The sequence below is a fragment of the Eurytemora carolleeae genome, unplaced genomic scaffold (assembly GCF_000591075.1).
Source record: "Eurytemora carolleeae unplaced genomic scaffold, Eaff_2.0 scaffold188, whole genome shotgun sequence".
NCBI lineage: Eukaryota > Metazoa > Arthropoda > Copepoda > Calanoida > Temoridae > Eurytemora > Eurytemora carolleeae.
Genome location: NW_019396140.1, coordinates 204,394 through 348,572, shown reverse-complemented (window position 1 = coordinate 348,572; position 144,179 = coordinate 204,394). Strand labels below are relative to the sequence as shown.

At 33.8% G+C, this 144,179-nt stretch overlaps 8 protein-coding genes across 11 annotated transcripts in view; 4 read left to right on the top strand and 4 right to left on the bottom strand.

Moving 5' to 3' along the window:
* The window catches only part of LOC111696131 (ATP-dependent RNA helicase dbp2), a 4,042-nt gene extending 3,369 nt beyond the window's left edge, over positions 1 to 673 (top strand). For both annotated transcript variants that reach the window (XM_023465681.1, XM_023465682.1), the window contains 2 exons: positions 1 to 53; positions 363 to 673. The exon at positions 1 to 53 is cut by the window's left edge and continues 72 nt beyond it. In XM_023465681.1, the coding sequence (XP_023321449.1) occupies positions 1 to 53; positions 363 to 613 (304 nt within the window). In that variant the 3' untranslated portion in view covers positions 614 to 673. The remainder of the gene's footprint in view (positions 54 to 362) is intronic.
* Positions 674 to 14,026: 13,353 nt separating this feature from the next.
* On the bottom strand, positions 14,027 to 27,619 carry LOC111696126 (myb-like protein A). The gene is made up of 12 exons (XM_023465676.1): positions 27,521 to 27,619; positions 25,684 to 25,755; positions 21,537 to 21,595; positions 18,648 to 18,675; positions 18,062 to 18,256; positions 16,812 to 16,851; positions 15,677 to 16,065; positions 15,486 to 15,511; positions 15,236 to 15,320; positions 14,494 to 14,695; positions 14,206 to 14,259; positions 14,027 to 14,150 (listed from the first exon to the last, which is right to left on the bottom strand). The coding sequence occupies exons 1-12, from the start codon at positions 27,616 to 27,618 to the stop codon at positions 14,067 to 14,069; spliced, it is 1,332 nt and encodes a 443-aa protein (XP_023321444.1). The 5' UTR covers position 27,619; the 3' UTR covers positions 14,027 to 14,066.
* Positions 27,620 to 35,406: 7,787 nt separating this feature from the next.
* On the top strand, positions 35,407 to 51,519 carry LOC111696140 (probable low-specificity L-threonine aldolase 2). The gene is made up of 11 exons (XM_023465695.1): positions 35,407 to 35,587; positions 36,691 to 36,802; positions 38,808 to 38,951; positions 40,815 to 40,904; positions 44,820 to 44,941; positions 45,673 to 45,793; positions 47,172 to 47,253; positions 47,521 to 47,656; positions 48,643 to 48,721; positions 50,426 to 50,488; positions 50,938 to 51,519. The coding sequence occupies exons 1-11, from the start codon at positions 35,520 to 35,522 to the stop codon at positions 51,028 to 51,030; spliced, it is 1,110 nt and encodes a 369-aa protein (XP_023321463.1). The 5' UTR covers positions 35,407 to 35,519; the 3' UTR covers positions 51,031 to 51,519.
* A 4,506-nt stretch (positions 51,520 to 56,025) lies between these two features.
* Positions 56,026 to 68,912, bottom strand: LOC111696130 (uncharacterized). Its single transcript, XM_023465680.1, has 14 exons — positions 68,716 to 68,912; positions 68,251 to 68,358; positions 67,722 to 67,864; positions 66,841 to 67,096; positions 66,477 to 66,697; positions 65,807 to 65,909; positions 63,681 to 64,133; positions 62,703 to 62,938; positions 61,748 to 62,077; positions 60,331 to 61,612; positions 59,579 to 60,124; positions 58,125 to 58,208; positions 57,666 to 57,736; positions 56,026 to 56,618 (listed from the first exon to the last, which is right to left on the bottom strand). Exons 1-14 carry the CDS (start codon positions 68,905 to 68,907, stop codon positions 56,141 to 56,143), a joined length of 4,503 nt encoding a protein of 1,500 aa, XP_023321448.1. The 5' UTR covers positions 68,908 to 68,912; the 3' UTR covers positions 56,026 to 56,140.
* A 6,627-nt stretch (positions 68,913 to 75,539) lies between these two features.
* Positions 75,540 to 80,592, top strand: LOC111696142 (neuronal acetylcholine receptor subunit alpha-2). The gene is made up of 10 exons (XM_023465697.1): positions 75,540 to 75,635; positions 75,939 to 75,992; positions 76,550 to 76,650; positions 76,717 to 76,782; positions 77,743 to 77,794; positions 78,016 to 78,120; positions 78,381 to 78,500; positions 78,749 to 78,828; positions 78,893 to 78,940; positions 79,979 to 80,592. The coding sequence occupies exons 1-10, from the start codon at positions 75,546 to 75,548 to the stop codon at positions 80,052 to 80,054; spliced, it is 792 nt and encodes a 263-aa protein (XP_023321465.1). The 5' UTR covers positions 75,540 to 75,545; the 3' UTR covers positions 80,055 to 80,592.
* A 1,316-nt stretch (positions 80,593 to 81,908) lies between these two features.
* LOC111696132 (GRIP and coiled-coil domain-containing protein 2) lies at positions 81,909 to 102,419 on the bottom strand. 3 transcript variants are annotated; one of them, XM_023465683.1, is made up of 14 exons: positions 101,385 to 102,419; positions 100,351 to 100,380; positions 99,556 to 99,673; positions 98,484 to 98,652; positions 94,542 to 97,515; positions 93,918 to 94,033; positions 92,811 to 92,892; positions 91,872 to 92,162; positions 90,703 to 90,860; positions 90,118 to 90,214; positions 89,584 to 89,764; positions 83,630 to 83,778; positions 82,455 to 82,653; positions 81,909 to 82,395 (listed from the first exon to the last, which is right to left on the bottom strand). In XM_023465683.1, the coding sequence occupies exons 1-14, from the start codon at positions 101,388 to 101,390 to the stop codon at positions 82,313 to 82,315; spliced, it is 4,653 nt and encodes a 1,550-aa protein (XP_023321451.1). In that variant the 5' UTR covers positions 101,391 to 102,419; the 3' UTR covers positions 81,909 to 82,312. The 3 variants fall into 3 exon arrangements, with proteins under 3 accessions (XP_023321451.1, XP_023321452.1, XP_023321453.1); XM_023465684.1 differs by lacking the exon at positions 100,351 to 100,380; XM_023465685.1 differs by lacking the exons at positions 100,351 to 100,380; positions 101,385 to 102,419 and adding an exon at positions 98,931 to 98,993 and having other exon boundaries at positions 99,556 to 99,641.
* On the top strand, positions 85,403 to 89,027 carry LOC111696133 (uracil phosphoribosyltransferase). The gene is made up of 6 exons (XM_023465687.1): positions 85,403 to 86,043; positions 86,200 to 86,327; positions 87,057 to 87,198; positions 87,543 to 87,669; positions 88,035 to 88,140; positions 88,636 to 89,027. Exons 1-6 carry the CDS (start codon positions 85,967 to 85,969, stop codon positions 88,719 to 88,721), a joined length of 666 nt encoding a protein of 221 aa, XP_023321455.1. The 5' UTR covers positions 85,403 to 85,966; the 3' UTR covers positions 88,722 to 89,027.
* Positions 102,420 to 102,601: 182 nt separating the features above from the next.
* Positions 102,602 to 120,122, bottom strand: LOC111696128 (rho-associated protein kinase 1). The gene is made up of 20 exons (XM_023465679.1): positions 119,973 to 120,122; positions 119,111 to 119,192; positions 115,938 to 115,987; positions 115,274 to 115,886; positions 114,735 to 114,891; positions 114,248 to 114,415; positions 113,557 to 113,971; positions 112,827 to 113,483; positions 112,055 to 112,108; positions 110,802 to 110,929; positions 109,932 to 110,075; positions 109,579 to 109,790; positions 109,005 to 109,115; positions 108,278 to 108,588; positions 107,642 to 107,732; positions 107,035 to 107,145; positions 105,416 to 105,565; positions 105,207 to 105,251; positions 104,756 to 104,822; positions 102,602 to 103,279 (listed from the first exon to the last, which is right to left on the bottom strand). The coding sequence occupies exons 1-20, from the start codon at positions 120,055 to 120,057 to the stop codon at positions 103,208 to 103,210; spliced, it is 3,723 nt and encodes a 1,240-aa protein (XP_023321447.1). The 5' UTR covers positions 120,058 to 120,122; the 3' UTR covers positions 102,602 to 103,207.
* Positions 120,123 to 144,179: the final 24,057 nt, after the last annotated feature.

Below are 144,179 nucleotides of genomic sequence, written 5' to 3'. Positions count from 1 at the left end.
CGTTATTAACTACGATTACCCCAACAACAGCGAAGACTACATTCACAGAATAGGTAAAAATATATGAATCATGTTAACAGAATATAGTGGGGCCCATAAACTGGAATATAAAAACATTGGAAGTATTGATGAACCTTCATACCGTTAAATTAATAGACTCGCATCCAAAAGATGTTTTTTTCAGTTTCTGCTTTAATCTTTGTCTTTTTTCATGGGTCCCTCTACATACATTTATGATGATAAAACGGATATTATCGGAATTTAATGAAGAATTTATCTGGCTGTTCACACACTGATAACTATTTTAAGTTCTATAATACTCGCTATGTGTTTTGTTCAGATCTTATTTTATTTTTGTTCAGGACGTACCGGCAGGAAAGGAAACACCGGAACCTCTTACACCTTGTTCACTCCAACCAATGGATCTAAAGCTAGAGATCTAATCAGCGTACTAACCGAAGCCAAGCAGGTTGTAAACCCACGACTTCAAGAATTAGTCGGAGCTGGAGGATTCAGAGGTAGAGACAGATATGGTGGAGGAGGTCGTGGTGGCGGACGAGGCGGTGGAGGTGGCCGATATGGTGGTGGCGGAGGAGGAGGTGGAAGATGGTAACTTACTGAAATAGATATTGTGCATTTTCTGACCAAATATATTGTTTGTAAATTGTTCTAATCCAATAATCCTGCTTAACGTAATAAAATGTTCAAATTTTCACCAATTTTCTCATTACGATGTCTTAGAGCTTTTTTATTTTTTTCGAGAGTCATCGAAACCTTTAAATTTGTTACGACATTATTAAAGACTAAACACATCAGTAAGAAAGATAAGTGTTAATTTTAATTCAAAACTATGAGAGCAAACTCGCCTGATGCAGAAAGTATCTTTAACTTAGGAATAACTATAACATTTGCCTAATTTTTCTACCTATCCAACTCAGCTTTCACTCCACTACTACTTAACATCCAGCTTACTAGTACGTGATGTTACATCTGCCATATAGACTTGAGGCTGCAGCGCTTGGCCCAGAAATTTTCTAAGCCTAACCCTCAAACAAAACTGAAATAAACAGCCGGCGTAGGTTCGATTTTGCTGTAGGTCAGAAATTCAGAGGGGGGGGGGATGATTCGTATAGACAAAGTAACATAACCTAATTTTCCGGGATTATTTTGTAGTAGCATAGTAATAGCTTTCCAATAGGGCTGACATTAAGTCACATTCAAAAATGACGAATTAGGAAATTTCATTAGATTCCAGTTTTAATATCGACGAAATACGATCAAAATATTTTTATAGAAAGAAACAATGTAGACCATTTATATAAAGCTCGTCATAGCAGACATGGCATTTAACAATTATAGGGAAAAGACAATATCCAAGTCGTGTTAATTCCTATGTATATTGGGACACCCTATACAAAGGATCTTCTAACTAGACCTCAATATTCTAAATAAAATGGCTCTGAGGAGGCTTAAGTTTTTCCCAACAATATTCTAGAATAATGGATTCAGAGAATTGAAAATTCATGTAAATGCCACATATTTGGAAACAAGGGTATATATTATTTACGAGTCTGACAGGGCGCTACATGTGACTATTTTCTCTTTGAATAAATTGTAAAACAAAAAACTAAGTTGAAATCTTCAAAGTTCCTTCATTGTATCTAAACCGTAAATCCGTAGGACATAATTACAGGACAACCACAATTAAAATTTTCAAAATTAAAGGATGATATGTTAATTATTAAAATAGACCGAGGAAGGGAGTGCACGACCGCCTTGAGCCCCACAATTAAAATTTTCAAAATTAAAGGATGATATGTTAATTATTAAAATAGACCGAGGGAGGGAGTGCACGACCGCCTTGAGCCCCGCGAAAGGACCCCCTGAAATGTAGAATGCCCTGTAAGCCCCGCTCGCCTCGCCTCTCGCTACTTTTCCAATTCTCCGCCATTCTGTCTCCATGCCCCTTATTATGATCTCCAATAAATCATATAGGCTTATACATCCACAAATCTTTTTAGTTTCAAAACATCTCAACAAAATAAATTAGTTTTTAATGGTAATTACTGGAAAATGGAGATGGAATACAGAAAGAAAATATATAGATTATGAACATAAGAAAGAAAGTAATAAAGTACTTAAAGGAACTACTTACTGCAGACACAAACCAACACTAAAGGGACTAAGTAGTGGACTTTAAAAAGGACTAACATAGTGGATGAATAACAAAAAATTGGAAACAAAGTGAAAATTATTAAACCAGGGACTAAATGACGCTAAGATACATATAAAAAGATATAATATTAAATATGGGGAAAATAAGGTTTTGGGTCAATTCATAGAAAGACATTTCATAGATGGACATTTTATAAATAAGACATATATCATAGACAGGACATTCCATAGATAGAACATTTTATAGAAAGGACATTTCATAGATAACAAAATCATAGGTAGGACTTTCCATTATCCCTAGACAGTGTAAATTTTTCATAGACAGAGAAGAATTTTCATAGATAGGTAATCTCTAAGACAAAAGCAATTTTTTCAGAGACAATTTAAGGTTTTGGGTATGTAAAATGTGTCACAATTTTATAAAATGTGATCAGTTTGACTAATAAGAAATCAACAATGTAATACAGGGTGTCCCAAAAAACATGGAAATTCAGTGACGAATTGTATATCGTCTTTGCTATGAATTAGCATTGTAATACCTAATTTCAAAAGCCATAATATTATTATGTCTGCTTGAGTTTATTTTATAAAAAGGGTAAACGACTGTAAAGATGTGTTTGTAATGTCTCCACTAGATGAACAGTGAAGACGGACAAGTTTACTCTTTTCGTATACTGTAATTTTCTTGTTTTACTAAGTACAAAACATAAACAAACAAAATGTAAACATAGCAGACGAAACTCTTACAGATTAAAGCTTTCTCAGTGGGTATCACTATACTATATCAAAGAATTATTTAAAAAGACGATATCGAATTCGTCACTGAATTCCCATGTTTTTGGGACACCCTGTATGTTATCAGTTTAAAGCAAAAAATTAAATATATGTGAAGTAAAAATCAGAGAGATCGTAGAAAAAACAGCGGATGATTTATTGGAAAAAATTACTTGGAAGAAAAGACTAATTTATCTGTAAAAGATGTTTTTTTATTTTACTGAATAAATCAATGAAAATTTGGAATTCTGAAAACCGGTGACATTGTGGAGTGATCCTGAAGGAAGAAATTATAAATTATAATATTTTTCTAAAGATTAAAGAGATGGATTAGATTCAGGCCCAACAATATGGATTATGTCAGGCAGAGGGGGAAATTGATCCTAGGAGAGATAGGGGGAATATGGTTCTACGAGGGGGGGGGGGATTATAAACGATACACATATTTGTGTATGTAGCACTAAAAAGGAACCGTAGAACAGAAAATAAATGGATGACTACTGTAGAGGCCTATAAGGGATGTATCTATGTATTTATATATTTATATCCTATATGACTCATTAGTATGGCGGAATTTTTATCTTTTTTGTTTATTTTTGCCTATATACAAGTTTACTCATAAAGGATGAGACTGTAAAGACGACCTGAATCTCTTCAAATATGACGTAATATGGAGGCCTATAAATATATATATTTATATATATACAGGTTTAATCACAAAGGATGAGACTGTAAAGACGACCTGAAACACTTCAAATATGACGTGATATGGTGGTCTTTAAATATATATGTATATATAGATATAGGTCTACTCACAAAGGCTAAGACTGTAAAGACGACCTGGAACTCAGATAATTAGACAATTCCAAGTTTAAATTAGGTCTTCTGCCTTGAATGTTGTCTTTAAATATTTAAAAAAATTCAGCAAGGAAAGAAATAAGTCTATATAATTGCAGAGAATTATGATTATAAGGAAACAGACAAGATAAATTCCATACAGTCGTCTCTGAAGTCTAAACTGTTGTGGGTAACCCTGTATATATATATATATATTTGTGCAATGTAGTTATTGTACATACAGTCGTCTCTGAAGTCTAAACTGTTGTGGGTAACCCTGTATATATTTGTGCAATGTACTTATTGTACAAAACAATATTCGGGAAAGGTTTTAATTTCATAGATTGAAAAGAATCATTAGGGAGTTTAGATGGTATGGTACCCATCGACATGACATAAGCATAGGAATTTTGTAAGTCATTGTAATAACATTGTTTGTTAGTTCGGGAACCAATATGTTGTCAACTTGGAACACAGAACTTCCAGAGAAAATAAGAAAGTTAAGAAAAACATTCAAAAGTCAACAACTTTTCTTGTAGAATGCAGTTTCCACAAAAAAATCTTTCTTAACAAAAACTTTCGACCATGATCCATTCCCCCCACCCCCAAAAAAAATTTACCGCATAAGTTTTATTTAAAATTTTTAAGAAAAGGAAATCACATTTTTTGAATAAGTTTTTCCAGCTTTTCGCCTGAAGAAATATTTATTTTTAATCATCACTTTCGTTCAGCCGAGCTCAATGAAATAGAATGTTGAGCACATTATGCAAAATATAAAAGATAAAGGGTGTCCCAATATAATTGAAATAGAGTTTCAACATTCAAACAGCTTTATATTATATCTTAATCAGTTATTGATTGAAAAATTTAGCATGAAAAAAACTCCACCATACCCTTCAATCTATATCGAAGAGAAAAAGCTAAAAGATTGAGCAACAATCAAAAGTTTAAGTAGAAGAAAGCCTAGTTATATAAAAGTACAGGCCAACAGTGTACCTTTACTTTGTACTTCATATTAACTTAGACTCTCTATAACAGGCCAACAGTGTACCTTTACCTTGTACTTCATAATAGAGTTTAACTTACACTCTCTACAGGCCAACAGTGTACCTTTACCTTGTACTTTTGAACTTACACTCTCTACAGGCCAACAGTGTACCTTTACATTGTACTTCATAATAGAGTTGAACTTACACTCTCTATAACAGGCCAACAGTGTACCTTTACCTTGTACTTTATAATAGAGCTGAACTTACACTCTCTACAGGCCAACAGTGTACCTTTACCTTGTACTTCATATTAGAGTTGAACTTACACTCTCTATAACAGGCCAACAGTGTACCTTTACCTTGCACTTCATAAAAGAGTTGAACTTACACTCTCTATAATAGGCCAACAGTGTACCTTTACCTTGTACTTCATATTAGAGTTGAACTTACACTCTCTATAACAGGCCAACAGTGTACCTTTACCTTGTACTTCATAATAGAGTTGAACTTACACTCTCTAAAGGCCAACAGTGTACCTTAACCTTGTACTTCATAATAGAGTTGAACTTACACTCTCTATAATAGGCCAACAGTGTACCTTTACTTTGTACTTTATAATAGAGTTGAACTTACTCTCTCTACAAGCCAACAGTGTACCTTTACCTTGTACTTCATAATAGAGTTTAACTTACACTCTCTATAACAGGCCAACAGTGTACCTTTACCTTGTACTTTATAATAGAGTTGAACTTACACTCTCTATAATCAGGCCAACAGTGTACCTTTACCTTGTACTTCATAATAGAGTTGAACTTACACTCTCTACAGGCCAACAGTGTACCTTTACCTTGTACTTCATAATAGAGTTGAACTTACACTCTCTACAGGCCAACAGTGTACCTTTACCTTGTACTTTATAATAGAGTTGAACTTACACTCTCTATAACAGGCCAACAGTGTACCTTTACCTTGTACTTCATATTAGAGTTGAACTTACACTCTCTACAGGGTTTAAATTCAAAGCTTGCATCAAACTATTAAAGTTTAAATCCTGTTACAGGGTTAGCCATAAAGGATGTTACTACAAGACGACTGTGCGAAGTTTATTCTTGATTTCCTGCAACTTAAAACTTGCTAAATCGTAAAGTGTATCACTTTCAGGCTATATTTCAGGCAACATATCAAATGCAACCTTCAAATAAATATAATTTATGATTAAAAGGTCGTCGTTAAAGTTTCATCCTTTGTTGATAAACCTGTTTATAAAGAGGAGAGGAGAGAAGTTTACATAAAACCACAATAAAACGATTTATGGTTTTTTTTCAAGCTTGAACCTCAGGAAACCAGAAACCAGATTCATTGCTGTACAAGCAGTACAGGGCATACAGTACAATATGTACAGTTTAAGGGATATACAGTACAAATTACAGAATATATGTACAGTACAGTATACAATTTTAGGATGTGCAGAACACTGTACAGTTTACAGAATATGCAGTAAGCTGTACAGTTTGCAGGCTGAGCAGAACACTGTACAGTTTACAGGATATACAGTAAACTGTACAGTTTACACTATATGCAGTACACTTTACATTTTTAAGATATACAGTACACTGTATAGGTTATGGGATATACAGTGCACTTTATTCTGTAAATATTATATATACAGTACACCGAATACTGTACAGGTCATACAATATTATACCGTGCACTGTTCAGGGTTTACAGTACACTCAATACTGTACAGCCTTTTGTCTTTCCAGGAGGGGCAATAATTTTCCAAAAAAAAGGTCCAGGGGCGGAGCCTGAGGGAAGAAGTTCCAACGTTCCCTATGGTGGCCAGGACAAAAATACTTCATCAAGGTAAGCCTTTAAAATGTTAAAATTTCTCTCAAGAATCATGTTTTCATGCTTTATGCTTTATGCTCAAACTAAACTTGTTAACACAAATTCGAAAATATAAGGAAGACGATTTTTCCGACTCAAATGCCGTAGCCTTTTCTCAAGATGTGTGTGTACACAAGATCCATTTCCGCCATGAAGCCCACACATGTAACCCTCGCTCCTTCTTTCCCCGCCTCACCCCTCTATAACACATCCCAGCTCAGTCAGGTTTAGAGAGTTGTGCCGGTAACAGCTCCGACACAGGGAGCCTCTTGACTCCTTTATGATGATGACGCAGATACTCAGCGCAACGCACCTGTTGATCTGCTCCACCAACATGAAGCTCTACATCACCCCATGACTCCTTTATGATGATGACGCAGATACTCAGCGCAACGCACCTGTTGATCTGCTCCACCAACATGAAGCTCTACATCACCCCCATGACTCCTTTATGATGATGACGCAGATACTCAGCGCAACGCACCTGTTGATCTGCTCCACCAACATGAAGCTCTACATCACTCCCATGAAGTACCATCAAATATCCATCATTAATTCCTTTGTTAATTTCTAAATCAACCAATTTTAACTCCGCCTTAAATGCAAATATTTCAAAACTCTTGTTTTAAATAAATGTTAGAAATATCCATTTTAGATCTCTTTATTTTACTATAGTGACTTTTAAAGTCAACAAAACTTCATTTTATTTTGAATTGTTAAAAAGAAAAAACTTTAGAATTCAGGAGATTCAGGACACTCACTCTTTTATGAGATACCATAAACAAGATGAGTCACAGTTCACAAAGTAGCATAAGTAATTCCACGTTAATCAAATTTCAGATTGTAGTTTACTGTGTATACTGCATGATTAAATGTATGTTTATTTTTCTCTGCTTACTTAGTTCTAAGTTGTTAAAACAGAATATTTAATTCTTTTCAAGTAAAGTTCTGTTTGAAGGGACTGTAAGGGGCCCCCCCCATGCTTAATTTTTACAACGGTACCATCGACACCTTCTAATCAATTTAAACGGTATTGCCGTTTTTATTGTTTTAAAAGTGTTTAATTCTGATAATTCCTTTATGTTTACCAATGAAAAATAAATACTTTTCAAAAGTATAAAAATAGACATACATACTTGATTCAACAAAGCTTTTAAAGGTTTCGTTGCGGATCAAGCTTTGCCATCTTCGAACAGAGGAGAGTCACTTGAAATTTCGCTTACAGTCCCTATAAGAATTCTTGGTGAACTTGTTAGTTTTCATTATAAAATAAACTTGTTTACATATTAGTATACTTCCGTTCAACTTTTGTTTTCAGATTTCAACTTTTAAAAGTCAGAAAATGTAATATTCAGCAACTTGAATACTCGGAATTCTAAATGTTAAAGGAGGACACTGATCAGTTTGTTATAAAGAAGTTATATATATTTGTCCATGTTTGTTTGTGTCCAATAAACGTCAAAACGGCTAAATCCATCGGGCCTAATACCTTTGTGTGGGATCTCACATGACCACAGAAAAGGTTTAATTATGAACGATAAAAATTTTAAAAATGAGCCTCCAACAAAATTCGATTTTCATTAAATTTATAAAATCCACAAAATTTTGTTATAAAATCCGTAAACTTTGTTTTTTGTTTTAAACGTTCACAAAGAGAAAATGTTCACCGGCCGTTGAAATAGAAGATGGGCGCGAAGCGTCTTGAAAGCCTAGTTTCTTTTAAAAATATCCAGTTTGAAGACGATACTCTATGTCTGAATAATAAAGGTATCCATGTTTTTCTACCTTGAAATTGATTATGTGTTTGTGGTATCTCTGTAAAAGTGACACGGATTTATGCCTTTATAGAGACAAAAACTGCATTAGGACAAATTGTTGTACAACAGGACAAACAAAAATCAAACAAATTAATATTAGATATAGGACAGATCGGGGACAAACTAGTGTTCAAAAAGTAAGTGTATATTATGACGTACGTAGGATAGGACAAATAATTTTTAGAATTTTAAACTGCTCCTACATAATTACAATTTTACAGTTTTATAATAGAATAATATTATCAAGGTTGACTGCTGACAATTCAATTAATTGTAAAACTTGAAAATAGTCTCAAGTCTGAAAACAACTAAGGTTTAGTTAAAGGAACTGCAAGATGTAATTTTAGGGCAACTCTCCATTTATAAAGTGACAGTTACGATTTAATAACAATAGTACACAATTAAAAGCTTTGTAGGATTAAGAATGATTAAAGTGACTGTAAAAGAAAAATGAAAGCGGGTATAGGATGAAACCTCGGAATCTCAGGAGTTGAACGATACCTATAAGACACCTATCCGATGTTCTTGTCTCGAGAAATTGATATAAAACTGTGTCAAATTTATACGAAAATTCATAAATATACAATTTTGTATAAAAGTTGTAGTATTAAACAGATAATTTTCAACAAATACGCAACCAATCTGAAAAAGACGATATCCCAACAGGAGCCTGAGAATCTCAGGTTTGTTCCTATTATAATTTTTTTATTTTTCATTTTTAATAGATATAACTGATAGTCCGTATTACGTCACCAGAACTTCAGCCAATGGTCGTCACGCGTTTTCCGTTTGAATCACGTGACATTGATACTGCACTTCCATTGGCTGAAGTTCTGGTGACGTAATACAGACTATGGACTATATTTAACTATATTATCAATTATATCTATCAAAAATGAAAAATAAAAATATATGATCTGTTTAATTCTAAAACTTTTATACAAAATTGCATAAATATGAATTTTCGTATAAATTTGACAAAGTTTTATATCAATTTATCGAGACAGGAACACCAGATAGGTGTTTTATATGTATCGTTTAATGCCTGAGATTCTCAGGTTTCATCCTATATTCCCTTTACAGTCCCTTTAAGATGTTCATGATTTCTGTCTAAAAATTGAGTATTTTCAATTCATGGTTTCTCTACATAAGTAACTTACAATTGTAAGGTTTAAAGGGTACCAAGTGTGAATCGGGCGTGTCCCTCTTTTTTTATTAGATTGAGGGTTACTTGATATTTCTTTAAATACCAACTATTTTTTCTAATCCAATATCAAAAAATTTATTAATATTTCTAGGAAAATTATTGTTTTATTAAAGTTATAATGATGTCTCGCAGTTTTCAAATACTTCCAACTTTTCGACAGAAACTCTCCGAAAACTAAAATGAAACATTTAAAAGTTAAGAAACAGTTTCTGAAAGGAAATCACAAGGAATTTTATTTTTTGACGCAAGAAAGAGATTTCCGATAAACATTAAATCGTCTTTTTTTACACAGAAATAGTTTCGAAATAGCTATTTTTTTCAAACGCAACTAAATTATTTTGATATTAGGCGTAGGGTTACCCACAAAGGATGAGACTTCAAGGCAACTGGACATAATCTAATTAGTCATTTATGGCCACAGAGCTGGACACCTTCTCACTTTTTTAAGGGTTTCGTTCACGGATAGTTAAAACTGTAAATATTTTTTTCAGGTACCCGTTTTTTATTTATAGCTTTGAACAGAACGTTCGCTTTGTTAACGGTATTTTCTGTTATTTTTGAAAGCTACCGTTCGTTAACGATCTTAATATTATTAACGGCGTTAACGAAAGATTTTTATTTAAAATACAAAGAGCTGGGAAATAGTTTATAGACAACATTGAAAAACATCAAAACACGTAAAAAATACATCAAGACACATAAATTTTAAAATTTAACAAATAAGCGGGGGAAGGGGACATAAGACCGCATTAAAAACATCAAAATATATAAAAAAAAATAATTTTCATTTTCTACAAGATTTGTGCAATTTTAAGTAGAAAAAAGATAAAAACTAAAAGATATATTCAATATGTCAATAATTCTTTTTCGTTTCTTATAGCTTTTCAATCCATATGAAGCTATATGAAGACTTGCTTATATCATGCTTTATATGCAGGGTGACATACAGGATTTTTTCCAGGGTAGAGGGCTAAATGGGGGGGGGGAGGGTCTCAGCTTGAAATTACAGTTTTTTTCTTCTCCAAGGGATGAACTTAGCCCCCATAACCCCCCCCCCCCATACTACTCTCTGTTTATTGTTTTAATAGTAACGTTAGACAAATCTTCAGTATGTCCGTTTTGATAAAAAGAATTTAAGGAACTGAGATTTTTTACTTTAAATTTAAAGGAACTGTAGATTGTGGACTAAATATTTAAAGGAACTGTAGATTGTGGACTGTAAATTTTAAAGAACTGAAGATTGTAAACTATAAATTTTCAGGAACTGTAGATTGTGGACTGCAAATTTAAAGGAACTGTAGATTCTGGACTGTAAAATTTAAGGAACTGTAGATTGTGTTCTGTAAATTTATCGGAACTGTAGATTGTGGACTATAAATTTAAAGGTACTGTAGATTGTGGACTATAAATTTAAAGGTACTGTAGATTGTGGACTATCAATTTAAAGGAATTGTAGATTGTAAACTATAAATTTTCAGGAACTGTAGATTGTGGACTGCAGATTTAAAGGAACTGTAGAAAGTGGACTATAAATTCAAAGGAACTGTTGATTGTGCTTTGTAAATTTTAAGGAACTGTAGATTGTGGACTTTAAATTTAAAGAACTGTAGATTGTGGACTATAAATTTAAAGGAACTTTAGATTGTGGACTATAAATTTAAAGGCATTGTAGACTGCGGACTGTAAATTTTAAGGAACTGTAGATTGTGGACTACAAATTTAAAGGAACTGTAGATTGTGGACTACGAATTTAAAGAAACTAGATTGTGGACTGTAAATTTTAAGGAACTGTAGATTGTGGACTACAAATTTAAAGGAACTGTAGATTGTGGACTACGAATTTAAAGAAACTAGATTGTGGACTTTAAATTTTAAGGAACTGTAGATTGTGGACTGTAAATTTTAAGGAACTGTAGATTGTGGACTATAAATTTTAAGGAACTGTAGATTATGTGAATGGTTAAACTGCAACAACATGAAGAAATATGGAATTCACAGGTTAAATTATGAGTAGAAAGTGGTCATGCACCAAGCACATAAATATCCCCCTTCCTTCCCTCCTTACTGGGCTTCTTTAGGAGTCCATGAGAGTAAAACTAAGGAAAGAATGAAAGGGTTTGTTAACGTTTTACCATGACGTATTCGGACATCTCAGGAATTAGTATTATCAGAACAACTAGCTAAGAGAACCAGCTTTGCCGGAGAACTAAACTTTCTTAAGAAAAATTAACCTACTTAAATAAGAAGCTCTAAACCAAAGTAAGAACATTTGAGACAAATCGTCAATGGATTCATGAGTTATGATCGCACATACAAACAAGCAAAAATAATTACTACTAATTATGTTTATATACAGGGTTATCCACAAAGGATGAGAGTGTAAAGACGACCCAAAACTCTTAAAATATAATGATTAGAAGTGTTTTTTTGGTTTATTATAAATGATTAAGCACAGAAATAAACCAGTTTTGGCCGACAAGGAACCCTGAAAACAACAAAACGGACTTAAAGATTTCCTTACAATTGTCTCTGAAGTCTCATTCTTTGTGGGTAACCCTGTAGATAACAAAGATTGTAAACAAAGCTCTGTATTCCTAAACACGCAAAGTTATTGTGCACTAAAAGAGTAGTTCTTGAGCTGTAAACAGTCTCTCTCTCCTTAGTTCCATATATCCTTGATGCAAGTAAACTATTTAATATTCTCTGTGCACTGTGTACTGTGTATACCCAGAAATGTCTCCTTAGGTAGCTTAAAGAATAAATAAGAAATATTTTCACAACTAAATTAAAGGGACTGTAAACTTAATTTCAGAAAACTCTCCATGCAAGATGGAAATCCCCCATTTACAACGGCAACCTTGAAAGCTGTGTCTGATTAAGAATGAATTACAGTGATAACCAGAAAACTCTGAAATTGTAAGACGACTTTGAGAATCATGTTTTAACTCTTAAAAGTTCAATGACAATGAAACACAGCAATTGATCAATGCAAACAGACCCATTTCACAATATAAGTGATTAATTAAGTGTCTGGTAGAACTATTTTCTTTGTAAAAACATCAAATACACTGTAGTATTGTTGTAATGTAGTCTTCCTATTCCATTGTTTTCTGGTTAGCACTGTAGATATTAAAGTTTTTGTTTCTTAACTGTTCATTTTTATTTACGATTTCTTTGCGAAAGTGACTTCTATGGAGAAACCACAAATAATCAATTTTTAATGAGGGAAAACATGGATAACTCCTAGCTTGAGAAAAAATAAGAATATTATCTATTTACTTTAAATATTTTCAGCAAAATAAAAACAAATGAACTGTCCTCGTAAATTCAAGTTACCCTCAATTTAAAAATGGCGGCAGGCCTGATTAACAACAGTACTCTTGAAAACCTTTATTTAATCAATGTGGAAGATTTTGTCATTTATCTGAACCAATCAAATTATTTCTGAAGTTACTTCTACGGAGAAAATACAACTAAAAATAATCAATTCTTAAAGTGGAAAACATATATAACTCTTTTAATTCTTGATAATTTTTTATAAGAACAAGGATATCGTTTAAATCAATTATTTGGTCCCTTTAACAATAATAAGCTATTATCATTATTTTTATCATGCATAAGTGTCAAAGTTCTTAAATTCTTCTCCCAAAAGCACTGTATCTATGCTTGTGCATTTTTTGGCCTTGCCTTGTCTGTTAACAACATAATGACTGAACTGATCGGGAAGATATTTTTTGCTTCACATGACCCCAGAGGGAAGGCTTATGGCTGGATAGTTTAAGAATAACTAGGGAATAGGAATAAAGGGAAAAGAAAATGGCGCTGGTCTGGCATGAGAAAGCCAGTTCGATATTCCTTACACACACTCTTTTGGTACAGACACACAACATGACTACAGTCAAGGAAATTGCAGAACAATGTCGTCAATTATAGTTAAGCTTGAATAACGAGTAGTTTATTCTAAACTTTAATCAAATTATATTCTTTGCATGAAAATTTGGCTTATAGTTTTGACTTAAATGTAGAAATAATATATTACATGTATATTAAACTTATTTTTAAGTAAACAATTAACAAGAAACAAATGTACCCTCCTAGTCTGTACTAATACCGAGATTCGTATGTACTGTATATACCTACAGTACACACCTTCGGTTCGGTATTCCTTACACACACTCTTTTGGTACAGACACACACACATAACGTTTCCACCCCCTGAGAAGAACCTAAAGAATTAAATTTTGCAAGTCGCAAATATAAACAGAAAAATCTGCTAAATATTCTATAGTTTTATAATGTAAGAAGAAGAAAAAAACAAAATAATCGAAAATTAAACAATAATAACTAAATTTCTATTTAACCTTATTATTTTGAAATAGTTTACAAATTACAGTCTAACTTAACACCAAGTATCTTCTCCAACCCTTGAGATAGTTTCCGAGTAACCATCTTACTCCAGGTACCCTGGAACATACAGAGTGAAAACATTTTAAAAAATGTATGTGTCTTTCGTCCTTACCAAGTCTGCTATTTGTTTTATCTTGGCACAGTGATCATCCATTAAAATATCGTCCTAAAACATTCTGTATTAAGAATTGTATAAAAATTGAAAGAATTTCACTAAGAATGAAGTCTGACGAGAAAAGAAATAATTAAATCATTTCATTGAAAATATAGATGAAATTATTATTTTTTGTGGTTAATTTTACGTTTAAAAACATTAGGTTTAGAGGGTTTGTCACAAATTGTTCAGGAACACTCTTATAATGATGAAATCAGTCCCTTAAAAAATATTTTGAAAGTTTACTTGTTGATGCGTCTTGATGAATAGATTGATGAATATATTTGATGAAAGAATTGTCTCGACGATCATTCTCTCCTGTACGGAGAGATCGCTGAGATCCTCTCTTGTAACGAAAGACGTATCTTTGTCCTGTCTGGGAATATCCTTAATGCTCCTGGTTTTCGTGAATCTGCTACTCCTACTCCACCTCCTCCTTATACTCCTCCTACTCATCAGACCGTGATTTTAAAATTTATTCTAGAGAGTCTCTACTATAAGTAAGGAATTACACAAGGGGGTTGCAAGGGGCAGATCTGTAAAGGGAGGGCGTACGCCCCCCCCCCCTAGAACTTAGAGCTATAACACTTTTCAAATCTGAAACTGAAGAGTGAAGAGCATAACAAATTAGTTTTCTGTCTTTTTTTGCCAGTTTTGTTTGAAGTAGAGATCAAGTAGTACTTGGAAGGTAATTGGACTGTATGTATTATGTGTACTTTTAAAGTATCCAAGAAGAAGTCAAATGTTTTGAATTTACAGTTGAAATTTTGCACCGCCCCCCCCCCCCAGGAGCCCCTAGGGATGGTGGGGGCAAACACGTTTTTGGGGCCCCCGCCCCTAGATTTATATCTGTGTACGCCCTTGACTATAAACCATCAAAGTTACACCTGAATTGTTAAGATTTGGTAAAGTCATTTACTGGTTTAATAAGACTTAATTCTCGAGACTTTTTTCCGCGAATTATGAACATCACGGTCTCATTCAGTTCCTGCTGCTGATGCTGCTCTCACCGCTGCTCCAATCATTAAGCAGCTTAGTCGTCCAATCTTTAACAGTTTTAACCCACCAAATTTCTTCATTACATTTAGAAATATGTAATTATGGGTTTTATAAAGTTTTGTTTGGTTGATTGCGGGAAAAAACACTCTTGATATCTTATTAAAACAAACTTTCCTTTTTACTCATTTTGTTTCACTTTCTCTCATAACTTTCAAGTTCTTATTTTATTTCTAATTTTCCTGATTCGTGGGAATTTGTAGAAATCCTAAATTTGGTTAAAAATCAAATTTTATGCATTTGCAACATTGTTTCATCTAATTTTTTTATTCTCGAAGAAAATCTCTATACTTATTTTTAAATGTTAGAAATATAAAATGTATTAATTTATAATTTATAATGGTTTGCAATATTCGTTGTAGGAAAATTCCACCTGTTAGCCTTTGAAGAGCCCTGAGCAAACGGGACGGTTTGAGCACTGTTCTTAAATGCACCCAGATCATCTAGGACGGATTGAGAAGCGTTCTTTGAAGCATCCAGAGCTGGGACGGTGCGATCACCGTTCTTTAAAACATCCTGACTACCTCGGACAGATTGAGAAGTGTTCTTTAATGCTCCCTGAGCTGGGACGGTGTGATCACCAATCTTTAAAGCATCCTGACTACTTCGGACGGATTGAGAATTGTTTATTGATGCTCCCTGAGCTGGGACGGTTTGATCACCGTTCTTTAAAACATCCTGACTACCTCGGACAGATTGAGAAGTGTTCTGTCCTGAGTTAAAATCTTTCCACTGTAAGCTCAACACAGTTCCGTTTCCCGTCTTATCATTTGATAGTTTATGCATTCTATTATTTAGTTTAGAGTTGAGATTATTAAATTCTAGATTTGATAAGTTTGGAAAGTATTCTTTATCTGGGAGGGGGGAGGGGGGGGGGGCTAAGTTTTGAAAGAGAAAAAGTGGCGGAGAATGTAAACAACACAGAAGGAGAAGGTCAATTTTATTTGTTATTACTGCTCCGACTTTGCGATCTCGTGGCTCCTCTTATTTTTAGTTAACTCGCAAGTATAAGAAATGCAAATTTATCCGGTTACACTTACATAGAAGAAATTTAAAATATTTTTTAGCTCTTCAATTACAGGAGTTATGATTGAAAACAAATAAGATTTCTATCATATGTCTAATTTAACTTAGTTATACGTGCGGAGATGGTACGTTTAAAAGTAATTAGGTTTTGAAGTTTTGAAAAAATGATATCTTCATATTTTTGCTTAGAGGAAGATTTCAATGCTACCTTTGAGAATCGGGCATGGTCCCTTAATTTTTAAATAGAGGGTCACTTGAAATTACGTGGACAGTCCCTTTAATCTGTTAAAGATAAGAGAACATGGTTTCGTAAAACTTTTCCTTTGAGAATTGTTCCTAGGTCTCTACTCTTCTATACATACTTCTGAACAATAATTAAAAACCTAATTAAACTTTTAGTCCCTGTTTTAAATCAACTTTATAAAGTCAAGAATAAAAATGTAGGTTTTATAAATAAAATTTTTTTAAATCTCAAATGATCCCTGGGTGGTATGGTAATGTCTCGACAGGGTTTCCTCAATCCTAGAAATAAATGATTAAACTTCTGACAGGTGGTTTCTATCTACATATTCAGCAGTCTGATAGTATATATAATACTAGCTTGGGATCTACAGCCCTATAAAAGTCAACCCGCTCAACTAAGATTTTTTTTAACCATCCCAAGAACATGTTCGTGGTTCTAAAATGGAAAAATTTGAGGCAAATCGGTCAAGGGGTTCAATCAAGAGTTATGATCGGACATACAAACAGTCAAACAGAGATTAGTACTTTATATTTGTAAAAACGTCAAAACTGCAGTTTATTTTTTAATCAGTGCTTTCATTTTAACCTAATGCTAAAATATTTTTAAGTTTTTACAATGAGACTCAAAAACTGAGGAGAAGACTACAGCCAAACAATCCTATATGCGTGCATTAGATGTTATTAAACGCAAATACCTTGATCTGTATTTTCTCATCAACCTATTAAGTAAAATGGGTCTGAGTACACTGCACTTTACCATGCTTTATGTTTATTACACTGTTAAAAATTATAACTTGAGTCTCGCAATAGCCTTCCTATTCCACAGTTTTATGGGTCACACTTTAAAAAAAGAATCTGTACAAAATGTTTTGCATAAACCTTTTTTACGGTGATTTTTCATCAGAAACTAAGCTTTTTTGTTCATCAAGGAAGTTTTCTGTTAAATGTTAAGCATTCTCCCAAATATTATCTAATCCATTTCTACAGCAGTCATGTAGGTTTTATTTGTTTTGTAATCTAATATTCAATCTTCTTCTTCCTTCGTCCAATCTTTATAATCCAAACATTCAATCTTGAACCATCATACAATCAAGGAAAAAGGAAGAAAAAAGTATGAACGAATCTAATAAAAAGATGTTATGTTCACCCAATTTGAGTGCACAAAAGCCGAGGGTTTGTGTACGCATTTATTGTGACGTACTTGAAAAAATATACGCAAAACCTATCCCCCCTTCCTTTCCTTCCAAAGATATTAGAAATATCTTATTAAGTCTAGGTACAATGTACACGTACACTGTTTCTACAGTTTTTTTTGGGTCTACCTGTAAATATTATAAAAAAACAGATTTTCTGTAAGCTGAATATTTTCATAAAGTTTTACGTACTAGCCCCCCTTTTTCAAATTATAAAAGTTTTGCTGAATATTTTTAATAAATTTCCTTAGTCAACATTCGACAAGACTTTTTTATTTTCAAACTTTTCAAATTACCTTCGGATATTCTCTATATTCAATCTCCTTCCCACCATCAGCATGTTGTTGTTGTTCTGATTGTTGTTGCTGTTTTGAATATTCACGTTGTTGTTGTTATTGTTGTTGTTGTTATCATTGTTGTTGTTATTGTTGTTGTTGTTGTTGATGTTGTTTGCGGCATTAACCACGGAGTTCACCACGGAAAGAATAAAACTTGAAAATTATGAAATGAAAACAAAAAAGTATTTAAAATTGATCAGAAGTGGCAAGGGCGTATTCAAGATTTGAAAAATTTGTCTCTGCTGTATAAAACCGTAATTGAAAACTCTATTAATCTTATGGCAATAAAACAGGTTTTCAGGGGTACCTTTTTGAAACGAGCGTAACTTTTTAAATGATAATTCACTTAAAGTAACGATAGTCTGTTAACGGAAAATTTTCTTTAAGAAATCAATAAGGAAAACATATTTGTGACCCCCCCACCCTCCTCCCTCCTCCACGCTATTTGGTTATCCAGACATATTAACTCTTAATCAAAAACTGTTCTTGACAGACTCCGGAAGAAAAATAAAAACAAAATGTGTTTTCTATGTTTCCAAGTTTCCTGAGATAACCAAATGTTGACATCTGGCCTGAAAACCCAGATTTATATAGAATAAAAATTGATTAGATCGGAGCTAGAGGGAGCTAGAGGGAGTAGAGGGAGTAAAGAGAGGGAGCTAAAGGAAACTAGAGGGAGCTAGAGGGAGTAGAAGGAGCTAGAACTAGAGGGAACTAGAAGGGACTAGAGGAATTAGAGGGAACTAGAGGGAACAAGATGGAACTAGAGGGAGCTAGAGGGAACAAGATGGAACAAGAGGTGGCTAGAGGGAACAAGATGGAACTAGAGGTAGCTAGAGGGAACTAGAGGTAGCTAGAGGGAACTATAGGGAGCTAGAGGGAGCTAGAGGGAACTAGAGGGAGCCAGACTGAGCTAGAGGAACAAGAGGGAACTATAAGGAGCTAGATAGAGTGAACTAGAGGGAGCTAGAGGGAACTAGAGGGAACTAGAGGAAACTATAGGGAGCTAGAGGGAGGGAACTAGAGGGGGCTAGAGGGGGCTAGAGGGAACTAGAGGGAACAAATGTGAACTAGAGGGAACGAAAGGTAGCTAGAGGGAGCTAGAAGAAACTAGAGGGAGGCAGAGGGAACTCTAGGGATCTAGAGGGAGCTAGAGGTAACTAAAGGTGGCTAGAGGGAACTATACGGAACTAGAGGGAAGAAAAGGGAACTAGAGGGAACTATACGGAACTAGAGGGAAGAAAAGGGAACTAGAGGGAATTATACGGAACTATAGAGAGCTAGATAGAGGGAACTAGAGGGACCTAACGGACCTATAGAGAGCTAGATAGAGGGAAGAATAGGAGCTAACGGGAGCTAAATGGAACTAGAGGGAGCTAGATGGAGCTAGAGGGAACTAGAGGGAGCTAGACGGAACTAGATGGAGCTAGAGAGAGCTTGATGGGAGCTTGGGGAAATAGAGGAAGCCAGAGGGAGCTAGATTGTGACAACTGACATAATTCAATCTGTGAGTGTATATATATACATATAATATATATAGTGTAGACGTATGGTTTGTATCCCTGGTACTTCAATCCATCTTCTAGAATGAGAACTGAGAGCTAAGAGCTGAGAAGTGAAGGGAAACTAAGTTGAACCAAACTATTCAGAGCTATAACATACTTCTACACTCACAAACCAAACACATGGTGTCCTTCAATATTGTCTTTCAAGTTCTACATTTCCGGACAAAAGGGCAATTTTCGGAAAGATAAACTACAGAGTGAGAAATCACCGGAATATCCTGAATAATATCTTCCTGGAAAAGACAAATGTCAGAGGGAAATTTTAGGGGAAAATACAATTTCCAGAAAACTGTCAAAAAAAATTCCTTGTCAAGCTTTAAAAACATCTCCCCAAAAAATACCGGGTTCCCTCAAAAATGAGCACTGCTCCCCTTACACTATTTTTTGGAGGTTGACACCCCACAATATCGATTATCTTTTTCTCCTTAATTAGGTAAGATATGAAGTATCATGGACGATCTCTTAGTCGTCTCTCAACCGTCATTGTCAACTCTGCTCAGTTGAAACAATATTTTCAGAATTAAAGATTTTTAAGCAGTTGAACGGAAGGGCACAGACAATTCTTTAAACAGAACCTCCGGATTTTTTCCCTAAAAGGTTTTAGTAACGCGTCGGATTTGATGATTGAACTCAAACAAACTTTATCTCTGATGAACCTTGTCAGAGGAGTCGAGCAAATTTCCCCAAATTTGCAAAGAAAATATCTGAAAAATGGCGACTTATATTGAAGAACCGACCCGACTTTCAAATAGCTAAAAGCAAGTTGTAAACAGTGCATGCATACACAGTCTATAGACGTTAAAACGGGACTGTTTACTCCGCCCTCGAACCTACGACAGAGTATCTATGGCGGAGATATATGGAGTTTATACTATGGTGGTATGTAATTACTCCGCTCTCGCACCTACAACAGAGTATCTACAGCGGATATATATGGAGTTTATACTTTGGTGGTATGTAATTACTCCGCCCTCGCACCTACAACAGAGTATCTACAGCGGAGATATATGGAGTTTATACTATGGTGGTATGTAATTACTCCGCCCTCGCACTTACGACAGAGTATCTACGGCGGAGATATATGGATTATATATATGGTGGTACGAAATTACTTCGCCATCGCACCTACGAAAGAGGAGATATAACGGAAATCTGGTGTACATACTATGGCGGTGTAGTAATTTCTTCGCCATAGCACTTACGACGGAGGGGACATACTATGGAGGTATAGGACCCTCTCCGCTATCGCATATACGACATGGTGGTGACCAAAACACGGCGAAGATCCAAAGTTATCTGTGTGTATCAAACGAATCATCACCTTCTACTGAGATCATTGTATGACACGGCAAGAGGAAGAGGGTAAGAGGGAAGGCGTCAAACCTTATAGAAATCCAACGTATGGACCCGTTACGTATAGCAACATGGCGTATTTTCCCGTAGAACATTTTTTATATTTTTGAAAAATTAAATTATCAGTGTAAAGTATATATAATTTTCATAAAATCCTTTTATTTAAATGGCAAATGAAATTTTATGAAATCATATTAGCATTACTGGAGAAACTTTTTTTTTCCAAACCTAAAATGTACGTATTAAACTATTTTGCTCCTTTAATGTCTAGGTTATGTTTAAAAAATAGAAATAAGCTACAATATTTTACAAAAACGTTTAATTTTTCAAAAATATAAAAAAATGTTCTCCCGGAAAATACGCCATGTTGCTATCTATAGCGGGTCCATACGTTGGATTTCTATAAGGTTTGACGCCAAGAGGGAAGATTATGATTTTGGCGCATCTAACAAATTTTCAAATAAAAAACTTATATAATTTTTAAAAACTTAATATTTCTGCAAATCTATACTTTCCTGAAGGTTTACAAGGTTTGCTGCTCCCGTCAGGCAGAAACACTACAGGGTGCTTCTGTCTAAAAAAAATATTAAAAAATGTTACATTTTTCAAAATCTGAATTAGAGGGAGCTGGACATTTTTTATTGAGATGTAGTTAAACTAAGCCTTTCTTTTTGGCCGAAATTTTGAATTCTGTCATAAACCTTCTAAAAATGGTTGGTAGTTTTTAGCTAGAAAACCGTTGTGTGTTCAAGGGATAAAGCATTTAAATTAATGAAACTGTTAAATGTTTTAATCTGTTTAAATTTAAAATTTTTATTATTAACTTTTGTTTCAATTTTAAAGAAAAACTAAAAGAATTATTATTTTCTGAAAGGAATAACTATTCAAAAGTCTCATAACATATCTATGAAAATAAGAATATAACAAATAAATATGTTTGATGTCTGAAAGATTGAGTCAAATTAATTTTTGACTACATAGCACAAAGTACATATAGTACAACGTACATAAATCACATATATTGCATAGTAATATAGTGAATAGTACATAGGACATAGTCATAGTACATACTAAACAGTACATAGTTTATAGTAAATAGTATATAGTACATAGTAAATATTACATAGTACATAGTAAACAGTACACAGTAAACATTGCATAGTGCATAGTTCATAGAACATAGTAAACAGAACATAGTAAACAGTAGATAGTACATATTAAACAGTACATAATACATAGTAAACAGTACATAGTACTTAGTAAACAGTGCAAGTACATAGTAAGCAGTACATAGTAAACAGTACATAGTAAGCACAAAAACATAAAACATAAACATAAAACACAAAAGTCACAACAACAAAAAATTGTGTTGCTTTAAATAAATAATTTTCCAATCTAAATGTTTTTCTTTTTCTTCATGATGGATAGTTCAATTCTGGAAGAATTGTATTCTTTTGAAATAATTTTTTTTAAAAAAAGAACATTAAAGATTAAACAAATTAAAAAATAATTCCCGAGTATTTTTAGTATTCTTCAAAGTTACAGTCTGGTGAAATATCTTTTTTTATTAAAATAACTTGATACTTGCCTCCCGTCCGACTCTTATTTTTTAGTCCATATCTTTGCAATTTGATGGTGTGAACCTTTTATACTAAATCTAGCAGAATTCATAGTTTGAAAAATCAGAAGTCTGCGACATCAGGTTACAGTGAAATAAGAAAATTAGTTTGAGGGGGAGTATTTAGTATTCAGTTTCTTAGAAAAAATTCAAGAATCCAAATCAAATCTTAATTTTGAAAAAATTGACAAAATGCCTGTTTGAAATTTTCGTATACAATAATGAAATCTTCAACTTTTTCCACGGGTTCCTTTCACTTTTCAAAACTGCTTGCTGCTCAAAATATGTATAGTTGCCATTTTAAAGTAATCAGAAGTTGAGTAAAAAAGCAATGGACCATGGAGGTTTAGAAGATAAACTTATTTCTGTAAACAAAGCATTAGTTACAAGTTTTCTTCTACTTTTCATTTCTTACACATGGACAAAAGACATTTATTAGATAGAAAAATCTCAAAGTTTGTTCTGACACAATAAATAATGTCTGTATTCTGTACCCTGTACATGTGTATCCAGAGATAAGAGAGTTACAGAGATCGATTAACACCTATAATATGCGATATTTTCCACAGCATGTTCTATTGTGTACAAGTACAGTACACGAACAATCAGAAGACATCTCCTATTCAAAGGATCCTTTGAAAAAAGAAATGCAAATCTTCAAAAATAGACAATATTCATAAACGTTATGTTTTATGTTTAAAATTGGAGTATTTCTTTTAAAGTTGTAAAACTTAACCCCTGAATGCAACAAATGGCCGTCAGATGTCAGTCAAACAACATTACACTGAAACCATAGCATGGCGTGCCGGGACACAATAGGCCTGCTCAGTCTATCTAGGTAGAGTGTATGAGCAGTCTGTGTAGTCTGTGTGTGTATCTATTTACATTGTACAAGACATTTTAAGAGGTTTTGTGATCATATACACCAAACTACTTATTAACCCAATAAGAGGCTGTGGGAATATATTCTGAATAAACCGGAGTAATATTAATTGATTGAAAACTTGACAGCAATAATTGGCAGACCACAGTTTTAGGACCAGGGCTATTTTGTAATTATTCTTTCATAGGTTGGTTTTTGTTTATTAAAAATATTGATTAAATTAAGTTGCTGATAATGAATGCCACAAAAATATTCTAAGGTCAAAGACGGCTTTCAATTTTTCAAATCTTCACTCAGTATATGCCGGTTTATTATATTATAACAGTATAAGAGGTTGTGTGATTATATACTATCTAAAAGTTTGCGTTCTAGAGCAGGTTTGGGACCTCTGAAGAAGTTTACTTAAAGTACGAGAATCTAAATACGTTAGAGATTTTATGACTGAACTCAGAGGAATGAACAGAAAAAAGTTTTATTTAATTGTAAACTGTAATTCAGTATCTTTTTGAAAAAAAGAGTTGTTTATGTCCAATTCTTTTAAAGGTTTAAAAACTCCTCCTTAAACAAGCCGTCCCCCCCCTCCCCCTCCCCCCGATTTACGCAAAAGTTCGTTAATTAGATCGACCCCCACTACTACTTTAAACACATCCATACATCTAAATAGTTGGTTTTTAATCTTTGTGACAGAAACAATCTCAAAGAATAATAATTGTCTTAAAACATTTTTTTAAAAGTGAATATTTGCAAATTATCTTTTTTCCATCTCATAATCTGAGTTCGTTTCCCTTATGTCCATTTGACAGCCCAAATTTTTATTTTGAATAATCTTTTTTGTTTGTTTATTTTCTTGTAATTTTTAACAATTTAAAATTTTTTTATCGATTTGATGGTTTTTATATCATAAGAACTGACGAGGGTCAACCCAGACCGAAATATATTTTCAATAAATGTGGAACTAACATCTACTTTTTTACACTACAGAGGTTTGGTCCATCCCCATGACCGAATTTTTACTATACTAATATTTTTATGTGATAACAGAATAAGAGGTTGTGTGATTATATACTATACTAATATTGTTATGTGATAACAGTAAAAGAGGTTGTGTGATTATATACTTTACAAATAATGTAACAGCATAAGAGGTTGTGTGATTACATATTAATCATATGTTATGTTATAATAGTATGAGATGGTGTGTGATTATATACTAATAATGTTATATTATAACAGCATAAGAGGTTGTGTGATTACATACTAATCATATGTTATGTTATAATAGTATGAGATGGTGTGTGATTATATACTAATAATGTTATATTATAACAGCATAAGAGGTTGTGTGTTTATATACTAATAATGTTATATTAAAACAGCATAAGAGGTTGTTTGATTATATACTATACTAATATTGTTATTGGATAAGATAAGATAAGATAACGTTTATTGCTAAAATAAATGTATCTGTATACAGATAGAGTTTACAATCACAAAATTGATGATTATATTAACAGTACAAGTATAAAGCAATTAGGTGGAAAATAGCTCTTGGCTGTTTTGATTATTTTTTCCACCTAATGTTAGTAATAATAACAAAATATTTCAATTAAATAGATTTAAGGAGAACGATTAGAGATCAGGGTGCGAATTTATCATATGCAAAATAGTTTATACATAAATTCGAATAACTAGAGTTTAAAGTAATTTTCAGACATGTACACAACAAATATGCTGTTATATTATAACAGCATAAGAGGTTGTGTGGTTACATACTAATAATGTTATGTTATAACAGAATAAGAGTTTGTGTGATTATATACTATACTAATAATGTTATATTATAACAGCATAAGAGTTTGTGTGATTATATACTTATATACTAATAATGTTATATTATAAAAGCATAAGAGGTTGTGTGATTATGTACTATACTAATATTGTTATAATATAACAGCATAAGAGGTTGTGTTGTTACATACTAATAATGTTGTGTTATAGCAGTATAAGGGTTTGTGTGAATATATACAAAATAATTTATAATTTATAAGTTATATGCTATACTAAAACTTAAAATGTATAATTCTAATATTATGTTTTCGTAGCACTGTAAGGGTGGTATGCACATCCTACCCTACCTCCCCTCCCTCCCTCCTAGAATTACCTGTCAGGTGATGATTTTGATCCAAATAAAGAACTGTACATCCCAGAAATTTCATCCAACATCCGACCCTCTCTACAGAAATATCATTCAAAATCAATAAAGCAATGCTCAGTCTCTTTAAGCAATGCTCAGTCTCTGTAAGCAATGCTCAATCGCTAAAATTTAAATTCTCTTTTATTTCACGTTAAGTTACTTTGCATTCTGTAAACCTTGGACTAATAAATCTTGCCAAATTTAAAGTCTTTAATATCCAAGGTCTACCACATCAGGCCCCCCTTTTTCACCCGAAAGTGGAGGGGGGGCACATTATCTAAATCAAAAAAAGAAGAAAATGAAAAGAAAGAAACCAAAAATGAAAGAATATAGTGTTTAAAGGATTGTTTTTCTTCCAAATAAAGAAAAATTGAGTGCTTTCTTAACTGAATTGTTTGAGATTTGTTATTTCTATTCTGTTTTATGAAATGATAGGTTTTTAATTAATTTTTGTTTTTTGATAAACTTATCCTTTCCCCTTCTTTTATTAGATTAATAATTTTAATAAACTATCTAACGGCAAAAAGTATCATGCGAGACAAATTATGTATAGAATATGGTTTAAGAGAAGCTGTTTTTGGTAAAATTGAAGATTTTTATGCTTGAGCTTTTCTTGAACTTTCAGAGGAATGTTCAGTAATACATTTGATTATGTTTAGCTCAAATCTCTAGATAATATCTATTCTGCTGATCAGAGTTTAATGATGGAACAGTATGATTATCATGATAGCTCAAGTTTTTTGTTTGACGCAAATAGCTTCTCAATAGCAAAAAAAAGGAAACATAAAGCAAGACAGGCAAAATCAAGGTACTAATGCAAGGAAAGTTATTTCAGAGGTGTACGCATTTTTTGTACTGCAATGTACTGTCTTTGGCCGGAAAAGTAAACACAAGACGGAGGTCGAAGCCTGACATGAACACTGATTCATCTATTCTTGTTTACAAATTCCGCCCAGACAGAACTCGTTTCAATATGTACGCAGAGTAACGCAACTGCAATTAATTTTCCTTGCATAAACTATAATGTGTGATAAGTTAAAAATCTAGTTTTTTAGCCTTTATTCATCAATTGATTACATATCTATTTCAATTCGAACATTTGTGCCCCCACTTTGAAAAAACCTAGTTACGGGCCTGCTATTATCTGAGTAACAATGAGAAAGATATCGTTGTTTGTATCTTTTTGAAAATCAAACATTTTGACAATTTCAAAAGTCCCTATTACATAGCAACCGCTATTGAAAATGTTCAGTTGACATAAATGGAAAACCAAGGATAACATTAAAAATAAATAAATAAATAAATAATTCCATTATTTTGCTCACACAAAGGTTGAATCTTTCAATGATTATTATTGAGGCTGTTTGGATAAATCATTGATTGTTTAAACTAGCTTGGGAACCCAGCTTTGTCTTCAGTTTTCCTATACAAGTCGACCCACTCAAATTAAAATTTTAAACCATTCCCGTGGTTCTTCCGAGTTTCTTAATCAAAATTTGAGGCGAATTAATCAAGGGGTTCATGAGTTATGATCGGATATACAAACAGACAAAACACAGAGATTACGACTTTATACATAAACTAGTTTGGGAACCCAGCTTTGTCTGGATACAAAGTGTTCTTTGAAAGTCAACTTATTTAACAAAGAACTTTTAAACCATGCTAAGAACCTTCCCGTGGTTCTAACGAGTTCCTCAGTCAAAATTTGAGGTAAATCGTTAAAGGGGTTCCAAAGTTATGATCAAACATACAAACAAACAACAGAGTTTACTACTTTATATATATATATATATAGATACTCCACCTTGTTTTAGTGTTAAAGGGAGAATTTTCAAAGAAATGAATGTTATCATTTTCATATTTAAACAACGCTCCCGGGTTTTCCATTTCCTCCAGATTCATTTTATCTTTAAAAACAAAAAAAAATTAATTTTGTAATTTTCTTTTCATTTAAACAAATTTTTATATACTCTGCATTACTCATATGCAAAACTGGCAAGGGTTAAATGTCCGTTATATTAAACTTTTTGTTACTAACGAAAAGTCCGAAAAAAAGAACGAAATTTGTGAAATCAAGTGTAGAATTTTTCTCAACTGGTCGTAATAAGTTAAACTCTTCTTTCGGATTATTTAATTCATTTAAAAGTTCCAAGCTTTGTAAGTTTAAATCTGCGTCTTCATTTCCTCGTATTTCGTCAAAAAAATTATAAACGCAAAAATTAACAGAAACAGTTCAGTTCATTAATAATATGAAATGACCAAAAACAAAAGTTTAAAGTTTAGCAAAAATTAAATTTATTAAAAGACTAAAAATCGACGTTTTTGGTTTTCAGGGCAGGGCTCACTGTTAATACAATCTTTTCATCTAAAAACAACGTTAAAGAGCAAAAACTCCGGTTCTTAATTCAAATACCAGGCCGACTGTAAACATTTTAAAGCAAGCAGTGCAGTGAATACAAAAACCATTGCAATTATAAAGTATAAGAAAATCAGAGTTTGTTGATTAACTGAAACCTGTATCCCCCCCTTGACTGTATTACACTGTCTAGGTTTCCAGATGATAAAACTGTAAAGTTTCTACCTTAGGATTAAACCATGACAAGAATTTTGCCGAGGTAAGACAGGGTTACCCACAAAGGATGCGACTGTCAGAGATAACTAAACAGAATTAATACTTTCTGTTTCCTTAAAGGGTGTGGACTATAAATTGAGACTTTAGAAAAAACGCTCTTACTCACTCAATTTTGAATTTTCGCTGTTGAATTTGTAAAAACATATAAATATTGATATTTAGATTAGATTTAATTTTCTTTAGATTCCTGAGACATCGTTTTCAGTTGCCTTTATCTAAGCTTAGTGTTTAACACTATAAACCGGCTCCGACAGAAAATTCCAAATTTAGAAATGGCAAGCGAGCGGGTGATTGGATTTGACTTAGGGACAAGTTTCATGACAAACATTAGCTCCAAAGACGGGCATGTTTTTTCTATTAATGCCCTCAACATTCAGGGGAAAATTAAGAATCATAATTCATAAACAATTGCAGATAATCCGAATTTGAGGGCAAAAAGTCTGTGCGTAAAGCCCTTGTTTCAGATTTAACTCTGTCAGTTTTGCCCTGGGCGAGATTGGAACATAATTTTTCCTTTCAGCATTTGACATTATCCTTTTAATGGGCTTTGAAGCATATTACTTAGAAAATGTTTACTTTGGTGCAATTTTTCTTCCGGACTCTTCTCTCTTTCGTACAGTTTCATTTATTATACTTTCCACTGTTAACTTCTAAGCTTTCCAATCAGTTTCAATTTTCTTTTTTCCCCTAAACCTCTGAAGTTTTTGGTAGATGGTCGATTTTGAAGCCAATATTGCGAGGAAGTGTTCATGAATTGATAGTGGACACTGGACAATCTTTACTATCTGTTTCCTCAAATTTATGGTTTTCTACATATGTAAACTTGTTTCTCTTTGCTAAATCATTAAATAAGCCTTCGAAAAGCGTAAGACCTAACCTTGAAATTGTCATATTTCAAGAGCTTCACGTCGTCTTTACAGTCTCATCCTTTGTGGGTAACTTATCATATTTAGATGACTTACAGTGAGCTAAAATATATGCACAATTTGATTGACACAACAACTGTTATGATTTTATCAAATACTGCAATAAAAAATTCAATTTTATGATTTGAAATCTTCCTGTTCATTGCTATAAACAGTATAAGTCAAGCCAAGGTCAAACTAAGTCGAACCGTTCTAAAAAGTTGATAAATAATTTTGATTGCAGTCGGTTCTATCGAGTTCACTAATAAAAAATTACTTCTTCACATTCAGTTAGACGCAGCGAACGATAATTTCCTAAAGTTTCATTAATTTTAAATTCTAAAGATTAGTTTTTCCGAACAATATTGTTTATAAAATTTAATATTAAAAATTAAAAAAAATTGACGAATTATGAGAAGGAACACAGCAACCATATATCTTAGGCAACTCAAAGATGTCCCTCATAGATATGAGCTGGGAACGCTTGATCTCGATATCCAAAGCGGACACTTTTACCTTTGAGAATAATTATAAATTTAATTCATCAATAAAAGTTATTCCTGCAATCAAAGCTATCAAATAGGAACTAAATGAATAGATCTGCAAAGGATTGAGATATATGCTTGATTTGAAATAAAAATTTGATTCTTTCATTCAAGTTTATGATTATTTGATTTAGAATTTAATACATTGTGTTATTTTACAATATTTGACAGTGTAAATTTACAGAAATATTGCTAAAATCTACAAAAACTTAGGTTATCTTAAATAGATTGTCAAGAACAATAGATGGCAATGTTTTGTGTCTCGATAAAATTATTGACAACAGTGATAATTTTAGACTAAGTGCTTATCTAACAGTGAAATAAGTGCAATTTTATGTCTTCTTTATTTTCAATTTGACACTTTTTTATTTAATCTCGGAAAACGTGTTAACTAATGTGAGAAAACTTCGTTTTCCTTGTTATATTTCGGACACTTGTGACGTCGTATATAATTGGTCCACTTCTCTGTTACGACCTATTGTACTTGATAATCTATTTGAATAACTGTACAAAAATATCTTAATTGTTTTCTTAATTGAAAACAATCCCTTTGCAGACACATTGCACACAGTTCCTTAAATTTCCTTGAAGTTCCTTGAAGTTCCATTAGGTTTAGTGCTTTAGATGAAATGAAGATGAATAGAGAGAGCATCAAGTATTGCCAGGCTCATAATTATTCAAACATATTTCTCAGTATATTTGTGCAAACTCAAATAAACTCTGGAATAAGGAATGTCTGTGTATATACTGTATACATATGATATATATATATATATATATATATATATATATATATAAAAGGAAAAAAAGAACAAATTATTTAACACGTCTCCATATCTTGGAAAGCAGATTTTTACACTCCAATACGGACAAAACAAAATATGTATGCTGCAAAAATGCTAGTACGACTGTAAAAAATCGTAACTCCGGCTAGTCTTGATGTCGCGCACACGTAAAAGAAAAGCCAAGGAATTGAGTCTTTGTCACAAACTCTGGTTTTCTAATCCTTTTACCTTTGCAACCAAAGGTCGTATAGAACTGAGATATTTCTAACTATGAATTCTGTCAGATCAAATGATCTAGTTTGAAATATCAAAGGTTTACACCATATCAGGTTGGAAAGAAAGGGATTAGAAAATTTGATTTTGTGACAAAGAATCCTTTATTTACATACAACGAAATGCATACTGTATGTATGTATTGACATATTTTTCCATTCATATTCTAATTTTAAATTCAAAATCTGTCTAACATACCATGAAAGACTTAAACTAAATTATTTACAACAGAAAGTACGAAGAGTAAGTGAGAGTACGAAAGATCTTCATTTAACGGGAGAAAGTTAAGGCTCACTGACAACCAGTACCCCCAGTTAACCTTGATTTGGTTTCGACAAGAAATCAATTTTTTGGTCTTTTTCAAGAAAACATACATGATGCAAGATTTCAATCCAATTTGAAATTTACTTGAAATTAACGTGAGACGATCACAAAAGCACGAAGGGATTTAATTTCGTAAATATTTCTGTTTTTATACAACTATCTAATTCCTTCCAAAACGGTAAAAAAAAATGTTTATGAATTTGAATCCCCTAGACTGTACTTTACTCGTACTGCATTTTTTGCACCTTCTTTTGGTATAAACTTCAATTTAATTAAATTTTTAATTGTTTTGGATTTCTTTTGGTTTATTTTATTTGAAATATTTTCGTTAGGGTTTCAATGACGCAAGGGGCTTTTATTTGCGTGCAATTACATTTGTTCGTACGGAATTCCGTGATAATCGCGCGCAATAAACGCATTTAGAAATTTCGCGATTCCGCCAAAATTTTAAGAATTGATGCAACTTTTCATATATCTATATCAGTTTGGATCTGTGTGCACTGATCGCAATTTTAGCGCTATTTCGTGCAATGCGAAGACAGAATTTCATGAAAGCATTCGTTGCGCACAATTTTTCTTAATTGCTCGCAACAAAATTCTGATTTGAAATATTCATATTTACGAAATTTGAATATGTGTTCGTCAGAAAAGAAAAATATTTCAAATAAGAAAAGAAAACAGCATTATAAATATGAATTCAGGAAAACAGCATTATAAAGATGAATTTAGGAAAATAGCATTATAAAGATGAATTCAGGAAAACAGCATTGTAAAGATGAATTCAAGAAAACAGCATTATAAAGATGAATTCAGGAAAAACGGAAATTTTATTTTTCTTAATATCTTCAATTTTATTCCATTGCACCGAGAATCAATCATAATAAATAACTTATTCTGAATAAAAACAGCAATTCAATACATATATTACTTATTATCACATAAAGGGACCGTTCACTTATTTGGGTAATTTCAAAGTAAACTAAACAGCCTATTTCTGTTGATTGGTAATAGTCTTACTTTTCAAAGACAACTGTGGCCGGAGAAAAAGCCGATTTTTCGTTCCGAATTTGAGCGGAAAGGGATTATCCCTCTCTGTAGACATTACTTGAAAAATGTCCTCCCAAAAATAAAATTTGTCCTAAAAACAAAGATTTGAGATTTTCCCCAACTAAAATAAATTTTAACCCCAAAAAACTTTGCCCTCGAAATATAGTTTAAGAAAACTAAATGAATGCCCACAAATATAAAAATTTTCCTCAAAAATGGTAAGGTAGTTTTTTCAAGGTTGAGTATAATACACTTTTTTCTTGCCCCCCCCCCCCTAGATATGTTAAGGGGGGGGGGGGCAAAATAAATATCAATGTATTCTTAAAGTAAAAAAGCTGTTCTCATCACCCAATCAGATGTCAGCCAATTCTTTTTTTGAAAACCCGTTTCAGCAAAATCATTGTTTCTAAAGAATAAATTGTCCTTTGTAAATATCTAAAGATCAAACACAGCTTTGTAAGGAATTGAGTCTTTGCCATAAACTCAAATGTTATAATCCCTATACCATTACAACCTGATGGTGTACACCTATGATATTTCAAACTATAATTATTTAATGTTACAGAAATAAGAGTTTAAAATCTCTCAGGTCAACAACAAAGCTATGGTTTTGAATCTTTTAATCCTTTGTATTAGAGGAGGGAGTGTGTGTGCAAACTTTACAATATAGTTCCATAAATAAATAATAATAAATTATCTACTTTTTATCTAATAAGGGACAAATATAAATTTTAAGGAAGAAAGTGAAATTTATAAATTTGGCGCAGTGCTATATCATTATGTTATATTTCTATTCAGTGCTATATCATTATGTTATATTTCTATTCAGAAAAGGTATGACAAAAAACTTTTTTACAAGTGTAGATAAACATGGGAAAACAGGGCCACAGGATGCAACTTTTATAAAAATAATGTTAACAAATTGTAGAAGAATAATGGTTGGCCACGTCTTTTTCTCAAAAACTGTCAGCAATCCCTTTAAACCCGTTTTTTACATATAATTGTCAACTACCGTATTCTGCCAATATTGAACTTTTGGGAATTGCTTCGGAAAAGCTTAAATTTTTTAAATACATTTTAAAAATACATCTTGAAGTTACAGGAATTCAATATGATGCACAACATAAAATCAGAAAATGAATTCTATATAAAACATAAAAATAAATTCCAGAATTTTTTTTCTGGCGCACAATATTAATCCTAAAAAGACTTGNCCCCCCCCCCCTAGAAAAAGGTCTTAAATGGTTGCAATGTATGTTTATAGGTCAATTGTAATAGTTCGGGTGCAAGGGACAAAATATTTTGTAGCCATTTTTCTAGGGCTTTTCAAATATTTACAGGGTGACCCAAAAATCGATCTTTAAGACATTGTAGCACTCACTATGATTCAATTTGTTAAAAAAAGATGCAATTTTTAAATCTTTGATACATTTCCGATCGAATGATATATTAATTAGAGGGAGCTATGTCATTTGTCCTACAATCATTTGTCCTGCAGGGCGGGGAAAACTTCACTTATCCTACACCTCATTTGTCCTGCACATCATTTATCCTACAAATCATTTGTTCTACAGGGCGTAGAAAACTTCACTTGTCCTACACACCATTTGTCTTACAGAGTGGGGATAATATTTGTCCTACAATCACTTTTCCTAAAAATCATTTATCCTACACATAATTTGTCCTTCACCTCATTTGTCCTACACATCATTTGTTCTACACCTCATTTGTCCTGTACACCATTTGTCCTTCACATCATTTTATCCTACAAAGAGGAGGTAACATCATTTGTCCTGGACTTCATTTGTCCTACACACCATTTGTCCTACACCTCATTTGTCCTACACCTCATTTTTCCTACACACCATTTGTCCTACACACCCTTTTCCTACACACCATTTGTCCTACACATCATTTGTCCTACACACCATTTGTCCTACATCTCATTTGTCCTCCACACCATTTGTCCTACACCTCATTTGTCCTACACATCATTTGTCCTACACAATATTTGTCCTACATCTCATTTGTCCTACACACCATTTGTCCTACACCTCATTTGTCCTACACATCATTTGTCCTACACCTCATTTGTCCTACACACCATTTGTCCTACACCTCATTTGTCCTACACATCATTTGTCCTACACACCATTTGTCCTACCCATCATTTTATCCTACAGAGAGGAGATAACATCATTTGTCCTACACTTTATTTTTCCTGCACTTCAATAGTACTCTACACATCAATTGTCCTACAGAGAGAGAGAAACATCATTTTTCCAACAATTTGATAGAATCATTTGTTCTATAAATTCATCCAGTGGAAGATCCCGACAGGTCAGAACTCCTAGAAATAGAAATGTTGACTTGGTTGCTACAGTAATGAACAGAGATGCTGCCAAACACATAGGAGCTGAACATACTTCTAGTTCTGCAAAGAGAATCTCTTTGATGTTCAGCAAGTCCAGCTGTTCAAGGATAACAACTGCAGAAATATCCCCCATATTGGCCAATATTGGCCCATATATTGGCCAATATTGGCCCATATATTGGCCAATAAACCTGAAGATTTACTTGGATTTTTAACCAAGCCAAAAGGGCAAACTTCAAACAGTCAAAACTTCCTTAATTTTAGTGCTATACATTGAACCATAGTGAGTGCTACAATGTCTAAAAAATCGTTTTTTGAGACACCCTGTAGTTTTTAGATCTGAAGCTTTAATATCAAAAAGTAATTGGCAATTTTTTATTTTTTGTTTTACACCGACGGGCCTTTATGCAGTAAAAATCTTGTACAAAATATCCTTTAAATTAATGCATTATATGTAACAAAAAGTTGGTGATGTTGTCCAAAATGAGAGTGCTACTGCAAGGGCAAAAAAACGAAACAAAACTGTTGAGGGTTTGCAGAAACCTGAAATTATTCGTTCAGCACTAAAGTTCAAGTCTATCCTTACATAAAACGGAAGTTATTAACCGATATGTGAACAAGAAAAAATTATCTGAAAGGGACTGTCGGCGTATTTCAAGTTTCTCATTGTTTCAAATTTGTGACGAGTCGCTTCAACAACATTGTTACCCATTTAGTAAGTTTTATTTACACAGCTGCATAGTAAATAGTGCATACATAGACAAGTTAAACAGATTTACACTTATCACATGTGTAAAATCATGTTTTTTAGTCTTGATAATAATTCAGTATTTGTGGTGTCTAGTATATATCTACATACTACTCAGTCCTATCTCTGGTTTCAAGGTTTGAAGAAAGGATCTAAAATTTGTTGAAAAAATGAATCCTTGTGATATTGTTCAAACCTGGGTTGGAGAGAAGAGTCTTGGCAGAACCATTGATCTCAGGTATATTTAGGACCTGGAAAACCATTAAATCCCAGGTATATTTAGGACCTGGAGAACGATATATCCCAGGTATATTAAGGACCTGGAGAATCATGTATCCCAGGTATATTAAGGACCTGGAGAACCATGTATCCCATGTATCCCAGGTATTAGAAACCTGAAGAACCCTATATCCCGGGTATATTTAAGACCTAGAGAACCATACATCCCAAAATGTATTAAGAACCTGGAGAACCATATATCGCAGGTATATTATAGGAACCTGGAGAACCCTATATATTAGAATCCTGGAGAACCATATATCTCAGGTATATTAGGGCCTGGAGAACCTAATATCCTAGGTATATTATAAGAACCTGGAGAACAATTTATTCCAGGTGTATATATATATCTGTATACACCCTGTAGAATATTGTATATATATCTATATACACCCTTTAGAATATTGTATATATATCTATATACACCCTGTAGAATATTGTATATATATCTATATACACCCTTTAGAATATTGTATATATATCTATATACACCCTGTAGAATATTGTATATATATCTATATACACCCTGTAGAATATTGTATATATATCTATATACACCCTGTAGAATATTGTATATATATCTAAATACAATCTGTAGACTAATGTATATATATCTATATACACCCTGTAGAATATTGTATATATATCTATATTCACCCTGTAGAATATTGTATATATATCTATATTCACCCTGTCTGTAAAGAGTAAGGTACCTGTAAATGAATTGTCCAGTGATTATAGAGAAACAGAGTTTAGGGGTAGAATTATATTTAATTATGTAGGAGTGATACTGTAACTAAACCTGGAGAACAGATGAGAACTATATTTAATTATGTAGGAGTGAAACTGTAACTAAACCTGGAGAACAGATGATAACTATATTTAATTATGTAGGAGTGAAACTGTAACTAAACCTGGAGAACAGATGAGAACTATATTTAATCATGTAGGAGTGATACTGTAACTAAACCTGGAGAACAGATGAGAACTATATTTAATTATGTAGGAGTGATACTGTAACTAAACCTGGAGAACAGATGAGAACTATATTTAATTCTGTAGGAGTGATACTGTAACTAAACCTGGAGAAAAGATGAGAACTGCTATCTTTAATGCTCCGGTAGGGGATGATGTATTTAGAGATGATCCAACCGTTCTTCTTCTAGAGAGTAAGGTAAGGTTTCAACTTTTCGGTAAAGTATTAATGTAGGTGCCTGCATGCCTCTTGATTTTGTTTGTCAAGCTAGAGTGTCTATTTATCCTATCTTAAACCTACTTAACGTGGAAGAATATAATCATAATATAACAACTTGAAGGTGTTGAGTACTTGCCACAACCTTTTATTTTCTAAAGCTTACATTTTTGCAACCTGGTGGTGCAAACCTTTGATAATGCCATACAATAGCTATAGAATCCTATCCTATCCTAGGATCCTATGCTATCATTGGATCCAATCCTATCCTAGGATCCTATTCTATCCTATCCTAGGATCCTATCCTATCCTAGGATCCTATCCTATCCTAGGATCCTATTCTATCCTAGGATCCTATCCTATCCTAGGATCCTATCCAATCCTAGGAACCTATCCTATCCTAGGATCCTATCCTATCCTAGGATCCTATCCTATCCTAGGATCCTATCCTATCCTATCCTGGGATCCTTTCCTATCCTAGGATCCTTTCCTATCCTAGGATCCTATCCTATCCAATCCTAGGATCCTATCTCATCCTAGGATCCTTTCCTATCCTAGGATCCTATCCTATCCTAGGATCCTATCCTTCCTAGGATCCTATCCTATCCTAGGATCCTATCCTATCCTAGGATCCTATCCTATCCTAGGATCCTATCCTTCCTAGGATCCTATCCTATCCTAGGATCCTATCCTATCCTAGGATCCTTTCCTATCCTAGGATCCTTTCCAATCCTAGGATCCTATCCTATCCTTTATAGGATCCTATCCTATCCTAGGATCCTATCCTATCCTAGGATCCTATCCTATCCTAGGATCCTATCCTATCCTAGGATCCTTTCCTATCATAGGATCCATCTGATTTCAAAAGTCGGAACTTTAGTGTATGTAAATGTTAATCTTGAACGCTTGATCTTGATATTCAATGTGATCCCTTTTAAATATGAGTATATATGCTTGATTCCTCAATTAATGTTATCCCTGCAGGATATGACCACCACGGGTTATCGAAGAAGAATTAAATTAATCCATAGATCTGGGTAAGATGAAGATCAATACTGTATATTTAAAACCACAGACTAGTTATGAATTTAGTCTCTATGTTTGAAGGTTTTCTTTTTCGTATCCAAAGGATCTTTTAATACCCCTGAATACGGATGTCTGCTGATTGGTCGTGTACTCCAGTTGTACACAATGGAACCTGCTTAATATATCACTCAGTAAACTCTCTTATCTCTGTTCAAATCAGAAAAGGGTTTCTGTTTCTGTAAAAGATCGTAAAGTCCAAAACTTCAGGGAGTCCTGGAGGGAAAGATTCCCCTAAATCCTCCTATAATGTTCAATAGTTGTATAAAAGTTTATCAATGTAACTATTGTTAAATTTATTGAAGAATTCTTTATTGAAAAGTTGAAAAGATTAATAGAGAGATATAATTGGAAAACTGAATAGATTTTATCAGAAATAAAAAGAATTATTTCTCAACAATTATGTTTTGTTAGTTTTTTAAATACTAACTCTCAATTAATTTAAATCTTTGACTCACATAAATCATAATTATCTAAATTAAAAACTTTCAAAGAACAATATTTTCCATTTATTTTTTAGATTTAAATGATTTTGTTCTTTTTCAACGTTTTTTCAAGATGTAAGAAATGAGTATCTTTTACACTTATTGTTAAACTGAGAATACATATTTAAAATTAAAAAGGATTCAGCAGAATTCTTTTTTTTTACTCTGCATTTAAGCGATGTTAATAAACTCAACTTAAATTAAACCAAAGGAATTGAGTCTTTGCCACAAACTCTGATTTTTAATCCCATATCTTTGCTACCCAATGTCGTATACCTTAGATATTTCAAACTATAAATTTGTTAGACCAAATAGTTTAATATCAAAGGTTTACACCATCAGGTTGCAAAGATATAGGGATTATAAAGCTTAGTTTTGTGGCGAAGAATCAATTCATTTTGAACTGATTCTTTGTTTAGATTGCTGAGATGTCGTGTAAGGAGGCCGGATTGTTTGTACCGAGTGGAACTATGGGAAACCTTATATCCGTCCTAACCCATTGTTCACAGCGTGGAGCTGAGATACTACTTGGAGATAAATCCCATATTCATTTATATGAACAGGTTGGATATATATAAAGAGATTGCTTCCAGCGTGGAGCTGAGATACTACTTGGAGATAAATCCCATGTTCATTTATATGAACAGGTTGAATTTATATAAAGAGATTGCTTCCAGCGTGGAGCTGAGATACTACTTGGAGATAAATCCCATATTCATTTATATGAACAGGTTGAATTTATATAAAGAGATTGCTTCCAGCGTGGAGCTGAGATACTACTTGGAGATAAATCCCATATTCATTTATATGAGCATGTTGAATTTATATAAAGAGATTGCTTCAAGCGTGAAGCTGAGAAAATACTCTGAAATATATATCCCATATTCATATGTCTAAACAGGTTGGATATATATAAAGGGATGGCTCCCAGCTTGGAGCTTAGATACTACTTGGAGATAATTCCCACATTATATTTACATGCATATTACTATATACAGAAGGATTGCTCCCAGCTAGCGTTTTAGCGAAAAGGGGAAGTCGTTCCCCGAAAAATGCAAAATTTTCGATTATTGTTAGCAAATCGTTCGCTCTCGAAAAAGGCGAAAATTTTCGCTTAAATCTCTTTCACGACAAAAAGGTGAATTTTCGCGAAATAAGACATGCGAAAATTTCGCTGGCTGGATTTGGGTGAATGTAGGTGGACTGAAAGAAAGATAGATGTATAGACTATAGATAGATCAAATTCTCCTCATCAAACATTTGTTTAAGTAAAAGAAGAGGATTATTAATTGTGATATAGTAAACTTCGAATGCTGAGCTCTCAGAGCAGAAAATTCAACAAGTTTTTGAGCAATTAATTGTTGAATATACTACGCATGGTTTTCGCAGAATTTTTATTTTTGCAAAATTCGCACCGTTTTCTAATTTTTCGCTTACTTAATTTTCGCATTTTTTCGCGAAAGTTTCCCATGCAGTGTGGAGCTAATAAACTTTCAGATAACTCTCACATATAAATACTAACAGCAAGGAGGTGTTCATCCTAGAACTGTAAATATATTCTAGGGCGGAGTAGCGCAGCTAGGAGGTGTGCATCGTAGAACTGTAAATATATTCTAAGGTGGAGTAGCGCAGCTAGGAGGTGTGCATCCTAGAACTGTAAATATATTTCAGGGTGGAGTAGCACAGCTAGGAGGTGTTCATCCTAGAACTGTAAATATATTTCAGGGTGGAGTAGCGCAGCTAGGAGGTGTTCATCCTAGAACTGTAAATATATTCTAGGGCGGAGTAGCGCAGCTAGGAGGTGTGCATCCTAGAACTGTAAATATATTCAAGGGCGGAGTAGCGCAGCTAGGAGGTGTGTATCGTAGAACTATAACATATTTCAGAGTGGAGTAGTGCAGCTAGAAGGTGTTCATCCTCGAACTGTAAATATAGTCTAGGCCGGAGTAGCGCAGCTAGGAGGTGTGTATCCTAGAACTGTAAACATATTTTAGGGTGGAGTAGCGCAGCTAGGGGGTGTTCATCTTAGAACTGTAAATATATTCAAGGGCGGAGTAGCGCAGCTAGAAGGTGTTCATCCTCGAACTGTAAATATATTCTAGGCCGGAGTAGCGCAGCTAGGAGGTGTGTATCCTAGAACTGTAAACATATTTTAGAGTGGAGTAGCGCAGCTAGGAGGTGTGCATCCTAGAACTGTAAATATATTTCAGGGTGGAGTAGCACAGCTAGGAGGTGTGCATCCTAGAACTGTAAATTTATTTCAGGGTGGAGTAGCGCAGCTAGGAAGTGTGCATCCTAGAACTGTAAATATATTTCAGGGTGGAGTAGCACAGCTAGGAGGTGTGCATCCTAGAACTGAAAATATATTCTAGGGCGGAGTAGCGCAGCTAGGAGGTGTACATCCTAGAACTGTAAATATATTCTAGGGCGGAGTAGCGCAGCTAGGAGGTGTTCATCCTCGAACTGTAAAAAATCTTCAAAATGGAACTTTTAGTTTAGAAGAACTGGAAAGCAAGGTAACAAAAAAGTTTTGATCAAGTTTACTGTGACCTTATTCTTTTCTTCAGGGATTCACAAATTTCATTGTTTTTGCATCAAAATTGAAACATTTGAGCTCTTAGCTTCCAGAGAAAACTGCGTTCTTCTTTAGATCAAGTGATGAAGGAAATGGCCAAACAATTTATTTTTGATTCATTGGATTTCATTGGAACACATATAAGATAATCACCAAAAATATAATTCATTGGAACACATATAAGATAATCACCAAAAATATAATTCATTGGAACACATATAAAATAATCACCAAAAATATAATTCATTGGAACATATATAAGATAATCACCAAAAATATAACGATCAAAAATATAACACACAAAAAAATAAGACCATCTCCGACTCAAAAATATAACCAGCTTTGTCTAAAAATATAACCTATTTTAACTTGAAATATAACCATTTTCTACTTTAAATATAACCAGTTTCGTTCAAAAATATAACCCATTTTGACTTAAAACATATCAATTTTCGACTTAAAATATAACCATTTTTTACCAAAAAAAATAACCAATTTGACAAAAAATATAATCATTTTCGACACAAAATATAACCATTTCTGGCAAAAATTTAACCAGTTTCCTCCAAAAGTGTTACCGATTTTGACTTATAATTTAACCATTTTCGACTTAAAATACAAAATGGTTATTTGTAAAAATTACTGTAACGATTTCCTTGTGGTAGAAAGTTTGGACTGTTTCAATAAAAACTTGATGGAACTCCTCCACCCCTCCTCTTGGTATAGATAATGAAAAAAAGAAAATATTAAAATTTCAACCTCCAAATTTTTTATGACTGTAAATAATTGTGTAAGATATACATGTATTTACACTTTTAAATATATAAAAGAGTAAAATTTTCTCTTTGAAACTTGTATGTTTTTCTTCACTTTTTACCTTTTTGACTTTATTTTCAAACTATTTAAAGCTTTGAAATGTTTGAAGTTACAATTCTCATCGTGTGAACCGTAGCTCTGTAAGAAAATAAACTGAGCTAAGATCTCTTGTATTTGGATATCGAGATCAATGCTTGATCTCGATCTTTTGTTAATCTGCAGATTAATTTTTAAATTTTAATTAAAATGTATTTTTATTTTAAAAATGGATATATCTTTCTGCCTAAAAACTGTGGTTTCTTTACACGATTGACTACAGATTTAAGCTGCAGAGACAATCAAGGAAATGGTCAGAATTCACCGCTGTGAATCAGAAGGAGAGTAAGATGAATGAAATTACGTCTACAGTTCATTTATTTATGCTGAGAAAAATATATGTATTTAATCAAATATTAAAATGGAAATGAGTGAGATGCAAAACTTAAATGACATTGCATAAAAACATGTTTATTGAATGTAAACGATGCAAAGGAAAATATATAAAAAATTGCAGAGTTGCAAAAAATCTAAGTTTGCAAGAGGTGTACTTGTAGGACTGGCTCTAACTGAGATTTACGAAAATAAACTTTTTCTTTTTTAAAGAAAAAGTTCCTGCAAGATAAACAAAAAGATTAAAAACTGTTCTTTCAATATTTTGTACAAGATCCAAGTTTTTTATGATAAACTGTTTATTCAACAAAGCAGGGAACTTTCCTGTTGGATGGATACACTCACGATCCCAATCGCTTGATCTCGATTTCCACTGCAGGCACTTTTAATTTGAGGATCAATGCTTTATCTATTCATTTCAGTTATTCCTCCACGGATCAAAGTTGCATTCAAGACCACCATGCTGGATATCGAACAAGATTAATTTTAATCTGCAGATTAACAAAAGATCAAAATCAGGCATTGATCTCGATATCCACAATACAGTTTACATGATGAGAATTGTAACTGCAAAAAATTTAAATCCTTAAACAACTTGAAAATAAAGTGCGAAAGTGAAAAGTGAGGAAAACAGATTTTGCTCTCCTCGAAATTTTAAATGCATCCCACCTTAAGAGAAATTAAATAGGAACGATATAAGCATATACTAACTTGGGAACCCAGCGCTGCCAAGGTTACTAAAAGTTACTCCGTTGTTCACCAGCACTTGTACGATTTTACCAGGAAACCAAATTTTCTCTACTAAAGTCGACCCACTCAACTTATAATCTGAAAACAAAGCTAAAAAAAAATCCCGCGGGCCTCCCGAGTACCCAAATCAAAATTTTGGGCAAATCGGTCCGGGGGTTCAGAGTTATGATCGGACAAACAAACAGGCAAACAGAGATTACAACTTTATATATTAAGATTTATTGAAAAGGGTCAGAAATATTTATCTGCAGTAACATGATTTTTTTGGCATAAAAATTACAGCATTTCATTGTTTATGTAAAGTGTAAATTCATGTATATCTTACACAATTAATTACAGTTATAAAAAAATTTGAACATTTGCTTTTTATCATTATCTATACTAGGAGGAGGGGTATAAGGGGCAAATAACTCAATGCTTTCCCCCCGTTCTTATGTAAAATCCATTGAAACTTTCAAAGCCGTCACATGTTTTTAATCTTCCAAACTAAATTAATAGTTCTAAGAAAAAGATATAACTTAGTCATGTTAGGAGGACTAAACTCTGAAAATGTCGAGTCAACAAACCAAGTTGAGGGTTTTATATATAAGCAACTCTTTTCATATTCAAATACAAGTTTCCATGAATTTCAAAATGTGTATCTGAAAGGTAAAATAAAAAATGTACAATTTTTTTGGAGAAGAAACTAATATTTTTCGAATCTCAGCTGAGCTGGGAACTTTAGAATGGTGCATATCAGGATTAATGCTTGATCCTCTCTTTTTGCTAATCTCGAGATTATCTTAGTCCAGGGGCGGATACAGGGGGGTGGCGGGGGGACATTCGCCACCCCCTGACAGATTCAGGGAGGGGCGTAGCCCCTCCCTGAGATTTTGAGGCAAAAAATGTTCCCAATTTTATAAATCGAATGTGTTTTTCAATTTCAAGCTTTTTTTATTTAATGGAAATCTTGACTTTCTTTTCTTCAGTTTAATTTTGAATTTATTGCCAGTTTTCTTACTAACTCCAGTTTGTGACTGGAGATTAATTCTAGCTGGTTTATTTAACCAAGGTATGTAAAGGGAAGGTAAGCCCCCTCACTTAAATCCTGTATCCGCCCCAGTCTTAGTCTCGATATTAATTATTCAGATCAACAAATTTGATTCTAGGAACGCCAGATTTGTTCGTTTTCTTGACTGGAAGGGCCTTCACTTAATTTCTAATCCATTTATTTATTTATACATTAGTTAAAATTAATCAAAAAAAAAGATCCTCAAATGTATTATTAATTTTTCTTCACCGATTAATTTACAAATGGCCGACAACAAATTCATTATTTGTTGAAATTGCGGAGGTCTCTCTTTGGATAGAATTTGTTTTCAAGGCTGTCATTGGTCAATAAAATTTACCAACTATATTCCTGCACTCTCATTGGAGAAAACAATGTACGGATATCCAAAGAGAGAGAAAAAGAGGGGATTAAGTACTAAAATTGAAAGTTTCCACAGTGGATATTCGGATTAAGCAGACGGGATTAAAGGTTATCCATTCTAAAGTTCCCAGAGCTGAAAACTTTAGAATGTGATATCCTTAATTCCGATCTGTTAATTAATCTGGAGATTAAATTCATAAGAAAAAACAAGCAATATTTAATCTGGAGATTAAGAAAAAGAGTGGATCAAGCTTTAATCCCGATATCCACCATTCTTAAGTTCCCAGCTCAGCTCTAATTCCATATCAGCAGCTCATGCTACTCATTCCAATAAGAAATTCTTAATGTTTTGTAATACAGGGTGTCAATTAGAGACAATTTGAGACAAAAAAGGGCGGCTTACAATATCTTCCAAAAGGGGGGATATCCTGATTATAATTATTTGTTTAGATCAGATCAGATGACCCCCATCATCCAATTACTAGCCTTGTTGCAATAGAAAACTCACACAACAAGTGTGGAGGGACAGCCTTACCTTTAAACTGGATTTCAGACCTTAGTTCAGTGTGCAGGTTAGACTAGTAGTAGACCTTAGTTCAGTGTGCAGGTTAGACTAGTAGTAGACCTTAGTTCAGTGTATAGGTTAGCCTAGTGGTAGACCTTAGTTCACTGTATAAGTTAGACTAGTAAACTTTAGTTCAGTGTGCAGGTTAGCCTAGTGGTAGACCTTAGTTCAGTGTGCAGGTTAGACTAGTAGTTGACCTTAGTTCAGTGTGCAGGTTAGACTAGTAGTAGACCTTAGTTTAGTGTTTAGGTTAGACTACTAGACTTTAGTTTAGTGTGCAGATTAGACGTGTAGACCTTATTCCAGTGTATGGTTAGACTAGTAGACCTTAGTTTAGTGTGCAGGTTAGACGTGTAGACCTTATTCCAGTTTATAGGTTAGACTAGTAGACCTTAGTTTAGTGTGCAGGTTAGACGTGTAGACTTTAGTTCAGGTTAAAGGTTAAATGTTAGGTAATTTCCCAAGGGTATTTTCCCAAGTTGCAACTTCCCAACTGCAGTACATTTTTCCAGATGTGTCCAAGCCACAGCGCTCGGCCCCGATTGCAGCCTGCTGCGCCTTACAGGGCTTAACCTAACCCTTGGGAGGTTGCCACTTAGGAAATTGCACATTTGGGAAGTCGCCCCTGGAAAAATACCTAACACCATAAATTAGACTAATAACAGACCTTAGTTAATTAATAATTATAGATTTAAAAACTGACAATTGATTAATTTTCAAAATTGAATTTTTGTTTAGAAAGAATAACCTTCCTCTGCACTGTGACGGAGCCCGGATATTTAACAGTTGTATATCTCAAGGGGAGGAGCTATCAACCTTACTCCAGGGGGTAGATACAGCATCAATTTGTCTTAGTAAGGTAAAAAACTGATTTTCTTTACATCTAAAGGGACTGTATAGTGTATAAACGTAATTAAAACTGACCTTTCAAATATGGTAAGTCCGATTTACAAAGGTACAATTCTAAAATCTAGGCATTGTCTGAATTGTGTGAGGTATTCTTGTTTTTCTAGTTGAAATTGATTAATTTTACTAAAATAATTTATAAAAAAACTTAAATATTGTTACTTATACTGAGAGAAGGGTTGAAATTGTACCGTTGTAAATTTCTCTCTAAATAGGGCCCTAGAATTTACGAGTGGAATGGAGATTTTTCCTGCAGTTTCAATCTATATACAGAGAAACCCTTAATAACGAATACATCGAAAGAATTCATCAAATGTCGTATTCTTCACTTTCTGATAATGGAATGTTGCAGATATTTAGTTTTTTTTATTAAATGATTATATGGAACTCTTTAAAACTGTTCCCGCATATTCATGGCTATTTATTTATTTTCGCAAATACTGAAATTTACGGAATATAGTATAAAATTTGATAAATTCTTCCGATTAATTAAGGGTTTCACTGTAATAAAACAAGACATTAATATAGTAAAAAATATATTGTCTGTAACAGGCCAAACGGCTGGACCGATTGGGCTTAAATTTTGTATGGACACTCATTGGCTAAAAAAATTCGAAATTTTTTTTCAAAATATTTTTTTCAAATTCAAAACAAAAAATTTTGAAAAAAAAGACTTTCAAATATTTTTTTTTCATAAGTCCAACCCCCGGGTGCTCAAGGGTTTTCTCAAAAATGTTCACTCCATTCGGTTCAGCCGTTTTTCCAGCTTTAGCTGACATATAAATATGCACTCAATTACATACATACATGTACGTATACATACATATGAGCGAAGAGCTTTATTATATAGATAACACTTTAAAACCTATTCCCGTCATCTTCAAAAAGAATTTTAACATTTTTCCTGTAAAACTTGTTCGTAATTTACAATTGAACATGAAATAAAACCAAGAGAAAAATGGTAGACCTCGTAATGCTCTACATTTAAATGTTGAATTAGTCATTTGCAGACGCCGGAGAAAGCAGACGCTCAATGTTTAAATTTTTTTATAAAAATCTAATTTTTATAAAATCTAAAATTATCTTTTAAAATTCTCATGGGCTTCAATCGCATGATCTGAACCGTTACTAAGATTTACCGGACTAACTATAATTGTATTGTATTTTAAGAGTTCATTTGTACCGATCAGTTTAGAGTAAGGCAACAAATGTAAGCTGGTAACCTGGCAAGATCTATGTGAAAGTAAATAACTTGTTCTAGTACAAAAACAAGTTACAATCTCTACAAAATTAAAAGAATGCCAAATAATTCAGAATTTTCTGTTTGTTAGGGATTAGGAAGCCCTGTTGGGTCCCTACTGGTTGGTAACAAGGAGTTTATCAGAAAAGCTATCAGGGCGCGGAAAGCTTTAGGTAAAATAATTTAAATAAAATACAATTTTCAGTGGAATAATTATATCGTCTTCTAATTAAAAAATTAGTAAAAGATACCGCAAATGGTTTGTAAAATTTAACTGTTGTTTATCTTTAATGATGAGCTTTTAACAGTTTTCTTTTTTATCAGATTTATCAGTTATAACAGTCAGAATTTACCAGATCATTATAGCACCATTTCTAACCTTAAACGCAAAGACGACTTTAATTCCACATTGGAAATGACTATCTCTGAACTCTTGGTAGGAGGTGGGATGAGACAAGCTGGAATACTTGCAGCTGCTGGACTTTATTCTTTAGAGAATATGGTGGACAGACTTAAGGAGGATCATGATCATGCTAAACAACTAGCTGAAGCTATCAACCAAGCTGGAAACAGCAGGTGAGGGTTCCAGGATGATCATATGATCATGCTAAACAACTAGCTGAAGCTATCAACCAAGCTGGGAACAGCAGGTGAGGGTTCCAGGATGATCATATGATCATGAACAACTAGCTGAAGCTATCGACCAAGCTGGAAACAGCAGGTGAGGGTTCCAGTATGAGCATATGATCATGAACAACTAGCTGAAGCTATCAACCAAGCTGGAAACAGCAGGTGAGGGTTCCAGGATGATCATATGATCATCAACAACTAGCTGAAGCTATCAACCAAGCTGGGAACAGCAGGTGAGGGTCCAGGAGAATCAACTGATCATAAACAACTGCTGAAGCTATCAACCGAACTGGAAATTAAGGCACTGTAAATAAGACAGGAGGAGAACGCAAAATTTATGTGGCATTACTGGTACAACTTTGTAACCCAGTAGCTCCTCTAATTTTGATTTGATGTAAGTACTAGCTGAAGAGCCCGGCGTTGCCCGTGGAAAAATAAAAACAATAGTTTGAGAAAAAATAATTTAGATTTTTTAGCTTATAACACCCCCGGTCACCCATGAGTGTCCACAAAAATTTCAGCTCAATCGGTCCAGTCCATATATATATATACGAATGTCTTGTTTTATTATATAGATGAGAAATTTATTTGGTTACATATTAGAACTTAAACCATTTTTGATTGGAAACATAAATTTCAATTTCTCGTGCAATTTACTTTAGATTAACTTGCAGGAGGATCATATGATCATGCTCCAAGATCTATATGATTTAGATTTCTTACAAAACATCAAAAGAAGAATTTGTTCAAGATTAAAAATGAGGCATTGCTTTATGGTGTATTATTGATGTCACTCTAATTGTATTTATGGGGTCTTTATATTATTTTGACCATGTACAGTGTACATCTCATGTTGTTTTTCATTTTTCCAGTTCCAAACATTCTCAATTTATGAAGTGCAGATTCATGTCTCAGAACTCTACTTTTTCCAGGTTCCATGTTGATTTGAAGACAGTGGAGACAAATATTGTTATTATGTGGGTTGACCCTCTTGTAGCTACAGCTGACCAGGTCACAAACATACAGGGTTACCCACAAAGGTTGAGACTGTAAAGTCGACCTAAAGCTCTTAAAATATGATGATCATGGTTGCCTTAAACACAGTTGCAGGGACTTATAAATATACAAGGAAACAAACAGTTTAAATTCTGTACTATCGTCTTTGAAGGCTCTTTCTTTGTGGAAACCCCTGTATAATCAGAGCTTTAAACTTTTTGATTTAAAACCTTTTCCTACCGCGCTCAGTCGTTTCCCCGGCCCACTGGCGTTTTAAAATAGTATCCAGCCAAAATTAATTCTTTCTTTGAATCTTGTTGGTGGATTTAAACTTAAACCCATCAATTCTGAACTTTAAGTGGTTTTCTATTAAACACAGTTAACCACATCTTCCATGACGCAGATGACAAATGACAATCGATTTTTTTTTCGTCCAATATATTAACGCAGTGCAAAAAATGTTTAATAGTCATTTCGTTTCAGGTAAAAAATTGTATTCGATCATTAGGGCGGAAATTGTATTATTCTAATCGTAAATAAAAAGGCGAATTATTGTATTCTGCATTCAAATTTTTCGATAATTTCTAAAATTAATTAAAGTAATGCACTTTTTCAGTTATCAACTTTGCTAATGTATTTTTTGAAGATTGACCATTATGTACTTTTTTGCCGTTTGTAAATTGTAGATGACATTGTTCTAATTAAACCTGAGAAAGAATTGAGTCTCGAAATTATAATTGTTTGAATTTATTGCCAGTTTTCTTACTAACTCCAGTTTGTGACTGGAGATTAATTCTAGCTGGTTTATTTAACCAAGGTATGTAAAGGGAAGGTAAGGTGACTGGAGATTAATTCTAGTGGGTTTATTTAACCAAGGTATGTAAAGGGAAGGTAAGGTGACTGGAGATTAATTCTAGTTGGTTTATTTAACCAAGGTATGTAAAGGGAAGGTAAGGTGACTGGAAATTAATTCTAGTGGGTTTATTTAACTAAGGTATCTAAAGTGAAGGAAAGGGGGTTAGGGGTTGAGTACATTTTCGAGTGACGTAATATAACTGATCAGGTACTGGTTTAAGGTAAACAATCCATACTACCCTGCCAGACCTTTGTTTACAATCTTTGCTATTCCCTGCTAAACCTTTGTTTACAATCTTTGCTATTCCCTGCCAGACCTTTCTTTACAATCTTTGTTATTATGATATAACTAGCTCCCAGCAGTTCTAAAGATAAGTCTACAGTCAAATTTGTTCAAAACCCCTATTCCTCCTTTCTCATACATACCTTGGTATCACAGAGGTACATATGAGGTTAGGACAGAGTTATAGATAGCATGACAGAGGTATATAAAGGTTAGGATAGAGTTATATAGATAGCATGACAGAGGTATATAAAGGTTAGGATAGAGTTATATAGATAGCATGACAGAGGTATAGAGAGGTTAGGACCGAGTTTTAAACTTTTGTCTCAAAAATTGTTGAATTTAGTAAAATTTTGAAAATCCACGAAAAAAAATTGTAAACCCGTGAAGTTTTTTTCCATTGTTTTATCAAAGAGAAATGTTGATAGTTTGATCAAAAAATAAAAAGTTGAAATAGTGGATGGTCGCGAATCGCCCTGATAGCCTAGTAATTTAATAAATGAGCTTAGAAATTGATATGATCAATAGTTGTCGATGAATCCATGTTCAATTGATCTAATTGTATATATTTAATCCTCCAGGTGGTTCAGAGACTAGAAGAAGGAGATATAAAAGTCAGAACAATTGATTTTGGAGTAGATCAGGTAATTATGTTCAGTGTGATTCACTATAAAGATGAGACTTTAATAACGAAGGTTTAGTTTGGTTGAGCAAAGTAAAGTCCAAATTTCCAGTTGCATGGAACCAAGGCTGTAGGAAAATTCTGCAGAAATGTTGTAGCGTCTTTAAAGTCTCATCCATTGTAGGAACCCTTTACAGTTTTTAATGGTTTTAAAAGTGCTTAATTCTGTTAATTTATCCAGCAAGAAATCATTTCACTTATGAAGAGAAGCCGCAAATGAAAGTAATCAGTTTTTTAAAAACATAGACATGGATATGTGATTCATACTTAATCAGACATAGCTGTTGAGGATACCGTCGTGAATCCAACAAGTCACTAAATCTATAGTGCGTCACTTTAGACCCTTAACTTTTTATAATATGTATTCTGTATTTTCCTAACGTTCTTATTAGTTGACTGTTCACTATTCAGGTTCGGTTTGTTTTCCACTGCATGATTCAGGAGGAGGACGCAGAGTTAGTTATTCTCAAGGTTATCCAAGTTATCCAGCAATACCTAGAGTAGAACCTGGAGTAGTTTCTGGTGCAGCACCTAGGGTAGTACCTGGAGCAGTACCTAGAGTATAAGAATAGTATTTTGAGTAGAACTCTAACACAGTGAAAACTAGAAAACTGTGGAAAAGGAAGACTAAATTATAGCAATACTTCCAGAAGCGAAGCAAGTTTCGATATGTCTTCTATTACAACTACTTTTTGTGAATTTGATGTTGTTACAAAGTAAATAGTCTACTGCAGGCGTTTGCAAGCGACAAGATTTTTCCTGGTTTTGAATATTGGTGCACAAATTTGTACAGTTGTCTGGTCGGATCTCTGTGCCTACTAGTAACTTATTAAATCACAATGGTCTATTAACATAATACAATGTCTGTTTTTCATGTTCACTGGACTATTGAAAGTTATAATAACTTCAGTCTATAAGTCGTCTGCAGATTCCAGAGTTTTTTGGTTTTCACTGTATGATTATTATTCGCGATAAGATTTAATTTTACTTCTTATATTTACTATCTTAAGAAATAAATCATTTTCGACCTTTTACTAGACTTTTACTTTTTACTTTTTCATTTGTTTGTTCTGACAAAAAAGATGGATTTCTAAATACCTAAAATGATGATCCTTTAAGTTTCAGATAAGTAACTTTTTAGAAATATAGAATCTAATTAGAGTCTCCAATCGAAATTCGTTACGTGGAATTGTGCGGAATTTAAGGGCTCGCAATTGCGCGCAAGTAAAATCCACTTGAAATTCCTAGATCTAATGGATCTTTCTTTGTTTAAATTTTTAAAAATCATTAAGAAAAACATTAAATCAACAACTGAAAATGGTTAACGGAAATTTTAACATATGGTGGACTTGGAAGTATGTAAAAAGCCTTATGGATGAATTAAAACAGTTGTTTCCACATATGTGTACAGCTTTACAAATCAAATCCAATCAAAAATGAGATATGGAGATATGCTTATAGCTTCAGGGTTAACAAAAATAAGACATGGAGATATGCTTATAGCTTCAGGGTTAACAAAAATGAGACATGGAGATATGCTTATAGCTGCAGAGTTAACAAAAATGTGATATGGAGATATGCTTATAGCTTCTGAGTTAACAAAAATGTCATGTGGGGATATGCCAATAGCTTCAGAGTTAACAAAAATTTCATGTGGGGATATGCCAATAGCTCCAAGGTTAACAAAAATGTGATGTGGGGATATGCCAATAGCTTCAGAGTTAACAAAAATGTGATGTGGGGATATGCCAATAGCTTCAGAGTTAACAAAAATATGTAATGTGGGGATATGCCAATAGCTCCAAGGTTAACAAAAATGTGATTTGGGGATATGCCAATAGCTTCAGAGTTAACAAAAATGTGATGTGGGGATATGCCAATAGCTTCAGAGTTAACAAAAATTTCATGTGGGGATATGCCAATAGCTTCAGAGTTAACAAAAATGTGATGTGGGGATATGCCAATAACTTCAGAGTTAACAAAAATGTGATGTGGGGATATGCCAATATAGCTTCAGAGTTAACAAAAATGTGATGTGGGGATAAGCCAATAGCTTCAGAGTTTAGAAATATGTAATGTGGGGATATGCCAATAGCTTCAGAGTTAACAAAAATGTGATGTGGGGATAAGCCAATAGCTTCAGAGTTGAGAAAAATGTAATGTGGGGATATGCTTATAGCTTCCGAGTTAAAAAATGGTATTTTCCTAATTTAAATTTATGTTTAGAAGGGACTGATGAACAAATGACCCTTTGTTCAAAAAGATTGGTATTTCTTATTCAGAATTAATGCTATCTGAGTAACAGTGAGCAAGATATCGTTGTTTAATTATCTAAAACGTCAAGAAAATTGGTTTTTTTCGTTGTCTCTTTCATATTAAAAACGTAAGTCACTTTTGCACAAATAGATTATCAAGTACTTTATAATTTATTTGCTTTTGCAGCAGTGTTTCGGATCCATATCATTTTGATTCGGATCCGGATCCGGATCCGCGGATCCGCATCCGTGATGATGGATCCGGATCCTGATACGGATCCGGATCCGGATCCGAGGTAACTTTTGATTCTGTGAATCGGATTTTCCCTATTAAATGTTATGCAAGGTTATAATTTATAAACTATAGTAATCCTAAAGTTAAAAATGTCGTCATTACTATTATATGAATGTAAACATTAAATTATTAAAGATAATTTTTAAAAATTTTCGTCATGTAAATAATACATTTACGAACCATTTTGATTTATTTATTCCATGGTTTTGGTTAATTTTTGGCGCTACCCGGATCCATATCAACGTTTCCTGATACGGATCCGGATCCGACCGGATCCGGATCCGAAACACTGTTTTGCAGAGAACTCAAGATCAAAATTGATAAAATTTTAAAAGAAAAATAGAACAAATAATTCATCCTTGAATACCTTGATTAGATAACGTTGTGAATTAGACATGTCACTTTATCAATGCAAGGTTACCTGAACATACGTCTACAGTCCCTTTAAGCATAATGTTAACATTTAAATAAGAAGGAGCACTGGCTTCATTGTAGCATAATATTTTATTAACAATGAGTTGCAATTCTCTGTGAATAGTTAATTTTATGATTAGAAAGAAAGTCAGGTGACATAATGAGGCGCAACTAGGGGCACTATGGAGAATGAAAAGAAAGAATGCCGAATATCAGTATCATAGGAATGAGAAAACCAATAGATTTATTGGAGAGGTTATACCAGTTCATTTAAAGAATTTGAGCCGCGGCTCAATATGGTTGGTTTCACTTCAATTTTTTTCTATGTTTCCAAGATTTAAGCTGGCTCTCTATTGAAATCAGTTTTAGAATGATTTGAGACGCAGCTGAAATTCATTAAATTCGGACTCAGGACCCTTGACTGTTATTTTAGTTCTTTGGATTGAGTATACATTCCAAAGAATATAAAGACACGAAATTTCTTCAGGATACATTTACGGCTCCATCTTTCAATCCAAACCTGTCTCAGGCATAAAATTATGATTTTACCATTATCAATCTTCACTTTTTTAATAAAACCATCTAACTTGTATCCTTTGTGTATAAAGCATTTAACTCGTATCCATCAATACTTAGAATGGCCTTCCTTAAGTGTGGTGAGTTAATCTTCAATTCGAATTATATTGAAATTAATATTTTCAGTAAATTGGTTTTCCTTGTGAAGTTGTGATCTTGACCTAAACAATCATTTTGCAGTTGTAAAAAATAACTTTTTAGAAAATGATGAATTTCTGATAGTTTTCAATGGTAAAATAAATTTTTTACAGAAGTTTACATCATTTATGTTTTGAGAAACCCTAGACCCAAAGAAAACCCCAAATTGAGGTTGGAATTAACTGCTATTTGGTGTGTCACGTGTCACCGGCTCCATGTTCAGAAAAATACACATATTCAGCTTGTTTTCATTCCAGCTGAATATTGCATTGGTCCTTTGCTCCTTGGGCACCGGACCCACGCCAGCATTTACAGCGTTTTCGAATCTTTCCTTTGTTGCAATTAAATTGTTCTTTGACGTACATTAATGTTAAAAACAGAAGAAAATTTTTTTTAAAATTTAAAAATATAAAAAAAAATTCCAGCTTAATTTTACCTAAAGATCTGTTTGACATGTTAATTTCAATCCTAAAGTTTCCCGCCATTTTACATTTTCTTTGAAAATTTAGTTGGTTTTTCATTTTCTTGATGGTGAACATGAACTGGTACTTCTGCTGGTAGATAGTAGGTATCTTTATCTAGTTTTGAGGTCTTAAAACATTTTTAACAAAGGAATGAGTCTTTGCCACAAACTCAAACTTTCTAATCCCTATATCTATGGAACCTGATGTTGTAAACTTTTGTTATTTGAAACTAAGATAATTTAATGCAACATAATTCATAGTTTGAAATATCTGAGGTCTATGACATTGGGTTGCAGAGATATAGGTATTAGACAATCCGAGTTTGTGTCAAAGACTCCTTTATGACGTTTACTAATATTTTCAAACACTATGGTTCCTAGAAACTGTTTCCCTTTTTGTTCGGAATTTCTTATATTCAGTTTTCTTCTGCTTTTTACCTAAGAAACGATTTCAATCGTAACATAACCAAATTTAAGAGCTGTTGAGAAGAACAAAAACTGTTGAAAATTCTAGTAACTGAGTAAATAGATTCTCTCAAACTTAAATAAAATCAAAGAGCTACGAAGTCCCAATGTCCTACCAGTAATGTCGCATGGATTTGATCTTCTCTGCAACAAAACTATTTGAATAAAAACTTTTATACATAATGACAAATAAAAAATACTGTATTAATACTAATAAAAATTTATTGAAATTTTTGTAATCGACTTATTACGCAAACTGTCAATTTTGTAACATTTCATAAATCAAAAAGAATATAGCTAACAAAAACACACAGGTTTAACATCAATTGGTTTACAATGAAATCATTTTTTTTTAAATTTCTGTAAGCACATTCATATTTGTAAAACAAATAAATTAAATATTTTTTAAAAAAGGATTCTGGACCTCTGATATTTAAGACCTTTAAAGTTTAACTATTTTACATAAAAAACTTTGTTGCAATTTAAAATATATAAGAAAACCCTTTCATAAAGGACTTCCATAAAATAATACATTGTAGTATAATCAATACGTGGGGGGGGGGGGGGGGGGAGGACCTTCGCACCCCCTGACAGATTCAGCCCCCGAGATTTCAGAATAGCTTCTCTATAGCATTTAAGGGAAAAAAATCTAGGGCAAAACAGGAAAGTCCAAAAAAATTTCGCCTTCTGCGCTTCTTTCGGTTCCTTAATCGGGATTTTTTTCCCCAAAATAAATCTAGCACCCCCCTCACCTAAATCCTGTATCCGCCCCTGAGTATAATTAATATAAATACTATATGAAAATTAAATATGCATATAATATACTATATAGTATACATTCACACAAGTACATATATTAATTATTTACTATTTAAATTAATTAAAACTTATTATTCTGGTGATCCTGATCATGATTATGCGGGGGTTTTTCTACATGTATAATATATGTACATGTATATTGTAAATGTATATGTGTAATAGTGTAAATGTACAAGCTCTGTAATTGTATCACATTTTCTTCCCCACCGGAGAAATTAGAACCTCGTCGGAAACTTCCGTAATCTCCTCCTCCAGCTTTTCCTCTGAACCCGTCCTCATCCTCTTCATCTCTGACCTCGGAGCAATCCTCTTCTCCCAACCCTGCTCCGGGTCCAGGAGGTCAAGGCTGCTCGGATCTGAGGTCGGACTACTGCTATCCCCTCGACGGACTTGTCCTGCAGCTCGTCTTTTCCCTCGGACTACACTACTCGTCCTGGAAGGTTTACTCTTCTCCAGGTTTAAATGACCTGCAGCTGCTCGGAGTAAAGTATCCAAGCTTTCAAAACTAGTATTCTGGGAGAGTTTGTTTTGAACTGTTATCAAACCAGCCACGGCGGAGGCAAGTTCTTCACATAAATCCGCCATTCTTCCGCCCATCTGCCCTCCGCCTTCATCTCTTAAGGCTTGGCGGGTTTTCTCCAGGTTATCAACAAGTCCTGTTAGTAACCTAAAATAAAAAGTAAAATAATTTATCACTGCGTGTAATTATGATAAATACGATAATTACAGCAGATTAGGGGGTTCATTTGCCAGAGAAATCCGGGAAAGAAATCGAAAAGTATCCGCCTCAGAAATGTAATGAAAGGGACTGTTTAAGCATAATTTCAATTTACATTCCCTTTAAGGGACATCCCCGATTCACAACTGTTCCCTCTAAACCTTAGACTAATTAAGGATAGTTCAGACTTTTCCTTTCTTATCTACAGAAACACTCTTCATCGTTGTACATTTTGTTTGTAAGCTGTTTTATATTCTAGAAATATTAATATTTACTTTCTAGACGTCGCAGAAAATAAATATTTATTTTTTAATTTTTTAAATCCGCTCTGAACGTAAAATATTCGGTATTTTCGCATGGCATAAATAACGTCAGCTGAGTTGAGTTCAGACTGTACGCGAGCGTACAGTACATTCGGATTTCAAGAATCAAAACAATATTTGAGGGATATAAACAAGGAGATCTCAGTCCCCGATGAACAGTCAAAAATTTGAAAGGGCACCGTTGTGAATCTGGCATTGACACTTTAGCATGGAGGGTCGATTTAAATAAAGCTTACAGTCCATTTAAACGCAAAAAATGCTAAAAACAACATTTAGACCCTAGTCTGCCACTAATTTATGTAGTTGTAAACAGTGCTTAGGATCCGGATCCGTTGGATCAGCAAGATTTTGGCTTAATGGATCCGGATCCAGATCCGCAAAAACATGCGGATCCATTTTTTAGGCACTTCTGCTAGTATAGTCAGTAAAAAACCACAAAATCAAGTCTTTCTCTAGGAACATCAGTCAGTCAATAATAATAACAATTATTTATAATAAAAATTATGCCTTTTTAAATTTTGTCTGTGATCGTATCTTATTGAAAAGAATTTAAACTTATTGAAAAATTAATAAAAGAACGACCGAACAGACTAACGAACAAACTAACGACTGACCGACCAAAAGAATGAACGGCCAATCGAACTAACAAGTAAAAAAAACAATAAAAACGGACCTGTTTGTTTCCTCCTGAGATGTTAATTCATCATCCTGCTTCACGACCAGTTCAGACTGCAGCATTCGGATCTAATCAAATTTAGATCAAATGTAGCTCAGATCTTAATCCAATATAGATCAAATTTAGATCAAATCTTGATCAAATATTGCTCAAATCTTGATCAAATAAAGATCAAATATTGCCCAAATCTTAATCAAATATAGATCAAATATTACTCAATGACTGAATTATTATGAAAAGGATGAATTATTAAAAAAAAGAATGAATTCTTTAAAGAAAACGAATTATTAAAAGAATGAATAAAAAAGAAAATGATAAACTCTTAAAAGAAAAGGATGAATAATTACAAAAATTAATGAATTATTGAAAGAAAATGATAGATTCTTAAAATAAATTAATGAATTCTTAAAAGAATGAATGCCTGACAGAATGACAAGCTGAAAAGAAGATTAGTACCTTGTTGAGAGTTTGTAAAAGTTGAATAGTTCCCGGATCTGGAGAATGGGTTTGAACCTCACTAACTCGGTTTATAAGTCGTTTCTTAATAAATACAAGTTCAGATTAGTACAAGGAAACATGGAATAAAAAGAAACTAAAAGCTTGAGAAAGATGAAGGAAACAATAATCAATTTGTTGTTAATGAAATTTAACAACCATCTAAAAATGTTCATCCATGAACTTAAAAAAATATTTGTAAATGAATGCAAATTAGAAATAAAATCTCTAAAGAGACTTTTTAAGACTTACTTTCAATTAACTCTACTTTTACAGAGTGGCATGCCGTTTTATAACGCTACCCTTTTAACCGTGACAAGTGAAATTAATTAGATAACTAGTACATAACTTTTGAAAAGTACAGTACACTACTATATTGTAGATCGATCTTAGAAGTATTTTTCATCATTGATCTGTAGACTATTACTATTACTATACATTCACTCCCAGTTCTTATTTGAATAAAAAAACTATATTTCCTTGAAAAGATAAGAGGGTGCCTCCGGCTATAGTTTACTATAAGTAAGAATACATAAAATGATCATCCCAGAGTAGTGGTGGTTAATTAACGGGCGTAATAATAGGATAGAACAAATTTGAAACGTGTTAATTTACCAAATCATGATAGGTTTAAAATTAAATTGAAAACCCCAAAATATAGTTCATGTAAAGCAGCCCAGTGGCAAGGCCGATGCACATTGCACATCCAACATTCCACCTATGTAGTACAATTGAGAAATAGTTTCCTTAATAAATAGGAAAACATGGATTTCTTATTTCTCGTAAAAAGGATTGAGGGGTACCGTTGTGAAGCGGACATGTCTCTCAATAAATGGAATTGGAGGGTTAACTAAAATCATGTCTACAGTCCTTCTCAATAAGATCTTAAAGTAGTATACGAGTGTAATTTAGAAAAAAAATACCCCTGCAGGAAGTAAAATACCCCTGCAGGAAGTAAAATAACCCCTGCAGAAAGTAAAATACCCCTGCAGAAAGTAAAATACCCCTGCAGGAAGTAAAATACCCCTGCAGGAAGTAAAATATCCCTGCAGGAAGTAAAATACCCCTCCATGAAGTAAAATTCCCCTCCATGAAGTAAAATACCCCTCCATGAAGTAAAATACCCCTCCAGGAAGTAAAATACCCCTCCAGGAAGTAAAATACCCCTCCAGGAAGTAATATACCCCTCCAGGAAGTAACATACCCCTCCATGAAGTAAAATACCCTTGCAGGAAGTAACAAACCCCTGCAGGAAGTACAATACCCCTCCAGGAAGAAAATACCCTTGCAGGAAGTAAAATACCCCTGCAGGAAGTAAAATACCCCTCTAGGAAGTAAAATACCCCTCTAGGAAGTAAAATACCCCTGGAGGAAGTAAAATAAATAAGTAAAATGTAAAGGTTTAATTCACTTACATGTTCTTCTAAAAGTCTTCTTTGAACATTATGAATAGCTTTGAACATATCCTGACTCAGCCGATCCAAGGCATCACTTTTAGCTCTCTTCCGTACTTCAGTTAGAACCAGAGCGACATCAAACCCTCTTCCCTCCCCTTCCTGGGATAGACTATTCTCCAGAACACCTTGAACGCTCTCCAATCTTCCACTGACACACTCAATCCTCTCCATCACATTCTTCCAACCTAGTTCATCTCCGTCCTCCCCTCCTCCTCCTCCTCCCTTCTTCACTAGTTTCTTAATCCCGTGCAGCTTGTTCTCCATCTCGAATAAAGCGTCGTTGATCCCGTCAAAATGTTTCTGATTTTCGTCCCGCAGAGAAGCGACGATACTTGCAGCGAGGTTCTCTTCGAGGAGGGCGGACCCGGCGGTGTACTGGTCCGGAATATCCTTCACTAGTCCGACCAGGTCGGTCATGCCGGTACACACGTCGTTCATACGGTGGCGGATTTCCTCTGCGATGGATTTCATTCCTTCTCTCGTGGCAACTTTGTCCGATATTTCCTAAATAAAAAAATAATCAATAATTTTCAAAATGTCCTGCAATTCATTTCATAAATTCACAAAATAAATCAAATTCTTTTTTTTTATTTTTAAAGGTTAAAATTCATTATGCTCTTCCTTTTTATGGATCATTCCTGACAAAATCAGCTAACAGCTCAATAAACTGTTTACGTAAAAGCTTTTTATTGGAACCCAGTGGTAAATACCTGAATCTGATTAGTGATATCTGTGAGTAGATCACTATGATTATTCAGTTCGTCTTCAACAGAGCTCCTGAAACTGCTCAGTGATTTCTCCAACTCGACGATATCTCCTGAACCCTCGCTAACGTTCTCCGTCTTTACACTCAATCCAACCTTCTTCTTCTGGGGTTTCTCCATCTCTCCGTCCTCCGATTCGAGGAGAAACTTAACCCGTCCCAGGACCTTGCCCAGCTTGTCCTGTTTATTGTTTAATAATTCAACATTCTCCACCAGTGAAAGTATCTGATGAGTTTCAGTGCTACTGGAGCTGGTGGGTTGACTAGATCGGCACTCTGTTAAAACTTCCTCTAATTTGGCCAGTATCCGACCAGAAGCGGTGAGACTATCTCCGTTCTGAAGTTTCAAATTGGATTCTATCTCCGGAAGTTTTTCCGATATTTGTTTAGTATGACTAAATATGTTCTGCATTAGGAGAGCAATCTTGTTGACCGAGATGCCTGTATGCTTGTCATGTGTCCCTAAACTAGTCTTAATCTCTACCAGAGCCCCAATAGTCTTCTCTTCCAGACCTGAAACCATGTCGTGAACATCATCCATCTGAGACTTTAACTCCTTTCCCAGACTATCCAGCTCTTCCCGAACTTTCTCCGAACTTTGCGTTAAGGCTTTATTATCAGACTTATTCAGTTTAAATTTGTTACTACTCTCCGTGTTCAATTTAGTCTCCAAGTGGGTTACTTTAGACACTAACTTCTCCATTAGATCCATAACTTTACTGATTTGAATGTTCTTGGTTGGTTCCGGGTTGGGCGGAGAGCTAGTTTTCTCCATCATATCTCGAATCTCATCCTTGAGAACTCCAAAACTTGAGATAATCTCCGTCTGAAGTTTTGTCTCGACCGCAACGGATGAAGATTCTAAATCCGTCACTTTGCTCTCAATCCCGTGCAGGGTTTCCTTCAGCTCCTTGGCCGTCGTGTTTACTCCGTTGACGGAGGCCTTCATGCTCTGCAGGGACGTGTTTAAATTACTGATGGTTTTGGCGTCGCTGTCACTGTTCTTCATCAAGGTGTCCAGCACCTTGGAGTTGATCTCGGAGAGTTTGGATAGTTTGCTGAGGCTCCCGGAGAACTCGTCCAACCCAACCTTACTCAAGGTCTCAGTATCCGTCCTCGAGGACGGAGGAAGGCTTAGAATTGATTTGTAAATGTCATCCAACTTTTCTCCGTGATTAATCAGCAAGGATTTTACGTCCATATCTGGTAGCCCATGATCTAACTTTAACCTGAAATTTGACATGATCTATATAATAAAATAAGACATTCGTATATATGTTCCCTTTAGCCGGCAAAACGGCTGGACCGAATGGGCTGACATTTTTGAGGGAACCAATCCCCCACCCCTTTGATAAAAAACATACCTTTTTTCTTCCCTCAAATCTTCAACGATATCAAGAATCTTCTGAATATGCTCGGTATCCTCCTGGGCGGAGAGTTTACCCTTCTCCTCCGCCTTCTTCATCTTAATCTTGATCTCGTCCAGGCTGGGCATCACCCTGGTGTAAAGGTCATCCAGTCTGGGTTGGAGCTGGGACAGCTGGACGGTCAGAGCAACTAATCTATGATCTGATACTCCAGCTCCGGCTCGAGAATCCACTGCTCCGCTCCCTAATCTTGGATCCGGCACAACGCTAGCGATCCTCGGATCAGCGAGTCCGCTCAATCCAGTTCCAAGCTCACTACTCTCAATCCTAAGTGTCAAAAAATATTAGTTACTTCTTCTAAAATGTGCAATAGACCTCCCCCCTTACTGAAAAAACCTCCGTTACTATCTATTCATATTAACCTTACATAAAGTGGAATAGTTTAATCATTAATCATAGGAGGCAACTCTTAAGAACTACGAGAGAAAGGAACAAAATTATCACTTGTTTTCTGGCCCAACGGTAGACTAATAATAAGTTTGAAACTTTGACGTTAGCATCATGTTCTAAATATTTTGGATATGGTTAAAAAATTTAGTTTTTCTTTAGTATTTTAGAAATAAAATTTGAAAAACCCAGAATTTACTAGTCTTATCGAACGTATTAAGTCATAATTGATAACAAAATGGGTTGTGGAGTTGAGTGGAAATTCACAAATGCAGGAAAATCAAAGACAGAGGCTTGAACTTTTGGTGAGGAAAGCTAAATCGATATCCGCAGCTTAAAACTTTATAAAGGATTTACTTTTAATTTCAGAAATGAGATAGTAAAGAAATTATTCAAGCAAATTAACTTAAACTAACCGTCAAATGAAAGAAGAACCGATTACGCGCGTTGTGAACAGATTTAAAATACAAAATATTCAACCTCTGAGAACCAAATGTATTTGTACCTGTCCCCGCTAGATGTAGTTAGTGGTGCTCCTACCCCACCTAGAGCAATCAAACTCTTTAACCCTGGCAGAACCTCGTGCTTCTGAACTCTGTCAACATTCTTCACGCAGTCAATCAGCTTTTCGTTGATCTCGAGCAGGGTGCTGATGAATTTATCGTTCTTGATCCCCTCGCCTCCCGTCCTTCCTCCCCCTCCACCAACGTCCATCCTTTCCAATTTCTTTAAGATTTTCTCCTAAAATGGAAAAGTTTTCTGACATCTTGTCAAAGTTATCCCGCGTTTTTTCATTTCTTTCTTTCAAGGATGGGAATATATTTGTAAAAATCTGCAAATATTCAAAATATGGTTGAACAAAAATGCATTCTTTTTATTTAACTAAACAATTAGATTGTTTGTTTCGTGGAAAAGTTTTATTAATGCAGAATGCATAATACATAGGGTAACATATGTTTAGTAACTTATAACAAAAAACTAACCCCAGAAAAAAAATATGGAACTAAATAGATAGACTTTTACTCACAGCATTTTTAAAATGATTTTAAATTTTAAAAAATCTGTTTGCAATAGAGAATACAATTTGTTTTTATATATCCAACAGTGCTTAGTCCGAATCCGTTGGATTCGCATCATTCAGGCGATCTGCGGATTCACGGAGTCGATCCAAGAGGCAAAATATCTACCAAAAACTGCAAACAAAAATCTTTGGCTCTTAAAACCCAAATCTGTACGGATGATAAAAAAGATTTTCAAGATTTTCTTATTTCTGAAGGGTTCTTCAAGTTTTAGCAAAAATAACGAAAACAAAAGAAGAAAAATAATTTGAAAATTCTTATTCTGTTAAAAAAAAAATCGGTAAATATTATATAAATGTTCATAATCTGGATCCGGATCCATGTTTTTAGTGCGGATCCGGATCATTATCAAACTTAAATGGATCCCTAACAATGTACTGAACTATTTAACTAAAAAAAATTACCTCTGCAGCTTCGACGAGTCCACCGAACTCACAAAACTTTTTGGAATTATCATCTTCCAGCTTTCCAAGAAGAACTGTAATATCTCCATATTCATCTGTAGAAACCTTCCTGCCCCGGGATCCGTCCAGATATCCTTCTAGATCCCGTACCCTGGACGATACCGCTTTGGACGAATCTTCGATCTTGTTGTACACTCCGCCAATCCTGTGCTCCAGGTCGCCTAATTGCTTTGGTATCGTCTCAAGATCTTCAAGTACATCCTTGATATCATCGATCCGTTCTAACCGCTTTGAAATGTCGTTCATTGAGTCGACATTCTCTGCGATGAGTTGAATTCCGCGACCCATGTCTCCGACATGCTTCTGAGTAGCGGAGGTGATTTCTTCAACCTTGGCTGAGTTTTTCTTCCAGGATTTACCCATATCCTTGAGTCTAGACTCAACCTTACTCACCTACAAAACAATTATTATAAGATACAAACCTAAAATAGAAATTGAAGAAAAAACAGTAATTAGAATCCGAATCATGATCATTTGTACTCCCTAAACTGGGCACTTAACTGTTAGATACTCATAATCCCGATAGCCACTGTTGGCAATTTTAATTTGAGGATAAATGCTTTATCTCGTCATTTCAGTTATTCCTTCCCTGATGCTGTTGTTGAAACCAATCATCAGGTTATTAGATTTCTTCTTCATATAGTTCAAGGAAGCTTGCAGCCTTCTGTGGTTTGTCCCAGGACTGTTTGGGGTTAGGTGGGTGGGGATGGAGGGGCAATTAAATACATGGTTTGTATCATGTGTAGTTCCATATTTTGGGGTCATCTTAATTCAGTCTTGTATCTGGTAGCAGTTCTCAGTCCTGTATCTGGTATCAGTTCTTATATTTCTGTTGAGAAGTATTCCTTCAGTGTTTTCTTCATAATTCTTGGTGGTGGTGGATCCTGTATGTTGATTTTATTTGGGTGTTCTTGTTTCTGTGTGGCTAGTAGGAATTAATAACTGAGCATATGACAATGCTCTTTGACTGTTAGTTTCTTAGTTTCGTGACTAATTGGGGCCATTTTTACACTTCCTATAATTGTTTTCAGTTCTCCGTTCTTGTTTTAACATGTTTGTAGTTCATCCCAGTTTGTATTACTCGATGCGGGTGTTCATGTGGGGCAGCTATAGTTCATATTTCTTAGTCCTTTCCCCAGCTTGGAACTGTGTCGACTACATTATTATAAAGGTTTGTTAAGTGCTTGATTCCATGTGGTCCTAAATGTTTAAGCATAATGGTGTAGATTTCGTCTGGTCCAAAGGCAGTAGACCATTCTGCCTTTTTAATAGCTTCTGGAGTTTGGTTCTCTGTTATTTTGATTTTCTCATCGTGGGAGTGTTCTGAAGTTTTCTGTAAAGAGTTCTGAATTCTTTGGTTGGTATTTGGTGACTTGGTCTTTGATCAAAGCAAACGTAGACTGGGTACGATTACCATGCGGGATATCAAATACATTCAATAAATATGTAACAAAAATAATCGAGATCAAACATTGATCTCGATATCCACAAAACAAGAGTTCCCATATCCGGATCCGCAGATTAAAGAATTCAGATCCAAATGAAAGAGAAATAACCAAGACATAAAAGAAAAAATACGTGATTTTAGGTAAAATATGTTCTTTAAAGAAACATTCATCCAGTGAATTTAGGAGACTAAATGATTTAAGTGTGAATAAATGTGTTTTTGGGATAAGAAAGTGAAGGGAGAAAAAATATATCAGCAGCTTGAATTTAATTTTATACGTTGAACCACCAAAATCTTTCAATACAGTGAGAACCATAAAACTGTGGAATAGAAGGACAACATTAAAGCAATAATAAAGTGTATTTGACGTGGTTACATTAACAGTTTTACTAGTGACTTATTAAAACACTTAAGTGAAATTGGTCTATGTACACTGCACAATTCCTGTGTCTAGCGTTCATTAGTTTAAAGTCATAACTTGAGTGTAAGTCGTCTTTACTATTCCTGAGTTGTCTGGTTCTGTAATATTTTTCCTGGGCCTCGTAGGTGGGGAGGGTGAGATTGTGCAATTCTTCAAAGTATTGTAAATTGGTAAATAGTGTTAAAATTGTAAACCTACCATAGTTCCGATAAGAGCAATATTCTTCTCCAAACTATTTTTCTCCATATCCTCATCCTCACTGCTAGAACTAGAACTAGAGCTGGATCGTTTCCTCTTTTTCCTAAACACAGATCTCACGTTTAACTAAAGTAAATTGCATGTTTTAAATCATAACTTATCTTATTAAAGAGCTATTAAGAAGTGAAAAAAGTTATGAATTTCCATTCAGTAACAGGATTAATTGGCTTTTGCGTAAATTTAAGACTAAATGAGCTACGAGGTAACAAAACCGATCCTGTAATGTCTAGTTTGCAGAGATCTAATTCAGAGGAAACACAAAATTTAGGGGACGCAATTTCAAGTTGCCAGCTGTCCGATATACAACGGAACCTTTTAATCCTCTAGGCTCTATTTGATCAATAATTTGAAAGAAATCGTCGTTTTCTAGATTTAAAATCTTAACAATTTGCCCCATTATTCCTTTAGCAGAAATTCGCAAGTTATTTTATCAAAGAATCCAAAAGTTATAACATGAATATCTGATTCGTTCTGGATTATTTGAATAGGAAATGCTACTTTATTAATGGAGTATTACATGAAAGTAAGTCTACAGGCCCTTCAAGCTAAATTGAATTTGATTTTTTTTGTTGTTAAAATGAAATGTATAAAATTTTAATTAAAAACTTACTTGGTTTTCCTAGCGAACCGATCTGTGGAGCGAGGGATAGATAAAACCTCTGAGATACCGGACGGAGTTCCTGGAGGTTTACGAAGAGGAGACGGAGAAGCGTCCTCGTCCCACTTGGCTACGGTTGGGAAACTAAGGAGAGGTCCTCCTCTCTCCAGGATATCCCTGACACTGGACAGCTGAGGTACTACAGTAGACTGGAGAACTGATAGAGAACTCGTCTAAATTATGTTTATCTTTATAAAGATACCACAATTAAAAATAATCAATACAATTTGTGCATCCTTGATCGGAAAAATGTTTAAATGGTACCGTTGTGAATCGGACATGTCACACTATAATTGTTAAGTTGATAAAGACCAACCTGTTCAACTTTATCCGCTAGCACTCCAATAGAATCATTTATTTGCACCAAAAGTTTCTCCATATCATTCCCTCGACTCTTCTTGAAGCTGGATATACTGGTATCCCTGGACCGACCCCGACGCCAGGAACCTCGACGTTTAGATCTAGACTCACTGGAGGACCTGGAGCGTTTCCGTCCTTCTTCGTCACTGCTCTCCGATCCGGAGCTTCGACGCCGTTTGGGTCTGGTTTGTCGTTCCACAACATCCAATTTTCTAGACAACAGTGAATTGTTAACTGACAAATTCATGGTTTAGAACATGTAAACATAGATCCAAGAAATTGAATTAACTTTAATTATTGGCCGAATCATTTTTCTGTTTATCCAATCCAATCAGAAGCCTGAGAACCGGGCCCAACTACTAACTAGGGCTCGAGTATGTATAAGTTCGGGATTTACTTTTAAATTCTCGGCTCTGTTTAAGATTATTTTTTTTGTCTAGCGATAATGGCTTTGATTGCTCAATTAATCAGATTAAAATTTAAAATTGTCAATTATTCCACAAATATTTACAGACTAATAGTAATACATCAATCAAAATCCAAATCTGCAAAATTGGATAATCCTTGAAAGTGAAAGAAAATTTTGAGCTTTTCATGTAATTTACAAATAAATCCTGAGAAGTTACCAATCAAGAAATCACTCAGACTTTTAGGGACGCCCTATGAACACACCCCAATCCAAAAATGACTATACTAAGTAGGGATTGATATAAGGGTTTATAATTTACAATAATAGGCATTTTGTTGTTGTAAAGTTAAGTTGAAAGCAATTTTGACCCCCGGCCCCAATGATTTGGAAAAATCTAAGATATCTGGTGGATAGTAAGGATTTCCTACTTGTTGTTGCTCTTTATGAGCTCCCTTGAGAACTTCTCCTGATCCCTCATCTCCCGGAGATCCTTCCTCATACTCTCCGTATCTTTCACAACGTCCTTCATCAGCTTCTTCACACTCTTCACGTCGTCGAATCCAACAGTCATCTAAAACAAGGAAAATTAATTATAAAAGGAAATGTAAACGAAATTTTAAGTAACCTTCCATTTATAAAGAGGCATGTCAGAATAACAGAGATACATACAGAGATACATACAGTAATCTAATCAATGATAAATGAGATATCTCCTTTTTTCAGTGCTAAGGATCCAATTCATTTTGATGCAGATCCGGTTGGACAGAATTGGCTAATTTTAAGGGCTGATAAGGATATAAAAATATATCGTAATTAATTTCAAGTTTTTCTATCTGTGAGAGTAAACCCCTTATTGGCAATAATGACAATTTACATTTAATTTAAGATGCTCTAAGATAACAAATTGAAAATTCAGATATCAACTGGGAAGTTCTTTCACGTTATTCNTTTATTTACCGATTCCTCTAGTTGATCCAGGAAATTGTCTAGTTTCTTCTCCTGTAGTTCAATCTTCTCCGAGATAGCGTCAACCTGGTTCAGGCAGGGCAGGATCTTATCCATGAACTAATCAAATAAATCAGAAAATTATTGATTAAAAGATTCAATTAATGGAAGATTTTTTTTGTATTCTTTAATGCAATGTACAATCTACATTTTTATTTTGCTTGTCTGTGTCCAATAAACGTCAAAATGGCAGAACCGAACGGACCCTTTTTTGCAACCTTGGTGGGCGGTTTCATGGGTAGAACGAATTTTAAAAATTTGCCTTGTCCAAAAATGTTTACATTTATTACTTATAAAAACAGAATGATCGCGAAAATATTTGTAAAATGGCGACTTAAAGAGAAACAGCTTAAAGCTTAAGTTCTTTCTAAAAAGGGGGCCACAAAACGTCCCTTCAGCCTAGTGACATATAATTACCTTATTAGTCTCGTTCTCCCCGCGCATCAGAAAATCAATCTTCTCCGAGAGCTGAAGCATATTCTTTTCTAGAGAGCTCGGGTCAAGATCCTGCTCCGGGTTCTTGGACCCACTGTATCCAGGTAGAAGACTGAACTGAGCTATAATCTCCTTGAACCTGGTTTCCTGGTTCTGGAGTAATCTATCCTCCATTGCCTGAACAGTAAGTATATTCACAACTAGAAAAAAGGACTCTTCGCGCCCCTTATCCTCCCACTTTCCAACCTAGATCTTACATTCTGTATCCTGCATTCTACATCCTGTATCCTACATTCTACATCCTGTATCCTGCATTCTACATCCTGTATCCTACACCAATATCCTTCAATCTGCGTACTTTCTAAATCAACATTCTACATCCTACATCATAAATCTTGCCACCCACATCCAACATTCTGGATCATACATCTTCCGACTTGATACTTTGACTATCAATGTTAACAGAGGGAGGACTATAGGTCCTGTAGGGGATGGGGGATAATACTCATTAAAATGTGAAATATTATTCACACATAAAAAAAAAACAAATAAATAAAAAACATTAACTCTCTCTTTCAAACTTTTATTCAAACAAAAATGGTACAGAATTGAGTAAAATCCATATGTGTAGAAATGATAAAAAATACACAAATATTTACAAAATACTTCTCGCAGTTTACTCTCTAATTTATGGTATGGAATTTATACTAGTAAAAACTTAACAACGCTGAGATCTGGAATAAAATCTGACATGAAAAAAGACTTCTCGTCTAAGGAAGAAAAAAACATTAACTGTGAGTGACAGAACATAGGAAAAAAAAATGAAAATGAATCTATATTTTCAAAAAAGAAGTGGCAACTTTTAAAGTCAATCTGTGTATTTTAAATGTGCAGTAAGTATAGTTCATTAACAGGTGTTCTGTTAAATATTCTTTATATATATATAATTCGCCAGAAAGAAAAATTCTAAGCCCTCCATCAACCCTTTGACAAATTCCTGAATATATAATATTTTCTCGAACTATTCAAATCTTATCCTCTGTAGTGTATTATTTATGTGAAGTTTAAGATTTAATATCTATTATTATTAAAATAACCTTCTTCATTTCTCACAAGAGTCTAATTTTAGGATAAAAGTTATATTTTTGGCGCTCTCTTTATAATTGTTGCATGAGGTAAATCACTGAGTTTAAGAGAAAGGTATCTAATTTATAAATAAATAAAACGGGTCTGTACTAGAGAACTATTTTTGGACCCCATCCTCATATCAATTTTGTGCATGACCACTCTATTTCAACAAAATTATTATTATTTATTTTATATTATTTTAGGGTACGGTTAGGTTAAGAAAATTTATGGGCCGAGCGCCGCAGCTAGGACAGGATATCCATGTGTTACATATGAGATCCATGTACAAAATTGATAGGGGGGTTGTCCAAAAATCGTTCTCTAGGAAGTTACCAATAAATCAAACATTCACCTGCTTACTCATTTTTCATTAAAGCTTTATCATTCCATGCTCAACATCGTTTCAAAACTAAACTTTTGAACTTTTTTTTTAATTATCTAGACAAATTCTCTGAAAAATAAATAAATTTTATAGTAGCGTTTCGATATTTTAATAAATAATTTAAAGTACTGATAAGGTTTATGAATAGAACTTTTGGGGATGGTTAATTAATTTTAAAAGTGAACAACTAAAATGCTGCGATATGAGGATTTTCCAGATGAAAACAGATGAAATAAATTGCCTAGACTGTTATAGAAGCATGTATCACAGCTACAAATAACATCGGTATTCCACGACACTGACATTAATCCTTCTGTTACTCTTCAATCTTCTCCGAGATAGCGTCAACCTGGTTCATCAGCTGAGAGTCCTGATGGACTTCTTTAATCTTCTACCAGTCAGCTGAGCTGAGAATCTTCTTTAAAATCCACCAACTCCACCAACCGTTCCATAAAATCCACCAACACAATAATTTCCATAAAATCCGCTAAGCTGGTGTTTTAGTGTATTGATTACTAGTGGTCTCCTATCTTCTGATTACAGCTGGTATGTACCGAGTATACCGGGGGCAGGTAAGCTACTATGGTGATAATGAAACCCTTGACAATTGAGAGAGCAGGTAACTAGACTAGATTTATCGAAAAAATATACTTCAACATTTAATTCCCTCTCTCTCTCTCTCACCTTCTCATAGTCATAAAGGTTTAACAAGTGTACACGTAGTATGAAAAATAGCTTAGTGTTTACAATGTCTACGGGTGTTCGGGGAAAATGAATTATAGACTTGATGGTTTTGTTAAGGATGAATAGGTTCAAAATTTTCTACTATTTCAATTTTCTCCAATTTTTTCTATGCATATAAAGATAACAAAATGTAAAAATACTTGGAAGAAATTTGCACTGCTTAACAAGTGCACACTTTGAACTCTAAATAAAGAGTCAATTAGATGTCGTCTTCTATTGAAGTTACAATAAGGCGAATGTTCAATTCGTTCAATTAAACTATCGTTTTTCTCAACATATACTAAACAGCAATTATTCCAAGTAAAAACAGCTCTGAGGTTTATTGAACTTTCAGTCCGGGGGCCATGGGTGCCCACCTCTATAGAACGTTGTGCTCCTGTAAAAACTAGACCAGGATACCATGAGGATACCCAATTGAAACGAAACCGCTCCAGCTTACAGTGATATGACTACAAGAGGGGGGGGGGTGCTAAGGCGTACGCCCCCCATGTGTTTAAACAGAGGGGGGGGCGCCCCCTCAGTTGGAAATTAACTCCTATATATTCCATGTCCACGTCATTTGTTAAGAATTGTTAAAACCCTGCCAGTCATGCAAGTTGTAAAGCGTAAAGACTTTTTCTTGTCTAAGAAGATTATGCACATTGCATTCAGGCTTTGAGCCAATGATAAGTAAAAGACTGTCGAATAGCTAGTAAGAGTACACATACATCATGAGTTTTAGATCAAGAAGCAATCAAGAAGGAGAGAATACTCAAATTATTTATTAATATGAACCGAGAGCTCTTGAGTTTTCTTGTTTCTATTAAAAAGTCTTTTAATTTGATGTGGCTTATTGGTATTACTTATAATAAACTGACTTCCTAAATCTTAAAGGGATAAACTGCTGATGTTCAAGCGATCCTCCATTTAAAGAGTTATACATGCAATGGTACCTTTAAAACCTTTCTCTGATTCGTATTTTTTTCTAAGTCTCTGCTGCATAAATCTTCTAGTACGATTTTAATAGAGAAACTGCAGTTGAAAATTCTTGAGTAGATAAACAGAATATCATCATAATTTTTTAACTCAAACAAATATATAAAAGGGTACTATATTACTATTTTTAAATAAAATACGTGACTTAAAATTCCGCCAAAACTTAAAAAAAATTTTAAAAACAAAGAAAGAGGTCCGACAAAAAGTATTTATGAAGAAAGGCTAAAACATTATGTATAATGGGTCAAATTGTGATCGAAAGTCACAGCTTTCTGAAATATTGACAGAACCTTCAAATCCACGCGAGTAGGAACTGGAAGATGAAAGTCAGACTCAAAATTTGATTTTAGTCCAATTCATCCAATGAAAATGGAACACAGCAATTGTATACAAGCAAGCTGTCTGATATGTAGTTTACACATGTAGAAACTTAGGCGGGGCGTCGGTGACTATAAGTTGACTAATCGGCTAGTTGTAGTTGATTAGTGGACTTGATGATTTGTTGATTGGGCTCAGGGAATGAGAATAAACATACATGACGTTTACCCTCTGATTGGGCTCCTTAACTCGGACACAAAAGTTGCAAATAATCACATAAACGGATATATTTCAAACCTACAAAAAAAATACAGCTAAAATAAATGTCGATGTATAAATGTTTTTGATTGTTTAGTTAGATAGCTCACTATTTAGGTGTGGACTTCTCCGAGAGGAGGAGTTGGTATAAAGACGGCATTACGTGTGGGGTTAGAAGGTAGATTTATGGTCAACAACACTGTACTGTACACAGATCCCATGCATAAGTTAGTTGATTTTCAAGGTTCTGGCAAAAATATTAGCTTGATAGCAACATCAATTACGTACATAAGATTGCTTCAATGTCGTCAGTTCTATGGGTCCCAACGTATTCCAAATTTTTTTTAGTATTCATGATTTTTTTCTGAAATACTTGCACATCAATTTTCTCTCTCTCTATTAAAATAATATCAGTTTTGCTCTCGCATTAGTCTATAACTTTCAATATTTTCTGTCAGATTCAATTGCACTTCCTTTATCCTTGTTCAAAAAAATCGTCCACCTGAAATTAGAGGGAAAAAAGTAAAAAATAGATTTAAATGATTTGTCACCGCCCACTGCAAGTTTTCTATACTGTGAGCCTCGTGAGCCTCAGTCTGAAGAATTGATTGGAGTAATTCAATGCAATTTATAAATACATATCTACAGTTCACACACCACTTTTTTTTAAAAGAAAAGAATTTAGTTATATTACATTGCAAAAAGTACTTTTTGATCTGTCACTGAAAATGTGTTCCCAATTAGGAAAAGTAGTTTTCAAATAGTCATGTGTTACGTATTAAATTACAATCGTAAAAGTTTTTTTACCACAAGAAAACCCTTTTAGCAACTCCTATTTTTTTCACTAAGGTTTATGACATTTAGCTTTAGTATTTATGCACTGCCGACTAATAGGATGGAAAGGAATGAGGGAAAAAATTTGTCGAACTGGCAACCTTAAAGGGACTGTAAGCGTAATTTCAATTGTTCCTTTATGCAAAGATGGTATATGCTGATTCAAAACGATACCCTTTGAACCTTTAACTTGTCTTTTTCTGGGGTTAAAAGTATTTAATTCTGATAATATGTTTTCTTGTAGTGGAAGAGGCGGATTCAGAGAGGGGGGAACATTGGAACATATGTTCCCCTGGAGCTTTAGGGGGGAACAATGTTCCGCCTAGAGCTTTAGGGGGAACAATGTTCCCCCGGAAAATTCGAGAGAAAAAAATCTTAAGATTTCGATTAGTTATAGTTGTAAGTTATTCAATAGATTTAATAGATTATTTTAATAGATCTAACCTGGTTTAATTAATAAATTGAAGTGTTTTTAAAGCTAAAAACTGTCATTATCAAAACTTTATAAGTCGGAATCTGTCAAAAATGCTAAGGAAGGTTCGTTTCTTGAATATATATAAATATATTTACCTGAATATATATATATATATATAAATATATTTACCTGAATATATATATATAAATATATTTACCTGAAGAATGAAATGAAAAATAACATTACCTCCTCTACTAGTCGAGGGAAGGAAGGCCAACCACAATTTCTAGTTCGAGCCACATTCTCCTCATTTTCTCGTCCAAGCCACCTCGAAATACTTGTCTGTCTCCAAAAGGGCTAACTTTGATAATTTAAAATTATATATAAGTATTAACTTGAACATGGTCTATAATTTTTCCATTTCAACCCATATAAAAAATCATTGATTTCTGATATACTTACAACTAAGGCAAATTTTTGTTCTCAAACCAAGTCACTTCTGCCTGACATTCGATTAAATCAAAGGAGAAATTTAATTTGAATTATTTAAATCATTTGCTATAATTTATCCGTCACAACTATATAAATTCAAACAGTATTTAAATCTTTAATGAAATGTGGGAGAAAATAAAGTGTAAGAATATTATATAATTATATAAGAGATTAGATAATTTTATCGCCTTTTCGCCAACATTATCGATTCCCCGAACAGAGGGACATAAGTTACTTTACGTCCCTTGGGACAATTAATTTAATTAACAACCCTCCCTGCGAAGTTTTCGTGAAAAAATTCGCGCAATTTCATCCGAAAAGACGTTAAATTATGTGTACAACTAAGTTATGACGTTAAATTGTGTGTACAACTAAGTTATCGGGAAGTTAAATGGGCCAACCAATCAAAACTACCAACTCTGGTTAGGCGGGTCCAAACTACATAGTAAATTGTGATCTATTATTTGTATTATCTCTTGCTTTGTAATTGAATAAAAATATGAAATATAAAATAAATATGTTACTTAATCACCGGCTCCCTCGACAAATTTTACCTACAAAGCACCCCTCGCTGCAGCGCTCTTAATGTAGGCAAAATCGGGGGTTTTTAAAGGAAAATTTCTTTAACTTGTCTGTAAAGTAGTTGTAAATAATTTTTAAAAACTTAGATTTCATGAAGTTTTAATATGACAAAAATACTAGTCAGCTAACTTATATTTCAATTTGTAAGTGATGTTTTGCATTCATTAATGATGAATAACAAACAAATTTTGCACATTTTTTATCCTGACCGTCCATATAAACTTTCCCGGGGTCATTTGAGTTCCCATATAAAATTTGGGTCCAATCGGTTCAGCCGTTTCGGTGTTTTTTGGGAATAAACAAATAGTCAGACAACCGAAATTAATATATAGCTGCGCCCAAACCCTATTTTTCATAAACATAAAAAATAAAATTTAACTCGCCGCCCTAGATATTGTTCCTGTATCCGTCTCTGTACGCTATTCACTTTTGAAGAAAAAACACAAGTATAAATAATCAGTTGTCATAATTATAAAATATTGATATCGATCAATTTATACTTTATCAGACAAAGCTTTTAAGGGTTGTGAATCGGACACTGTCATCTTTGCATGGGGTCCCATAAAATTACACTAACCATATGTTACTTTAATATTTCTTCTCCTAATTGTCTATTCCTAGTTTATGTTAATTTTCATAATTATTTTCAACTCTGGAAGAACTCCTCTGCTTTCAGTGAATAAAATGGAAAAGGAGTATAGACTGACCCATCTGCTGATCTTGCTGGCTTACCTGGTATCCACAGTTCAGGCAGATGAAAGTCCTATGTCTCAGGTGTCCAGAAAATAAAGGAACTGATTATGATTATTATTATTATTATTATTATAATTATTAGTATTATTATTATTATTATTATTATTATTATTATTATTATTATAATTATTATTATTATTATTATTATTATTATTATTATAATTATTATAATTATACCTGTATAAATCTACAATTTTTTTCTAAAATCCATTAAACCCCTTATCATTTTGCAAGAAAAAAAGCATCACATTAGAAATGTTCAATTTCATATTCAAAAACCAATCTGTTGAACTTTAGATATCAAAACTAACTAATTTTTTTTAGTTAAGGCAGGATATGTTTTTTGGCTATGATAGAAATGTTATTCCTCAGCCAAAGGTTTGTAGGCTTTAAAAAATAATGAACAAAAAATTATCAATTGTGTCATTTTGACAATAAAAGCATGGACAGTTTCTGTAAACCTCCCAGTGACTATGTAATAAATGTATATATCTTAACATAACCTAACCTGGATCCATGGAGTAGAATAATCACGCTAGGTTGTCAAAAAATGTGAGAAGGGGTGGAAGGTTCAGTCGAACTATAAGGGAACGGAGCCCCAAATTGTATACTACATGAGTTTACGCCTTTTAGCAATTTTTACTCTGACAACTGACAAGATATTAATCATGACTAAAAAGATTTATCAAAAACCAATCATGTTAAAGAAAACAAAGTCAACACACATATGTCAAAGTAAAACTAATCACCATGGAACGTATTAGGTTATTGTAAGGCTTCTTAAAATTAAAAAAAGTTATTATTTAAAAAATGTTAGAAATGTGTCATTATTTTTTTAAATACCTTTTTTGTTGTTCGTTATTTAGAAATTACTTCGAATAGTTCGATATAGCGCGCGAATAAGATGTTACTTCTAACATTGTACATGTACCTAGAACGCCAGCGGAACTTACCCCCTACAGGTGCTACTAGGTGTAGCCCCTAAATGGATGGATATGGAAAGTAATGGAGTTCTTACAATTATTTGCTGGTTAAGGTACTTTTTTAAAACAAAATAATTTAAAAAGTTTGTCCAAAAAAAGGGACTGTTTTTGTTATAAAGGTTGGTTTGGAATGATCCGAGACTAGCCTGGGATCCTAGCAAGCATCACAACATTTCAACCTTCAGGTGAATATCAAATAATTAATTATCAGAATGTCGGAATTAGTGTGGTGCAGGGTGCTGGATTTACAGATGGGCATATAGTTTTCATATGAATTATTTAATTTCTAATAGAATCCCCAAGAATTTGAGATGTTTAACCTATTTCAAAATTGAATGCTTGACAAGTTTGATTTTTATTCCGCAGATTATGCAAACTTTTAACTTTTTTTACTTTTAACCACAATTTTATGAATGAAATTTAATTGTTAACATGTTCTCTTTGAGTACATGGCAAAACAAAAACAAAGCAAAAAAATCTTGAATATTAAATTGTTCAAAAATATAATTTTGATGTAGGCAAATTATTGAAAATTCGATCATCCATAGACCTTCCCTGGCTTTTAGGGCGCTACGCGCCCATCTTCTATTTCAACTTTTAATTGTGGCTTTATCTCTGAGCATCTTCTCTTTGTACAGTAAAAAACAAAAACAAAAAAAGTTTGCGGATATCATAATATTTTTTCAAAATTTTACAAAAATAAAAAACTTTAAATACGAATTTTTAAAATTTTGATCATTCCTTGGGGTCATAGGTCCCACAAAAAATTTGGGCCCGATCGATTCAGCTGTTTATTGGAAACAAACAAACGGACAAACAAATAGAGTCATCATAAAGATTTTGGTAAAATAGTTTTGGTTAATATAAATAATTTTGCTTTGTTTATAAAAAAAACTTAAATATTTGTTGAACATACCAGACTCTTTAAGAACATGTTTAACGCCAAAAAACATTGAATGTGTAAAAAACACCTCAAAACGATACCAGTTCTTAATATGTTTTGCTACCTCCAATAATCGTTTGTAATAACAATGGATTACACATCATATCATGTTGCAAAGATATTGGGATTATAAAATTTGAGTTTGTTGTAAAGACTCCATTTTTTCCAGCTAAAATTTAAACATTTTGTTCATTTTGATCAGAATTACCCCAGATGAGCTGTGGAAACCAGATATTGCTTTGTATAACAAAAAGGTGATTTTTTTGTACTTTTAATTTGCAATAAAAAAGCAGGTTACCGAGCACAACCTGAGAAAAAGATAGTTTGACTTGATTAAAATTAATTGTCTCATATCTTTGAAAAAATGCATTTTAAAAATCAATGAAAATCTCATTGTAAACTCCGGTTCATTTGAAGTACTGGACTGACCTCTGGACAGTACAGTACAACAAATGAATCATTGCGGCAATTCTAGGATTTGGACCACGGCATTTTGGCAGCTGATCCGCGCAGTTCCAACATAAATGCACATGTGCAGAGTAATGGAAATGTTTTATGGATTCCTCCAGTTTCTCACAAGGTAGTTATGTGCAAAACTAAAAGACCACGTTGTTTTAGATCAAACCCTAACTTTTTGTTTGTAATATTGTGTTCAAAATTATAAACCAAAATTTAGGGATATCTCAAAAGTAGCCTTAAATCTCTTAACAATCTGTTCACAATTTAAAACCATCCGTTCTTGAAAAGATCGATATAATAAACAAAATTATAGTTTTTTATGTTCTTAAAATTAAAATATATATTTTTTATTTACAATTATTGCAATGGACACATTTTTAGGTTTTATGTGAGGGGGTAACCTATGACAACTGGCCGTGGGGTAAACAGTATTGCAATCTGGATTTCGGGTCTTGGACTTTTGATGCTTCACAATATGATCTAAATTTTTACGAAAATAAGGTTATTTTAATTTAATAATTCTAAAAATAACAATAATGATGGTTTATTAATTCAGGCAATTTTAAATGTATTGCTACTTTAAAGGATGATTAAGTTTTAAAGGTTATTGAACTAAAATTGAAAAATCAAAATCAATAAAATTTAATTGCACAAATGAAAAATTTACAACTATTAGATATAAAACGAAGCCTTTCCAATTTTAGATTTTTTATTGCTTAATTTAAAAAAATAGTAATATTTTTATTTAGCCGGAGCTAGATTTGAGAAATTTTGGAAACTACAACCAGTTCAAAATTATGTCACAGCAGGGAGAGAGAAAAGTTACAAGGTACATTTTCTATATTTAAGGAAATGCAGGCGTAATTTGATATTTATAAACCATTTAACTTTAGGTATGACTGCTGTCCTGAGCAGTATGTTAGCCTCAACTTTAAATTCAGGTTCGATAATCTCAACAAATAAATCAGCAGATACAGGGTGTCCCTTAAAGATGGGAAAATGGAGACGTCAGACGACTTGACCTGTCTCTGAATTTCGATAGTTTTTTCAATGGCAACGTGTGTATTAAAACAGTGAGGGATTGTGCAAGATCAGAGATCCAAAAAGTGATCACTTAATTTTAATGTTTATTGGGACACACTAGTGTCTCATCGTTTATTGATTATGAAAATTGATTATTTTTTTTTCTATATCTACACATTGTACACCCCCCTGTTCAAGGCCGGAAAGGGGGATGGACAAGTTCTTGTGAGAACAGAATGTCTTGACTAAGAACGGAACTGTTCTTTGACTAAGAACACCAAGAACGGAACCAGATCAGAACAATTGAAAAGAAAGAACAAGAACGAAACGATCTAACTGAGTGCCCTCGTTCTAGAACGGAAAGATTAAAAAAAAAGTCGGAACATGCCCAGCCCTAGCCACAATTATATAGCTATCCATGCACAATATTAGCTTTTTTTATTTTCCATCTCAAATGAGCCCCAATTATCAACCTTCCATGCCACAAATTTTTGATCTTAAATTCAGCTTAGAACGGAAAATAATTTGGATACATGGCGGCATACCTTCCCTATCTCTTTAATACAGAATGTCCCACGTAATATGACAGTTAAAAGAAGACTTGAAGATCGTCGTTGATCTTTGAATTAGTTTGCAGCATACTATTAGCAATCAACCTACTTTTACATGTATAATTCTTGAAAGCAAATTCACAAAACTTTAATTCTTAAAAATTAGACGTTGACAATAAAGGAATTGAGTTTTTGCCGCAATCTCAAATCTTCTGCTCCCAATATCTTTGCAATCTGATGGTGCAAACCTTTGATATTTCAAACTTGGATTATTTTATCTATAAGTATTAATAGTTTGAAATATCTAAGGTCTACGACATTGGGTTACAAAGATATAGAGATTAAAAATCAGAGTTTGTGGCAAAAACTCAATTCCTTTCTGAATCTAATTCTGAACTTGTTTAGTTTGCGGAGAGAATATGTGGTGGATCCCAACCTGGGACGGATAGATAATCCAGATTGGGAGGGAGGGGAGCACTGACTCTAGGGTGGAATAAACCACAACATTTCTTCGTCTGAGCCGCATTCTCCTCATTTTCTCATCTATACCCTTCTAAAGCTCTCATCCTTGCAGTATTCTTCTGACAAAGTATTGAATTCCTTGAGTTTGGAGTTGTTTTTAAAAAAATCCGGCCAAAGGGCATACAAAAAGATTTAAGCTAAGTGTAAGTAAGATATTTGCCATTTTCCAATGGAAAAATTCTATGGCTTTCGATATTATTATAAACAACAAAAATATTGTTTTGTAAACTCGAAATGATTCTAGTAAGAGTAAAAACGGACATAGAACTTGAAAACTTTTAAAAAGCCAGAGTTTTTCAGATGTTACTTCTTTAAGTGTTACACGTGCCAAAGATAATATTGCAAGGACGAGCATTCGGAGTTGGCTCGGACGAAGAAATGTTGTGGCTGGCCTTCCAGCCCTCCAAGAAGGGCGCTAAATAGTTTTGTAAATTTTGTAAAAAAGATGAACTCAATTTTGAGAGGAAGAAAATAAAAAATAAACGTTAGAAAGACGATGTTTTCTGAATTTCTGAGACTGCAATAACTAATTCAAAGCAGGCTTTTTATATTAAAAATCAATTTAATCTTCTCGAGGCTATAAATAAGTTCCTTCATGAGACAGTCGGCTCATTTCCGACAGTCTGATAAAATAAGGAACTCAAGGACGACATTACTGCCTTATGAAGAGTAATTGTATTACATCCGCTATTACGATACTTCGGACCTACCCTCACGTGGTTTTTCAGCAGCTTTTAGCTGCTGTTGGTCCGATGAGCTGTATGCCGGATACACACTCAATTGAAAAAAAGTTGGTGTATCCGACCCACTGTGTTGTAGGTTGGATGCATCGATTTTTTTAGGTCGGATGCACTGAATTTGTAGGTCATATGAACAACATTAGTAGGTCTGATGCACAACTGTTGTAGGTCAGATGCACAACTTTTGTAGGTCGCGGATGCACAAATTTTGTAGGTCGGATGCACAACTTTTGTAGGTCGGATGCACAACTTTTGTAGATCGGATGCACAACTTTTATATGTCTGATGCACAACTTATGTAGGTCGGATGACATATCTGTATGAAAAAATGCACACATTTCGTAGGTCAGATGTGTTATGCAGTAGCCGCAGCGCTCGGCCCGGAAATTGTCTTTACACCACATATTAGCTATTACTTTTATCAATTTGATGGGATGCCGCAGCCCTCAGCCCCCCAACCGCAGCGCTCGGCCCAGGAAATTTTTTTAACCTAACCTAACCCCACAGATCGGCAATCACTTTGTCAATTTGATAAATGTGGCCGCAGCGGACGTATCGTAGGACGGAAATGCTTTAGGACCGAAGAAGTAACATTACCGGAGGGTTTTATTTATATTGAGGTTACGAATTTATGTCAGGAAGTCGCAGGAAAAAAATTGTAAAAAATGTAAATTGCAAGTCCCGTGTTTAAGATTCCTGGGACTTTTTCATAGAAAATGAAAAAATATTTCACAAGACTTTTTGGTGACAAATTTTAGGACTTCGTTTCCGAAAACTTTTTCAAAGAACTTAATACGTGTGTCGTGTAAAGTGAATAATTTAATTTTTTTATAAAGATAAATTTTCCCATAGGAAGACTTACACCTTGAGAATTCATTCTTATATACATATAAATACTATACATATGCATATTATATACACATATATATATATATATATATATTGTGTGTGCATGCTAACATACGTACATAAAATCTCTATTTAAAAATGTTCGGACCAATGACTATACTTTTATATAAGGTCCAAAAAGAACAAGAAACAAGAGATATGTTTAAGAGTTTTGCAGAGATAAGTTGAAATTTAATAGATACGTATATTTATTTATTTTATCACAGTTTAATCACAAAGAAACAAGGGAAACAAAATTTAAAACATTACAAACTGAAAATGCACAATTAAGGAGTCCTTGTACAATATGTATAAATGATAAATGTGTATTATTAACACACAACAACCTCATGAAAAAATGTAAACAAAAATAAAGAAGAAGCAGGATTTTTGGCGCTACGGTCATAATTCAGAAATGTAGGCTTGTAGGACGTTAAACCGTGGGACGCTTGATTTTAGTCCCGTCAGACCACTGACAGTTGGGTGCAAAGAACCAAGAATCTAGCCTTTTAGGACGTCTGAACCATGTCCGTTGGATGTCAGAACCAGGACTGTAGTCCCGTTGAATACTAAAACTAGGTTAGTAAACCTAGGGACTAGACCAGAGATGAAGATAACTACCCCAACCTTCACCCCCTCCTCCACCACCACCGCCACTACTGTCCTCTTCAGCTGAAATAATTTCGACATTAAATAATTTAGAATTTTCTAAAATAAGACAAAGATTCTACCTTTTACAACTTGTTGAATAAGATCAATCTCCTTCTTTGATAGTTTAAGTATAGTTGAGAGGACAGGAACTAGCCTAGACCTCTCTTCTCCGCCTAGTGTTAGAAACTTCAAGATTACGTTCTTCACGTACTCCAGGTTCTCTATATGCTTGTGTCTCTCCTCACTCCGCTGGTAGGTTCGGATCTCTTCCTTCAATACCTAGGAGAAGATTGTTTGAATTAATCTTATCAATAATGTGGAGGATAGCGTCGTTTTTCTAGTTGGAAAACTGTTTTATTTTGATAGCTTCTCCATTTTTTCTAGAAGCAAGAAATTCACAAATCACAATTAAAGAGAAATCAAAAACGAAATAACCAGTTCTCAAAAACAAAAACATTGATTTCTAATTCACACTTGATGAGGCGCCGTTGTTAATCGGACATGCCACTTTATCAATATTTTAGAATATTGCAGTAAGATCCAGAAAACTTTGAAAAATGAAGACGAAATAGTAAAATAGGGACATTGTAATAACATCACACACATGCACTTAAGTATTGTTTTAATGTCGTCTAACTATTCCACAGTTTTCTGGTTCTCACTGTACTATTATAACGTTAAGTCAACGATAAAAAAGAAAACCCTGCGACGTATTTTAGTTTAATGTTGTTAAAAATGGTGGCATCAAGAAATGAAAGCATGGCTAAAACAGGGATAGCTGACCGGCTGCGTGTTTGAAATGAGCAAGGTTACAGTCCGATTTAAATAGAAATTAGTTTTTGTTTTACAACCTAAAATATAAAGGTGGTTATAAGAAATGACGCAACTAAAATATTAATCTTCTAACAAAATACTTAACAATTCTAAAAGCAACATTTTTTAATCCCTATTTTTGAATATTATATAAAATTTGTCAGGAGAACGCCCCAAAAATGTTATAGGATGCTTAACATCTAGCGTCAAAATCTGTGCCAAAACTGTCAAACCACGAAATCGTACACAAGCTCTCCTGTAAAGTACTTCCTAGAGTTGTGCAACTTTTTTTAAACACACATTATCCTTGGATGGCTATCAAAGACGACCTTTTGTAGTCTCTTAATTGCTAATTGGGGCACCCTGTATATGAAAAAGCAGTTTCTATACCCAAGTAACAGAAAAATATAAAATTTTTATAAAATCCCGTGTATCTACCAACCTCTGTTAATTTCTCCAATCTCCCGTTCTGCGCTTCACTCTCTGCCAGGAGCGCAGAAAGATGCGCAATTTGTCGGTCAACTCCTGGTGCGCGGTCCCCTCCCTGCCTAGAACTAGCTGTACTGCGAACCGTCTCACGGTCTTGGAAACCTGAAATATTAAGGTTTAATCAGATTAAAGTTTCTCCTCCCATCAGCGCTAATATTTAGACTACTAGCTATGCATATGATAAGATAATATTCAATAGCAGTTTGACTGTATGTATTACTCTTCAGTATAAGTTTAAGTCTATCCATATAGGTAGGTACTATAACTTGGGAATCCAGCTTTGCCTGGAGTTTTCCCTGTAAAAGTCAATCCACTTAACTTGGAAGCATGAGCCAAAAAATAGTTCAAATGAGCAGAAAAATAGTTCAAATGAGCAAAAAAATAGTCCAAATAAGCAAAAAATAGTCCAAACAAGCAAAAAAAAATTAGTCCAAATAAGCAAAAAAAATAGTTCAAATGAGCCAAAAATAGTTCCATGAGCCAAATAATAGCTCAAATGAGCACAAAACATAGTTCAAATGAGCAAAAACATAGTTCAAATGAGCCAATAAATAGTTGACCAACGATTGATATTATTGGTCATGTGACTGCAGCGCTAAGCTCCCTAGCCTATCCTAGCTGCAGCGCTCGGCCCTTAGAGCCTGATTTAGCCGCGGCGCTTGGCCCAGAAAGAAAGTTTCAAAAAAATAGTTCAAATGAACAAAAAATTTGTTCGAATGAACAAAAAAATAGTTCAAATAAGCAAAAAAAAAGTTCAAATGAACAAAAATATTTAGTTCAAATCTATATATAAATTTGGCTTGTCTGTCTGTTTGTTTGTCTGTCTGTTTGTATCCAATAAACGTCAAAACGGCTGAACCGATCGGGCCCACATTTTTTGTGGGACATCTAGGGACCCCAAGGAAGGTTCATGAATGATCAAAATTTCAAATATTTGTCTCCATCAAAATTTGATCTTCATTAAATTTTTGAAAATTTTGAAAATCCACGAAATTTTTTGTGAAAATCCGCGAATTATTTTTGTTTTGTTTTACGATGTACGCAAAGAGAACATGTTCACAATTAATTTAGAAGATGGGCGGCCCTCTAAGGCTAGTGAGCTAAAAAATAGTTGCTCATTTGAACTATCTTTTTGATTTATTTGAACTATTTTTGCTCATTTGAACTAATTTTTTGCTCATTTGAACTATTTCTTGTTCATTTGAACTCTTTTTGATCATTTGAACAAATTTTTAGCTCATTTGAACTATTTTTTGGTTCATTTGAACTATTTTTTGGTTCATTTGAACTATTTTTTTGCTCATTTGGAAGATATTTACCTTGGTTAATTTAAACTAATTGTTTTGCTCATTTGGACTACTTTTTCTCGTTTGAACTATTAAATACTTTATTTAAACTATTTGCTTTGTCATTTGAATTATTTTTATGTCAATCTGTGAAATATTGTTTAATCATTTAAACTATTTTGCGATGATTGTTTGACCTATATTTTTTCATGAAATATAAAAATTTTATAAACTTCATATCTCAAATGAATAAATAATGTGTTATTTGAACTACAGCTGAAATGACGTCATTATCAGTAGTTAGAATGATCAATAGTTCAAACGACATTAGTTCAAATGCAGATACACCCATGACTTGAGAAAAGTTGTAAATGTCCTAAAAAATTTCCAAAAATCCGCAAAACTTCATCTTTCAAAATGTTCAAGAATTGTCTGAAAGTTTAACCTTTCATAAAAAAAATATCATTTCCAACGTTATAAAGAAAATTAAAATGTAATAATAACATTCAATATTCTTCATTAAGAAGAATTGCCGATGGATATCGCGTGTGTTGGAATTACTGTATAAACGACCCACGTGAAAAACATGTAAAATATTAAGACACAAAAAAACACATTATTACTTCTCTCAGAAAGAACGACCCTACGTTGTCATATTCTATCCTAAATATAATTAGAGGGAGTATTTAACCCTGTCAGTGTTGATGAGAGAAGTAGAGAAAACTCCCAGTTTAGCAGAAACCATACACACGCCACAAGTGTACTCCGTGTACTTATGTTCAAATCAAGTTTAGGAGATTTAGAAGATATACATTCCATTCTGAAACCAAGTTCACTGAACCCGTTTTTAGGATTTCACGAGGACAACTTGAACTTAGACATGGCAACAGTATGGAGAGGAGGGGGGGGGGGGCGTAACCACAAGAATCTTATTTTCCTTTAAATTGGTAAAAACACTAGTTGATTATTAACTATCTGTGTGAACTAAACAATTTCAGATTAAAATGGCTCAAGACCATCCAAATCTGACAGTTGTAGAATCAAGGGCTGTTTCATATCTTCTTCTCAAACTAAGAAACAAGTAAGTAATATAAATTAATCTATGTGAAACATTATGCTCCTTTAAAAACGATACAGGAATGTTATAATTAGGGTTTCTTTCAATGGCGATTTTATAGTTATGAAGGATATATATTTCTTATATTTGTTCAGTAAATAAAATTGCTAATAATTGCAGAGACACGAAGGCTGATGAGTTCCAAAGAATAGGAGACCGTATGATGCGCATACTCGGAGAAGAGGCATTATGTCGTCTTCCTTCTGTAGTGGAGGGAGAGGTTCAAACACCCTGCGGAACTGTCACAGGTTAAAGAACTTCATAAATTAAATTCATTCATCCAGCTCTTACAAGCTTCATTCGTTCAACTCGGAAAAGATTCTTATATCCAGCTCTAGCAAGATGAATCTATTCAACCCAGATAGGGTTCATTCATTCAACCCATATAGGATTCATTCATTTACCCCAGATAGGATTCATTCATTCACCGCAGATAGGATTATTTCATTCACCCCAGATAGGATTCATTCATTCACCCCAGATAGGATTCTTTCATTCACCCCAGATAGAATTCTTTCATTCACCCCAGATAGGATTCTTTCATTCGCCCCAGATAGGGTTCTTTCATTCACCCCAGATAGGATTCTTTCATTTACCCCAGATAGGATTCATTCATTCACCCCAGATAGAATTCTTTCATTCACCCCAGATTGGATTCTTTCATCGCCCCAGATAGGATTCTTTCATTCACCCCAGATAGGATTCTTTCATTCACCCCAGATAGGATTCATTCATTCACCGCAGATAGGATTCTTTCATTTGTCCCAGAGTTGATTCATTCGTTCTCCCCTGATAAGTTTTTAATCCAACTTAGACATCTAGGTCGTCATTTCCATAAATCTTACAGTTTAACCTGTATCAACCTAGACATCTAGGTCGTCATTTCCGTAAATCTAAGAGTTTAACCTGTATCAACCTAACTAAATAGAACCCAAGCAATATAGTACTACCAGAGCACAATATCTCTAATATTGCAGGTCCTGTGGATAGTCCTACTCCTGGACCTCCAGTATGTATTGTGTCTATTGTCAGATCTGGAGATATTCTCCAGGAGGCTGTTAGAGTACTCTCTCCGGGATTCTCTGTCGGCAAGATCCTAATTCAGAGAGATGAATCCAGGGAAAGATTTAGCTCTCATATTCATTAGTTTAATTTAAGACTATATAATAGAAACACATATCTTCAACTAAAGTTCATAAAGTCTAAAAAAGTCTTAAAAATGTTGTTCTTTCATTTATATTTCATAATATTGCTGTTTACTTATTTATGAATCTAAAAAGAGGATTTTTAAGGCAAAAGGTTTTTTTCCTTCAAAGTTTTAGTTGATATTTTCCTACTTAAATCCGGATCTGTGGATCTAAATATTTTTGAGGATCCGGATCCAGACACAAACAAATATTACGGATCCATTAAATCCTGATACCATGCAACTGAAAACCATTGATCACTAAACTTGAGTTCAGGGAGGATAAGCCTGCAGTACTCTACTACAAGAAACTACCTAAGAATATAAACCAGAGTTTTGTTCTCCTGGTAGACCCTATGCTAGCCACTGCTGGATCTGCTATCAGAGCTATTCAAGTTCTCAAGGTTAGGATTAGACCAGTAAACAGTTGGTTTCGTTTATCACGTGTACTGTTCATTCCTCTTTTCACAGAATGTACAGTTCACAATACCCCAGTTATCTTCTTTGTTAACATAACTGTGTTTTCAATTCACGTTTTTGAAATCAAATCATTCTTTACAGGGATTGCTTGAGGTGATCAAGGTAAAGTTTGGTAAGATGATTTACCAAGAATTGTCGATGAATTGGCTGGAAAGCATCTTTCCTATAGTTTCAATTCCATCTCATATTAATAATTTTAATTAGTAACATTTGAAATAAATGTAAAGATAACGATGACCATTTAAAAACTCTATATTATGATAATCTTATTCCTAATTTCTATTTGAAGGAGAACGGAGTTTCCACTCAGAATATCATGTTCCTAAACTTAATCTGTTGCCCTGAAGGGCTACAAGCAATGGCAAAACTGTTCCCAGAAATCCATATTATAACAGGTTAATAAATTGGAAAAATGACCCTTAAATTTAATTCCCCATTAGAGGGGTTTAAAGTTCTAAAATTCTAAAATTCCCCAACCCCTAAACTTGATATTGAATTTGCAATCAAGAAAGAGCATGGCTGTTTATTTTACCGAGAATATTTTATAATTATTTGTGAATATTTTTAATGGTAAACGCAATTTCAGTGACTCTCCGTGCAAAGGTGACGTTGCTCGATTCACAACAGTACCCTTGAAACTTTTATGTGATCAATAATGTGCAAGATATTGTCGTTTTCTATGTTATTTTAAAGTAGAAATGCAGAAGTAAGTCAGTTTTTTAGATAAACCACAATTGAATGTAATCAGTTTTCAAAATTATCAACATTGATATCTACTTTATAATAAACCAGACTAAGATTCTAAGGGTACCATATTGAGAAGAGGGTATTGCTATCGTTGCACGGAGGACATTTTAAATTGCGCTTACAGATCCTCTAATATGCTGTAGGGTGTGTTGACTCCCATCTAAACGAGGACAAGTATATAGTCCCAGGTCTAGGGGACTACGGAGATAGATACTATGGTACTGAATAAACACCAGATCAGCAAAAATGCGGCTCATGGAGAATATAATGCGGCTCATGAAAATGAAATGAAGCTCAAGCTGAAACTATTTTTATATTGCTATAATTATATTAAAGATTCATTTATTTATTTATTTTTGGATTTCTCCTTTGCTAAATCATGAAATGGTACTTTTTGTTATAAAAAAGCGGTCGATTTAAAAACTTTACCACTTCGCCATGAAAGCAAATATTTTGATAAACTAGTGGAAATATAAATTTGCTATATCTATGTGTAGGAAAGAAAAGAGCAAAATAAAATCCTTAATTAAAGTAATGTCAATGGTATTTTTTATCCGTACATCAACAGTTTACAATTTATAAAATAGAAAAAAAACATCTCAATCCTACTAAGTTAAGGTGTTATGAATGGTTACAGATGGCACTTTATAAATAGAAGACAGAGGTTCACTTAAAGGGACAATTCACATCGGTACCCTTAAAACTTATATACGGTATCATCGTTTTTCTAACTTTTTAATTCTTATAATTCCTCCAATGTTTCTGCAAGTCACTTTTGCATAGAACACACAATTAAGAATAATCTACTTTGAAAAAAAAACATGAGTATCTATTGAAATGAAGTGATCCAACATTTCAAGACTTAAGCGCCCGATTCACAATGGTACTCAGTCTTTGTCTTTGTCTAAATAAAATTATTTATTTCTATAGGAAAATTGATAGTTTTCAATCTACTTAAATTCCTTAAAGGTAGATAAACAACTTTCTCATTAATGTACCTCTTTAATTGAAGAATCACTTGAAATTACGTAGACACTAGACAGTCCCTTTACGATAACGTTGAAATTTCTTAAAATACGCAAAATTCCTACCTGCACCATCTCCCTGTGCAAGCAGTTGATCTAGAGGTAGAGGAGATTGTATAGATCCTCCTCCTCCTAAAGGAGGCTCAACCTCTTGACCCTCAGCAGCCTCGCGTTCTATCTGAGATATATCCAACCTCTCCATTGGCGGCTGGGCTCCAGCAGCCTCCTCAGCATACCTTCTGGCCTCCTAAAAAACAATTTGTCAGTGGTACTTTTTTTCTTAAAAAATAATGTTTGTTCACCGTAGGGGACAGAAATATAGGAACAAAGAGGGGCAGGAAAAAGGGAAGGAAAAAGGGAAGGAAAAATGGGAGGAAAAAGGGAAGGAAAAGGGAAGGAAAAGGGAAGGAAAAGGGAAGGAAAAGGCAAAAAGAAAAAGTGGATAGGTAGGGAAGGAGGAAATGGAAGGGTGAAACAAAAGGGAAGGGGGATAGGTAGTAAAGGAAATTAAAAAAATTTTACATGGGGGGAAAGAATAAAAAAAAATATAATTATTAACACCCTTGGTTCAGTTCAATAAAATCCTAAGCCCTGACGAACCTGCTCCTTCTGCAGAACAAACTCAAGTCTAACAATCTCGTTCTCAGCAACATCTATCTGTGTCTTCAATCTACCGATCTCAGTACTGTAGGATGCCCTAGAGTACAATTTAATTCACTTCACTTCTTAAAGAAAAATAATAAAAAAGATAAAAATAAATTTTTCTCCCTTAATTGGAAAATAAACTCAATCACCAGTCACGCCATTACACTTGACCCTCAAAATTAGTTTCGTGGCGGATACACAGCTGTACCCTTTAAATAAACCTTAATCTGAGTGACAATGAGGAAGATATCCTTGTTTTACTAAAAAAGGGAAACTTTTAAATGCAGTTTATTGTAAAAATAACTGGATGCAGCAGAGACAGAGAACGAAATTTACAGAAATGAAACTATGTTCGTCGCTATAAACCGTACGTCTATCTCAAGGTGTCTGGAAATCATGTCGACAGTCCCTCAGATTTCGGAATAATCGAGGTGGTTGACTTGATCTAAAGATTAATACTCCACTGAAAAATATTCTTGACTGGTCAATTCAGACTTTTAGGAACCGGTTTAAGAAGAATCTTAAAAAACATGTTTCTACCTGGCAATCTCCAGGTCCTGCATATATTTCTGTTTGATCTCCTCCATCTGGTGGGACACTTTCTCCGCCCCCTTCTCCAAGTCCAGCTCAACCATCTTCTGCTTCTTCTCCATCTCCTCAACCTTGGATCTCCAGGTCTTCTCTTTACCAGCAATCTCCTAACAAATGGTGATAATTCAACTTTTTGTCTTGTCTTATCTCCGACAGTCAGAATTGTATTAATGAGGTTTTATTTTAATTTTATTATTTATCAGAGAGTGGGAAATTTCACTAGGTTTGGATGGGAAGGGGATGTTAATTTCTTTAAAATATGAACTATTATATCTATTATAAATATTTCTTTTGTTGACTTTTATTTTTAGGAAAATTCATTCATGAATTTAAAGGGAATGACCGGCAATGTATGGTGGCTGAACTGCATGCAGTATTGTGGCAATTTTTAAGGATTCATTGGAGACAATTAAAACATTTCTACGACGTATATTTATTGAGTTTGAGCGCAAAGTCGACACTCAAAATCATGAATTTGGGTGGGTACGTTTTCAGAATCGTTTTTTTTTAAATTATCAAATAACGACGACAAAAAATGTAAAAAATTCAACAGTAAACTAATTAGTTGTTAAGAAACAGATTGAGAAAATAAAAATTAACTTTTATCATTAAAAATAAGTAATCTTATTCAATTATTAGTTTCTATAATCTCTCATTATTCACAAAGATTTTCTCCCGATTTTCTGGAATTTTTGACAAACTTCTTTTGAGAAATACGTTCCTAAACATCTAGCTAGTTTACAGTATAATTTTTACTCTATTTTTTCGTCGTCGTTATTTAATAATTAAAAAAATTATTCTGAATTCATATCCACCCAAATTCATGATTTTGAACATCGACTTTGCACTTAAACTCAGTAATTATAGATCGTGGAAACGTTTTATATGTCTCAAATGAATCCTTAAAAATGTCAAACTACTGCATACTCAGTTAAACCCCCATACATTGCCGGTCACTCCCTTTAAGAACAGTGCAGGTTGATAATAGTTAGATCGAGATTCAGAATACCGATGTAAATCACTTATTAATAAGTAATGACAACTTTGAATGCAGGGTTGCCTTGATTCAAACTTATATGAGCTAAGCTTAGTGAAACTAATCTGAGCTAAGCTTGTACCTGGAGTAGAAGAGATTGTCTCTCCATCAGTCTATCATGTTCCTCCTGTAACCCTCCCTTCTCCATCTGCACCGTCTTTAACTCAACCATCAAGCTTCTCATCCTCTCCTCCAGTCCAGTGTTGATCTTCTCCATGGTCTTCATCTCGTCCTGGTTCCCCCTCACGACCTCCTGCTCCCCCTTCTCCTTTGCCTGCTTCAGGACGCTCTGCGCCCGAACTTTGTATTTCTCAAACTCAATTCTAACCTTCTCCAGTTCAACCTCCTGATTCTTACATTCAGCTGTCTTGTTCTAAAAATAATATTCTACAAAATTAAAATTTCTTAGAAATATAATAATTAAAGTAAGCAGAGCTAATACATGAGCATGAGCAATGATCATTGAAAATATAAGAATAGTGGTTGAAAAAGCAGGAAACCTTAAATATTACTAAAAAGAGAAGAGAGTTTTGAAGAAAAAAAATAAGGAATAATAATTGTTGAAAGTGGTAAAGATAGTTTTGTACGAGTGGTTTGAACTTGTTTATTTAATAACAGGCAAAAATTGTTATTATTGTTGACAATTTATAGTGCCACCCAAAAGTTTATGCATGAATTTTTTGCTCAATTTTTTTCGAATTTTTATTATGTTTATGTATAACTTCGTTGCATAAACTTTTGAACCAGTTAACATTAAAAAGTTGGATTCCTTTTCTTTGATAGGCTACTATGCAAATAGTCAAGACGTTTCAACACAATTGTTTTCTTTTCCCTCATTCGGAAAAGTTTTCTTTATAAGAGTAACCCTATTCTACTATGAGCTTTAAACCCTAGCTAGAAACATGTGCGTGTTTCAACAGAGTTCCTCTATCAAAATTTTAGGCAAATCCGTTAAGAAGTTTCTGAGTTATGATTGGACATACAAACAAACAAACTTTAAATATATTTAACAATTTCTAACCTGTAATCTGAGCTCTAAAGATTGAGCTTGTCTCTCAAGCTGACCAACTTTACTCCGTTCTTGTCCCTCAACCTTGTCATTCCTAAAACAAAAACAAAAAAAATTCAAGAGGAGAGAAATCAAAGAATGAAGAAGAGGGGGTTTAGTGAAAAAATCAGGAGGAGAGAAATCAAAGAATGAAGAAGAGGGGGTTTAGTGAAAAAATCAGGAGGAGAGATATCAAAGAGTTAAGAAGAGAGGGTTTAGTGAAAAAATCAGGAGGAGAGATATCAAAGAGTTAAGAAGAGAGGGTGTAGTGAAAAATTCAGAAGGAGAGATATCAAAGAGGCAAGAAGAGGGGGTTTAGTGAAAAATTCAGGGGGAGAGAAATCAAGGAGTCAAGAAGAGGGGGTTTAGTGAAAAATTCAGGGGGAGAGAAATCAAGGAGTCAAGAAGAGAGGGTTTAGTGAAAAATTCAGGGGGAGTGAAAGCAAGGAGTCAAGAAGAGAGGGTTTAGTAAAAAATTCAGGGGGAGAGAAATCAAAGAGTCAAGAAGAGGGGATTTAGTGAAAAATTCAGGGGGAGAGAAATCAAAGAGTCAAAAAAGAAATTTTTTTAACATAACTTGCTAAAGAAAAATTATTCATTTTCTCAATGCAGCAGAAAAAAGAAAAATATTTTGGACACCACGCACAACTTCATACATAGTTAGAGATTCAGAGAACTCCAGTATAATTAAACCTCAAGTTGACTAAATGGAAACAATATTTACTCCTGGACTGAAAAATAGATAAGTCCGACTTTTTTGCCACTGCCATGGTATTAAAGATTGCAGTATTTAAAAAAGTCTTTATTTGTCGAGTTTAGGGAAGGAAATACAAAGATGGACTTATACAACCCTAAAAAAATTGTTTGGATCTATAATAGCAAACCTAGAAAGTACAGTTAATTTCTAGCTCATAAAGGCTTGTCTGTCTGTCTGTCTGTCTGTCTGTCTGTCTGTCTGTCTGTCTGTCTGTCTGTCTGTCTGTCTGTCTGTCTGTCTGTCTATCTATCTATCTATCTATCTATCTATCTATCTATCTATCTATCTATCTATCTATCTATCTATCTATCTATCTATCTAACCTGGCAAGAACTGTTGCTAGTTGGTTTCTAGTATCCTCGTACATTCTCATAGTTTCTTCAAACTTTTTACTCAGCTCCTCTGCTTCTCCTCTCTTCTTGACCAGCTCTACCTCAACCTAGGATGCAAGAAAATTTGATTGTTTAAAGGGATTGTTCATCTATTAGACAATTTTCCGAATAAGGTACATAAGCTGACATCTACGAGATGTCCCTGAGGGTTAGATCCTTGGACCGAAAAAGATTTTTTAAATTTCTTTGATTTGATAAATATTTTCTCTTTATCTGACTGTTTTACATAGAAGAATGGGATGAATCTTTACTTACTTGTTTACTTACTTACTTTAGATTGGCAAAAAAAATCTGGAAGATTTTCAACCATTTTTTTCAACTGGTGAGAGGGTTAAGAAGGTCTGATGTCGTTAATTAAAAGTTTGTTTGCAACAGAGTGACCCATTAGAAGTATTTTTTACGGATTTATGCTGAACTATAATTTAGGTTCTGTTTTTCACAGTCACAAGTCTAATTTGAGTTTATCATAAAAAGTGTAAAATAAAAAGTTTTTTATTATTAAAATTTCGAAATTGGCCTACATATTGGCGAGTTAGAGGTTTGGTAAAGTTTTACCTCATGTAGCTGAGCTCTAGTGGAGGATAGAGAACTCTGTCCTCGCTCCGACCTCTCCTGTTCCTGAACCAGAGTTTCCTCCAGCTGTCCAACCTGCAGCTTCAGAGTAGACAGGGTTTCCTCCATCAAGAATATCTGGTTTGATTTCTCCTTTAATTGGTTTTCCAGGAAACCGGTTTCTTTTACTTTCTGCTCTACACACTTTCTCTCCTTCTGCTCCTGGTCCAGGGTAACCCTGAGAGAGGTTAGTTCAACCTCCTTCTCCCTCACCAGTCCGGAGTATTTAGTGATCTCGGATTTAGCGGAGAGAAGGTTCTGTGATGCTTCCATTGCATTTTGTTTGTTGGTCATGCTTTCCGTCATCATGGTTTCAAGATCCTTGGTCAGATCTTTCACTTTCTTCTCCAGGTAGTCAATCTTATCCACAGCCTGGTCATATTCAGACTGGAGCTGAGTAAAGTTCTTGGTCAAGGTTGCAATCTTATCTTTCATTCCTGTAGGTTCAGACTCAGGTTTAGGTTTGGATTTCATCCGTTCTAATTCTTCAATAATCTTGGTTTGTTCATTCACCTTCTTTTTTAGTTTAATGGCGACCAGCTTGAGTTTTGAATATCGATCCTCGAATGAGTCTTCAACATCTTTCATCCTTGAGAACTCCTCGACCCTGCTGACGGTGCTGGTGCTCATGATCTCACTCCTACTCTCATCCAGCTCCTGAGCACTACTGTTCATACTGTTTCCAGTCTGTATCCGGACACTGTCCAGTTCACAACTCAGGTCTGAACACTTCTTGTTAGAAATCTCCAGTTCTTGCTTTTTCTTTAGTAGTTCCTGGCACCTGGAGTCAAGATCCTTGGTTTTCTTCTCTAGTTCCATCTGGAGATCTTGGGAAACCTGGGACAAGGAAACCAAGTTCTCCGTCTTGGTTTTTAATTCAATCTCAAGATTGTTTTTAAACGAAGTAATGTTAGTCAGTTCTTCCAACTTCAGTGTCAAGTTGGTTTTCATCTCACTCAGAGCTTGTTCCAACTCTTGGCATTTATTTGATTGAATTTGGGCTTGCTTGCTCAGGTCACTTGAATTAGCCTTAGCTGAATCTGATTCCTGGAGAGCTGTTTTTAATCTGGTTTCCATTTCTTTTAACTCAGTTCTTAAGTTTTCCGTGATATTTTCATGGTCGCTTTTCAACGATTCATTTTCGGTCTTCACATTTTGTATATCTTGAGCAAGGTTGTCTCGTTCTGTCGTCAGTGCAGCAATTTCAGTCAGACGAGCGCTTAAATCTTTTTCTAAAACTTTCCCTTCTTCTATAAAGTTCTTGTGCAACTCGGCAAGTTCAGTATTTTTCACTAACAACTGATCATACCTTCTGCTCATATCCTGAAGGGTTTCCTCCGACTTGCTTCCATCCATTTTATTTTTCTTAAAATCTTCAATTTCTATTTCTAGATCCTTTTTTTCAGTTTTTAATTGCTCTATGCAGGAATTCATCTTAATTTCTAGATTTTCCTTCTCCTTACGCAGAAATGATATTTTTCCTTCCTTATTATCTAAGTCCACCTTCAATGCTTCGATGGTTTCCTCTTTCCGACGTATATTTTCTTCTAGAGCTTTATTCTTCTCATTTTCTTCATTTCTGGCATTAAGATCGTTCATTTCTTTAGAATTCTTTTCTAGATTTTCTGTGGCTTTAGCTAATTCTTCTTTTTTCAACTCGAGGATTTTTTGAGTCTCGTCCTTTTCCTGTTTAATCTGGTTCAGCGATTCAGTTAGAGTTTTTATTTCTATATTTCCTTTGCTAATTTCTTCTCTTAGTGTTTCAACAAGAGCAACATTTAGCAGAACTTTTTCCGACTCCTCCAGAAGTTTTAACTTAAGTTCAGTCAAATTTATCTCAGTCTTACTCATCCTATCCCTGCACTCCGACAGTTCGAAATCAAGACTAGAGATTTCCTTCTTCTGTGATTCAATCATTAATCCTTGATCCTTAGACTCTTCCTCAAGTTCTTCAACCTTCTTCTCCAGGTTGGATTTCAGATCATATAATCTATCCTTCTCATTCCGTGCTTCATCAAGGTCCGCATATGTTTTTTTCAAAGTATTCTTTACTGTTAACAACTGTTCTAGGAGTTCAGTTTCCTTCTCTTGCTGTTTCTCCTCTTCCTTCTCCAGTCTCTCCTTGTCCTGCTGTTCCTGAAGTTTTATCTCTTCCTGTTTCTTGCTTTCTTGCTGTTTTTGCTGTTCTTGTAAGTTCTGCTCTAGCCTACCTATCTTCTCTCCTCTCTTCTTTACTTCCTCATTTAACTGATTGAGTTCGGAGATAAGTCCTTCATTAGTAGATTCTAAAACCTTCTTCTCCGTCTCGAGGAACTGATAACGAGATGTTGCTTCCTCCAATTCCTTTAGAGTTTCAACTTTACCTGACTCCAGTTCTTTAAGTTCATTTCTCAAGCTAGAAGTCTCCTCTTGCATTTTGGTTTGAAGATCTTCGGCATTTTCTTTATACTTCTCTAAAATTTCAATCATATCTTTAAGTTGTATAATTTCTGTTTCTTTAAGTGAAACATCATGATCTTCATTGCATTTAGTTTTCAACGACTCTAGGTGTTCGTTTAGTTCCTTTATCTTTGCAGTTTTATCTAAATCTAACTTAACTAAATCTGCCGCTTTTTTCTCCTCAGCTTTTAGCTTCTGCTCCAAGTCTGTTATTTTTTCGTCCTTCTTCTTCATATCTTTCTCCATCTTCAACAATTTATCCTTCTGCTTTTTTTCAGTTTCCTTTGCGCAGATCAATGCAGCTTCTGATTCCAAAGCTTTCCCTGCTTTCTTCTCTAGGTCGGCCATCTTGGATTTATTTTCTTTCAGGTCTGTTTCAACCTTAGCTTTAGATTGACCGGCCAGCCTAGCTTCCTCACTATATGCATCAATCTGTTGGAGTAAACTCTCATTCTCTTTACTAATCCGATCTAGCTGCCTGCAATATTAGGACATATTTATTAATATAAAAAGACAGGGGATGTTATTTTCAAATTATTCAAATGTTCGATTCACAACGGTACTCTTTAACCCTCTATCTGAGACGTGTTTTATATTAAAAAGTGTTTCATTCTGTCGATTTCCTTTATTAGTCGATCTCTTCTGCATATAAATACGAGATTATACAAGATAATGTCTGCAAGAAACCCAATCTATACAAAAATTTGGCTTGTCTGTCTGTTTGTTTGTTTGTTTGTTTGTTTGTATCCAATAAACGTCAAAACGGTTGAACCGATCGGGCCCAAATTTTTTGTGGGACATCACGTGACCACAGGGAAGGTTTATGAATGATAAAAATTAGAAAAAAGTGTTTTAAAGGTTTTTAATTTTGTAAAAAAATTTAAATTCTTGAAAATCTGTGATTTTTTTTTTTTAAATCCGCAAATTTTTTTTCTTCTTTGTTTTAAAATGTAAACAAAAAGAACATGTTCACAATTTAAATAGAAGATGGGCGCGAAGCGCCCTACACGCCTTGAAAGAGGGGCACGAAGCGCCTTGAATTTCTAGTATGTTTAAATTTTGGCTGAAACGAACGTTTTAAGTGAATCATAGTGAATCGGACATGCCCTATTTTTGATAGTCCCTTTACGGAACAAGATATCAGAGCATATCAGAGCAAATCAGAGCAAATCAGAGCAAATCAAAGCAATTCAAAACAAATCAGGGACATTTGACAGGGAACCCCCGAACAATAATGCTGCTCGGTATCAAAAATGTTATTTAAACTTTTCTATATAAATAAATTATCACTTAACTAAAATTTTTCAAAATTTAGCCCGAAACCCCCATAATATTCTTGTTGAAAAAAATAGAAATTTAGTATCAATCGAGATTTTTATAATCAATGGAATAAATCCTCAGTTTTGGAATTGATCATTGTTAATAATTTTCCCATAAAAAATTTACCGTTGTTTAGCTTCCAACAGATCCTGGATCTGATCCTGTCCAGCAATCAATTCCTCGTTCTTGGATTCTAAATTCTTAATTTTCTCTTCATCCTTGTCCTTCTCCGACTTCCGCTTCTCCGCCTCAACCCTTCCCTCCGCCGCAAGCTCTTCAAATTTCTTCGCCAAATCTAGAAATCATCCGCCATTAAAATAAAATCATTAACATTTCAAAATCTAAATTAAAGTTTTAACTTTAATTGTTTCAAGATATCTAAAGGTACTACACAGGCAAGCCATGGACTAAATTGGGGGGGGGGGGGGAGTACAAGTAACAAAAAACATTAAAGAAATTAGATTCCAAGAATGTTAAAACATAATTTAAACACAAAATTAAAATTAAAAAAACCATTTCTGAAACAAAATCCTAATATATTATGTGGTTGTTGTTAAAAAAAATGTTACTCACTATAAATTGCACAGGAGATAGTGAGGAACATTTTGTGAATAAGTTAACAAGCTAGCACACTAACTAAACACAGTACAAAGGTTAACTAAAAGTATATTACAGAAAAGTTAAAAAAAAACCACCAATTTATAAACTAAAACATAAGTTTTGAAAAATATGTTAGGTAAAATTTATTTTAAAAATTTCCCAAGAAAACATCCCGTGGGCACAATTTCCCAAGTATCCACTTCCCAATGATCAATTTCCATATTGGTATCTCCGAGCTAAGCCGCCCCCCCCCCCCCCGGCATAACCTAGCCTCATGTCTAAAACATTCCCTAACCATCATAAACCGTTGGCATCTTTTCTTTTCAGTCTAACTTTACGTATGGAAAATGTCCTTTGGAAAATTACCACCGAAAAAATGTTTTTTGAAAAGTACCCAAAACACCATAAAAAATTGCTTGTTTTTTTTGTCTGTAGCCGGTTTATCCTTCTGCACAAATTGCTGTATATTTTCACTTTCCCCCCAATTAAAGATTTCCTTTCCCCAAATGACAACTTCCCACAGGCCTAAAGGTAAAAGAAAGTTGCCGATAAGAAAGAGAAGAACTCAACACCAAAAAAAAAAAATACATTCACATACCGTCTTTCGCCTGTTTAGCCTTCTGCGCAAGTTGTAGCAGCTGTTTACACTTAGCGATCAGTTCTTCTTTAGACAAGGAGTCCAGGAGAACCGGTCCCTTTCTTCCCACCCCGGCATCCTGTAATTTATACATACAGTACACAGCTCATTTAAAGGGACCGTTCGTTAATTTTAAAAAACGAGTTTTGGATGGACATAACATTTGTGAGTTTATTCATGTCATTTGGTTTTCGAGTTTCTTACTTTATGAAAAAAAAACTTAACTTCAAAAACCTTTGCCTAAGGTGCAGGGCTGAAAGACAGAAATTTTCTCTTGAATTTGAAAATGATCCCTGTTACCTTTTAAGGTTACATCTTAAAAAGGAAAAAAAGTTTTCTAAAAGTTACTTTCAAAATTTTAAAACCTTCCTTTGAACTGTTATGAGTGTGTTAACTTAACACCGTATTCCCTTTATTGCACTTTAATTAACAAAAAGAAAAACAGTGCGCCACCATCTTATGAAAAACAGGGAGAACCTCTAAAACCGGTTAAATTTTCTAACGATATAATAGTTAAAAAATTCTCCCTATATTAAAAGCTTCAAACTCGAACTTCTAATACCTAATTCTTAGCGACCTGATAAATGATAATGTAAACTTTGTAGTTAAAAGGTTGAATTCTGCGAGATCAAATAGAAAATAGTGAAAGTTTTTATTAAGGTTGACACTATCAGGTTGCTAAAATTAAATTAGAGTTTGAGTCGGGTGTTCAATTCCTTCAAACACAAATTTGATTTCACCCAAACCTAAACTCACATTAAATTCTGCATCAAAGTCCATGTTAAACTGAAAGAATTAACAATTATACATACTAAATAAATCTACCAAGAAATGGAAAAAATAACAGATGTTTTTTTAAATATTTAGCGTATACAGGTAAAACTCTTACAAATTAGTATAAAACTGAAGAACTACAGGTGGAATTCAAGTTTAAGGTTCCCAAATAGATTATCAAGTACAATAGGTGGCAACAGAGAAATGGACCAATTATGCACGACGTCACAAGTGTCAAATAAACAAGGAAACGAAATTGTCTTACATTAGTTGACAGTTTTACCAAGATTAGATAAATAAATGTGAAAACAAAAAATAAAGAAAATTGCACATATTTTACTGTAAGATAAACACTGTATTCTAAAATAATCACTATTATTAATAATTTTGTCGAACACAAAAACTGAATTGACACTTGTGACGTCAGAATACAACTAGTGTACAAATTTTACGTTGCCATCTATAGTACTAAAATCTATTTGAAGGTTCCAATAATGCATCTTCTCTCTCCGCAAAATAAAGCAAAATAGCGTACAGCCCTAATTTTATACAGTACAAAAATTATTTGAAATATTGTCTTTTCTAAAACAAGTACTTATGATTGAACGTCACAGAAGTCTTCAGTGAGAAAAGAAGAAAAATAAAAATACAAATTAAAATTTTGTTATTTCAAACATTTGGCTCTTAAGTCTTTTTTGATCCATAATCGTTAATAATGTTAACTTGAAAAAATCAACTAGATTAAGGACTCACTGCCTAACTTAAAGTGATTCTTAATTTAAAAAAGCATCGAATGTCGGATTCACGAAGGAACCATTAAATTCGTTGTCTCTGCAGACTAAATACACAAATCACTTCTACAGAAACCCACAATAGAAAATTATCAATATTTCTAAAAACAAAAATAACTTTAACATCTTTGCTGTTGAAGGGTACCGTAGTAAATCGGACATGACACTATGTAAATAAAATAGGGTCACTTGAAATTATGTCTACTGTCCCTTAAAGTTCCCTACCGCCATTGTAACGCTAGCTCAAGATGCCAGGACCTCACAATATATTCCTCTGTACTCCTCAAACCACGAGGAGCATTTATGTCCTAGTTCTGAAATATAACTATCTAAGATGATATAATATCACAATTTAGGACTGCAAATATAGGAAAATAGAAAATCCAATCAAACTTAACAATTAAACATAATTTAAAAAATCATGATTAGATTATATTAGAGCTGGTACTGAGTAGACCCATATACATTTAGTTCAGCGTGAACTGTTATGTAACTAGGTCTAGTTCAGTGTGTACGGTTAAGTAACTAGGAACTAGTTTAGTGTGTACTGTTAAGTAACTAGGAACTAGCTCAGTGTGTACTGTGAAGTAACTAGGAACTAGATCAGTGTGTACTGTTAAGTAACTAAGAACTAGCTCAGTGTGTACTGTTAAGTAACTAGGAATCAGTGTGTACTGTTAAGTAACTAGGAACTAGCTCAGTGTGTACGGTTAAGTAAGTAGGAACTAGCGCAGTGTGTACTGTTAAGTAACTAGGAACTAGTTCAGTGTGTACTGTTAAGTAACTAGGAACTAGTTCAGTGTGTACTAATAAGTAAACTAGAAACAAGTTCCCTGTGTGCTTATTAATAACTAGAACTAGTTTAGTGTGTACTGTGTAGTGTGTACTGATTAGTAACTGGAAACTAAAACTGACTAAATACTAAGAAAATAGGAACAATAATAGGGGCTACCCTATTTTTTCAGAAGACTTTAAAAAGGAAGATCTTTTATGGCCCTTTAGATCTAATATCATTAATAAAAAATTATACATTTAAATTAAAAATGACAAGTCGGATTCATCAAATTGACGAAGATTGTATTACATTATTGCCAAATGTTAAAATCAGAATTAAACAAAATTTAAAATAATCAAAAAATAGCCATTTAAGAAATGAGTACTTTGTGGTTTAAACTTCGAGCTTTTAAGGGACTGTACGCTATTTGAAGTATCCCTCCATTTAAAAAAGAGTCATGTCCGATTCACAACAGTACCCTTCAATTTATTGTCTGATAAAAGATAAATATAATATCCTTTTATTCGAACAGATAAATGATTTGTTTTTATTGTGGTTTTCGGATTTAAGCGGCGAAGAAAATTGTCAAAAAATAAAGTTGTTACTCATATAGAAGTGTAGATGGTAAGCTGTTGTGAATCGAACATGACGGGGGTTTTTTTTAAATTTTTTTTTAATGGAATCTCTTAAAATTTTGTCTACAGTCCCTTTCATATCTGAGTGTTGAACATATTCACATTAAAAAAAGGCGACTCTAGCATGAGATAATAAATGCTTTAAATATAAACAACAAATAACAAATATATGGTACATTACATGTTACACATACATTAAACAGTACGCAGAGTTCAGAGAGTACATTTTTCAGTTTAAAAAATTGTACTGTACGACATATAATATTCTTTAATCTTTGTGTGTCTGGAAATTCTGTGCAGATGAATTTTTGTTTTTCTAATTCACAAATATATTATTAGGAATTTGTTCAGGCTTTTCACGTTAATAGATTTATATATATATTCGAGCCATGCAACATTTAAGCTGATTATGTACCGATGCGGTAAACAATATAACATTAATAATCTTAATATTTTATCTTAATATCTTATAAATTATAACATGTAAACGTTTATTTATAAATTTTGCGGATTCTACTCTTTTCTGCGTTCGTTTCATATCAATATATAATGATGTGCATTTTGTAACAGATAAGGTTTAAACCTAGTTAAAGTTTTGTGGATTTTTTGTTCCCTGTTTTTCTAAATAATTCCCAATTTTAGTGGGTTTTCATGAGCTCCAAAAGACATCCAACAGCTCCGAAATATCCTTCATGCTCACAGAATAGAGCCTAATAATCACGTACAATCATATACATGTTTTCTTAATATAAGAATAATTAGAATTAATTGATACTTAATTTAATGAACTGGATTAATAGATCAGTCGTTCGGATTAATGGATTAATTATTAACTAACTGGATTAATGGATTAATTAACCAACTAACATGAATTATGGATTAGTAGACCAACTGTCAATAGATTAATTGACAAACTGACTTACATAATGGATTAGTTGACCAAATGACTTAAATAATCGATTAATTGACTTACATAAAAGATTGATTGACCAACTGACAAGATTAACGGATTAATTGACAAACTGACAAGATTAACGGATTAATTGACAAACTGACAAGATTAATGGATTGATTGACAAACTGACAAGATTAACGGATTAATTGACAAACTGACAAGATTAATGGATTAATTGACAAACTGACAAGATTAACGGATTAAATTAGACCAACTGACTTTAATAATGAATTAATTGACCAACTGACTGGATTAATGGATTTATTGACCAACTGACTTGAAAAATGGATTAATTGACCAACTGACTTAAATAATGAATTTATTAACCAACTGACAAGATTAAAGAATTAGTTGACCAACTGACTTGAATAATGTATGAATTTAGACTTGATTATTGGATTAAATTAGACCAACTGACATGAATTATGGATTGTTGACCAACTGACTTGAATTATGGATTGTTGACCAACTGACTTGAATTATGGATTAGTTGACCAACTGACATAAAATGTGGATTGTTGACCAACTGACATGAATTGTGGATTAGAAGACCAACTGACTTGATGATCAGTAGACCAACTGACATGAATTGTGGATTAGTTGATCAACTGACATGAATTATGGATTAAATTAGACCAACTGACATGAATTGTGGATTAGTAGACCAACTGACATGATTTGTGGATTAGTAGACCAACTGACATGAATTGTGGATTAGTAGACCAACTGACATGACTTGTGGATTAGTAGACCAACTGAAATGAATTGTGGATTAGTAGACCAACTGACATGAATCATGGATTGTTCACCAACTGACATGAATTGTGGATTATTTGACCAACTGACTTGATTAATTGATTAAATTAGACCAACTGACATGATTTGTGGATTAGTAGACCAACTGACATGATTTGTGGATTAGTAGACCAACTGACATGAATTATGGATTATTGAACAACTGACATGAATTATGGATTAAATTAGACCAACTGACTGGATTAATACAAAGTGTACAAAAGATGTAAATATGAATGGAAAAATAAAGGTCAATTGAAAAATGCTAAATAATTTTATATGAAGAGCTAATAAAAAACTAGTAAATATGCAAATAATTTTTTAAATGACAATTTAGTAAAAACTAAAAGGATTTTAAACATGATAAAGTGATGAATTTAATAAATAATTTTAATTTAAATAAATAAAATATGATTGATTAATTGATTGTATTTTCCTTCATAGTTCCCCCTGACCAGAATTCCATTGCTGTTGACAGGCTTCTCATAGCGATAGTATTAATCCTGGGAAAAACAAAGATTAACAATATATTTCTAATCGTTAAACATAAAGGTGGGACTGTTTTCAAGTAACTCTCCATATACAGATTAGCGTGTCCGTTATACAACGATACCCTTATAATCAAACTTTCAAAGTTTATAATTTTCAATTGTCTTCTTTCTTTCAAAGTAACCCTATTCCTATCATTTTTGGACATAACACAAAAAGTTTTGGTCTCAGGCTAATTAAATTTTTGAACTTTTCTGACTTAACAACTAAATCCCTCTCTAACACGAGACTAGTAGCTGTTTGCTAGCATAGAGGTTAAAACAATCAATCTTTGAGAAAAGTGGGGCCGGGGCAAAAAAGAATTTTAGGGAAATAAATTTCACTAAACTATTATTTACCTCAAGAAATTCCCCACAAACACAACTCGCTCTATTCCTTCACTTCTAAAAGAATAAATTGTAAAAATATAATTTTTAGTCGGTGGGGCTATCATTATTAATATAGAAAAAAGATTTTGTCCTCTGGGGAGTGTAAAAAATAATCAGAAAAAAACACATTGCTTTCGTCGTTGTATTACTAAGTTTTTTAGGGATCACTGAATTCCAACCTGCAGCAGAGTCTAGCGATTGAACCTATATTGTTCGTGATCATCATTAGCGTCGCCTTCGCCAAATCCTCTTTACTCGCTGCGGCGATCTTGTCGCTCATGTTCATCTGACCGAAACTGCTCGCCACAATATCTCCAGCAAGATGAAACCTAAGCAAACAAAAGTTTATAAATAAGTAAAAACATTTTTTAAAATCATAATACACTTCTTTGTTTAGTAGATTGTCGCTGAGCCAATATCGTCTTCCTATCAAAAAAAGAAATCCACCAACAAATTAGATAAATCCGCAACCCAGTAGTTTCTGAGAAAAGAACATGGAAAGAAGAAGCTTGACATCAAATCAAATCACAACAAATCAAATCAAGTTTAAATCTGAAAGGAAACCCATACACTAAAAATAAACTTTATTCATTGTTTATTGTTTATTGTTGATTAATCCTCAGGAACTCATATAGAGTTATTATGAGGATGATTTTGTTTTTGAGGATGATTTCGCCACATTTGTATATATTTGATATTTCATACTAGTTTTGATTTTGTTTTTTAAAATAATATTTAGCTTTCCACTTGTTTTGGAACATTCCTGGAAAATATGAAAATGTCGTCTTCATTACCAAAAATCCTCGAAACAGGAATAAATGTTTTTATAAGTAACTCTCAGATCATAACAATAACACATATTATGAAAAATCAACTATATATAAATGTGGCGAAAGATAATCGATGACTATAGGTTGTAATATCTGAATGATTTGTTTGAAATTAAATTGATTTTTTTACGGTCTAAGTCGTATGTTGCAATTTTCTCAATTTGTATGGACGCCATGTTATTCGGTATGAGACGTCTTTATCAATCTTCTCCTTATAGACGCAACAGATAGAAGTAAGATTAGTAGCGATCAAAAGCGCTTTTTTATCGCATTAAGCCTATACCCCCTTTCATTTTTCGCGAACACTCCCTTTAAGCGTTGCTGATTGTTCTTCCTGTGTACGACTTCAATTTTAGGCCGCCTCTCAAATCCCCCAAAAACCGGTTTCAATTGAACGCCGGCTTAAATCTTGAAAATTGAATACGGCTCAAATTTATTAAAATTCGGCCTCTGGTTGATTTTTCTTAGTTTTGAATGTCTCTTACAGCAGCTCATGGATTCTTTCTATATTCATCGTATCTTCTTTTGAAGATATTCAAGGTTGAAGATTCTTTGATGTCTGATGGAATCAATTCCATTTACTGGTTTACCCGAATACTGTAGAAATTATATATGTAAATATTAATCCAGAAAAGAAATGAACCATGGCAGAAAACACAGCCTCCTGGTTATGAACAGATCACGAAGATTGGCTTTAGAAGTTTTACTTCATCATTGGTCAAAAAATGGACTACTACTTCTACTATACATAAAGAAACATTCCAGTTCTTACTTTGAATAAAAATTCTGGCCTTTACATTTCTATGTATGTACGGATTTACAATTTTAAATACTGCAAATGATCATCCTAGATTGGTAATTAGCAACTTTCTACTTTCTTAACAATTATTAAAACTATGGTGTTTAAAAACTTTCTAAAAGTGTTTATTGCCATATTGGCCGTCTCTAATGAGGAGTCGTGCACTAACCTGTCATAATTTCCTCCGTATATATCCTTGACAAGTTTATCCACGTTCCTATTATCCCCCCTGGACGCTAGCTCCAGAGCCTCTTCAAACGTCTCACATTGCGTCAGTAACCTGACGCACATGTTTCATCATTTAGAATAAATACATTATAAACAATATAATTTTCAAGTAAAAAATAAAAACTTAATCGAAAAACGAATGATATTTAAAGGTATTGTAAAACTTAGTTTTTTTAATCTTAGACTTTAAAAAAAAATCTAATTAACACTGATCCAAAATCATTGGCGCATCAAGTTATCTAAAACAATGTATGGGCTGTAAATATTTGTATGCAACTTTTAAAGGGGCCGGCTGTCGTTTTAATTTCAAGTAACCCTCCATTAAAAAAAGGAGCATGTCCGATTCACATAAGTTTTCTGTTTCTATTCTCTATTTAATGGCGAACCCCAATTAAAAACATAATTAAATTTCAAGAATAGAAACATGGATAGATTATTCACTCTGATTCAAACTTAACAGATCCTATATTTAACATTCTTTAAAATATGCCATTAATGCAAAAAATCCCACAATTTGCTGATTCTTCCTTTAAAAATTAGAAATTTACCTGGAGAGGCCGAGGAAGGTTCCTCCTCCAAGCGAGGTTCCAGAAACCCGAGTATAATCCTCCGGACCTCGTACTGCAAGTATAGAAACTCCTGTACATGGATAAATCTAGCTCAGGAGATACAAATCTCATTCAAGGTGAGATAATGGATCTTTTGAAAATCTTGAATTACAAATATCAAGAACAAAAACGAATGCCCATCTTTAATAGTATTTAATATAGTAAAATCCCATTCCTCCTATTACAACCCCCCCATTTCGGAGGCTATCATTTATTTATCCGTTTAGACGCATGAAACAAGGATCCGGTTCAGCTGTATTAGTGCTATAGTCACTAGATCCGAATTAGTTTTAATGGATTCAGATGGAGTACTAGTCCAAAGTTTCAAACAAACAGAAGTAATTTCTCAGGCCTTAGACTTAGGTTTGGTCCTTAGATAATTTTCCAAAAACAGAAAATCATTTTCTATGCGAATCTAGATTCTAGATCTCGATCTTCCTTAAAAAATTGACTTTAGGACCAGGATTCTGGATCCATGTCAAAATGAGTTTTTTCTTAAATCAAAATTATGAAATTTTATGAAACTGAACTCAAAGTTTTATTTTTAAATATAAAGATCTCAGCTAGATTATATCCCTGAGCCGACATTGACGAGCATGAACGGATACGGATCCCGGAAATCAAAAGAAACCTTCTCCGCGGATTCATCATCCTCCGGGTTCTCCCAGAAGTAGAGCTCCTTAGGGTTGTTCTGCTCGATGAACTGGAGCCCGCTCATCAAACTGTCCAACTCGTCGAACTTGTGGAGCTGCATGTTCAGCTCCCGGAGGAAATCCTTCTCGAACTTGTAAGCTCCTCCTCCCGTGGCACAAACAGTGATCAGGGTGTTGGCCATCCCCTTTTCCTTGGCGAGCTCTATGAAGGATGCCATTTGGGTCGTGGGAAACCTAAACATGGAGATTGTATTTAATCAATCAATCACTAAATATTTCGGAATTAAAAATTCTTTTAATTATTTAATATATACTTGACTGACGGTATCTCAAAAACGCCAAACCGGATAAACCGATAGAGTCAAAATTTCAAGTCCAAGATTTTGATTTTGTAAATCTATTGATGTAAACAGAAAAATCGCGAAATTCTATATTGTTATCATTTTTGAATATATGCAGAAAAAGGACAAAAAAAATATATATCAGCTGAAAAAAATCCTCCGAAAAAAAGCGATACAAATATAAAAAAATGAAGAAAACGGGACAAATAAGAAAACTGAAATAAAAGAGAAACTGTGAGTTAGAATAATGCAAGATTTGAGCAGCCCAATGGGCGACGAAGAATAAATTGGAGGAAAAAGATTATAAACCTGATAAAGTGTGCTCTACCCCTCCTATGTCGGATGAATAGATCTTCCATCTGTTTATCCTCGTCTCTGTGTCCACTATCCCCGTATGCCAAGTTGTTCGTCAAATACTTCCTAAACAGAATATAATAAACTAGCTTGGGAACCCAGTATTGCCTGGAATATAAGTTGACAATCTCAAAAAGTATTTCTGAACCAAGTTAAGAATATTCCTATGGTTCTATTATCAATGTTTATAAGACGATGACAGATAATTAAATAGGATGAATAAGTAGGAGAAATATGATAAATGAATGAAGCAGTGTTTAGGATCCGGATCCGTTGGATCCGCAACATTTTGACTTCCTGTATTCCCTGGATTCGGATCCGCAAAAACATGCAGATCTAAGGGCATAAAATCCAGTTTTAGCAAAAAAAATGGGCGAAAAAAAAATATTTTTTTTTTGAAAATTCTTAATCCTGAAAAAATGTTCATGACCTGGATACGGATCCGGATGCTTTATTCAGGGATGATCCAGGATCTGAATTCGCATCAAAATGAAATGGAATATTCCCAAATGAAGTGACCTTAACAAACCTGATATTACTCACAGTTTCCTCCTCCCTTTCCGATGTGTCCTCCGGTTCAAAATAAACCAGTTTCGAGAGAGTTCCTCCGATATCCATCCCGAACCAGGGCATCGGAGGCAACTCACGCGGTCCAAACACACACTTAGGTTCCTCCTCCGAACCCTGGAGATTCAGCTCCTCCTGATTAGTCTCCGCCCCCGCCTTCTCCATCCTGGTTGGGCGGAGTTATCACAATTAGATCACAGTTGATACATCATAAAATCTGAGGTCGGAGAGAAGAAAGAAGGTTGGATCCTTCCTCTCTTGATCTGAAATAATCACAGCCATTAGAGAAAAAAAGTATGAATTTAATTGAGATCATGAAGGATTGCTATCAACAATCTTATTTTTCTTCGTGATAAGATCTGCTAGTTCCTCTGCAACCTTCTCCATATACCGGTGTCTCATAGGTTGAACTGGATATGGAGTTCGACACTCAACACACTCACTTCGGGTTCGGATCACCTGGAGTAAAAACAGATTTAAAAAGGGACTGAACGTAATTTTTAGTGACCCTACATTCAAAGAAAGCAATGTCCTATTTACAATGGTACCCTTGAAAACTTAATCTGATCAAAAATCTGGAAGATATCGTCGTTTTTCTGACTCGAAAAGTGTTTATTTCTTTGAATTTCTTCATTGTTTCTTATGAGCAAGTTTAGCAGAGAAACCACAAATACAAATAAACAGCTTAATAAAATAAAAACGTTCATATTTAATTCATACGGCAACAGACAATGCTTTTAAGGGTATCCATGTAAATCGGTCATTGCCATCTTTGAATAGAGGGTCACTTGAGATTATTCTTACAGTCCCTTTAATAGAATATGCTTGTTTTAGACGGAGTATTTAAAGGTGTAGAATTTCTAAATAAGCAAAGTTAGTAAAGTTGTTTAAAGAAAAAAAGTCTACGTCACAAAATTTCACGGGTACACTATACATTCAGGAGATGAGGAGAGAGAGGGATAAAATTAAACATGTGATGGTAAGCCGCCCCCCCCCCCCCTCCTATTATACTTTTCATCCATAACTTCATTTATCCATTAGAACAATAAAAGCCCGTAAGATGGTGATATGATTTTTACCACAAAATATAAACCCCAACGTATCAACAATTTTCGTAATATGGGTATAAACTGTAAATCTTACATATTTACTTTTTGAAAAATACAACAAATTAGAAGAACACACCTTTTGCCAGCAGTTAGAACAAATGATATGCTGTTCTGAGCACATATATATTGGAGTCTCTGATGTCTCTAGGCACACCGGGCACTCAAGGTCACGTGACTTCTGCTCTATCTGACAGCTCAGAAACTCTGCAGATCAAGGTTTTGTTATCCACCAATTTAAACATAAAATCCACGAAAACTTTAACAAAAACTAAAATACAACCAATGTTTAAATCGTTAAAACAATAAAGAATATTTAAATTATGAGAACCATAATGATTTTTTAAATCGTCAGAAAAATGATGAATTTTTTAATCGTAAAAACAAGAATGATTTTTCAAACCATAAATGAAAATATCCTTATTAATCTTTGGTTTGGAGAGGGACTAGTCACACTGACTATACACAAAATTCACAGCATAACTTTTAAATTGGAGATATTAAGTTTAAATCAGGAAATCAAATTAATAGATTATTAAAAATGTTTGCTTTGCTGTGTCCGACAATTTCAATAAAACTACCAAGTGGGGAGGGAACACAATGACTTACGCTTTCTCTGGAACTGATTTAAAATACAAAAGAATAAACCTTTGTATAATCAACTAGGCTCGAATCTGAACTAAAAATATGTTTACAATTACAACCACAAAATCCTTATCTTGCAGAATAATACACATGGGTAAATATTACCCTGAAAATCATTTTCAACCCTCCTCCCTTTTTAAATCATTTTTTCCCCCTATACAGTTAAGGTTTCATTCACTGAATTTGAAAAATTCAAAGAATTTCTGGACTAAAAGTATCAAAAAAGATGAAACCCCGAATTTAGATGTTAATTTTTTCTTTTTCATATTTTATTTTTAATCATCTCGTTATTCTTAGAACAAATTTTTATTAGATCCCCCTTTTCCAAATCTGATCGTGAGACCTTGGAAAAGAATAATGAAACCTTAAGAGAAATGATAGCATGGGAACCCAGCTTTGTCTGGTGATCTAAACAATTTTTAAAAGTTAAGAACACTCCTGTTCTATCGAGTAAATCGAACAATTGAGATAAATTGAACAAGGAGTTCTATATTTATTCACTAGCTTGGGAACGTAGCTTTGCATTGAAACAATGTTTTCTTTTTAAATGCCAACTGAGAACTTTTCAAGACCAAGCAAAGAACATTCACGTGATTCAACTCAGTTCCTCAGTGAGAATTTGAGGCAAATCGGTGTAAGGGTTCCTTACTACTTTGAACATATGAAAATACAAAAAAACTGGATTGCCTAGAAGAAGCTGTGAATGTGCAGTGGTGGATGATGAGGAACTCTTAACTGAACCTAGGATTAAATATTCTTAAACAAATATCTAATTCTGAGAAAACCTTCCACTTCTAAGCTGATCTTTGTATAAAAAATACATTTCTTAAAATATATGGGCACAGAACTTTTTCCGGAATGTATTTACAGCTTAAATTTTCCCATATTCGTACATCCTTGAAATCATCTCTGGATTGTTCAGAAGATTGACCCATTATATATCTCAAAACAAAACCCTTCAGTAGATAACTTAAAGATTCACTCTCTTATTGAAATTTTAACTTTTGTCTCCAGGATCTTATATTTTGATTTTGATTTCAACCGTAACTCTGAAACTAATACCTAAAATGGCCATCCTAGAGTTTCTCGAGAGAAAAAAAATAATGAAAAAATCAACAATTAAATCCCGTTGAACATTCGTTTTTAACAGTTTCTTAAATAAATGCTCAATATTACGAAAAAAATAGATAAAATGGTTCACTAATAACCTTAAAGAGTAACTGCAGACACTTTTTTAACTTATCCAATTTTCATACTTCCCAATTATTGATTACCTTTCGACAAAAAAATTTTAATGTTTTCCTAAACCAAAATTCAGGGAATGATTTTTAAGGTAAAGATATACTAGATTAACAAAAATTAAAAAAAAAAAAATTATTCCGCATCGATCCTATATTTTCGTGACTTCTTCCCTTAAAAGTCGGAATGAATGGATTTATAATCAAACTGAGAAATATACCTGAACAATCTTTAGATGCAGTCTTCGTCTCTTGTTGCAAAAATCTTAAATTTTCTTTTATCATCTGAATCTCTTTGTTAATTTCTAGTTTCCTATCCTTTACAGGATGCAGGGCTTTATCAACCTCCGCCTCAAGTAATATTCGTCTCCGTCGGAATTTTTTTATCTCCTCCTCCAGATCTCCATTTTCCGCCTGGAGCCGGTTCTTATTCAGTTGGAGTTCTCCAATCTTTTTCTGAATATCCAGGATAGATTGCTGGAGCTCCGTAATCTCGGCATCCATCTTGTTCATGGACTTACCGTTTACGTGGATCTTATCCTCGCACTGCTCCAGGCTCTTCTGGAATTGGTTCAGCTCGTGGTGGTTCTTCTTCATAATATTTAACCCATAACTCTCGTTCTCGGTGAGCTCCAGCTGAAGGTGTTCAAGCCGGGACTGTAACCGGGCTCTTTGGCTCTCTATTGTATTGTTCTCATTACTAATTAATTTCTCTGTTAATTTCTCAGGTTTTGTTTCCACTTCTGATCTTTGATCATCACTTTCCCTCCCTGGTCTTGATTTTTCCACAGAATGCTTTGATGGTTTTTCTTTATTTGGTTTGTACCCTGCTGTAATCTTTTCATATCTTTGTGTCAAAGAACGCTTAACATCAACCCCTGAAAAAAATATTAATCAATAACATAAATATTCTTCCATTTTAAGAATTTACAATATAAAATAGTATCTGACCTTTGAGATCTGGTTTTCGTCCATTTTTGGCTGGTTTTAAATCTGATTTAGCTCGGCCAGTTTTAAACTCGACCCACGGATTTTCTAAATCATTCTCAGTGTATTCAGTCACAAGATTCTCAGATCTAGATTGGACCTGAAGAGGGGAGGGCGGGGCACCACAAGGTTCAGTTGTAGCCCTAGCTGCAGTTGGAGATAAAGGAGAAGATGTTTCAGCTTGGGACGGATCAGGATTAGGATCAAGATTAGGATTAGAATCAACTGTTTTTATTGTGGACTGAGAACTGCATGTATTTTCATCAGGCAAATTACTTTTTCGTTTCTTTTTCTTATTTTTCTTTTTATTTTGAGTAGATTCCGGCTCGCCCTGTATAAAATCTACAAGCGCGTCGATATCTCTATGATCTTCTTTCTCCTAAAAATGATGCAGTCGGTTAATTTTATTCTTTCTGCCACCTCCAACCCCCCCCCCCCTTCAAAACTGCATGTAAGGAGATTATAAATGCCAAATTTTAAATTTGAAGAAAACCAGATGCATCTGGTGGATTATATTCCAATTTCTCCATCATTAGTGAAAATATTGTAAATGTAAAAAAAAGAGTCACACAAGTTGTCTTGGTGTTTGTCTCACAAAAAATTGATAAGTTTCTTCTTTTAAAAATCCACAAAATCCATTAATGTCCTAATTTACCTTAAACTGGAGAGGAACTGCTAAACTAACTTTTCTCGCGAGTCCGAGCGCGTCTTGAAGTCGAAATATTGGTTGAATAAAACATTGAACAGAATGAATATGTTCATGTTCCTCGTTTGAACAAAATATTGAAAAATCTAGTTCTTCAAACGCCCATCTCTCATCAACCTTATGAATAAAGATTATCCATCTTAACAAAATAGTTTTAATAAAATTAAGAAGTATATTCATGACGATAAAAAATTTAAAATTTCATAAAAATGGGACCATATATTCCTCTGAATATGTGGGACCTCCAATTTTCATTGTAAAAAAAATTCAGTTTTAGTGTAAAAGTTGGTGAAATAAAAACCTGGAATAGGCATTATGATCTTAGTTCATTATTAAAATAACTTTAACAACACAGAAATACTACAAAACTTAAATTTTCATGGTAAAATTCATTGTCTAATGAGTTTTTTTTAAATTAAACTTTTAAATTGTTTACTTTGATCTTTGTGTACTTCTCATAGCTGAGAATAAGCTCCTCTAATGACGTGTTCTCAGTGACCCCGGAGAGATACAGGGTGGGTTCTCCAACATAAGAGTCGATGTAGGTGAAATTCCGAACAGGGCCGAGAACAAAGATATTCTCCGGAGATCCACTGAACAGGAAAATTTTTAGATTTTTAAAACTAATTTCTCAATATACTTCATGTGAAAATATTTTTTGCACTTTACATTCAAAATGTTTTATATTTTTCCCTAAAAAACATTTTTTTCCCCAATTCACCGATAAATCTGAAGTTTTTAGAGTTTTTAGCAACGTGCAAACCTTTATATTATATTCAGGAAAATAATACATTTCTTTTAACAGGAGGGGGGGGGGGATTTTCAAGATAATATACATAAGAAAAAATGTTCATATTAGAAAAAAAAATATTCATAATTGACTTTAAAATTTTCATATAATGCGCATTTTCTTTTAAAATTTGGCGTCGATTTTGTAAACAAACCCCTTGTATGAAAATAAAAAAGAAAATATACCTCTTTCTATATTCATCTTTTTCCCAGAAATCGTTGAAACACATTTCAGAAACAACTTCTCCGTTGTAAGATTGAATTGCTTGTTGGAATTCCTTCAGAGTTTTTGATAAATCTCTCTTGAGGTTTAACCTTCTCTCACCCTCCTCCACCTTCCCAGTGTTCTCAAGGATATAGGCGGAGTTCTCATACCTGGCCAGCACATCATAGACATCTGACATACACTTGTCCGCGTGAACATAATTCATCTTATTCAACTTGAGAATTATTTTAGAAAAATCCGGTAAATGCTCCGGCAGTGGCAGTGTGTATGTTTCTATCGTCATATCAAACGCTTGAAAAAGAACATTTTTGAGGCAGTTAAGCTGGGCCGAACAATTGTCCGCCATCTCTGCCGTCGGATGTTCATGCTCCTCAAACACATGTAGGAGCGGTAAAGGATCGTCTAAGGTCAAATTTAAGCCGAATGAAATTTCTTCGTTTCTCCTAGCTTCGCGAATTCCAGTCTCGACAATTAGGTCCATAAGCACTGTGTTGGTGATATCTGGCATGTAGAGGAAAATAAAGATGCAATCTCCGTCCACCATTCCGACTCCCATTGGTGTTGCCCCCCATTCTAAAAACGAAAAGTTTACAAAGAGTTAAAAATGAGTTTACTTTGACTTACCTAATATAGTTTTGTCGAAGAAAAGAAATGAAGATCTATCCGACTCACACCTATCCGTCATTAGAGGTATGAAGTATTATAGTACTTTTGAAGGAAATGTTTACATAATTTAGATTTTGCCCTTATTTAATGCGTTAAATGTCCGATTTACAACGGTATTATTATTTCAGACCGAGCAAAAATGACAGAGAAAGTCTAGTTTTAAAATTTTAAAAATGATTATGATCAACTGCGGAAGGGCAGATTTTAAAAAATTCGCATCAAAGTATTTCGATTTTTGTAAAAGGGGAGGGTTAGTTTGACCAATTTAGTTACATTTGCGAATCCTGTCTTCATTTTTTGAGGAATCTGAATGAAATTTTGTATATGGGCATCATTTGTGTTTGTTTTAATTGAAAAAAAAAATTTGTAAAAATTATTTTTTCCCTTTTTTCCTGTTTTTTAAGCCTTTTCACAAAAAAGTCTGATTCAAATACCAGCTAGGTATATTAAACACCTACTTCTTAGTCAAGAATCTCATTACTAACATCAGAACGAAGTTTAAGGTTGTTCAGAGCACTTCCCCCCTATTTTATCATAGTCAGATTGAGATGTTAGAACAAGAAATTTCTTTAGAAGAACTGGCGAAAGCTCTTAAGAAGTCTATCGTCTCCGGGTTCCTCTGGTTTCACATATGGATTCTATAAATGCTTCTGGAAATTCAAGGGAGGGATTATTTATAAAGCAGTTTCTTTTCGTTTTACAATTGGCAAACTACCAAGCCTCCAAGCCATTGGAATAATTTCTTTACTGCCTAAGGGAAACAAGCCAAAACACTTATTAGAAAACTGTAGACCTATTACTTTACAAAATAGTGTTTATAAACTTTTGAGCTCAGCCATTGCTAACAGACTTAACCTCGTGTTACCTTCCATCATAAATAAGGACCAATCAGGGTTCGTCAATGGTAGATATATAGGGGACTGCATTCGCAACACCTTTGACATGATGGAATGGGCAAAAAACAAGAAGAAAACTGGACTGCTGTTACTTATTGACTTTAGAAAAGCCTATGATTCTATCTCCTTTTTTATTGGCAATGCTCTTCTTTATTTCGGATTTAGAAATAATTATATAAAATGGATTAACATTCTATTAAATAATTTTAAAGCTTGTGTAAACCATGCAGGTAATATATCTGAGCTTTTTAATATCTCCAGAGGATGTAGACAAGGTGATCCTATTGCAGCAGCCCTGTTTGTACTGTCCATAGAAATTCTTTGCATTAAAATGAGAACGGATCAGAATATTAAGGGTTTTAAACTAGACAAACTCGAAATACTTTTATCTCTTTACGCAGATGATTGTTCAATATTTCTAGAATAAGACTCAAATAATCTTGAAAACACAATTACAGTTTTAGATGAGTTTTTTAGAATATCAGGCCTACAAATACATCTTAATAAAACGCAATGTGTCGTGTTTGGACTTATTCATGATGGAGATTATAAATTATGTAACCATCAGACATCCTGTTTTGGTAACTTTCAGTCTGCTGAACAACTGGCAAGGAGAAAGAAGTGTAAATAAATACCCAGGGGATGACATTCATGTTGATATGATTGGTATACCAGAAGGTACTGTCAAGATTCTCCACCACGCATTTATGGCAGAGTTTGGATCCAGCTCCATTCCGGTCGATGTACTTGTTGAAGGAGCTGTCAACGACGTAATGAGAGGTAAAAATGCATCAAAGATAATCAGAGATCTAAAAAAATTTAAGAATGATGTCCTTTCTATGAAGACTCGAGCCGGAGCTGGGGGCAGATCTACGTTCTCTATAGGTACTCCTCCCTTCCCACCGAAAATTGCAGTTCTCCCGTATGAAGAAAGAGTACTTCAAGACAACAGGTTCGAAACTCTCAGCACACTGACCACCATGATCAGAGAACTAAACCGCGGCGATCCTAGGCTTAAATCCTTCAAGGCTCCCACTTTTCACACCTGGGGACTCAAAACCAAGAAACTAGATCCTACTTTCTATGGGCCCCGAAACCTGATGGAAATATGAACCAAGTACAGAGATCCACAATGGAGAGAGAAGATCTACACCGAGATGGTTCACCTCAACGACAGCTCCAGATTGAGGATGGGTAAGGTAGTGCTGACGTTCTTTAAGGTTCTATATGGAATAGTCGAATCAAAAGATATTCCGAAAATTCTAGCTCTAGAGATCGAAAAGAAGGAACGGGAAAGCAGGAAGAGGAAGCATTATGACAGATAGATCAAAGCACTCAAAACCTAAGATCACTGATCTCCAGAACGAAAATGTGATATTGATGAATTATCTATTTCTATTTCTTAAATTGAATTCCGAGTTAGCCAGAATTTGTCCACCATTTAAGCATCCAAACTTAAATCTTTCTTTAATTAGGCATATCTATGGTGCAAAGCTATAACTTTATGTTTATGGTGCAGAGCTATAACTTTTTACTTATTACACAATTTTGGTTCTGGTATTTTTAACTCTTAAAAGGAAACAATGGTGCAAAGCTGTTGGATCTTCAATAACGCTCTCTCCGCAGTCAATTTTAACCGTCTCAATGAATGTTGCCTTTTAAAAACATGCTTACCTGAAGCTCCTTGTATAATTTTGCAAGTTCTTAAATTGCTGCTAATTTAGCACTGTTATTTTATTTTATTAATCTTTGCTGATACAGTTAATTGTTGTGTTCGTCTACACATTTATTAAAAACAGAAAATCAAAATGTACGTGTTTTTGATATATATATTTGCTCTTGTGCTTTTTGAACAATAAATAGATTTGAATAATAATAATTTTATCATATTTTCCCACTTTATTAATATTTTTCACAATTTCTAAGTTCATGAATTTATTTTTCGATGAAAATATTTTTGGTGAAAAAGCTTAAAAAAACATGGAAAAATGGGGGGAAAAATATTTTTTATACATGTTTTTTATTTAACTTAAAAAAACACAAATGATGCCCATCTGCAAAATTTTATTCAGATTCTTCAAAAAATGAAGACAGGAGTCCCAAATGTAACTAAATTGGTCAAACTAACCCTCCCCTTTGTAAAATATGTTTTTATTTATGTTCTTGTTTAATAATGGACGACAATGCTCAGAGATTAAAAATTGAAATAGAATTTGGGCACATCATAAACTCTTCCTTAATAATTGTTCCTCGAATGAAATAGATGGTTTAAATTCGATACTACAGTTCTCTATGTGATGCGGTCCGCGTACATGGTCTAAAAGAAAATAAACGCGATTTAGGTGCAAAATCCACACGCTGATTATACAGTTCGGTCCTTTTCCCATCAAGTTATGACTTTCGATCACAGTTTGACCAATTCAACATAACTTTTTTGCTTTTCTCTTTCATATTTTGTTGTCGGCGGGTGCAGAGAAAATAGCCGGTTCAATTCAACCAAGATAAGTGGGTCAAATAAGTGACTATGTCTACTATAGTCAAACTACGTCTCTATAAACACTAAATCTGGTCCCAATAAATGAAATATATTAACCTTATAATTCTCTTGACCGGTAGTCCTAATGTATAACACTTTTTGGACCCCCCCCCCCCCCAACAATATTGTACATGGCCTAGATTCCAACTATTTTTCAACAAAATTAATCATTATTTGTATTATTTCAGGGTTAGGCTGTGACAATATCTGGGCCGACAGCTCCGGCTAGAAAAGGCTAAGGGGCAGAGGCCGCGGCTAGAATTGGCTTAAGGGGCCGAGCGCCGCAGCTTTAATAGAACTTAAGGTCGGGTCACGTGTCAAAAAGTGTTCATTAGGCATTGTCGTCTTGACAAATAAAAGAATCTAGTTTAGATATTAACAATTATTCTGTAATTATCTAACTTGACTATATATATGACTATATATATGACTATATTTTGGTAATTTCCTAGCGAACGATTTTTGGACCCCCCCTCCAAAAATCTTTCTCTTGGACAGGACAGACCCTATATTTTTAAGTATACGTGACCCAACATATATCAGAAATTTAAGTAAGCTTACCTTGATAACATACACCGTCTAAATACTGCCAAATATCATAGATTTTCACTGTAGGGTAAGCAAAATTTATTGTTTGAATAATCATTCTTTAACAAATATACCTTACAGTTCTTACAGTTTTATCATCTGAAATAGTCACTTCATTAACTAATTAAACTACAACCTTTCATATAAATTTAAAAACGGTCCTGTAGACAACATAAGAGTTTGTATTAAGTGTAGTAAAACAGTTCTTCATTTTCTTTTCTATTTGTTGAGCGCATTTCAGTAAATAAATACCACTGATAATTATAGTTCAATCGTCTTCTAAATTTCTGCTTATGTGTGGGATTTGTGGTATATTGGTCGGATTCACAGAACACGTACTTGACTCACTTGACGGTAATGTTGATCCGCTCTACTGCCCATCCGTCCTATTGCCCATCCGCTATACTGCCCATCCGACCTACTGCAACATCTGACCTACGACAGCTGTAGGTCGGATGGGCATATCTTCTTGCCCATCCGACCTATTCAGCAGCTTTTGTCATATGCCTATAATTATATGCAAGGGTATGAAATAATCAATTGTAGCTGTCGGACGGCCACTCAATTTTGTAGGTCAGATGGGCACTTTTCGTAGGTCGGATGGGCATTTTTCGTAGGTCGGGTGGGCATATTTCGTAGGTTGGATGGGCAGACCTTTAATATTTAACAATTTGAATTTAAATTAGCTTGTATATTTAAGGTTAGGTAGGGGGCCGAGCGCTGCGACCATGAAAGACCTTCAATTCAAAATTTTTAATAAAATTAATGTATATTTAGGGTTAGGTTAGGTTAAGCTCATTTCTGGGCCGAGCGCTGCGGCTAGGACAGGCTAGGGGGCCGAGCACTGCGGCCACATGTCTGGACCGACCTACGAAAAATGCCCATCCGACCTACGAAAAGTGCCCATCCGACCTACGAAAAACGTCCATCCGACCTACAAAAATTGCCCATCCGACCTACGAAAAATGCCCATCCGACCTACGAAAAATGCCCATCCGACCTACGAAAATGCCCATCCGACCTACAAAAAAGGCCCATCAGACGTACTAACGTGTCTATGCGACAGCAATTAATAGGTCTGATGCACCAATGCTGTTTTTAACGTGCCCATCCGACCTACAGTGCCGCGGGCCTACCACAGCTGTTAAAACCTCGTGGTTGTAGTTCGGATGGGCAGTAGAGGGGATGGGCGTAGGTCTAAAAATACACCATCGGCTGCTATATGGACTTGGCCGCAGCGCCCGGCCCCCTAGCATGTCCTAGCCGCGGCGCCCACAGAACAGAGGTACTTAAGTAACCTGCAGTTCTGTGGATAATGTGGTAGGATTCGGCGGATTCTAAATCTAGGATAGGAATATAGGAGCTGCACCTTATAGGATAGGAGTATAAGTACCATGAACCTAGACTAGAAGTTAAAGTAGAGGAACTGAACCTTATAGGATCAAAGTTGAGGAGCAGAACCTGAAGAGGAGTAGAGGAGCTGAATCTACAGGGTGTCCCACGAAACATGACAGTTGGTAAATAGTTTAGAATGTCTTTTTCCATAATTTGTTAAGTTGTTTGATACCAAAGATCAATAAAAGTATTATATGGGAGTCATGTTATATTAAAATTGATTTCAAAGTAAAAGAAAATGAAGCAAAAGGATGTTTTAACTTAAAATAAAGATTTATTAAATGTCATGTTTCGTGGGACACCCTGTAGTATAGGAGTAGAGGAACTGAACCTACAATAGAAGTAGAGGAACTGAACCTAGGATAGGAGTTGAACCAATTAGGTCAGGATTGGAATAGAGGAGCTAAACCTAGGATAGGAGTATCGAGGAACTGAATCTAGAAAAGGAGTGGAGGAACTGAACCAAGGATAGGAGTGTTCGAGCTAAACATAGGATAGTAGGAGAGAGAATTTGAACCTAGGATAGTAGTATAGAGGAGCGTTGAACCAAGGATAGGAGTAAAGGAGTTGAACCTAGGATAGGAGTAAAGGAGCTGAACCTAGGATAGGAGTAAAGGAGTTGAACCTAGGATAGGAGTAGAGGAGCTAAACCCAAGATAGGAAAAGAGGAGTTGAACCTATAAGGATAGGGTAGAGGAACTGAACTTAGGATAAGAGTAGAGGAACCTAGGATAGAAGTAGAGGAGCTAAACCTATGAATTAGAGAAGAGGAACAACTAGAGCTGAACCTAGGATAGAAGTAGAGGAGCTGAACCCAGGATAGGAGTAGAGGAGCTGGTACTCAAGATAGGAATAGAGGAGCTGAACCTAGGATTTTAGTATTTTACGAGTTCCAGGTCTTCATTGAAGTCTTGGTTTTGTAGCTGTAGATTTATTTTCATTGCTTCAGTTTAACCAGATTTAAAAAGCAATTTACAAATACAGAACACATACTGTTTTTTTTGTAAAATAAAAATTAGCATTTCATGATTTCAGAGATCTTCTATTGATACTTTTATTCACTGGATTTTAAAAAAATAAGTTCAAATTGATAATTTCTATTTAGCTTGGATATTGACGAAAAAGTCTATAATTGACAAAGTACATTTTCTCTTTTTGTTGATTTGTGTGAAGAAAAAGGTTATTCATTTTTGCTACAAGAGTGACAACCAGAAAACGCTGAAATAGGAAGACGACTTGCATTATCAAGTTATACTTTAAAAGTCCAATGAGCATGAGACACTGCAATTGTGTGTAGTGTAAATTTTCACTGAATTAGTGATTCATCAAGTGTCTCGAAAAACTGTTTGTTTGTATTAAGGTTAAATATACTTAAATTAATAATATTGTCTTTTTATTCCATTGTTTTCTGGTTATTACTGTGTTAATTTGCAATTTTATTTCGAAACAGTTGACAGTGCATTATATAATGTCTATGCATTATAGTCTAATTACAAAATATTAATTATTATTCTAAACAGTAATTTGGACATTTCCATTGTCCACCATAGTTCACCAACGCACAGCATCTTTTAGTCTTGTTTTTAAAACATATTTTATTACTAGGACAAGCTGCTGAGAAAGCTGCGGAAAGTTGAACACTTTCAGATGATGCAGATGCTGCGGATGCTCCAGAGGACACAGTTAAAGGCTCTGATTAATCTGATTTTATTGCTCCTGCAAAAAAACAATTGTCTCGATCTTTCATCAAATCGTGAATCTCAAAAGCAGGACAATTCCAGTAAAATTTTCTTTCGACATCTGTTGGATCTTCTAAAAGGTTGCAAAATTTCTCGAATTTTTCCGAGTTAATATAGAGGAATTTGTCTTCACAATAGTAGTGATACTGCGTGTTCTTGTTTCTTGCACATGTCCATTTTCCTTCTTCAACTTGACACTTAACCTCGGTAATAACTGGGTCCAAATTAGAATAAACTAATATCCTTAAATGTCCCAGGATTGAAACAACTATGGTGGAAAGGACAAAAAGAATTAGCTTCCACATTGTTGATAAGAGCGCAGGATACGTCTTAACTGGTCTTGTGTTACCGAAATACTGAATTTAAGCAGAAACTTCAAACTCTGAGCTACATGTATATTATATATCTACATACATAATAATTTTGCCGTGAAATGCGCGCTCAACTTCAAGGATATCATCGCACCCTTTTTGAAAATGTTTCTCCCCTTCCGTGGCCTACAATTTTTGGAGTGGAGTAGAAATAAACTTAGGTTTGGTAAATCATCTTCATCTTCATCCTTTCCATCTTCATCCTTCCTTCCCATCTTTATTCTTCCTTCCCATCTTCATCCATCCTTCCCATCTTCATTCTTCCTTCCCAAGTTCATCCATCCTTCCCATCTTCATCTATCCTCCCCATCTTCATCATTCCTTCCCATGTTCATCCTTTCTTCCAATCTTCCTCCTTCCTTCCCATGTTCAACCTTCCTTCCCATCTTCATTATCCTTCCCATCTTCATCCTTCCTTCCCATGTTCATCCTTCCTTCCCATCTTCATTTATCCTACTAATCTTCAAAATTCCTTCCCATCTTCATAATTCCTTCCCATGTTCATCCTTCCTCCCCATCTTCATCCTTCCCATCTTCAATCATCCTTCCCATGTTCATCCATCCTTCCCATCTTCAGCCTTCCTTCCCATGTTCAACCATCCTTCCCATCTTCATCATTCCTTCCCATCTTCATCTATCCTTCCCATCTTCATCTATCCTTCCCATCTTCAACCATCCTTCCCATCTTCGTCCTTCCTTCCCATGGTCATCCTTCCTTCCCATCTTTATCTATCCTTCCCATGTTCATCCATCCTTCCCATCTTCATCCATCCTTCCCATCTTCATCCATCCTACTAATTTTTGTCATTGTATAAAATGACAAAGGTTTAAACACGTTTATATAATCTGAAATCCTAATGAACTAAACTAATGCAGTTCAGAATATATTGGATAAGTTTCAAACACATTCAGTGGTGGAATATATCTTAATACACAGGGTGAGTACGGGATTAGTGTTGTTTCAAACAATATTATCAACATTTTTGCAAGGTTTATGTCTTATGTTGGCAAATATGGAATTGCAGAACACAAAATGGAAAAACATCACGCACATCATCAGAAAAATTAATCAAAAATAAAAAAATAAAAATAAACTTGCTTTATTAACTATAACGCCTAAAAATGTGATCTATAGAACCTGAAAAAAGTTAGGATAACAATAACATAAAACCCACAAACAATGATTATTGCAAATCCGCAAAAAAAACTTGCCAAAATTAAGGAGCCCTCTGATAATATTAACGTTTTTCAAGATAAAACAAATTTAATTTTTACTGGGGAATTTATTTGTATCTCTCAAAATTATTGATATATTTTAAAGAAATCTTTGGTTGCAATGAAATGATCATGTTCGCAGTTGTTTTCAATGGAAACCTGACTTTTCAGAAAAAAAAGTTCGCAGAATTTTTTACAGAAAAAATGAACCCCGTACGGCGTACATTTCAGTACATGAACCCTGCAAAAAAAGTTCATTCAATTTACATAAAAGTAAGATATGTAAGTAATACATATATTTAGAATATTTACTTTTCCCCTAAGAAGTTGAGTCTTATGTGCACAAACTATAATTTTTTTAATTTCTATATCTTTGCAATCAAAGGTTTACACAATCAGGTTGTGAAGATATAGGATTTAAAAAATTTCAGATTGTTGCAAAGACTCATGATTCCTTTCTCTGAAAATAAAGCTTGGAAATAAATGTTCTCAGATTCAGATTTTAAAGGTATTTCCAATTTATAAATGAAGCAGCTGCCATTTTTCTAGTTTTAGCGAAAGTAGGGGGGGGGGGGGTGCAGGAAGGAAAGGGTCAAGATTAATGATTTGAAAGAAAATTACAAAATGAAAGGTTTCTTCGTTTCAGTTGGTAAGGGAAGGGAATTGGAGTTTTCATCCAGGGAATTCACCTTTTTATGTCAATGGAAAACAATTCGAAATTTTTTTGAAAATTTACGAAAACTTTTAAGAGTTACAGACATGTGGATTGTATATCGATGCTGAATATCTCATGAGAAACCTCTTCGTCATTTATCTCATCTCGAGTAGGAGCCAAACAGTCATTTTGATATAAAATATCGTTAGAATTTATAATCTTGGAGATTATAACAGGTTCTTCTGCACTTGCTTGGCCCACAAGGGTACGCGAGTCAAACAGTTTTCAGCTCACATCATGATTGTTTGTTCTTTTCTGGTTCTATATCGACTGTTTGGCCTGCATTTTGCAGATTGCCAAATGCAGGGCAAATTTAAAGCTAGTAATATTTGGCAATATAAACACTTTTAGGTATACTAAAGATATAAAAGTGAAGACATGAAAACATATTAATAACTTTTGTTTCAAGGGATCTAAACACCCCTTTAGCTAGGCTTCGCATAATACTGCGCAAAAATATGCACACAGGCTGCAGTTTCACACAGACTTGTTTTTTTAATATACTTGTAAAATTCATAGTTTCTTGTCCCTTGTCATTTGTCATAGATGAAGTATGTAATAAAAAGTCTATGCTGTCGTAACTTTTACGTGAAATCCAAAATCCCAAACGACTATCAACCAATGTTCAAGATATTGGGATTGGGCTTGGTTTGGGAATAAGGTATATGAATGAGATAGGACCAATTGGGAGTAGGTAAAATAGGTTGGGAATTGGAAAGGATATCAACTAAAGAGGAAGTTGGGATTGTGATGGAAATCAGCCGCAGAGAAATTTGGGATTGGAAGATTTGGTATTAGTAATCAATGAGTGTTAGGATGAAAAGAAGGTTTGTTTTATTGGTAGTTAGAGTAACTGGGAAGATTGGGCAATGACATAGATGTTTTTTGGGAATCACTGTATTGGAAGATAATTAGCAAGATATTAAAGTGTAGAAAAGGAGAACAGATAAAATAAAATAAGTGTATGTAAAATTTGGAAAGAATAAACTATTAAGGTTAATAGGGATGAAGACGACATTTTGAAAGTAATGAACGGATTATTGTCAAGTTAGAATAAGAGAGAGAAAATAATAAAAGAAAATCATCTTTAAAATCATTCATTAATCCGATTCATGCAAGCAACAAAAATGATTTTTGATCAGAAAATGAAGGATTTCTTTCATCTTGTTTGACAACCGGATGAGGAAATATTTGTGGTGTTAAATCCATCCGGAAAGGACAGGGAAAAGCAATGCTTCATAATTCTTATTTTATTAAATCATAATTTGATTGGAAAGTTAATATTTTCTCAAAATATAGTGAGTAAGGCATCATATTTGATTGCTTGTTTCTTTTGATGGTTTCAAATGTTGATTTTGATGCTTTCAAATTACACTTTTGATGCTTTACTAAGGGCCAAAGCATCCTAAGTGTTGAAATTGAAAGACGTATACGCATACTTATTAAAAACAATGCATTTGTTTGATTATAATATTAAAATAATTCAAGGAAAAAATTCTTTCTGAAGATATTGGTTAAAAAAAAATAACAATTCTTTTTACAAAATTGTGTTAATGTGATATTTCTATGCAAATATGTTATTTGTCTAGTTAAAATACAAGAAAATAATGGATTTAAAGAAATTTTGATATTCTATCAATTAATTGCGCAACAAAGAACAAATCATGTTTTTGTTCCCAAGACTCAATTCCTTTAAAACAGAACATATATATCCACAATTCTGAATAAAATATTTCTTATCGAATGAAATATTCTTCCATCCATTACTTTTCCAGGTTTCCCTCGTCTCTCTCTTTACAAGATTAAACTTCAGCTTTCATTCCAGATCCATTTTCATCCGATATCCTTATTCTTTTTCATTCATTTTCTACCTGACCATATTCTTTTATATTCATTTTCAACCTATATCCATATTCTTTTTATTTCATTTTCAACCTATATCCATTTTTTTATTCATTTTTATCCTGCATCCATATTCTTTTCATTCGTTTTCACCTGTAAACATATTGTTTTTTACCCATTTTCATCCTGTATTGTATATATATTCTTTTTAATCCATTTTCATCCTGTATCCATATTCTTTTTGATCCATTTTCATCCTGTATATCCATATTCTTCTCATTTATTTACATCCTGTATCCATATTCTTTTTCCTTCATTTTCATCCTGTATCCATATTCTTTTTCATTCATTTTATACCTGTATCCATATTCTTTTTCATTAATTTTCAAACTATAACCTTATTTTTTTTTTGATTCATTTTCAACCTAAATCCATATTCTTTTTTTTAATTTTTGCCTTGCATCCATACTTTTTTCATTTATTTTCATCTGTAAACATATTTCATTTCCATCCTGTATCCAGATTCTTTTTTATCCAGTTTCATCCTGTATCCATATTCTTTTCATTAATTTCCATCTTGTATCCATATTCATTTTCATTAATTTTCAACCTAAGACCATATTGTTTTTCATTTATTTTCAACCTATATCCATATTCTTTTTTATTAATTTTCAACCTATATCCATATTTATTTTCATTCATTTTTTTTCCATATTTTTTTTTCATTCATTTTATCCAAATCCATATTATTATTTTTTTTCATTTCAACCTATATCCATATTCATTTTCATTCATTTTCAACTTATCCATAATTTTTTTTCATTCATTTTATCCAAATCCATATTATTATTTTTTCATTTCAACCTATATCCATATTCTTGTCATTAATTTCCATCCTATATCCATATTATTTTACAGGGTGGAGGGTGAGAGAGAAGTTCCAGAATGTGGGGACTGCAGGGGGATTGGGTATGATATACTGCAGAATTCACCTTNAAGTCGTGTCTGGGGAAATGGTCTATTACGGGGGGTGGAGTGTGTATATCTGAAAAAGACCATTACTAAGGGGGGGGGGCACCCTCATGACTAGATTGTATTAAACATATTAACAGAAAGAATAATGTAATACAATTTAGTCAACTTTTAAATAACCAGAAAAATGTGGCTCACAGCTGAAAACTTTTTTTATATTCTCAATTTTCTTGCCTAGACTCAGTTGCACAGACAAAAGAAGAAATGAAGAACAAATGTTTAAAAACGAAGTGACTTGCGCATTTCTACTGCAGGAAAACAAATAGAAATTATCAGAATTAAACTCTTCAAAACATAGACAAACGGCAATAGATTTTTTATTATTAATCAGGTTTCAAGGGTACCGTTGTAAATTAGCTCCATTAGCTCCAGATCCAATCAGGGTTCAGTCATGTGTGTAATAAATCTAGGTCCCGAGATTACGCTACTCAAAGTCTAATTACATTCTCACTGACTCTATCTCTATCCAAAACTCTAGGCTCTCAATCTCTAGCCAAAACTCAAGGCTCTGTATACGTCCGTATAACACAAAGGTTCGTGTAGTACTAATTTATTTATATACAGGTGAAATTAAACTGACCAGACTAGCCGGACAGGGTCAACATAAAAATAGATAAGATATATTACTAGCATGGATAATATAGATCGTACTAAGCATTACTACAGAATATGCTACATGTGTTTCTTGTCTACTCTGAACCAATAGAAATAGTATTGCGGTAACGTCTATCTTTCTATCTATCTCATTATCCAATCAGAGTTATGAATCCTTCAATCGGCGCTATCAGTAAATGGAAATACTTACTTCTACTGAAACTAAAGTGCGTGGAGTCCCGTTAAACAGCATTTTCAAATAACGTTTTTTGTTTTCACAATTTACTTGGCAACTTGGAGATTTTTATCAAATTTTCAAAAAGTATTGGCGAAAACATACATTTTATCATAGATTCACAGCTTTATATAAATAATATATATTGTCCATCATCCGCAGAATGTGAAAGTATATATTTGACCTGAGTTTTTATTATGTATAAATCTTTGTGCTTATTTGAAAAGAATGTAAATTTCTCCGTTTTGCATTAAATCCTTGAAAGACATGTAATCCGACTTTATTCCACAGTTTATCAGATTTTCTTGGGGAATCCAGAATATTCTACCCGCCCATAGTTTGTAGCTTTAGTCTCAGACCTTTTACACAAATTGAACAAAATGTATTGAATTACATTCAGTTGAATGAAAATATATCTAGAAACATTCTTATGCATGAATATAGAATATATGTATATATAAATATACATATATATTCATTTGTCTATACATTTTTTTCGAGACCAAATCATACCAAATCAACACTTATGGCAGTGCAGGGGGGATAAATTAAAGTCAGGAAGGGTTAAGAATGGCCGAGAGTGCCTGAGGAGCCTGAGAGAGTATAAGAAGGTTTAAACAGATTTAGAAGTTTTAAAAAAAGCGAACTATTTCGCAAAATTGAATTAAGCGAAAAATTGCGAAAAATTCTCTGCTCTGAGAACTCAGCATTTTTTTCGTGAATTTTTCGCGTTTCTTATTCGCGAAAATTTTACATTTTTTCGCGAAACAGATTAACGCAAAATTTTGCGAAAAACTAAAATTTTTGCCTTTTTCGTGAGCGAAAAAAATGCAAAAAAATCCGAAATTTTCTGCGAAAAATGCGAAGTTTTCCCGAAACGATTTACCCTTTTCGTTGGACACCCCATTAACAACGCCGATAATTAACAATGAGGAAGATGTCGTTATTTTCCTAACCTAAAATGTTTTAATTTTGTCAATTTCATTTCTTCTCTTTGGTGAATAAATGTGCAAATCCCTTTAACAGAGAAACCACAATTGGAAGTTCTCAGTTTTCAGACAAAAAAGAAGAAGATTGTCTTCTGAATTATTGATAAGACAAAGGGCACCGTTTTGAATTAGACACATTTATTCGTAAATGTGGGGTCATTTAAGAAGTTTCAGACAGATTTAGAAGGGATAAGGTTGGTTTCATTGGTTCCGGTCGTAGCTCATAAATGTTAATGAACCGGATTCTATGAATTGTAGAGAAGTCTCTGAACTATCTATACCATCGGTTTAACTACTTCTTAAATCACTGATTCAAAGAATTCGGTCCCAGGACGAGTTTGATTGAGGAAATTGTAAGAAAGTTCTTGTAGGTTTTAAAGGACAAATTGAATCCCTGAACTGAATCCAGGATTAGAAGTTTACTCTAGTATTAGGATTATACTGCAGAATAACACTCAAAGATACAATAAAAGAAGAAAACAGAAGAAAGTTTTTTGTAGGAAGAATTTTTGATTTTTGAAAACATGCTGAAACTAAAATATTTTATTATATACCTCTAAAAGTCTTTGTGTGCATTTGTAATTACAGTGCTACCTACAAAGGATAAGACTTTATTTACGACCTAAAAATATGAGGCTATAAACTTGGGATTTTGTCTAAGTACATATAGTCTTGTAATGTGTTTTGGCACAAATATTAACAAAGGAATTGAGTCTTTGTAACAAACTCTGATTTTCTAATACCTATACTTTTTCCTCCTGATGGTGTGAACCTTTGATATTCACAGAATTCATAATTTGAAATATCTAAGGTCTACGGCACTGGATTACAAAGATAAAGAGATTAGAAAATCATAGTTTGTGACAAAGACTCAATTCCTTTACAGCCAAGAATAATCATGAATTCAATAAAAAAGTCTAAACAGATATGATTTTAAATGGAAATTTCCGGTGTAAGAACCAATTCTTTTTGTTTCAAACTATGGCTTTGGACTCAACTATGTACATAAAGAGACTGTGAAAAGGGTGTCATAATAAGCATGAGAGTTGAGTACAGAACTTTGAGTTCATCTTTTTCAGACAAGAATTGTAAAACCAATATCTCTAAATCTTTAACCATTTACAATGTGGTTTTTTGGACACTCTCATCCTAAACTAAGCTTTCAGAGCATACTTTAGTGATCTGTAGTTCATTGACCGATTAGGGGGACTGGGGGTCTGTGCTCTGTATAAAAACTATGTATGTTTTTCACCTCTCAGGCCTCTTTTAGTGAATCCCTTTATTTGCATGGCAACTGCGCCATGCTCCTGAACAACGTAAAATATTTTCCACTTGAGAAATCAGTGGTTCCCTTTATCTAGGGTATAAAAGGAAATTCAGGCATCTCTCGAAGTCACTTCAATACTGTCTAGTTAATACGCTCACAGCCTACCCAGAGATACATTATGTGGAAAATATTTGCTCTTCTCTTCACTCTCTTGGTGATTGAAGTGTCTACTGCCAGAATTAACTCTGAGAGCTATTTCAACCCTAGCGTCTGTCACAATGATTTTAAACCCTGTTGGAGTGAACCCCTTCAAACCTGCTGTGCTAGATGGCTGGATGGTTTTGTACTCAAATGCCCACAAATGAATTGTCCATAAAATAACATTGGACAATGAATACTTGACATTGGATGATGGACATTGACTACTGGATAATGGACATTGGCTTCTGGATGATGACTGATGAATTATGGGCAACCTAAAAACTGCTCGTGGTGTGGTATCCTACCTTGAAAACAATCCCATTTAATTTCAAATAAAACTCATGTTAAAGATAGAGAACTAAACATTTAAATCCAATCAAAGCATCCAGCACTTGAACCAGGAATAGTACCTGAACCAGGAACAGTACCTGAATTAGGAACAGTACCTGAACCAGGAACAGTACCTGCACCAGGAACAGTATCTGAACCAGGAACAGTACCGGAACTAGAAACAGAACATGAACCAGGAACAGTACATGAACCAGAAACAGTACCTGAACCAGAAACAGTACATGAACCAGACACAGTACCTGAACCAGGAACAGTACATGAACCAGGAATAGTACCTGAAGAGTTTTCACACAAGGATATTAGCCTTTAATAGAATTGCCGCACCTCTCAACCCTCTAGTATGCATATGGACTTGTATAGAGTTAACACTCTTCAGCATGGGTTCTTCACTTTCCTTGCATTATAACCTTGATATAACCCATGTAAGAATTAAATGTTTCATTTATTAACATAATTATAAACATGATTTAATAAAGTATATACTGAGCTATTATATGCATAAATTTGAATATAAAGAAAGATATTTTTACTTAACACTCGAGATACGACTCGAGATGTAAAGTTTCTATTTGAATCCTTGACTTAACAAAATGAGAAGTGTTTGGTTTTTTTTCGACACTGTTTAGCAGAATATCTTTAACTCTATCATGTCCTGTCTTATAAACCAATGCATTGCGAGCACATTGTGTTATATCATTTAAGAAACGGCTCAAACCTTGAACTTATTATTTAACTTTCAAAAACTGGAAGATTTGAGTAGCTAATTTTAATAAAAGTAATTCTTGCCAAATTTAAAAGTGTATTTAATTCATAATTTTTATCCGAAAGGAAAGAAGAATGAGAATTACAAAAAAATGGAAAAGAAAAAACAAATTCAGAAAGAAAAAAATTATTACGGAAAGGAAGTGAGAGGATGGAAAGGATGAAAAAAGATGAGAATTATCTATCAGGATGGGAGGGAAGGGCTCTTCAGTGAGGAAGGGAACCCCCGGCCCCCATGAGCCTCTGAAATGCAGATCGAGCCTCCCAGATTTGCTATGCAGTTTGAGCCTCCACCATTCAGTATAGAGCCTCCCCTATGCAATAAACGAGCCTCCGCCGTATAGCTTAGCTTTTTTTAAATCATGGTTTTTCTGTGTAATCAAGAATTTTCAACAATTTTTTTCACATAGTGAGTAAAGAGCAGATTTATTTATTGATTGTCATGATTAGAAACTTTAATGAACTCATAAAGTAATTTATAAGATGTAAACTGAAACTATAATCTTTGGTTTAAGCAATACTACTACTACAAGTATCTACTAAGCTCTTATATGCATTTATTTGATAATGAAAGAATACTTTTTTACTTAACAGTTAAGATACTATTCGTATTAATACTTAAATAAACAGTTTAAATTCCTTAAACTTATTAACTGACTTAAGACTTAAGTGTGCTCCTAATTTCTATTTATTTTTTTCCAAAAGGAAATTACAAAATATTGGAAAATAAATTTAGAAAGGAAAAAAATGAAAATTGAAGAGAAGGATGAGGATGGAAAGGATGTTAAAGAACAGAAGGATGTATGAGGATGGGAGGGAAGAATGAGGATGGCAAGGATAGATGAGGATGGGAAGGATAGATGAGGATGGATCTGAATGATGAAGGATAGACAGGATCGATGGATATGAATATTAAATAATGAATTGGATGGATATGAATGATGAAGGATGGATGGGATTTATAATGGATATGAATGATAAAAAATAAATAGGATGGATATAAATGATGAAGGATTGGTAGGATGGATATGATTGATGAAGGAGGGATTAAATGGAAATAAATGATGAAGGATGGATGGGATGAATATGAATATTAAAGGATGGATTGGATGGATATGAATGATAAAGGATGGATAGGATGGATATTGATAAGTTAGTGGTGCTATATATTGAGGGTTCTGTTTACCTATCTATCTATCTATCAACTCAGTAAATATTTACTTTATCAAAGTTAAAATGAAAAATGGTGGTGGGGGTAAAACCATCTATAACCAGCTGGTAAATTTATTCTTTTAATCTCACTGCCAGCCTTGGTTTTGGTAATCTTGAGGTCAAGACTTATGTTTATAATAGCGCTAATCTACAACGCGTGATCACGGTGGTAACTTTTAAATTTAAGTGATTTTAGTAATCCCTACTGGCCGGGTTGAGACCATGGGATATCAAAGAGGAATTATCTAATCCATCAGACACAGAGTTCTGACCTCTGATTAGATAAGATCGAAATATTAGATTTTAACAATGGATTTTACTCTTTGCCACAAAATTTTCTACTCCCTTTATCTTTGCAACCTGCGGGTGTAACTCTTTCATATTCAATCTTAGATTATTTGTTGAAATGAATTCATAATTTGAAATATCTAAGGATTGCAAAGAAATGGATTAGACAATCAGGGGTTGTGGCAAAGACTCAATCCCTTTTAAATATATATTAGTTTGCTTGTTTTGTTATTATAGCAAAATGAATTATAAGAAGAAGAATTTATAACTTATAAAGTTTCAAACTGAAATGCTGTGGTTATGTTCATTTAATTAAAGTTAATTTCATTTAATAGAACTGACGAGGGTCAACCCAGACCGAAATATATTTTAAATAATTGTGGAACTAAAATCTGCTTTTTTACTCTACAGAGGTTTGGTCCATCACAATCACCGAATTTTAAGTTTTAACATCTTGCATATTTTCAATCACAACTTCTTTTTTCAACTGATCTAATTAGAGTTTGAGTCGATAACTCAGTTCCTCTTTCCCACTACATATCTGTATAATTTGTTTAATGTTTATAGAAGAGCATCAGGAGATAATAATTTGTTTTAAAACCATTGTTATAAACTCATCAGCTGCTGTAATTAGAGCTGTGTTTGTAGGATTTATTAAAGGGTTTATACAGTTTCTACGTTTATATAATAATGTTTAGATATCACTCATGTTGCAGTTTAGCACTATATAGAAGGTTTATAAAGCCTGAGTTTCACCGAAACTGCAGTTCAGGAAACATTATTGCTGCATGCACTAGACGTAATTTCCTCTTAAAGTCTACGTAAATTCAAGTCACACTTCATGCCACACAATTCAAAAACTTAATTTCAGATTTATGCAGCAGAGAAGTGCAGATATGAACTTGAGTAAGGTTGAAGAGAAGTTGAGAAGAATTAGAGTAAGGTGGAAGGGAGGATGAGAAGTACTAGAGTAAGGTTGAAGGAAAATTGAGAAGAATTAGAGTAAGGTTGAAGGGAGGATGAGAAGAACTAGAGTAAGGTTGAAGGGAGGATGAGAAGTACTAGAGAAAGGTTGAAGGAAAATTGAGAAGAATTAGAGTAAGGTTGAAGGGAGGATGAGAACAACTAGAGTAAGGTTGAAGGGAGGATGTGAAGAACTAGAGTAAGGTTGAAGGAAGGATGAGAAGTACTAGAGTAAGGTTGAAGGAAGGATGAGAAGTACTAGAGTAAGGTTAAAGGAAGGATGAGAAGTACTAAAGTAAGGTTGAAAGAAGATGAGAAGTACTAGAGTAAGATTGAAGGGAGGATTAGAAGAACTAGAATAAGGTTGAGGGGAGGATGAGAAGAACTAGAATAAGGTTGAAGGGAGGATGAGAAGTACTAGAGTAAGGTTGAAGGGTGGATGAGAAGAAATAGAATAAGGTTGAAGGGAGGATGAGAAGTACCAGAGTAAGATTGAAATGAGGATGAGAAGTACTAGAGTTAGGTTGAAGGGAGGATGAGAAGAACTAGAATAAGGTTGAAGGAAGGATAAGAAGTACTAGAATAAGGTTGAAGGGAGGATGAGAAGAATTAGAGTAAGGTTGAAGGGAGGATGAGAATAACTAAAGTAAGGTTAAAGGGAGGATGAGAATAACTAGAGTAAGGTTGAAGGGAGAATTAGAAGAACTAGAGTAAGGTTGAAGGGAGGATGAGAAGTACTAGAGTAAGGTTGAAGGGAGGATGAGAAGTACTAGAGTAAGGTTGAAGGGAGAATTAGAAGAACTAGAGTAAGGTTGAAGGGAGGATGAAACGTACTAGAGAAAGGTTAAAGGGAGGATGAGAAGAACTAGAGTAAGGTTGAAGGGAGGATGAGAAGTACTAGAGTAAGGTTGAAGGGAGGATGATGAGAAATATTGCGGATAAATATTGTCCCCAGGGAGAAGCCACTTATACAGCATCCTTAATATTATCAGTTCTAGTCTCTCATGAGAGATGGATACCATTTACCATTTACCATTTACTATCTAAAATCTGAATTTTTACTTGAAAGCTTTTTTGAAGGGCAAGCAATGACTCGTAGTAGTAGTCTTAGTCATAATACACTGCATAATTTTCTTAAAGAATGCTTAATCTCTCCGAACAATTGGCTTTTTTTATGTGGTACCTCACTTGACACTTACAAATGGTTTCGGAGGAGGGTCAGAATAAAACTTTTTTGCCATAAAAAAGTTAATGAAACAAATTATGAACTCTTAAAATTAATATAGAGAAATCTGAAATCGTTATTGTTAAATAATGTACGGCAACGAAGGGAAAATGAAATCTGAATTTTCCATATTTATCTTTAAACTCAATATTGTTTTGTAACTTTTGAACCAACTAACTTGATTGTTTTGTAACTTTTGAACCAACTAACTTGATTGTTTTGTAACTTTTGAACCAACTAACTGGACTGTTTTGTAACTTTTGAACCAACTAACTAGATTGTTTTTCTAAGAGTGCGTTCTGACATTATTCATGATTGAAGTATATTATATAAAAAAGTTTCTCTCCTAATTGTCCCAACTTAACCGTTTATATACAGAGAGTCTGGAGAAAACAAGAAAAAAGTATTTATCTTTACACAACGAAATTTTAATCTGCGCCATAATATATAAAACAATTTGGAAGATTTGCATCAATTGCAGCAAGATATAGCTAGTTTTACAAGTGTGAAACAAATTAGAATCGATTCCGATATTTTTTTGCGTTTTTAAGGACATAGCGATTTGATTTTTTTTTATCGCTTCCAACCCCCCCTTTTCTTTCTTATAATTATGATTTGCATTGCATTGCATTTGCACAACATTTTTTCTATTGAAACTGAAAACTTTTTGTCATAAATGTGTCGAGATTTATAGTGAGACATGACAGAACATGAAACCCTTTATAACATGAACATTCCAGTTATAAAAATTAAGCATCAACACTGAGACGGAGTCGATTTAAAAGTGTTGTAAGTCCTTTGCTCTTAGATTGACCAACCTTAATACATTTTAATACATTTAAAGATTTTAAAGATTGCTTCTAACTTTAGTCTTTTTTTTGTTCGTCAACGTTTGAATCTTATTGTTTATAGTAAGTAAGAAACCCCTTTCTTGAAAAACGTCTATTTTAACAAATTACAGATTATCATTTTTTCAGAAACCCACTGTAGGCACAGCAATTTCTTCACACGCTAATATATTATTGATAAACATTTACTATTTCTTAAGCGTTTTTTCTTACTTAACATTCCCCAGTGTACTTAATTGTTTTTGTATTATTACCAACAGGCTTTTATGACGGTTTGTATTCCTTGTTGTATTTTATTTAAATGGTATCATAACATTAATCAAATCAAATCGAATTAATTTTTTAGGAAAAACCGTAAGATATAAATGGGTAACATTTATATCTTACGGTTTTTCCTAAAAAACTAATTTGTAGATTTCCAAAAGATTGAAATCGATATTTTATGAAGCGAAATTTTTAGTTACTGATCGTTCATGAACCTTCTACGGGTTCAAGCGCAAGGTCTTATAGGAAAGTTTTTGGACATTGGGTTCCAATGTTACATGGATTAGAAAATTAGAGTTTTTAGGAAAGATTAAATTTCTTTGTGAAGGAGGACCAAACATAATGTTTTTTTTTTCATGAGTGGAGTTGTTTTCTGCAGACACAAATAATTTTTATTTTTCAAACGATTAAAATTTTATGTAACAATCCTTATATCTTTGCATCGTCAAAACTTTAAACTTCGACTGATTAAGTTTATCAGAATTTATACTAAAGGTCTATGATATCAGATTGAATTGATTTAAGGATGAAAAATAGATTTCAAGACCTTCTGTTTATATTCTGAATTTTGATTTAAATTCAAAATAAAATGTTTCTTGACAATCTGTTCACTTTGATCCCTAGGTCTCTAAGTTCAGGGATGGGATCCTAATTAAATTATTAAATCCATCAAACTTAAATTAAACCCTGAAATCTCTATTCTACCATTTTAGTGGAAAATATTAAATTCAACAATTGAAAACAAATATGTGAAAATATGATAAAAAAGCTGTCGATAAATTTGACAGAATTAAAGACAAAACCATTAAAAATTAAAAAAAGGGAAGAAAAAAATAATATTCATCTCTTAAAAGAATCGCGGAATTGTGAGGGGGGAGTCGGAGAATGAGAAGGAGAGGGAGAAAAAGAATGAGAAGGGGGGGGGGGAGGGAGACGGAGAACGAGAAAGACTTGTGAACGAAAAAGGTGCAGGGAAAAGGAGAGGGTGGAATTGGGAGGAAAACGGATAGGTTAAAATACAAGTTGATATTAAAGGGAGTGACCGGCAATGTATGGTAGTTGAACTGAGAATGTAGTATCGTGGAGAAATTTTTTAGGATTCATTTGAGACCTATCAGACGTTTTACGGTGCATATTTGTTCAGCCAGAGCGCAAATTCAATCTTTAACATCCTCATTGGTAGTCCATTTTGAAGGGATGATTTTGAGAATCGGTTTTTTAAAAATTATTAAAAAGACGAAGAAAAATGTAACTAAATTTCTACAGTAAACCAATTAGATGTTTCGGAACATATTTTTCAATAAATCAATGTTAGAATCAATTGTTTCTTTTTTACCACTTTATTGATTTTCTCATTCTCTATGAATTTGTTTGCAGATTTCTTCAAATTCTTCTAATGTCGTCTTTTCATTAAAAATTCCGAGAAATCTACAGGAAATTGGTTTGAACATTTCATTACAGAAACCAATAACTGAATAAGATTATATCATTTTGATGAAAAGAGTTAATTCTAATTATCTTAACCTGCATCTACTTATGCCGTCAGTTTGGTGTAGAATTATTTTCACATTTTTTGTAGTCGTTATTTAATAATTAAAAAAATCGATTCTCAAAACGTAAACTCCTAAACGGATGATTTTGAACGTCGACTTTGCGCTCAAACTCAGTAAGAATACATCATTAAAACGTTTTATCTGTCTGAAATGAATCCTAAAAAATTTCTCCACACTATTACATTCTCAGTTCAACTACCATACATTGCCGGTCACTCCCTTTAAAGAAATATTGCATGGTGGCCGATTATTTAGGCAGTATATATACCGCAGTCTCAACTGCCTGACTGCACGAAAACAACAAAACAATAAAAATTAAATCCTATTTATTTGATCCTTAAAATAACTTCGGGGGAAAGTTATAAAACACTAGGAATAAGAAATAATTTAAAATAATTGATTTAAAAATGCAGGGGGAATTAGAAAAATCTACCAAAGTAAAAAAAATTTCAAATGATCTATAGAAAGCATGACATTTACAAAGCTACAGTTTATTAAAATATGAAATCAAAAAATGATGATAACAATAATAGTCTATATAGATATACTTTGCTTGTATCCAGTAAACGTCAAAACGGCCGAACCGATCGAGCCCAATTTTTTAAGGTAACTCACATGACCCCAGGGAAAATTTTTTAAAATTTCGGTGTTTCAAAATCCATAAACATTTGATAAATGAGCAACAATTAAAAGCCTAGTAATAATAAAAAAATCAAATTATAAAATTAATAATCTTGTTTATTAGATATTTATTTTCTTTAAACTACACTTTCCTAATTTGGTTTAAAAATGTCCTTGCTAAACTTGAAAACATGATTTGTACCAAATGTGTCAAAACAGTCTGAAGATTTAGTTTCGCTACTTTACTTTCAGTTAATCCCAATTAAAGATTTCTGTAAATTTTTCATTAATTAGGACCTTCAAGGGAGCTGATTAGATTTTAGGAATAATTATGGAAACGTTTTAATTAGAACAAAAGCGATTTTAGATGCTTCAACAATTTATAAGTTTATATTTTCAAAAATCGAATATCTGAAGATGGTATGCTTTGGAACTTTAAAAGGGACTGTGGGCTTGATCTAAAATGAGCCTCTATTTTACAGAGTGCCATGCGGATTCAAAATTGTTTGAACTTTAAACTTTCGATAGACATGAACGACCGGGAAAAATACTCCGTGCGACCGACAAGCATATGGTTTCCTTAGTTTAAGTACGACATATGGGAATATCTCCTTCCTTCTTGATTATACAAGATTTAAAGGGTTTCTTTGTGAATAGGACAAAATCCAAGATAACACCGTGAACTGCCGCCATAGTATTCTTAGCTTGCTATTGCAAACTGTGGAGATAGAATTCTTATTTATTGCGTAGTTTTTTCAAATTCTTAACAACGAAGCAAAACATGCTAATTCTTGAAGTGCTCTTTGAAAACAGTTAAAGTTTAATAGCAGGATTACAGGATTCCAGGATACAGGAAATAAGATTACAAGGTTCCAGGACACAGGAAGTGGGATTAAAGGGTTCCAGGATACAGGAGGTAGGATTACAAGGTTCCAGGATACAGGAGTTTACAGGATTGCAAGGATCCAGGATACAGGAGGTAGGATTACAGGGTTCAAGGATACAGGAGGTAGGATTAGAGAGTTCCAGGATACAGGAATATACAGGTTTCCAGGATACAGGGGTAAGATTACAAGGTTCCAGGATACAGGAGGTAGTATTCAGGGTTCCAGGATACAGGAAGTAGGATACAGGGTTCCAGGATACAGGAGGTAGGATATAGGGTTCCAGGATACAGGAGGTAGGATACAGGGTTCCAGGATACAGGAGGTAGAATTACTAGGTTCCAGGATACGGGAGATAGGATTACTACAGAACAAAGAGGATAATTACAAGATTAGGTTTGATTCCAGGAATAAAATTGAGGAGAGAGAAACTACAGTGATAAACAAAAAACTGTAGAATATGAAGACGACATTAAGACAATAATAAAGTGCATTTGATGTTGTTACAAAGCAAATAGCTTTACAGTACTTTATAAAATCACTCATTAAGTGAAATGAATCTGTTTTCACTTCACAATTGCTGTGCCTTATGTTCATTTGCCTGCTTAAAGTCATAACTTGAGTTTTAAAGTCGACTTTATATTCCAGAGCTTTCTGGTTCTCACTGTAACTGAAACTAAACCAAAGGAAACTTTATTTCTTCTCTGAAGTTTGACTAAAATAATTCTAGAATGCTCTTTCTATTTCAAGGATTTTGGTTTGTTTACTTTACATTGAGAGAATTTGACAAAACTAGAAGATTCACATCTTGTTAGTGGAACCAGAGAGATATTTTATCCTGTATCCTATATCCAGTATCTTTGATATTTTATCCTGTATCCTATATCCAGTATCTTGGATATTTTATCCTGTATCCTATATCCAGTATCTTGGATATTTTATCCTGTATCCTATATCCAGTATCTAGGATATTTTATCCTGGATATTTTATCCTGTATCCTATATCCAGTATCATAGATATTTTATCCTGTATTCTATATACAGTATCTTGGATATTTTATCCTGTATCCTGGTTTACATCTTGTTAGTGGAACCAGAGAGATATTTTATCCTGTATCCTGTATCCTGGATATTTTATCCTGCATCCTGGTTTACATCTTGTTAGTGGAACTAGAGAGATATTTTCTCCTGTATCCTGTATCCTGGATATTTTATCCTGAATCCTGGTTCAAATCTTGTTAGGGAAGCCAGAGGTTTGTTTTATCCTGTATTCTATATCCTGGATATTTTATCATGCATTCTATATCCAGTATCCAGGGTTATCTTATCTAGAATCCTGTATCCTTTATCCTGTAACTAGGGCTGTGCACGTTCCAACTTTTTCCAGCCATTTTGTTAACGGTAAGTTCCAACCATGAAAATAAAAATTTCAGTTAGCTGTTATTTTTAAAGGTAAGAATCGAACATTCTGTCCGTTAATGGCATTTTCCGTTTTTTTATATTACCGTTAATTAACGATTACAATTTTACTAACGGTGTTAACGGAAAATTTTCAACAATCGTTAACGGCTCTAGCCGTTAATGGTACCATTATTACAAAATTAACAATGTTAACGGCGCAAAGTGCCAAAAAGTTTCGTTAACGGTTAAAAATATTGTTAACGGCACAGCTAACGTTAACGGATTATCGGATTATAAACACAAAAGACGACATTTAAAATCATCAAAACGAGTAAAAAAATTTAATTTAAAAAACAAAATTTTAAAACAGAATTCATGCAATTTTTATCAGAAAATAACGAAATTTACCGTTTTTAGCTTTTAAGTTAACGTCTTTAACTGTTCATTTTTTAAAAACGGCTGATCAGTTCCGTTAACGATTTGAAAATTAACGGTTTTTGCCATTCATTAACGGACTCCGTTAATTTTCGAAAATCTCCGTTTCGTTAACGGAACTTTGCCCAGCCCTACCTGTGACCTGGTTCACAACTTGTTAGTTGAACTAGAGGGATATTTTATCTAGAATCTTGTATTCTGTATCATGCATTCTGGATGTTTTATTATGCGTCCTGCACACTTTTTATCCTTTAAAGGTATCCTGTATCAGCTGTGTACAAGTATTCTGTATACTTACAGTGAAAAAAGCAGACTATTATTTTTTTATTTAGTTTAACTAGATAGTATTCTTATTTTACAAAAATATAAAGGTATCCGTCTCCTATAAAGTATTTAGTATTAAGTATTTAGTATCCAATAAGTTAAAACCTGATGATATTTACATATATAGAGGTGTTTAATCCTCCCTAGTTTTATACTTCTCCAAACTTACTAAGTTAGAGAACTAAAACTTTAGAACAAGAGATTGGAACTAAACCTAGAGCAGGAAATACGATTTATTTCTTAAACCGTATTCTGAATAAATGCTAAACCAAGATCAGGAGATAATACTAAACCCAGAACAGGAGAAAAATACTAAACTAAAAACAGGATATACATATTTGACCAAGAACAGGAGATAAATACTAAACCAAGAACAGGAGAAAAGAACCAAAACCAAATTTAAAAAATATAAGAAAATAATTTATACACTTTTTAGATAGAAATGGCTAATACATTTTTTAAAATGCAATTTAAATAAAAAAGGCACTCAGTAAAAATAAAAGAATCCAACAAGATCAATATTTTGGAAAATTAATGAAAATGTTAATATGAATTGAAAAAAAGCATACAATACATTACAATATACAACATGCAATGTAGAAAAAGATTAAATTTTAATTTCAATATACACTTATATCAAGGGTGAAACCTATGGGGCACCAAATCCATCTTGCACCAGTTTTCTTTTATTCTAATTAATAAGAAAATTGAGTTAAATTTTTTAAAATTTTCAAATTTACTCAGATTTTTATTTCTAATGTAAGCAAAAAAAAGTCAAAATAATGTAGTATGTAAAATGTTCAACTTTAAATTAAACCTGAAAAATGTTCGAACCCCATCTTTTAACAAAAATGAAAAGCCTCCCTAATGATCAATGGCTTACTTGGTTAGTTAATAAAAATGCTATAACACTTTAATTATATAACACTTTAACTATATAGCACTTTAACTATATAACTACTTTAACTATATAACTACTTTAACTATATAACTACTTTAACTATATAACTACTTTAACTATTTAACTACTTTAACTATATAACTACTTTAACTATATAACACTTTAACTATATAACTACTTTAACTATATAACTACTTTAACTATATAACTACTTTAACTATAACTACATTTAACACAAAGTATATCAGTACATTTTTAACAGGATTTTGGGCATCTGTATTATCTATTTTTGAGAGAGCAAGATTTTTTTTGATGGGAGGTTAAAACAAATCATTTCTTTGGGGCAGATGTTTTTTCGACATCGTAGGTTTCATCATAATCCTTGTAGTTATAGTTTTCATATGTTTCACCGTAGTTCTCATTGTAATCCGTAGTGTTATATTCATCAGAGTTTATTTCAGTATCTTTGTACCCAGGGTACTCCTTTTATCATAGTTCCAAGGCTCTCCACAATAGAGGGTTGAAAATGTTTGAAAGTACTTCTTAGAGATGC

Coding starts and splice junctions, on each gene's coding strand:
- LOC111696126 (XM_023465676.1), bottom strand. CDS start 27,618: ATGAATCTGGAGGAAATGGAAAACCCGGGAGCGTTGTTTAAATATGAA. Junction 15,321..15,485: donor TACAAATTCCCACGAATCAG/GAAAATTAGAAA, acceptor AATGTAATGAAG/AAATTTGGTGGGTTAAAACT. Junction 14,151..14,205: donor TAAAACAAATAGCAGACTTG/GTAAGGACGAAA, acceptor TGTATGTTCCAG/GGTACCTGGAGTAAGATGGT.
- LOC111696140 (XM_023465695.1), top strand. CDS start 35,520: ATGAATCCTTGTGATATTGTTCAAACCTGGGTTGGAGAGAAGAGTCTT. Junction 45,794..47,171: donor CATCAATTTGTCTTAGTAAG/GTAAAAAACTGA, acceptor TCTGTTTGTTAG/GGATTAGGAAGCCCTGTTGG. Junction 47,254..47,520: donor CAGGGCGCGGAAAGCTTTAG/GTAAAATAATTT, acceptor AACTCTTGGTAG/GAGGTGGGATGAGACAAGCT.
- LOC111696130 (XM_023465680.1), bottom strand. CDS start 68,907: ATGGAGGATAGATTACTCCAGAACCAGGAAACCAGGTTCAAGGAGATT. Junction 67,097..67,721: donor CTCATAAAGAGCAACAACAA/GTAGGAAATCCT, acceptor ACTGTTGTCTAG/AAAATTGGATGTTGTGGAAC. Junction 57,737..58,124: donor TTTTACAAACTCTCAACAAG/GTACTAATCTTC, acceptor AAATTTGATTAG/ATCCGAATGCTGCAGTCTGA.
- LOC111696142 (XM_023465697.1), top strand. CDS start 75,546: ATGGAAAAGGAGTATAGACTGACCCATCTGCTGATCTTGCTGGCTTAC. Junction 77,795..78,015: donor TTGCTTTGTATAACAAAAAG/GTGATTTTTTTG, acceptor CGGCAATTCTAG/GATTTGGACCACGGCATTTT. Junction 78,121..78,380: donor TTCCTCCAGTTTCTCACAAG/GTAGTTATGTGC, acceptor ACACATTTTTAG/GTTTTATGTGAGGGGGTAAC.
- LOC111696133 (XM_023465687.1), top strand. CDS start 85,967: ATGGCTCAAGACCATCCAAATCTGACAGTTGTAGAATCAAGGGCTGTT. Junction 86,044..86,199: donor CTTCTCAAACTAAGAAACAA/GTAAGTAATATA, acceptor TAATAATTGCAG/AGACACGAAGGCTGATGAGT. Junction 87,199..87,542: donor ATTCAGAGAGATGAATCCAG/GGAAAGATTTAG, acceptor ACTTGAGTTCAG/GGAGGATAAGCCTGCAGTAC.
- LOC111696132 (XM_023465683.1), bottom strand. Junction 92,893..93,917: donor CTAGCAACAGTTCTTGCCAG/GTTAGATAGATA, acceptor TTTTTGTTTTAG/GAATGACAAGGTTGAGGGAC. Junction 90,861..91,871: donor GACAATCTCTTCTACTCCAG/GTACAAGCTTAG, acceptor ACCATTTGTTAG/GAGATTGCTGGTAAAGAGAA.
- LOC111696128 (XM_023465679.1), bottom strand. CDS start 120,057: ATGATTATTCAAACAATAAATTTTGCTTACCCTACAGTGAAAATCTAT. Junction 109,791..109,931: donor TTGTTGATAGCAATCCTTCA/TGATCTCAATTA, acceptor TGATAACTCCGC/CCAACCAGGATGGAGAAGGC. Junction 105,252..105,415: donor ATCGCTAGACTCTGCTGCAG/GTTGGAATTCAG, acceptor TTATTCTTTTAG/AAGTGAAGGAATAGAGCGAG.